General features: G+C 37.6%; 1 long non-coding RNA gene across 1 annotated transcript; it reads left to right on the top strand.

Annotated features, from left to right (window-relative positions):
- Positions 1–7,652: 7,652 nt before the first annotated feature.
- On the top strand, positions 7,653–95,766 carry LOC128586578 (uncharacterized). The gene is made up of 3 exons (XR_008380262.1): positions 7,653–7,902; positions 95,470–95,582; positions 95,684–95,766. It is a non-coding gene; the product is annotated as an uncharacterized LOC128586578 (long non-coding RNA).
- The last annotated feature ends 48,413 nt before the right edge of the window (positions 95,767–144,179 follow it).

Below are 144,179 nucleotides of genomic sequence, written 5' to 3' on the forward strand. Positions count from 1 at the left end.
TGACATGATCTTATACAGTAAACCCCAATGACTCCTCCAAAAGACTCTTAGATCTAATAAATAAAGTCTCAGGTTATAAAATCAACATACACAAATCAATAGCATTTTCATACACTAGTAGCAACCAAGCTGAGAATCAAATCAAGAACACAATCCCCTTTGTAATAGCTGCAATAAAATAAAAATAAAAATAAAAATAAAATAAAATACTTAACCAAGGAGGCAAAAGACTTTTAAAAGGAGAACTTCAGAACACTAATGAAAAAAATCATTAGATGACCCAAACAAATAGCAACGTATCCTATGCTCATGGATTAAAAAAATCATTATTGTTAAAAATCGCCATACTGCCAATAGGAATCTACAGATGCAATGCAATTCCTATCAAAAAAAAATGTCATTTTTAACAGAATTAGAAAAAACAATCCTAAATTTCTTATGGAATATAAAACAAACAAACAAAGAAAAAAACCTAATAGTTAAAGCAATCCTAAGCAAAACCAACATACACAAATCAGTAGCATTTCTGTATACCAGTAATGACATTGGTGGCATCACATTACCTGATTTCAAATTATACTAAAAGTCTACAGTAACCAAAGCAGCGTGATACTGACATAAATGGTATAAAAGTAGAACTATAAATCAATGAAGCAGAATAGAGAACCCAGAAATAAAACCCTTTACTTACAACCAACCAATTTTCAACAAAGCAGACAAAACTAGGCACTGGGGAAAGAATACCCTGTCCAACAAAAATGCTGGGAAAGCTAGCCATATGCAGAAGAATGAAACTGGGTCCCTATCTCTCACTATATACAAAAATTAAATTAAGTTGTATTAAAGACTTAAATGTAAGACCTAAAACCATAAAAATTCTAGAAGAAAACCTAGGAAAAACTCCTTTAGACATTGGCATAGGCAAAGAATTTATAACTAAGATCCCCAAAGCAAAAAAAACAAAAAAAAACAAAAAACACTATTACAAAGTGGGAAAATGACAGGAACAGAGATTTTTCTTTTCTTTCTTTTTTTTTTTTTTATCGAGCAACAATGATAAGAAGACATAGAGATTTTTCTAAAGAAAAAATATATATGGCCAACAAACATATGAAAAAATGCTCAACATCATTAATCATCAGGGACATGCAAATTGAAACCACAATGAATTCCCATCTTATTCCCATAAGAATGGCCATTATTAAAAAGTCAAAAAACAAGAGAGTTGGCAGGTATAACATGAAAGGGAACACATATACTGTTGGTGGAAATGTAAATTGGAATAACCTTTCTGGAATACAGTATGGAGATTTCTCAAAGAACCAAAATTATATTTACTCTTAGATCCCATAATCTCACTATTGGATGTCTATCCAAAGACAAAGAAATCATGTCAAAAAGGTACTTTCACTCCTATGTTTATTGCAGCAAAATTCACATTTGCAAAGATATGGAACCAACCTAAGTCCCCTCCAACCAATGCACGGATAAAGAAAATGTGGTATATATATATATACCAGAGAGATACTACTCAACCCTATAAAAAGAACGAAATATCTTTTGCAGCAACTTGGATGGAGCTGGAGGCCAGTATTCTAAGTGAAGTAACTCAGGAATAGAAAACCAAAGACTGCATGTTCTCTCTTGTTAGAGCTAAGTTAGGGGTATGTATGGTCATACAAAGTCATATAATAAACATTGGCAACTCAGAAGGAGGAGGGTATTAGAGGGGTGAAAGATAAAAATCACTTCTTGGGTGCAATGTACACTATTTGAGTGGTGGATACACTAAAAGCCCAGACTTCACCACTATACAATTCATCAGTGTAAAAAAAACTACTTATACGTCCTCAATTTTACAGAGATTTTTTAAAACTGAAAAAAAAAAAAAAGTATTAGATGGAAAATCTTGCAAAGAAACAATTGTCATGGAAAGGGCTACTTTTATGGTAACTAGCTTTGCTCTAAGATTATATGGTAATATGTGATGTGTATCATTCAAAGAGTTTCCAAGTATCTGTAAGACACTGCTTGAATTCAGTTCCAGCAGAAAGTTCAACATTCACTCAACATGCCAGACACCCAAAGTGATGAAGTCAGAATAATGATAACAAGGATTAAACAGAGGTATAAAAAACACATGGCAGGTGGGCCTGTAGCTCAAGCGGCTAAGGCACCAGCCACATACACCAGAGCCAGCGGGTTGGAATCCAGCCCAGGACTGCCAAACGACAATGACCACTACAACCAAAAACTAGCTGGGTGTTGTAGCGGGCATCTGTAGTCCCAGCTACTCAGGAGGCTGAGGCAAGAGAATCTCTTAAACCCAGGAGTTTGAGGTTGCTGTGAGCTGTGACATCACAGCACTCTACCCAGGGTGATAGCTTGAGGTTCTGTCACAAAAAAAAAAAAAAAAAATGGCAAAGAAATATAAAACCTCATGTTTCCTTGACCTGATTCATGTAGAGCCAAGGAAAACAAAGGGAATATTGCTAATTAGGACCTTAAGTTTTTCTCATAGTCTATTTTTTCTCATTCTGTTTGGCCATGCATTTTATATTGTGTCCTTAAAACTGACCCTAGTATTACATTGGGTCAGAAAATGCTGTTTAAGTCTATATTTCTAGCAAGACGTTCTGACTAGTCACCTATGTAATGGCAGCAATTTTGAGTAATGCTTAAATGCACTGGCTTTGGAAGTAGACAGAGCTATGCTATATCTTTGTAATAGGAAGCTGAGCAAGTTCTCTATGAATCTCAATATTTTTGTCTGTAAAACTTGGATAATAGTGGTACTTATGTAATGGTATTAGTGTGAGGATTAAATTAAATAATGTGTGACAGTTTAGCATGGTACCTAAATCATAGTAAGCGCTTAATAAATATTAGCTACTATTATCCAATAATATTTGTCTTCTTATGAAACTCTTCCTAAGAGAATAGCATGCTATTCCCCTTCATTTATCTCTTCCAACTTCCCTGAACATTTGGGTGCTTGGGAAAAAGAAGTTAGTAGAATATAGTTAACCCGCTGTATACATATACATGGGTTCTGCATTTGTGGGTTCAACCAATTATGGATTGAGAATATTCTTTTCTTTTTTTTTTTTTTGTAGAGACAGAGTCTCACTTTATCGCCCTTGGTAGAGTGCTGTGGCGTCACACGGCTCACAGCAACCTCCAACTCCTGGGCTTATGCAATTCTCTTGCCTCAGCCTCCCGAGTAGCTGGGACTACAGGCGCTCGCCACAACGCCCGGCTATATTTTTGTTGCGGTTTGGCCAGGGCTGGGTTTGAACCCACCACCCACGGCATATGAAGCCGGCGCCCTACTCATTGAGCCACAGGCGCTGCCCAAACAAAACAAAATATAAAAAATTGAAAACAATTAATGCGGCATAACAGCTATTTGCATAGAATTACTTTATATTAGGTATTATAAGTAATCTAGAGATGATTTAAGGTATGCAAGAGAATGTGCGTAGATTATATGAAAATACTCTGTCATTCATTTAAAGGATTTAAACATTTACGTATTTTGATATCCAGGGAGTCCTGGAACCAATTCCCCCCAGGTACTGAGGAACAGCTGTATAGTGTTGTTAGCCATTATTTTGATTTTGTACTGACAGGAAGATGTCAAACATTCTGTTGGCTGGTTTGGGTAATCTTTTCTAGACAGCACTAGAGAAACACAATGACCCAGGGTTTCATGTTTGAAGTTCATTTAAGTCTTTGAAGAGTTCCATTTAAGTCTTTTTATTATAGCAACGTGTTATTTCTACTAAGCCCAGTTTAAAGAAAAAGCCTATTCCCAGTTGATTTAGGAGAGAAAGATGACCGTTAGGTAATAATCTCCTTTTCAACATGGTGGCTTCTGTCTCTAATCAAAGAAGGCTGGGCCTGTGCCTCATCATAAAGGTGGTACGAGAGGGAAGATTTGGGGGGGCATTAACTGTAGTCCCGATTGTAGCATAGACTCTTGTTGGAGGCTTCTATGAAGAGAAGGGATTGATCAAGTGACGTAGTATATAGATTCAAGTAAGAAAAACTGGGGAATTTTCTTCTGACTCTAATAACTTCCCCAGGCATCAACATTTGTAGACCTTTATCTATGCTCAAGGTATGAAGAATTCATTTTTATTTGGTTTTGTTATTGCTTCTTAACTACTTCAAGCTTTTCCCTGTGAAGGTGTCATGTCCCTGAAATAAATTTTACTGCATGAAAACTGACTCTTCTTCCAAGTCTTGTATGGCTCCTCTTGCTTCTTCCATGGAAAGAAGCTCTCAGATTTCTGTGCCAATATTTTCTCCATTCTGGAACTACTTGAGTGAAGACAACGCATCATATATTCAGAAAGCAAAGGTTTCTCATTAAAAGCTTTACTTGAAATTCACATACGGTTTCATATGAGGGAAGTATGAATTAATAGTTCACTAAGAATAAGGAATGACTGGCTTGCATTTTTATTAACCTTTGGCTACAAGCGACCTTAAAAAACCATCTAACACATTCAAAATCATCAGGCATGACTGCCCAGTGCCCCACCTAACACAGCCTCTCATTTGTTCTCTTATTAAATCTCATATTAAATCTCCAGGGGAAGAGATTATGTCAGAGTCTCCTTTACTAGTAGGTTCTAGCATCTTACAATTCGTACAATGCTTCAAAAGAGAAGCAAGCAGCATTCTTTAAGTGCAAAGGTTTGTTTTGATGTTTACTCACGTTGAAGCCCTTTCATATCCTGTGGGATGTCTTATTCACATGCTAGTTTTACTCATGATGTGGACTGCTGATATGGCACTTGATGGTATCATATACAACAGAAGTTATGCTTCAAAGAAGTTGAGCACCACAAATGACTTTAAATAATTTTGTTGTTTTTGGTTTTTGGTTGTTTTTTTTTGTTTTTTTTTTTTTGAGACATGCCCTCGGTACAGTGCCATGACATCATAGCTCACAGCAACCTCAAACTCTTGGGCATAAGCAATTCTTTTGCCTCAGGCTCCCAAGTAGCCGGGACTATAGGCACCAGCTCCACTGCCCAGCTATTTTTTTTGTTGTTGTTGTTGTCATCATTGTTGTTTAGCAGACCCAAGCTGGGTACGAACCCGCCAGCCCTGGAGTATGTGGCCAGTGCCTTAACCACTTAGCTACAGGCACCAAGCCGACTTTAAATCATTTTGAGTATGAGAACCGTTATTAAATGTCAAAATATTACACCACCATTCCCCACCCTTCCCATATACACAATATAGGTTTCACTTTTACAACCTGTTATTTAAGAAAATTTGTAGTGGAAAGTGGCTATTATGAATATAATAAAGCTTGTTAGTGAAAGCATATTTTATTAAACACAATAGCATCTTCATCCATCAGAAAAATAGTAATATATAGGTTAAAAAAAGCTTTTCATCTAGAAAATGAAAGTGCTGTATGTGTCCTATTTATCATCATGAGTCACGTAGTGAGAAAAATTGGTGGCATTTTACCCATAAAACCCTTAATTCATTGTATGTATTTTTGGGGCTAATTAAGAAGAAAATGACAATAATGGGCCCACATTTAATTTTTTTCACTTCACATGTCTGCAGCCCACAGACATTCTAGGTCTTTCTCAAACACAAATCACAAGAATGAAGTATAAAAAATTGGGGTGCTCCATACTGTGTTCTGAGCCTCAGATCATGCTGCTGATGATTAAATCAGATACTGCTTATAAATATTATAACAGCAAAGGGTCTATCTTCTTGAAAATGTTCTCTATGTAAACAGAAAAGTACAGAGATACTTTTCTCTACCCGGTGTTCCAAATTTCTTGATTCATGAGTCTTCTTTAGTTTAAAATAAAAAATAATTGTTCTCTGTAGTATATGTTGCTCTAGGGAGGATTACTTCAAAATAAAACAATCCATTGACAAAAAGAAATGGGTTTTTTTTTTTTTGAGTGTTTATCATGTGGCTGCAAGAAATTCGTGGTTTTGCTCATCCATTTGTCACACGTTATCTGTCTATTGGCCTTAGATGAGTCATGAATATTTCTATGGATGTAAAAAGGAATTTTTATATTGGTGGATTTTATTTAGATTTAGAACATTGGCCCAAGTTCTATAGAAATGGAATGATCTTTGATTTTATTTTTGGGGCTAAATATAAAAGTGCTGCTGCTTGCTTTCATTTTTATATATGTGAAGGACCAGATACCACTTGTATCTTTTGTGGGCTGGAGAATTTTTTTCTGCCCATGTGAAGATTAAAGATTATGCATGTGGTTCAGCATCTCTGTTAGACTTTGGGGGAAAGGGATGAAGGGCTAGAACACTGAAAATTAGTATACCAAAGAGACCAAGAGGGTTCTTGTCTTGATTTGGAACTGGTAGAGAGAGAGAATTCCTTTTCAGATCGTAGGAAGCCTGGTTGCTTTTGCTTGTGGAAATGGATATACTGAGATTCAATTTGGAAACATAACACAATCATCTCTGCTGGCATATTTTATCAAACGGCTACGTTAGGCCACTGGTATTACTAGTTATCACAGTGGTCAAATGGGTATTTTTAAAAATAAGATGCAAGGCTTTAAAAGGATGTTTGCTCTTGCTGTGGAAACCATTCATGTATCTCCTCTGGTAGCAGTATTTTGGTGGGAAAGATTGCTAACCACAGCTCTTTTTTATCAACTTTACTATAAAATATGTTTAAAATACTTTTTCATAATAATGAACCATAGACTTTTCTTGGACATTTATTGTGTTCAAGGATGTGCAGTTGACAGGGAAAATGTAGATATCTGTGATGAAATATAAAGTTTAATTAATGGGCTCTTTTCATTTTTCCAGTTTAGAAATCTAAATAGGTTTATTGCTCATTTGGCAGTTATACCTTGCACACCTATTGTTCTTACATTAACAAACAGCACTTTCCAAGTATGTAACCTCTAGCCTCAAAAAGACCCATCTGGAGTAACATAGAGACGATTTGAGAAGGTTATGCAACAGACTGAATGGGTTTCTTATCCCTTTTCCAGACTAGATAAAAGACCCTTGACTTGGCAAAGGGGAAGAACATTTAGAGAGGAAGACTAGACTTAGACATAGCCCTGTGCTTGACTTTTAGCATCCCATGGGGCTGGGGCTGAGCCGAGGACATAATAAGAATCCCCTTGAGGTTTTCAGGACTCCAGGAGTAGGGGGCACTTGTGCTGTATCTTCCCTTTTGGAAACTTTGAAAGTGGCATTCTCTCACAGGTGTCTTGTGCTATCTTTTTATGGTATGTATGGTAGATATTACAGAAGTGAAGATGAAAAAGAGGTCACCAAGGGTTGAGTTTTTTGGAGAAAATTTAAATATTTTCCTGTCTTAGTAACTTCAGCATGGGGAAAATAATATTAAGCTGGCTGGTTAGAGTTAGTAAGTAGTTTACTATCCCTAGAATATAAGTAATAATAGTCTTGGTTTCTCTATTTTTTGCCCATATAGACAATGAAATATCTATCTCTTATTGGCTAGAGACTAGATAGAACAAACAAACTTTTTTCTGGACTGTTGGGAAACCTTTCTCTTCTTTTAATTATTAAACTACTTCAGACCTGTTGGTTAATAATTTTTTTTCTTCTCCCTCTGAAAGAAACTGAAGTGGCAGGAGCCTCGATAGAGCACCATCTGTCTAACAGGCAAAATGGAAGAGCAATAACAGGCTCGGATAGAAGAAATTCCAGCCATTACATTTTGGAAATCAACCTAAATCCTAATGCTCACTCAGATCACAGGGCACACATACCTGCCCAGGGTTTTCCCCTGCAGAACTCACATTCTTCCAGCTGTTGCTTGCTTTTGAAAGTCACAGAACAGCCACTACAGAGATAACACTACCATAAATTTTGCCTGCCCCAGAAAACCTTCAGGTAAGAGCCTCTTATATCAAATTTCTATTTCAAGAGTAAAGTTACAAACCAAATTATAGCAAGTCAGTACAAGCCTGCCCTAGGCAATTTGACCTGACAGAGACTCAAAAAAGCAATAAAAACATTATCATTGCACTAACTGCAATCTGTACCATATGAATTGGAAATAAGAACTTTAATGTTTGCAAAAGCCCCTGGGAGTTGTTGCCTAGATTTAATTACTGATCCATTTACATTGAATTTAAGTCCTTTAAAAACTGTTAGTTATTTGATGGATTCACAGGATCTAAATAATATTGTGCTGTATTATGAGAGATCTCAATTCAGAAGTTACATTATGCAACATCTGGTTCTTTTGTTCTTCATAAGAAAAATAGCATTTCTGACAAGTTCTATTCCTGGTAAAGTTACAAACTGAGGTATGACCTTTCACCTTGAGTTAACAATTATATAACTGCTTAATAATAATTACTTCACCATCTGCAATTCACACTAAATTAAAGACACCTGATCCTCAGTTCTGGCCTGTGGCTCTAAGCCCTGCCTGCCTTTCTTTTCTTAGATCACAAATCAAGGATCATCTCCATCCTGGTGACTGACTCAGTCATTCTGACAGATGGAAGAACAGAGTGCTAAATTTAGCCCCATTTATTCTGAACTGATAACCTCTACCCTGCTTCGTTTCCATCCCTCAAAACTCAGTTCTTAGATAATCCAGGCATTCGTGTTTCTTTCCTTGTGAAACCACTTTACTGTGATATGATTGACATATAAAAGCTGTGCGGGTTTGATATATACAGCTTCACCGGTGTAGATTACCTCCAGGCTCTCAGGATTCTTCATCCCTTTTTTGTCCTATTAATAGATACACCATTATTTGTGTTAACTTTCTATTGTGAGGCTTTCTAGTCTTAAGTGAGATTCCAATGGGTTCTGGAGGGCTAGGGGGACATGGAAAGGGCAACACCTTTTTGGTAGACATAGACTGCTGTCCCTGTCTCCATAGCTCCAAGGCTATCCCTTGATGGGTGTTAACCTAAATTAACAAAGGTTCCACCCAGACCTGGCTGTGAGGAAAGCTTTTGCTTTTGTTCCAGTGCATGGGCAGGGTTTTACAGCAGAGTTTAAAAAAAAAAAAAAATCAATCACATTTCCTGACAGTCTAAACACCTTTTTAATGTTCTGCTCATTGCTGGTACTAAAGAGGGGAGGGAGTGGTGTGGAGACATTGCCAATCATAAGGCTCTGAATTATTGGCCTTTTCTCCAGTTCCACAGATGTTCTGGCCTGAGAACCTGCCACCTTGTTCTGAGAGTTACTGATAATGGATCTTTCTTTTCCTTTGCTCTTCATTTAAGTGCCTGATATACTTTTCCCTTCGTATTTTGTCTTTCTTTCCTTCCAATTCTTTTTTTCCAATATCATCCTACTGCCTTTCTATACCAAAGCATCTACTTTGCTGGACTTAAAAGATTTGAGCTTATAATCAATGTTGAAATTATCTTTGGGGTACTTGGCCTGTGTCTGTGACTTGTGGGGTATCCCACACTTTTGAGGATAAAAAAAGGGGAGCCAACATAGAGTTAGTGGCTTGCTATCTCTGGAAACTCATCTTTATGAAACTCATCTTAAGAACCTGCTCTCTGAGATCAACTGGCTGTCTGACTATACTGGCCTGGAAGATTCTTGTTAGAAATGAGCTGTTAGTACAGAAAATAGTCTTAATTAATGATGCAGAATTGACTCTGCTACTAGCAAAGATACAATCATGGAAACATTTGCAAAGGTTGTGTGACTTTAGAATAAATCCCCTGAATATCTTAAGAAAGCTTATAGGGTCAAGGTATGCATGAAACTTACATGTATGTGTGTACGTGTGTATGTATACACACACAATCTATCCTATAGAATATATATTGTGTATGTTATATACTTTTCTTCTCCTAGTACCTTTAGGGAAATGACAATCTTCTCTGAGGTTGGTCTTGAATGCAGGGGTAGTAGATGGTCATTTTCATGGAGTCATTGGTTAACTTGTATACGCCTACTATCTTCTCCCTCAGACCCATCATATAAGCTCAAATTCTATCAGTAGGTTTCTATTAAGCTCTGACATTCTTCATTAAGCACTTCAACATTTTAAATTAAGCATCAGTTAAAATTTGAATGTTTCTGGGAATACTTATCAGCTTGAAGTTATTTGAGAGGATAGGGTGAAGGGAGAAAGGGTGTCAGTTAATAATTAGATGACAGCAAAACTTTGGCAAAAGGACTCCAGGCTAGATACCTGTATTTTGCAAGAGGACAGCTGGATTTGAGGATGGGGTTTATAGCCAAAAGGGGTGGGAGGGAAGTGTTACAAAAATTCAACTACTTAGTTCTGCAGAAGTCTGGCCCAACCCTCTTTTGTGTGTAATGGGTGTTCAAGTACTTGGATGGTCTCTGAAGAGAGTTAGAAAAATAACTTTTCTCTCCCAGCTAACAGCCAGAACCTCCACACACCTAAATAAACAGCCTTCGGTGCCAAACATCACATTAGTTTATAGCAAAATGTCAGTGGTAGAGCTAAAACATTGCTTTAAAAGATTTCCTGTTGGAGGGATCTGGCAGAGGAGCTGGAGGACAGTTCAGCTGGACTGGGCCAATGCATGCTCGTCAACGTCTCTCCCGATGGCTCCGCTGGAGTTGTAATTCTTCATGTACGTGCAATTTAATGCATTTCCTTGAAAGTAAAAAGGGCTGGGACGTGGCTCAAGAAAGTCAAAACTTGCCCTTATCTATTGTATTTGATAGTGATTGGGTTAGTGGCAAAACCTTTAATTACTTGTTTTGATCCCAGTCTGTGCCTCATTTTTAGCCTTTCATAATGACCCAGGTTTTTTTTTTTTTTCCTAGCAAAGTTTGACAATTATGCCTTTGTCTCACAGTCGCTGACGAATCCCAGGCTAACTCCTTGTCTCTCCAGTCTCATCCTGCACTTGGTTTTCAGCACTGTCAGTTGTTCCTGTGTTTTCCAGGTTAGCATCTTTTTTCCTCCCCCTTTAGATTTTTAATGGTGTAACATTATTGATCAGACCAGAGCAATAGGGGTCAAAGAAGAATGAAGATGATTGTGACATCTACTATGTGTAAAGCACTCTGGAGGGCTATTTTCATGCCTCCTTTCGTTTAATCCTCAAGATAATTATTGTTACAATTTTTACATGTGTAAAGGTTGTAGCTCAGACAGGTTGACCTAGATACTACTTGAGTCTAAGGTCAGTTTAGGGTTCTAATTTTGGCTCCATCTACTTGCTGTGGTTCATGTCTCAGTGTTTCCATTTTCTCATGTGTAGGAACCTATGGAAGTACACCCTCTTTTCATGTGCTTAATATCATAAACAGTTTCAGGTAATTTATAATAAAAACTCAAAACGAGATATCTAAAATTAAAAATAAATCATAGATATTAGTTTTCAAATGACAATCTCTGGAAAACTAGGAGATCCCATGCCACCAGGAATGGAGAATTTTTGACAGAAGTTTAGTTGGGAGGGCTCTGAGCTCCACTTTCAGCAGCTGTACTTTTAACTGTTTTGTGTGTTAGGAATCGAAGTTATATATATGTATGTATATATATATTTTCAAACCAAAGTGTCCATTGCTTACAAAAAAAAACAAACTTTTTTTTCCAACTTGAAGCCATATTTTATTTTTAATGTAGCTAGAAATATCCAATGACTACATATTTTTAAGCAGGAAAAAGAACCTCCTGTTCTTTCTCATAACATCATTAGTGCAAGAACATTTCTGGTTTAGAAGTGATAATGAGTTTTTATGAAAAATAAAGAATGTAGTTTGTATTTGTGGAACTTGGAAGTGTAAAAACACAGGACATGTTTTCAGAAGAGCAATTTTACTTTTACCCATTTATGGGTATATTTGCCAAAAACAAATTTGTAAGTTGTGATTCATTTATAAGGTTGGAGAGATTTGTGGGAAGACCTTGGGGTGTCAAGGTTAGAAGCCGAAGGTTGACTGAATTTCCTAGAAACTTTTTGGGGAAAAATAAAACTATATTTATAGAGTCCTCATTATCTTGTTTAAGGAAGAAAAAGAAGAAAGGGAGAAAGGGAAGGAGGATGGAAGGGAGGAAGGAAAGAAGAAAGAAGAAATGAAGGAAGAATGGGCAGAGGGGAATGCAAGCGCAGTATGGCAAGGCGCATTTTTTTCCTGGTATTAATTGCCAGAGGAATGTATCATGTTTTTTATATGGGACATGATGGACAGTGACGGGTTCAATTGTGGTTTTACGTAATTTTTTTTTTTTTTTTAAGAGACTCGCTCTGTCACGCAGGCTAGGGAGCAGTGCTGTGATCACGGATGACAGCAGCCTCAAACTCCTGGGCTCAAGTGATCCTTCCACTCAGCCTCCTGAGTGGCTGGGGCTATAGGTGTGTGCCACTTGCTGAAAGCTCCAAAGAGCTATATGTGTGTGTAAAAATGTTTGGAAACCTGTCAGAATTATATAACTTTCAGGTAGTTACATCATTTATCAAACCACACATATAATATTATCAAGCTCCTGCCCTGTGCCTGGTATTATTCCAGGTGCTAAGAATAATCAATGCCAATCATTGTAGGATGATTTTATTTGTCTACCCATATCTTTAGAAAACTATAGATTTAGTTACCTTAATACTTTGAAAGATAAGATTGGCCACATAAATAAATTGATTAATGATTCTTGGGCTGCTGTTAGAATAAGCTGGAAGCTAGAAGGTGTTTCTAGAGATTATCTGATTTACCTGTCCAACATTGGAATCCCTCTTCCAGAATTCCCAAAGGAGGGCATCAGATACTTTTTAGGAATTTTTAATGCTCAGGCAACCCAGTCTATGATTAGTTAGCTTTAGTTTTAATTTCTTCTTTATGTTGAATAGCCTTGAAGGTTGGAGAACAGTGGTAGATTTTAATGGGTATTTTTCTATTGGGTATTAGAAAATTCTCGATGTTCTTATCTTGATTCTTTGCCTCTTTAACTTCTGCTCATTTGCACTATTTCTACCATCAGATGCATGATAGGAAGGATCCTGCTACCTTTGAACTTGACAGCCTTAGAATTTAAAGATGTCTGTGATGTCAACCCTGATTTTTTTTTGTTTATAGGCCATACATTCTCAGTTTTCCCTTTTGCCTTTTAAGATGATTTCCAGACATCTTTTCTTTGTTTCCTTTGTCTGGAGGCATCATTACGACAGTGTTTCTTTTAAAACACAACATTCAGAAATAAACACGACGTCCTAGATCTGGCTTGACTAATACGTTGGATTCTGTTCTGGAGAGTTTCTTTTACATTTTCATTTTATTTGTTTTTCTCTTTATGTTTCATATCAGCTTATACTTGAAATATGTATTTATGAGTGACCTTTGATCATACATAGTCTCTCAAATGGTTTACCGATGACATAAAAACTTGATATACCTAAAAATGACTTATCACATGAGGAATGCTTGGATGAGGTAACAGAAACAAAGGGTATTTGTGAGTCATAAAACATTGCATAAATATGAGATGCTGTAATTAAGGTCCCTATGTTTTCAACATGTCAGTTCTGAAATTGTTGAAATATTCTAGAGTCCATAAAACTTTATTATGGCCACTTTATTTAGGCAAATTAACAAAATGTCTTTCAACTAATTAAAGATCTTTTTTCTAACTTTTTCCCCCTTTTTTGGAAATAAATTAACTAGGCCTACTTTTTAAAATTTAATCAGAAAATAGTGCTTGAGCACAGGTAAATAAACTACTAATACTAAGCACTTCAGCAGATACAAAATGCTCTTGGACACTGGGTCACCAAGGAGTCTCATAAAGGCACGGTGGCCTTGGGCAAAATGATGAATTGGTCTTTGCTACTTTCATTAAAATATTCTTTCCAAAAGGTGCTGATCTGTGGGAAGAAGAGAGAACTTCAGCCTGTGAAGGTGGAGAAGAGTGATAGATGTTAGTGTAAACAGCAAATGTATGATCTTAAGTGTTCAAATATTTTCACTGGGGTGACACTGCAGACTTGCAGAGAAATCTTGGGTTCTGGAAGTGAGGACAGAAACAGAGAGAAGCTGTGATCTGGAGGAGTGAAGGAAAAGAAAGAAAATAGGGAGCCGCAGAGGGCATCCTAGGAAGAGTTGGTGGCAGTGAGTAACCAAGCACAGGGGAACTAAATGAGTGTTTGCAACTGAGGGAAAGTTAAAAGATTTGCTCTGGGTATAGCCCAGGGGCACTGCAAGGCAGAGAGCTCTGGCACAGAGATTTCAACCAGAAGATAAAGAAATTGGACATGTCAGTGTTCTACCAGGACAAACCTTGCTATTCTATAACTGAAAGGAAGATAGAGCTCAGTCTTGAACTGAAATGAAAGGATAAAGGAAGATGATCATAAATGCCATCAGTCAAATGGACATTTCATTATTTCACATTATTAATCTGGATGGAGGGAGGGGTCCCACAGCTAATTCATACCTCAGTGATGTGATCAAGGGCCCAGGTCAGTCTTTCCTATCCTTCTGTTCTGCCAACTTCAACATATTAGCTTTTGTTCGCAAACTAATTTCCTTCTCTGTCAAGATGGTTTCAATATTTCCAGACGTTACTCCCTCATTACAACTGCATACAAATATAGGAAGGTATAAAAAGTGGGCCTAACCCATGTTATCCCCCACTTACAGGGGATAAAAATCTTCTCCAGAAACCCTGATGTACTTTCCTTATAGATTGATCATAGTTCCAACTTTGCAGCTGGAATGATAAAGATTGGCATGGACCAATAATGGTTTATCTTTGGAAGTAGCAGACTCTGTGATTGAGCAATCGACAATACCAGCCTCAAATAGTAATTTCAACTGAGATCTAACTTAACAACAATATCATTTTCCTTTTTGTTTTTATTCAAAGGTTTCTGATAAGGGAACAAATATTATACAACACACTCTGTGAGGGATTTATTTATTTATCTATTTTTAGTGTTTGTGCCTACCATAGTACAGTGTCGGGATGCTGAAATTTTATTTTTAAACCACCTTGTTCATAGAATTTTGGATTTTTGTAAAATTTAACTTGTTAGTATGAATGCTGATCCATGGGGATTACACAAAATATTGGTTTCACTAATTTCTTTTTTGTATATATAGGGAATTTTTTTATTGAACTAAAAATGGCTTTATCTATTTTGTGTTTATAATATAGTCCTCTCAAAGCAAAATACTGCCAAAATACTTCCAAGAAGTTTGCCAAGATAAAAAATAAAAGCCCTAACCTTAAAATTTCATTTGGTAATATAATTTGATCTCAGTGATAGAGGAAGGGGCATTGGATTAGAATCCAGGAGACCTGGGGTGTATTAAAAGCTCTTCGACAAACTAGCTTGTTGTCTTAATTGAGTTATTTCACTTCTTAGGCCTCAATTTCAGAACCTTTTTATTTAAGGGAGTTATGTCTGATCAGTATTCCTACACTGTATTTCACATAAAACTAGCTTTTTCAGGAAAGGTTTCTTGATATATGAAATCTGGAAAATTTTGTCAAATAATTTTAGAAAACACTGGGGTTAAACCAAATTAATCACATTTCTCCACTGCAGGATTCTCAGGCCTTTGCCATGCTAATCCTCACTCTGAATCTCCAAGCTAAGAGAATAGAGTACCTAGGGTTTTCTAATACTACTCAGCAGGGAACTCTCTTTTGTTTTTGTTTGTTTGGTTTGGTGTTGGTTCTTTGAAGAATCATGAAACCTTTTTCATTGGATCATGGTTTGTGAAACATTGAGCTGATAATACTTTGCTCTTCAATTCTGTAACAGGGATGTGTTCTTTAATCCCAGGGCCTTTCTCTGGGAATAACTGGATGGAGGGATATGTCCAAGTAAGTCAATGAGGGAAGGCACGGAAGGAGGAGAATCAGAGCTAGAAATCTGCTGAAGCTTAGTGGAAACATTTATGGATGAAAGGAACAACATGAAGGGAGGGTTTTGGGAAAGCCTCAGCATCTTCATTTGTAACTCTGACTTTCCACAGTCCTCACTGAGCAAAAGTGGGTTGAGAGAAGTGAATAGGAGAATGGATGAATTCTTTGGATAATAGGACATGATGTTTGAGAGAGTCCGGGAGGCTTAGGGCTGTGGTTCTCTTGCGACCTATTGGAATAAGAGGCCCACAGAATGTGTTTGTGTGTGTGCCCATGAGTGCTGTGTGCCATATACTCATGTATCTGCATGTGTACACGTGTGTATATGTGTGTGTGTGTTTTCAGCAGTTTATTCAGCTCTAAGTTGTTATTTATACATATATATTCTTAGCTCATTATAATATTCCTTGCTCCTTTTCCCTTAAAACCTTGGGATTTCTTGAGTATTTGGAAAGAAACTGATGCAGTGATACATTGGGTGAGTTAAGAGGGCAGCTCTAAGGTTGTAATTTTCTTTCTCTTCATTCCTTTGTCACCTGACCACTTTTGCCTCCTGTAATTCTTGAATTCTGAACCCAGCATGTTTAAAGGTAGGGAACACATTTCTAGAATATTTTGAAGCTAAAGAAAAACACATATTATCAACACTTCTTAGAAGCCATGATAGTTATCATACTCGGCATCAGGGAAATTGAAATCCCACATGATTCATGCCCTAGAATTTTTCCCTTGGCTTTTATGTCCACTGCCGCGTTTCCTGGCTTGCCTGAGTTCTCATCCAGCCCAGGAGGTTCCTATCAGAGCTGCCTGAGCAGACTGTGCAACGTGGGTGATTTATGATGCTCTAATGAAGGAGTTGCAGATTTTTTTATTAAACACCAAGAACAAAAGGGAAACACAAGGGAACAACATAGATCATAACCGTTGCTGACTGATATGTGGGCATGAGGCATGTGAAAGACAAAGGAACGAGAGGCTCAAGCCCTCCCGCACGCAGCAAACTTGTCTTTGTGCCTGCTGGCTTCCTGCTCTGGGTTTTCTGCTCCTTCCCCCTTGGCCTCCTCTTTGGAACATCAATATAAGAATGTTATCATTCACAAACATTTTATTAAAGCACATTTAATAAAAGTCAACAAATATTTATTGAGCAATTATTTAGTGCTAGGCACTGGTTTAGGCCCCGAGTACACAACTATGAACAAAATAGATAAAACAGATAAAGATGCTTGCCTTCATACAAACCATGTTTTTAGTAGGAAGATTTTACACGTCCATATATACACATACAAACACAGAGAACTATAATTATACTATGGTTTTACTGCATATGCATAATATACATATTATACACATACATTTAATATGTGTATAATGTTTACATGCACATATATAGATCCTCTGCATACATGCATAGTATACATCCATGCATAAAATATACTAAGTGTATATATGCATACATGTATACCGTATATTTACTAAATGTATACAGTACATTGGACAGTGATGAGAATGAAAGAGAAAAAAATAAAACAGGGAAGGGGAAATAGAGTTTTGGGAAGAGGAAGGGTTGACATTTTAAAGGGGGAGCAGAGGGAAGACCTCATAAAGAAAGTGCCTAAAGATTCCAACACATTGACTCTTTCCAGGTAGAGGGAATCCCCAGTGTAGTCCCCTGAGGAGCATGAGGAACTGAAGGAGGCCAGTGCACCTGCAGAGTAGAGAACAGATGTGGGAAGGAGATAAGGGTGTGGTAGCATGAAGGAACTGAAGGAGGCCAGTGCACCTGCAGAGTAAGAGAACAGATGTGGGAAGGAGATAAGGGTGTGGTAGCATGAAGTCTAGTTGTACAGGGCCTTGTAGTCTCGGGCTTCTACTCCCTGTACTATGGGAAGCCATTGAAGGTTGTGAGCAGAAGAATTACATGACCCAACTTATGTTTTAGAGGAAATATTTGATTACTGTGATAGAATACACCAAGGGGCAAGGACAAACACAGGGAGACATATTAGTATGCTACCTGGGAATCGGAGGCTTTATCTTCAGTGTCTTCCAGGTAGCTCTTTGGACAAGACCTACATTGTTGGCTCTCCACTTATACATGCCCCAGTCCCATATCTAGTTCGTGAGAATCTGGAATCTTTCTTCATCTTTGCCTCAGTAAATGCTGCAACAACTGCTTTCCTCCAACTGCCAAATCTTTAAACCAACTATCTCTCGCTTTTCAGAGCTTCTAGGCAGGAGTCAGACACCAGTTCACTAGGTTCCCATCTAACAGGAGAAGATGAATGGTGATTCTGTGAGTGCTCTCTCCATAGTCTGATTTCTCTTGACTGAGGTCAAGAATCTCTTCCCCCTTAGAAAGGGAAAGGCTCCTTTTTTTTTTTTGAGACAGAGTCTCACTTTTTTGCCCTTGGTAGAGTTCCATGGCGTCATAGCTCACAGCCACCTCAAACTCCTGGGCTTAAGTGATTCTCTTGCCTCAACATCCCAGGTAGCTGGGACTATAGGCACTTTCTGCAATGCCTGGCTATTTTTAGAGGTGAGGTCTCTCTCTGGCTCAGTCTGGTCTCAAACCTGTGAGCTCAGGCAACCCACCCGCCTCGGCCTACCAAGTGCCGGGATTATAGGATGAGCCACGGGGCCCGGGCAAGTCTCCCTTTCTAACATCAAGAACTTTCTTCACTTCTCCATGTAATCTACTTTAGAAATTCTCTGAGTAATAACCTCAAAGTCTTTCTCATTAGGCTTTGTTTTAGGAGCTAGTACTTCTCCCACACTTCTTTCTTGGAGGAAAAGAGATAAGAGAAAGCATAGCATTCTCTAAGAAAATCCTTCTTCCCAGGCCCTATTCTTCATCCATTTTTTATGCCCTGGACTCAAGTGAGGGATCCCAGAGTTTTGTAGTATTTTTTTTTTTCAGCTATTACCTTTAAAAATTGCATCTTAGTCTGGCACTTTGCCTTATAATGTCATAGCTATTATATTTTGGTGCCATGAGTTGCAACATCCTGTCACAAAGGGAAGGGCTCTTTGCTAATTAGTGAATTGTGTATTTCTGCCTTGATAATAGCTATCAAAAAATGAAAACGTGTTTGGCAGGAAGAAAAAAGAAAGTTCAGGATGTCTTATACCATTGTGTCTTGGCATGGTAACATGCACGTAGTACTTAACAATGTTTGTTGAAAGAATGATTGAACTTTGTGGTTTGAATGGAAACTATACCAAAATGAATTAATATTAGGAAAGCAACTCAGAGTCAGAATTAAGTCCATCCCTCACAAGGAGAGTGCAAATAAGGTAATTGTGTCCTCACTCTACATCAGGTTATCATACGTGGTATTGCATTCTTTTCTTTTTTCCTACATGGGAATTAGTCAGCAAGCTCTAAGTCTCAAAGTCCTTATGAGTCCCTGGAGGAGCTCCAGTAGAATTAGATAACAAGTGCTTTCATAACACTGCTGATGTTTGGGTTTGTGGAGAGAGTAGGAGAGTTTCCTGACCAATGGAAGAGACATGAGGCTTTGTGTTTGACACTCAGAGCTGGAATGGAGAAACGTGTTTTAGAAATGATAAAAACTGGAACATTGTCTTAACATGTCTTAACTAGTTCTGATATGGGACTCATACGTACGCTCTGCAATGCTTCTGATCAATAAAGTTACTATCAGGGGATACTGTGTGTCAAACTGTGAGCTGGAAGACAAAGCATATCGATGTGAAAGGCTAACTAAAAAACAGTATAGGAATGGTTGTGAAGCAGTTCAGAGCTATTTGCCAGTGAGAGCTCTAAGCAGTGAGTTCTATTTGTGGGATGCGCCAAGTATGCTTTTTGGACTAGAGAAGCCAGCTTTATCCTAAGGGAATACTCCATACATTTTGCACTTGGAAAAATCTTGGCCACTTAATCACTTTGTGCCTCAAATTTTCATCTACCCTTTATTTTAATACCTTATTTCAAATCAAGAAATATGACACATACATAGAAAAGCATCCCCAAAATGAATGTGCAGTTTAATGAATTAATAAAACGAGGCCATATGTGTAATTATTATTACATGAGAGAACATGGACAGTGCTCTAGAAACCCTACATGTCTCTTCCCAAGCACTGTCCCTTCCATCTGTCCTCCAGGTAGCCACTGTCCTGCATTTTATGATAATGAGTTCCTTGCTTTACTTTTTAATTTTGTGCACTATATACTGTAAAAGAAAAGTCACCCAAGCCTGGTCCAGAAATAGAACACTTGTGATGAAATTTATAACCACTTTTTTGGGGGAAATTAGCATTCATGACAACATGTCTGAACAATTTTCTGATGAATTTTAATGAGATTATGGTTTATTTTGTAAACTAATTCTTACCCAATAATTTGGCACTCAGTAACTGTCAGTCAAATATCTACTACCTTTTGTCAGACTTTCATTTTTCATTATATATCTAGTTAGAAATAAGTACCTAACCATTCTCCTTTCTTGTGGAGAATAAATGTTTGAATAAATCTCTAGATACCTTTTCTCTTATATGTAAAAATGTTAAAAAATTCTTTGTTACCTGCTTATAAGTAAACAGTCTGAAATGCTTCCTTGAATGATATGAATCACTAAACAAAATATTTTAGTACATATTGCTAATTTTTTAATGAATTTATGAAAATAGATTTATATTTATCTTGTCACCTTTGTTCCTTTTACTTAATGTTTTGTTCATTCATTTTTGTTGCTGTGTAGTGTTACATTGGAGGCATAAACGACTTTTTTTTTCTCCTTTGTTAACTTTAATCCCATTTTCAACATGCAGCTAAAATTTGACAGTAAGCCATAAATTTACTGCAGTTCTAAAAGAGTTGCATATTTTCTCTTGTGCCTTTATTTACTGAAGAGTGATAAATAATATTTGAAAGACTTATCCATACCTCAAATCCATCTACCATAAGTCTCTTGAAATTATTGCATTTACTTCTGCTTGGTTTATGGCAAACAAAAAATCACCTTAGTTCTTCAGTTAGATTATTACATGCAGATTTTTAAAAATCACAGTGATGACAGAGTTGGCATATGTTTCATCATATTCTACCTGCTTATGAGAACAGACATTAACACTAAAATGGATTTACACTTAACAAGGATAATTTGCCACTTGGGCAAACACTTCTGGTTCATTCAGAGCCAGAATGGTATATGGTTCCAGAGGGACTTCCTGGCAAATTTTGTTGATTATTCATTAAACAGTTGAAATATATATAGACATTATTTATCTTATATGTACATGTTGCTTACCCACAGCAAAAGAGACACACAAATGAGATAAATACTATGGGCAACTTTATAGTTCTTGAAGACAAGTAAAAGCTGCAGGTAGCTCAAGCTATGAGGTGACTCCCTCCCGCACTGCAAACCTCTGGGGACTGGTCGTGGTGCTGCTCAGAGTCTGTGCAGACATTGCACTGGAGAGCAGTTGCAGCAGAGACCTGGAGGCTACCAATCCTGGGTTTCTGAATCTGATGCTATCCTGAATGCTTAGGGGCATGGCACCAGGTCTGCTGGGACTCAGCTTTCTCAGTAGCCTTTGCATCACCCCCGCTGGCCCAGGGAGGGAGGAGGCAAAAACAGATGTTCCTCTGTGCCGTGTCCTGTGACTAGGAGCCAAGTGCCCCTGTCCACTGTGGGGACCTGAATAGAGGTGAAGCCTCAGGCATCACCTCGAAAGCCTTGAGTGTCTGCCTCAGGGGGACCTAGGCAGGGAGGAAGAACCTTGGTCAACCAGCAGCCCTGGCCCTCCTCTGCAGTCCCTGCACAGCTGGGACAAATTCCTCCCTGGGCTGGGCTTCAGCAAGCTCTGTGCTGGCAGAACAGCCTCTCCCTCTGTATGGCTCCACGTATGATCTCCAGCTTCAACTCCAATGCTTTTGCTGCACCAAAGCTTGGGGCTCAACCCCTGAAACTCCAAAGCACCTGCCTGGCCTGTGACAGGCTCTAGGATTCCAGAATTGTGCCTGGGCCCCAAGACCCCATCCTAAGTCTTTACCATTGCTGCTGGGCTGGGAGACCCACCCTGAAGTCCATTCTTAAACAGGAACCCCTAGCCTACAGCAACCATTACTTTTGGACCTGGTTTGTGCAAATGCCCCAGCCCAGCTACCATGACCACTGCCTAGATAGACCAGCCCAGCTGCCACTCTCACCTTCACTGGGTGACCTCAGGCAGAGAAGTCTCCTCCTCCACACACACAATACCCTACTTGGAGAGGATTGGATTCAGCCCCCAACTTGAACTTCCACCAAGCTGGGGAACAATCCACCACGCTGCATAAAGATTATTTAGCACTGGCTCAAACTGAAGCAATCACAAAGGAATGGGTCAAAACAGAATAGCTGTTCTACAGACTCTCAGTGCACCCACCTCCCCACTGAGGGGTCAACACTCCAGTGTAGGACACAAAAGCTCCATCTAGGGTCCTCTTCTTCCTCTAACTAAACAAGAGAGTTTCCACCAAAGGGGAACAGGTGCCCTGCAACTGCAGTAGCCTAGAGCCTAGAGAACAGGTGTCAGATAAGAAGAAACCAGCAAAAGAATCCTGGAATCATGAAAAAACAAGAGTTTGAAATCCCCAAAGGTTCACAATGCAGCCACACCAGTGGACTCCAACCAAAAGGAAATTGTCAAAATAATGGAAAAGAAATTCAGAATATGGATAGCAAATCAGATGAATGGAATTGAAGAGAAAATTGAAAGCCAACAAAAAGAAACCAAAAACCACATTTCAGGGAATTAATTAAAAAGTTGCCAATGTGATAAAAAAGAATATATTAGAATTTGAAGAGTCATTTAGAGAGTTTCAAAACATATCTGAAAGCTTCAACAACAGACTAAACCAAGAAGAAAGAGTCTCAGAGCTTGATGACAAGGCCCTTGAGCTAGCCCATTTATCCAAAGAGGCAAAGAAGATAATAAAAAATACTGAGTAATGATTGAGAGAGATATGGGACCATGTGAAGTGAACTAGCATGTCCATTATAGATATTCCTGGGGGAGAAGAAAAGGTGGCCAGAAACATGGAAAATCTATTTGAGGGATTCAGACATCCAGATATGAAATGGTCATCAAACACCAGGAAGATTCCTAGCAAATAGATCATCTATAAGACATACAGTAATCAACTTGGCCAATATCAAAATGAAGGAAAAAATAAAGCAAGAGCTAACCTACAAAGGAAAACCCATCAGGCTAACTGCAGACTTCTCATCTGAGACCTTACAAGACAGAAGGGATTGGGCCCTATCTTTAATCTCCTTAAACTGCCAGCCTAGAATTTTGTATACTGCAAGAAAAAAAAAATCCCCATTAAAAAGCGGGCAAAAGGCATGAACAGAAATTTTTCAAAATGAGGATAGAAAAATGGCCAAAAAACACATGAAAAAACGCTCAATGTCACTAATCATCAGGGAAATTCAAAGTAAGAACACAATGAGATATCACCTTACTCCTGTGAGAATGACTCCAAAAACAATAGACACTGGCATGGATCCAGAGAGAAAGGGCTGCTTGTACACAGTTGGTGGGACTGCAAATTAGTATAACCTCTATGGAAAATAGTATAGTGATACCTCAAAGAACTAAAAATAGATCTACCATTCAATCTAATAATCCCACTATTGGGTAATTACCCAAAGGAAAAAAGGTTATTTTATCAAAAAGACACCTGATTTTGTATGTTTACTGCAGAACAATTCACAACTGTAAAGATGTGGAATCAACCCCAGTGCCCATCAATTCATGAGTGGGTTAACAAACTATGGCATCTATGGAATGCTAGTCAGCCATAAAAAGGGATGAATTAATGCCCCTTTCAGCAATTTGGAAGGAATTGGAAACAATTATCCTAAGTGAAATATCTCAAGAATGTAAAAACAAGTACCACATGTACTCTCTAATAAACTGGAACTATCCAGTGGGTATGCATGTGGACAGAGAAAAGTGAAAGTCATTGGAAATCAACCAGTGGAGAGGGAGGTGAAAGGGACGAAATAAAGTTTAAAACTAAAACAAACAAAAGAGGGGAGGAGACAAGATGGCGGACTGAAGCCAGCTTTCAACAAAGGCTCCCGTCCAGAAGGAGAGTTAAGGGACAGGAATTTAGTAAGTATCCTGGTGGACTTGAGCCTCACCAAGAGAGAAGGCTGAAGAACGCACATCAACACCGCTGAGGCAAGCTGTGATCACAAGGACGCAAACAAAAGGTACAAAATCCACCACCAAGCGGACGGGAGTCCCCCTCCCCCATGAGACCGGCTCAAGAGCCCCAAAATTGAACAAGCGGGCAGAAATTAAAGGCCCTCCCACTACACTCCACGGGAGAGACCTTCTAAAAACTGGACCTACCTCCCCTACTGGGGTGCCGTGGCGTTCTCCTGCCGGACATAGGGCTGAATAAAACTTTGGGAATCCTTTGCCGGCAACCCTGAATCCCCGGCGCTCCCCTCCCACCCACTGAGGTCTGGAGGCCTGTCCCCCAGGACTTCGGATCCTTGGGTGATTTCTCAAGGGGAGTGGACAGTCCCCGAGTTGCGACTGGTCAGCATTGACTCTGAGGCGCGCGAGTGAGGAGAGGGCAACGGGCTGAGGGGGAGTCACGCCTCACGGCACTTCCCTGCGGTGCAGTGCACCAACCCTCCCCGGGCATAGGGAGCCCAAGACTGAATCAGACTCTGCCCTCGCCGCTGAGAGCTGAGAACCCCTACTCTCACTCGGGGTCTGAGGGCCTATACCCCCGGAGTTCGGATCCTTGGGTGATTTCTCGAGGGGAGTGCACAGTGCCTGAGCTGCGTCAGGTCAGCGCTGACTCTGGGACACGTGAGCGAGGAGAGGGCACTCTGCTGAGGGGAAATCAAGCCTTGGCGGCACTTCCCTGCGGTGCAGTGCAGGAGCCCTCCCCAGACCGTAGTATTGCGTAAAACTGAATGAAACTCTAGCTTCCCACCCCCACTCCCAATCGGGGTCTGGGGGCCCATCCCCCAAGAGTTCTGATTCTTGGGGGATCTCTTAAGGGGTGTGGACCCAGCACAAACTGCGGCCGCTCAGTGCTGACTCTGGGGTGCGGGACAGAGGAGAAAAGGGTCGCCTGAGTGCCCACACCAGAGCAGCAGTTCCCTGGAGGTAGATCAACAGCCGTTTTTTCTTTAACGGCAGAACGCTCACTTCTGGATATTCTGAGGCCACACCCCCTGTCTCCCTGGGCAACCAGAGGAGGCCACCGGGTGACGCTCACAAACCCGGGAAGCTTCCAGGGCGGGGCCGACCCAGAGAGGTGTTCAGACGCAATTCTCCAGCAGCAAAGACGTTTGAACTCAAAACAGCCCGTCTTCTGTAGGCGACGACAGGAACAGAGACAGAACCTCACAAAGTTGTCTGTTCTGTTCTGTTCTGTTAGCAGCATGCATCAGGGACGGGGCTAAGCCTGAGTGAACACCTCCTTCCCATCACCTGCATCAAACACTCAAAGATGTCAGGCCCCATCTCCTCCTGCTAGATAGCGGCAGTCTGCGGGGGCCTGGCAGACTTCCTTGCGATTCAGGCAGGTGCAAATCCCTGGAGTGTCTGTTCACTGCAGGCAACTGGGTTAGCCATCTGCAGAGATACCAGTGACTGGGTCCGACGGAGGGGCAAAGTGGGGAAGGAGACGTCAACCTTCCTAGACTGCTCTGTTTGCTGGGTGGCTCCTCCTGACTCCACGCTGCACTGGGGTGAACTGTGTCAGAGGAGTAACCAGGCCCCTGTGATCCAGTTCCCAGAGACCTCTTGAACCCTTCCACCCGAGACAAGTGCCGATTGAGACAGTTGATTCGGACCTTTTGAACTGGGCTAATAGACTGAGGCCTCTTCAGGCGGTGCCCTGGGTGTGCGATTGTAGGAAGGTTTGATTCTCCTTTTCCAACTGGGGCCAGAGGTGGGCAGGCGGGGTGACTTAATTGCTGATTTTTCCACACAGCTGAGACTTCAAGCCAGAGTAGAAGTTGCAATAGGATCGAACAGAAACCAGCTGAAAACAAGACAGAACCACTTTGCTCCACCACACCAGACAGGGCCCCAGTTTCTCAGGCCACAACACTGTACGGGCCCTCGATAAACCCCAGGGGAAAAACCAAAGGGAGTAAACCATGGGGCAGAATCAGCGGAAAAACTATGGTAACATGAATAACCAGAATAGATCAACCCCCCCAAGAAAAGATACGGCAGATGTGATTGAAGATCCCATTCATAAACAACTGGCTGAGATGTCAGAAGTCGAATTCAGAATTTGGTTTGCAGACAAGATCAATAAAATGGAATTAGGAATTCGAGGAGAAATTCAAAAATTGTCTCAAGAATTTAACGAATTTAAAGACAAAACCACCAAAGACTTAGACACACTGAAACAAGAACTTACAGCCCTCAAAGATATGAAAAATACAGTAGAATCCCTCAGTAACAGAATGGAGCAAGCAGAAGAAAGGATTTCTGACATTGAAGATAAAGTCTTCGAACGCTCCCAATCTCTCAAAGAGGAAGAGCAATGGAGAGCAAAAACGGATCACTCACTCAGAGAACTCTCAGATAATTCGAAAAAAAACAACGTAAGGGTTATAGGAATTCCGGAGAACGATGAAGTGGCTGCCAAGGGCACAGAGGCCCTTCTACATGAAATTATGAAAGAAAATTTTCCAGACATGCCCAGAGAATCTGAAATTCAGATAGCAGACAGCTTCAGAACCCCAGCACGATTCAACCCCAATAAGCCATCTCCCAGACATATCATAATTAGCTTCACTAAAGTTAACATGAAAGAGAAGATTCTCAAAGCAACCCGGCGAAAGAAAACTATAACGTACAAAGGTAAGAATATTAGAATAACTGCAGATCTCTCTGCTGAAACTTTTCAAGCAAGAAGAGGCTGGTCATCAACTTTTAATCTCCTAAAGCAAAAAAACTTTCAACCCAGGATCTTGTATCCAGCTAAATTGAGTTTCATCTATGATGGAGAAATTAAATACTTCAATGACATTCATATGTTGAAAAAATTTGCCATAAGTAAACCAGCTCTTCAGGATGTTCTCAGACCTATCCTCCACAATGACCAACCCAATCCTATACCACAAAAGTAAAATCACCCAGAAACTTCGGATCAAACTCCAACTTCCACACTGGCGAAAGGATTAAAAATGTCCACTGGACCTTTGAAAAACTCGACACCCAAAATTCCACCAGACTTATCAATACTCTCCATCAATGTGAATGGCTTAAACTGTCCTCTAAAGAGGCATAGGTTAGCTGACTGGATACAAAAACTCAAGCCAGATATTTGTTGCATACAAGAGTCACATCTCAACTTAAAAGACAAATACAGACTCAGGGTGAAAGGATGGTCATCCATATTTCAGGCAAATGGTAATCAGAAAAAAGCAGGTGTTGCAATTTTATTTGCAGATACAGTAGGCTTTAAACCATCAAAAGTAAGGAAGGACAAGAATGGTCACTTCATATTTGTTAAGGGTAATACTCAATATGACGAGATCTCAATTATTAATATCTATGCACCCAACCAGAATGCACCTCAATTTATAAGAGAAACTCTAACAGACATGAGTAACTTGATTTCCTCCAGCTCCATAATCGTTGGAGATTTCAACACTCCCTTGGCAGTGTTGGATCGATCCTCCAGAAAGAAGCTGAGCAAAGAAATCTTAGATTTAAACCTAACCATCCAATATTTAGATTTAGCAGACATCTACAGAACATTTCATCCCAACAAAACTGAATACACATACTTCTCATCAGCCCACGGAACTTACTCCAAAATTGATCACATTTTAGGTCACAAGTCTAACCTCAGTAAATTTAAAGGAATAGAAATTATTCCATGCATCTTCTCAGACCATCATGGAATAAAACTTGAATTGAGTAACAACAGGAATCTGCATACCCATACAAAAACATGGAAGTTAAATAACCTTATGCTGAATGATAGCTGGGTCAGAGATGAGATTAAGAAAGAAATCACCAATTTTTTGGAACAAAATGACAATGAAGACACAAACTATCAGAACCTCTGGGACACTGCAAAGGCAGTTCTAAGAGGGAAATTTATAGCACTGCAAGCCTTCCTCAAGAGAACGGAAAGAGAGGAAGTTAACAACTTAATGGGACATCTCACGCAACTGGAAAAGGAAGAACATTCCAACCCCAAACCCAGTAGAAGAAAAGAAATATCCAAAATTAGAGCAGAATTAAATGAAATTGAAAACAAAAGAATAATACAACAGATCAATAAATCAAAAAGCTGGTTTTTTGAAAAGGTCAATAAAATAGATAAACCTCTGGCCAACCTAATCAGGAAAAAAAGAGTAAAATCCCTAATATCATCAATCAGAAACAACAAAGACGAAATAACCACAGACTCATCAGAAATCCAAAAAATCCTTAATGAATATTACAAGAAACTTTATTCTCAGAAATATGAAAATCTGAAGGAAATAGACCGATACTTGGAAGCACGCCACCTTCCAAGACTTAACCAGAATCAAGTGGAAATGTTGAACAGACCCATATCAAGTTCAGAAATAGCATCAACTATACAAAACCTCCCTAAAAAGAAAAGCCCGGGACCAGATGGTTTCACGTCAGAATTCTACCAAACCTTTAAAGAGGAATTAGTACCTATATTACTCAACCTGTTCCAAAATGTAGAAAAAGAAGGAAGACTACCCAACACGTTCTATGAAGCAAACATCACCCTGATCCCCAAACCAGGAAAAGACCCAACAAGAAAAGAAAATTATAGACCAATATCACTAATGAATATAGATGCAAAAATATTCAACAAGATCCTAACAAACAGAATCCAGCAACACATCAAACAAATTATACATCATGACCAAGTTGGTTTTATCCCAGGGTCTCAAGGCTGGTTCAATATACGTAAATCTATAAATGTAATTCAGCACATAAACAAATTAAAAAACAAAGACCATATGATTCTCTCAATTGATGCAGAAAAAGCTTTTGATAATATCCAGCATCCCTTCATGATCAGAACACTCAAGAAAATTGGTCTAGAAGGGACTTTTCTTAAACTGATAGAGGCTATCTACAGCAAACCCACAGCCAATATCATATTGAATGGAGTTAAATTGGAATCATTTCCACTCAGATCAGGAACCAGACAAGGCTGCCCATTGTCTCCATTGCTTTTCAACATTGTAATGGAAGTTTTAGCCACCACAATTAGGGAAGAAAAGGCGATCAAGGGTATCCATATAGGGTCAGAAGAGATCAAACTCTCGCTCTTCGCAGATGATATGATTGTGTATCTGGAAAACACTAGGGACTCTACTACAAAACTCCTAGAAGTGATCAAGGAATACAGCAGTGTCTCAGGTTACAAAATCAACATTCATAAATCGGTAGCCTTTATATACACCAACAACAGTCAAATTGAAAAAGCAGTTAAGGACTCTATCCCATTCACAGTAGCGCCAAAGAAGATGAAATATTTGGGAATTTACCTAACAAAAGACGTGAAAGATCTCTATAAAGAGAACTATGAAACTCTAAGAAAAGAAATAGCTGAAAATGTTAACAAATGGAAAAACATACCATGCTCATGGCTAGGAAGAATCAACATTATCAAAATGTCCATACTACCCAAAGCAATATATAATTTCAACGCACTCCCTATTAAAGCTCCACTGTCATATTTTAAAGATCTTGAAAAAACATTACTTCGTTTTATATGGAATCAGAAAAAACCTCGAATAGCCAAGACATTACTCAGAAATAAAAACAAAACAGGAGGAATCACACTACCAGACCTCAGACTTTACTACAAATCGATAGTGATCAAAACAGCATGGTATTGGCACAAAAACAGAGAAGTAGATATCTGGAACAGAATAGAGAACCAAGAGATGAATCCAGCTACTTACCGCTATTTGATTTTTGACAAGCCAATTAAAAACATTCAGTGGGGAAAAGATTCCCTATTTAACAAATGGTGCTGGGTGAACTGGCTGGCAACCTGCAGAAGACTGAAATTGGACCCACACCTTTCACCATTAACTAAGATAGACTCTCATTGGATTAAAGATTTAAACTTTTACCTCTTTCATGTTTACATGGATGGAGCTGGAACATATTCTTCTTAGTAAAGTATCCCAAGAATGGAAGAAAAAATACCCAATGTACACAGCCCTACTATGAAACTAATTTGGGACTCTCACATGAAAGCTATAACCCAGCTACAACTTAACAATAGGGGGAAGTGGGAAAGGGGGGGGGTGGGTAGAGGGAGGGGAATCGGTGGGATCACACCTGTGGTGCATATTACAGGGGTATTTGCGAAACTTGGTAAATGTAGAATGTAAATGTTTTGGCACAGTAACTGAGATAACGCCGGAAAGGCTATGTTAACCACTGTGATAAAAATGTGTCAAATGGTTTATGAAGTGAGTGTATGATGCCCCATAATCATATCATTGTATACAGTTATGATTTAATAAAAAAAAATAAAAATAAAAAAAAATAGAATACAGTATAGTTTAAAATCCATACAGCTCAATGATAAAGTTTCAGATTCCACATTACAAATAAATTACTATTATTCTGTTAAAAAAAATAAAAAAAATAAAACAAACAAAAAACCTCAAACAAGTCTTGATAGTCCCTGTACTTCACGTTTTCACTTTAGTCCACAAATTATCTTTATGATACAAGTACATTTTTTAAACTTTTTTGAATCATTGGATAGTTTTTTGTTTTTGTTGTTTTGGTATTTTGTGTAGTTATTAGTTTTAGTCACTGGGAGAAACTTTAGTAGGCTTATAATCTTTGTAAGGAGCAGAGGCCCATAAATTCCATTCTTTACTAGTTTAAATATTAACACTCTTTACTTTCAAGAAATTTTCTTATGCTCATTTCTAACATAAAACATGTCAATTGTAGTATAAGCCCATGTCTGTGTTCATGGCGCAGAGACCATGCCCATTATTCTATTAATTCAGGAACAATAGCTTTGTTGTTGTTTTTAGAGTTTACGGGATAAATGTAGACCTCCAACTTCACCAAATACTTGCAGGGGAATGTAGAATTTTTCTACTCTTGGAGCATTTGATGTGTTGCCTGCTTTCATGGGTGAGACTTAAGTTAAATATAGCCTGTCATTGAGAATGTGGTGAATCAACAAATGCCATGTTCAGTAAATCACGCCTTTGATTCAGGATTTATAAAAATTAGTCAGATTGGTAAATAAACCATATCTCTGAGTTTCTGTGTAGAGCACTCTTACTGACTCAAAAAGTCTTTGAGGGTAGAGATTGCATCTTATTTATATTGTATCTCCAGACCTTGCATAATACCTGAGACATTAATAGTAGATATAGGGAAAGAATTCTTACTTCACGTTTCTTACATTTCCATGTGAGGGTCTTCTTTGGAATAATATTCCTGGTTGCTTGAACCTTTATCTTTATCCTACTTCCTCTAGTCTTTGGGATCTTCCTTTATACAGAGGGAATTTGTTCTATTCTGCTTTCTGGTCTTAATTAAGGTTATCTTAGGAAAGAGGCTCTTCCCTTGTAACTTAAGGTTTGACATTTGCTGCTGAAGATGAGAGGTGGGGGGGAGGGGATAAGTCTGCCTAATTAACTGGTGAAGTATTAGCAAGCCCTTTGGCTTCACACAGAGACACATTCACCAATGGATTTTTTTTATAATAAAGATAATCTCCATCTAACTGATACCTATATTTATTTTTTAATCAGTTCCATACTTCTATGGGGAGTGTAGAAATATTTTATTAATCCTAAAACCCCACCTGTAAGCACTTAGTATTTATTGAACATAAAATAAGAGTAGGAATCAGAAAATTAAAGAGAAAAAAATGGAAGGACATACAAAAACATCATAAGAAAACTACAGGATCAGTATCTCTTGTGATTATAGATACAATGATCCTCAACAAAATAGTATGAAGCCAAGTTGCTACGGTTTGAGTATTTGTTCCCTCCAAAACTCATTTTGAAATTTAATCCCCAATGTGGCAGCGTTGATTGGTCCTGAAACCTCTTTCCTCATGAATGGATTAATTTATGCATAAATTAATGGATTAATGAGTTAATGATGAATGGGTTATCACCAGAATGGGACTGATGGCTTTATAAAAAGGAGACCAACTTGAGCCACATGTTCAGACCCCTCATTGAGTACCCTCCTCCACCTTGGAATGTTGCAGAGGGTCGTTACCAGCAAGAAGATCCTTACTAGATACAGCCTCTCAACCTTGGACTTCTCAGCCTCCATAATTTAGACAGTGAATTCCTTTTGTTCATAAAAAAATCCAGTTTCAGGGCAGTGCCTATGGCCCAAAGGACTAGGGTGCTGGCCCCATATGCCGGATGTAGCGGGTTCAAACCCAGCCCTGGCCAAAAACTGCAAAATTAAAAAAAAAAATCTAGTTTCAGGTGTTCTGTTATAAGCAACAGAAGTCAGATAAAGACATAAGAAAAGAATTATACACTATATAAACCACATATACAAGGAATCACATACTGTGATATAATGGGATTTTTCTCAGGGATGAAAGTTTGATTTAACACAAAAAGTTAATTAATATAATACATCATATCATTTTTTAAACTTAAATATAATTTATTTATTTATTTATTTATTTATTTATTATTAAATCATAGCTGTGTACATTAATGCGATCATGGGGCACCATACACTGGTTTTATAGACTGTTTGACACATTTTCATCACACTGGTTAACATAGCCTTCCTGGCATTTTCTTAGTTATTATGTTAAGACATTTATATTCTACATTTACTAAGTTTCACATATACCCTTGTAAGATGCACCGCAGATGTAATCCCACCAATCACCCTCCCTCCGACCATCCTCTCCTCTCCTTCCCCTCCCTCTTCCCCTTCCCCCTATTCTTAGGTTATAACTGGGTTATAGCTTTCATGTGAAACCCATAAATTAGTTTCATAGTAGGGCTGAGTACATTGGATACTTTTTATTCCATTCTTGAGATACTTTACTAAGAAGAATATGTTCCAGCTCCATCCATGTAAACATGAAAGAGGTAAAGTCTCCATCTTTCTTTAAGGCTGCATAATATTCCATGGTGTACATATACCACAACTTATTAATCCATTTGTGGATCGATGGGCACTTGGGCTTTTTCCATGACTTAGCAATTATGAATTGGGCTGCAATAAACATTCTGGTACAAATATCTTTGTTATGGTGTGATTTTTGGTCTTTTGGGTATATACCTAGTAGAGGAATTATAGGATTGAATGGCAGATCTATTTTTAGATCTCTAAGTGTTCTCCAAACATCTTTCCAAAAGGAATGTATGAATTCGCATTCCCACCAGCAGTATAGAAGTGTTCCCTTTTCTCCACATCCACACCAACATCTCTGGTCTTGGGATTTTGTGATATGGGCTAATCTTAGTGGAGTTAGATGATATCTCAAAGTAGTTTTGATTTGCATTTCTCTGAGGATTAAAGATGATGAGCATTTTTTCATAAGTCTGTAGGCCATGCACCTGTCTTCTTCAAAGAAGTTTCTCTTCAAGTCCCTTGCCCAGCCTGTGATGGGATCACTTGTTCTTTTCTTGCTTATACGTTTGAGTTCTCTGTGGATTCTTATTAAACCTTTGTTGGAGACATAACCTGCAAATATCTTCTCCCATTCTGAGGGCTGTTTGCTTGCTTTACTTATTGTATTCTTGGCTGTGCAGAAGCTTTTTTGTTTGATCAGGTCCCAGTAGTGTATTTTTGAAGCTGCTTCAATTGCCCGTGGGGAGGGGTCCTCCTCATAAAATACTCACCCAGACCAATTTCTTCAAGGGTTTTCTCTGCACTCTCTTCTAGTATTTTTATAGTTTCATGTCTTAAGTTTAAATCTTTAATCCAGTGAGAGTCTATCTTAGTTAATGGTGAAAGGTGTGGGTACAGTTTCAATCTTCTACTGGTTGCCAGCCAGTTCACCTGCCGCACCCCCGGCATCTGGCCGTGGCGGGATGGCTCTGTCCGCGTTGTAAAAACTGTGGTAAGGCGGTGCGTGCTCCCCGGAGCGTTGCCCCCAGTCCCCCTGGCTTGCGACAGCAGCGCATAAGTTGCCTAGCATGCCTTTTAGTGAACGTAAAAACTCATGAGGTACGGCATAAAAGCCTAAAGGACCTTTACCCTGAAACTTGTTTGAAACCTGCTTGGTGAGTTGAATGCCTGTTTATTGCCTGATTGTCTTGAGAAACTAAGAATAAACACAGTGACTTACTGATCCACAATTAAACACAGCAAGTATGGCTGTGCCGGACTCAGTGGCTCCAAGAGAGCCTGTACAACAGCACGTCCCCACCATAAATGTCAGTGAATTGAAATAGTACATCGAGAGAATGCAGGCACGGCAAACAAGATGTTCCAACATGACACCTCCTGCAGTAAAACTTTACTTAGAAAAACATCTTACCTCACTAATTTTCATATGTAACACAAATCAATAGAGTAGTTTAATGTTTAACAAGCAATTAACTATAAATCAAAAAATAGTTACTAATTAGAGTAAAAATATATAGAAGTAGTCAAGCATTATACATAAAAGAATATGTTCAGCTGTTTTTAAAAGAAATCATAAGAAACTGAGACCAATTACAGAACTAAGAGAAGTTACAAGCCTTGACATTCCTAGATAAGGGGAAGCAACCAGGTGTTACTAATGAAACCACTTCCCTAGAACAAAAACCTTGAAAAGATAAACCACCTCCCTCCAAAAAGAAAAACCTTGAAAACATATAGTGCATGATAAACCACATATGGAGACACAAAGATAATTGGAGACACAAAAATAATTTACAAGCATAAGCAAAATAATGATTACATTGTTTTAACCCTGGAAAGAAAATGTATAAATACCATGCTTAAAAAAGTAAAGTCACAGCTACTTTCCTCATCACTCGTGGTGTGTAGTAGTCTGTCAAATCACCCTGCGTCGACCTTCCAATCAACCTGAGCCGTTCGCCCTGAAAGCCCTCGGACTGAGACTCATTCGACTGCCGGTCCGCGACATTCACCCAGCACCATTTGTTAAATAGGGAATCTTTTCCCCACTGAATGTTTTTAATTGGCTTGTCAAAGATCAAATAACGGTAAGTAGCTGGATTCATCTCTTGGTTCTCTATTCTGTTCCAGACATCTACTTCTCTGTTTTAGTGCCAGTACCATCCTGCTTTGATCACTATCGATTTATAGTATTGTCTGAGGTCTGATAGCGTTATTCCTCCTGCTTTGTTTTTATTTCTGAGTAATGTCTTGGCTATTTGGAGTTTTTTCTCATTCCATATAAAACAAAGTATTATTTTTTCAAGGTCTTTAAAGTATGACAGTGGAGCTTTAATAAGGATTGCATTAAAATTGTATATTGCTTTGGGTAGTATAGACATTTTAACAATGTCGATTCTTCCCAGTCATGAGCATGGTATGTTTTTCCATTTGTTAACATTTTAAGCAATTTCTTTTCTTAGAGTTTCATAGTTCTCTTTGTAGAGATCTTTCATATCCTTTTTTAGATAAACTCCCAAATATTTCATCTTCTTTGGCACTACTGTGAAAGGAATAGAGTCCTTAACTGTTTTTTCAGCTTGACTATTATTGATATATATAAAGGCTACTGATTTATGAATGTTGATTTTGTAACCTGAGACACTGCTGTATTCCTTGGTCACTTCTAAGAGTTTTGTAGTAGAATCCCTAGTGTTTTCCAGATATAAAATCATATCATCTGTGAAGAGCGAAAGTTTGATCTCTTCTGACCCTATATGGATACACTTGATTGCCTTTTTTTCTCTAATTGTGATGGCTAAAACTTCCATTACAATGTTAAAGAGCAATGGAGACAATGGGCAGCCTTGTCTGGTTCCTGATCTGAATGGAAATGATTCCAATTTAACTCCATTCAATACGATATTGGCTGTGGGTTTGCTGTAGATGGCCTCTATCAGTTTAAGAAATGTCCTTTCTATACCAATTTTCTTAAGTGTTCTGATCATGAAGGGATGCTGGATATTATCAAAAGCTTTTTCTGCATCAATTGAGAGAATCATATGGTCTTTATTTTTTAATTTGTTTATGTGATGAATTATACTTACCGATTTACGTATATTGAACCAGCCTTGAGACCCTGGGATAAAACCGACTTGGTCATGTTGTATACTTTGTTTGATGTGTTTCTGGATTCTGTTTGTTAGAATTTTTTTTTTTTGGAGATTTTTTTTTATTGTTAAATCATAGCTGTGTACATTAGTGCAATCAAGGGGTACAATGTGCTGGTTTCATATACAATCTGAAATATTCTCATTAAACTGTTCAATGTAGCCTTCATGGCATTTTCTTAGTTATTGTATATAGACATTTGTATTCTGCCTTTAGTAAGTTTGCCCTGTACCCATTCTAAGATGCACCATAGGAGTGGCCCCACCCATTACCCTCCCTCCACTCCCACCTCCCCTCTCCCTTCCCCTTCCTTGGCCTTTTCCTCATAGTCTTGTGCTATAGTTGGGTTATAGCCTTCATGTGAAAGCTATAATTTAGCTTCATAGTAGGGTTGAGTATATTGGATACTTTTTCTTCCATTCCTGAGATACTTTGCTAAGAAGAATATGTTCCAGCTCCATCCATGTAAACATGAAAGAGGTATAGTCTCCATCTTTCTTTAAGGCTGCATAATATTCCATGGTATACATGTATCACAATTTGCTAGTCCGTTCGTGGCTCGATGGGCACTTGGGCTTCTTCCATGACTTAGCAATTATGAATTGGGCTGCAATAAACATTCTGGTACAGATGTCTTTGTTATATTGTGACTTTTGGTCTTCTGGGTATAAACCTAGTAAAGGAATTATAGGATCGAATGGCAGGTCTATTTTTAGGTCTCTAAGTATTCTCCAAACATCCTTTCAAAAGGAACGTATTAGTGTGCATTCCCACCAGCAGTGTAGAAGTGTGCCCTTTTCTCCACATCCATGCCAACATCTCTGGTTTTGGGATTTTTGTTATGTGGGCTACTCTTACTGAGGTTAGGTGATATCTCAGAGTAGTTTTGATTTGCATTTCTATGATGATTAAGGATGATGAGCTTTTTTCATGTGTTTGTAGATCATATGTCTGTCTTCGTTAGAGAAGTTTCTCTTCAAGTCCCTTGCTTACCCTGAGATGGGATCACGTGTTCTTTTCTTGCTAATACATTTGAGTTCTCTGTGGAATCTGGTTATTAGACTTTTATCGGAGGTATAACCTGCAAATATTTTCTCCCATTCTGAGGGATGTCTGATTGCTTTACTTACTATGTTCTTGGCTGTGCAGAAGCTTTTTAGTTTGATCAGGTCCCAGTAGTGTATTTTTGATACTGTTTCAATTGCCTGGGGAGTCCTTCTCATAAAATATTCACCAAGGCCGATTTTTTTCAAGAGTTTTCCCTGCATTTTCTTCAAGCATTTTTATGGTTTCGTGTCATAAGTTTAAATCTTTTATCCAGTGAGAGTCTACCTTAGTTAATGGTGAAAGGTGTGGGTCCAGTTTCAGTCTTCTACTGGTTGCCAGCCACTTCACCCAGCACTATTTGTTAAATAGGGAATCTTTTCCCCACTGAATGTTTTTAATTGGCTTGTCAAAGATCAAATAACAGTAAGTAGCTGGATTCAGCTCTTGGTTCTCTATTCTGTTACAGACATCTACTTCTCTGTTTTTGTGTCAATACCATGCTGTTAGGATCACTATCGATTTAGTTTACAGTCTCAGGTCTGGTAGTGTGATTCCTCCTGCTGTGTTTTTATTTCTGAGTAATGTTTTGGCTATTTGAGTTTTTTCTAATTCCATATAAAATGAAGTATTATTTTTTCAAGATCTTTAAAATATGACAATGGAGCTTTAATAGGAATTGCATTAAAATTATATATTGCTTTGGGTAGTATAGACATTTTAACAATGTTGATTATTCCCAGCCATGAGCATGGTATGTTTTTCCATTTGTTAACATCTTCAGCTATTTCTTTTCTTAATGTTTCATGGTTCTCTTTGTAGAGATCTTTCACATCCTTTCTTAGGTATACTTTCAAATATTTCGTCTTCTTTAGCACTACGTTGAAAGGAATAGACTCCTTGACTGTTTTTTCAGCTTGGTTATTGTTGGTATATATAAAGGCTACAGATTTATGGGTGTTGATTTTGTAGCCTGAGACATTGCTGTATACCTTCATCACTTCTAAAAGTTTTGTAGTAGAATCCCTAGTGTTTTCCACATATACAATCATATCATCTGCGAAGAGTGAAAGTTTGATCTCTTTTGACCCTATTTGGATATCCTTGATCGCCATTTCTTCTCTAATTGCAATGGCTAAAACTTCCATTACAATGTTAAAGAGCAATGGAGACAATGGGCAACCTTGCCTGGTTCCTGATCTAAGTGGAAATGATTTCGATTTAACTCCATTCAATATGATATTGGCTGTGGGTTTGCTGTAGATGGCCTCTATTAGTTTAAGAAATATTTCTTCTATACCAATTTTCTTAAGTGTTCTCATCATGAAGGGATGCTGGATATTATCAAAAGCTTTTTCTGCATCAATTGAAAGAATCATATGGTCCTTATTTTTTAGTTTGTTTATGTGCTGAATTACATTTATAGATTTACATATATTGAACCAGCCTTGAGACCCTGGGATAAATCCCACTTGGTCGTGGTATATAATTTTTATGGTGTTTTGTTGGATTCTGTTTGTTAGGATCTTATTGAGTATTTTAGCATCAATATTCATTAGTGATATTGGTCTATAATTTTCTTTTCTTGTTGGGTCTTTCTCTTCTTTGGGGATCAAGGTGATGTTTGCTTCGTAGAATGTGTTGGGTAATATTTCTTCTTTTTCTATATTTTGGAAAAGGTTTAGTAATATAGGTACTAGTTCTTCTTTAAGGTTTGGTAGAATTCTGACATAAAGCCATCTGGTCCTGGGCTTTTCTTTTTAGGTAGATTTTGTATAGTTGATGGTATATCAGAACTTGATATAGGCCTGTTCAACATTTCCACTTCATTCTGGCTAAGTCGTGGTAGGTGACGTACTTCCAGGTATTGGTTGATTTCTTTCAGATTTTCATATTTCTGAGAGTAGAGTTTCTTGCAGTATTCATTAAGGATTTTTTAAATTTCTGAAGGGTCTGTTCTTATTTCATCTTTACCATTTCTAATTGATGAAATTAGAGATTTTACTCTTTTTTTTTCCCGATTAGGTTGGCCAAAGGTTTATCTATTTTATTGATCTTTTCAAAAAAACCAACTTTTGGATTTATGGATCTGTTGTATAATTCTTTTGTTTTCAATTTCATTTAATTCTGCTCTGATTTTGGTTATTTCTTTTCTTCTGCTGGGTTTGGGGTTGGAGTTTTCTTCCTTCTCCAGTTGCTCGAGATGTCCCATTAAGTTATTAACTTCCTCTCTTTCTGTTTTCTTGAGGAATGCTTGCAGTGCTATAAATTTCCCTCTTTGGAGTGCCTTTGCAGTATCCCAGAAGTTCTGGTAAATCGTGTCTTGATTATTGTTTTGTTCCAAAAATTTGGCGATTTCCTATTAATCTCATCTATAACCCATCTATCCTTCAGCATAAGGTTGTTTAGCTTCCATGTTTTTGTATGGGTATCCAGGTTCCTGTTGTTATTGTGTTCAACTTTTATTCCATGATTGTCTGAGAAGATGCAAGGAATAATTTCTATTTCATTTAGATTTGCTGAGGTTAGATTTGTGGCCTAGGATGTGGTTGATTTTGGAGTATGTTCTGTAGGCTGATGAGAAGAATGTGTATTCAGTTTTGTTGGAATAAAATGTTCTGTAGATGTCTGTTAAGTCCAGATGTTGAATGGCTAAGTTTAAATCTAAAATTTCTTTGGTTAGCTTCTTTTTGGAGGATCTACCCAGCACTGCTAAAGCGATGTTAAAATCTCCAACTACTATGGAACAGGAGGAAATCAAGTTGCTCATGTCTGTTAGAGTTTCTCTTATAAATTGAGGTGTATTCTGTTTGGGTGCATAAATATTAATAATTGAAATCTCGTCATATTGAGTATTACCTTTAACAAATATGAACTGTCCATTCTTATCCTTCCCTATTTCAGTTGGTTTAAAGACTATTGCGTCTGCGAAAAGGATTGCAATGCCTGCTTTTTTTCTGCTTTCCATTTGCCTGGAGTATAGATGACCATCCCGTCACCTTGAGTCTGTATTTGTCTTTTAGTGTAAGATGCGATTCTTGTATGCAGAAGATATTTGTCATGAGTTTTTGTTTCCAGTCAGCCAACCTTTGCCTCTTTAGAGGACAATTTAATTCATTCACATTAATTGAGAATATTGATAAGCCTTTCGAGAGGCCAGTGCACATTTTTAATCCTTTTGCGACAGTGGAAGTTGGAATTTGATCAAAAATTTCTGGGTGGGTTTACTTTTGTGGTGGAGGATTATGCTGGTCTTTATGAAGGATAGGTCTGAGAATATCCTGGAGAGCTGGTTTAGTTATGGCAAATTTTTTCATCATGTGAATGTCATTGAAGAATTTAATTTCTCCGTCATAAATGAAACTCAGTTTAGATGGGTACAGGATCCTGGACTGGAAGTTATTTTGTTTTAGGAGATTAAAAGTCGATGACCATCCTCTTCAAGCTTGAAAGGTTTCAGCAGATAGATCTGCAGTTATTCTAATATTCTTGCCCTTGTAGGTGATGGTTTATTTCGTCTCGCTGCTTTCAGAATTTTCTCCTTCATATTAACTTCAGTGAAATTGATTATGATATGTCTGGGGGATGTCTTATACGGGTTGAGTCATGCTGGAGTTCTCAAACTGTCTTCTATCTGAATTTCAGAATCTCTTGGCATGTCTGGAAATTTCTCCTTCTTGATATCATGGAGAAGAGACTCTGTCCCTTGTGAAGCCACTTCATCGCTTTTGGGAATCAATATAAGATGAATATTGGTTTTCTTTGGATTATCCCAGAGCTCTCTGAGATAGTGATCTATTTTTGCCCTCCATTTGTCTTCCTCTTTGAGAGTTTGGGAGCGTTTGAAAGCTTTGTCTTCAATGTCAGAAATCCTTTCTTCGGCTTGCTCCATTCTGTTACTAGGGATTCTACTGTGTTTTTCAGATCTTTGAGGGATGCAACTTCTTGTCTCAATGTGTAAAATCTTTATTCATTTGGTCTTTGAATTTGTTGAATTCTTGAGATATATTTTGGAACTGCTTGGAATTATAATTCGATCTTTTTGCTATCCAGATTCTGAATTCGACTTCTGACATCTCAGCTATTTGTTTGTGCATGGGATCTTGTGCTGTGCCTGCCCCATTGAACCTTGGGAGAGTTGATCTACTCTGATTATTCATATTGCCAGAGTTTTTCTGTTGATTTCACCTCATGATTGTTTTTCACCATTGCCTCTGGCTGTGCTCAGAGTTGGGGAGGTGTCTCTCCAAGATTAGACCCCAGCAGGATCACTTTATTGTTGCTGGATCTTTGTAGGGAGTGACCCTGTGTAGTTCCTCTGGGGCCGCCCTAGCCAGGGAGTTCTGGTTGTGGAAGCAGCTCCAGAGTGTGACACACCCATATCCAGCAACAGGGCCGGAGGTGGTGCTCTCGTTTCTGGGAGTGCCTTGCACCCTGTGACTTTGGCACAGAGAGCCCAAGGCTCCAGCAGTCTCTGTCCAGAAAATGGGCTCTGCGCAGAGGCACGGAGGGCTCTGTAGGCCCTGCGGGCGCATGTCGCCTGTCGCGTGTCGGGGGTTGTGGAGCAGCTCTTATGGAGGTCCAGGCATGGCCAAGCTTAGGAGTTTGATGTTGCTATGAGCTGTGACGCCGCAGCACTCTCCCCAGGGCAACAGCCCAAGGCTCCAGTGTGCCAAAACCAGTCTCACTCTGCCCCTAAGGGTTAAGGCTATAAGGCAGCTCTGTCCCCACCTTTAGGCTGCTCAGTCACTAGGTTACTAGCCCCCACCTGATACTTGCTCTGCGACCGAGGGCAGAGCTTGCCGGGACAGTTCTCTCACAATGGCTTCCTGCGGCCCACAGCCAAACAGTATTACCTCTGTCCGGCTCAGTGGCTCAGTCTGGGGCCCTAGACAATGCCCAAAGTTCTCCGCACTCCTGCTCAAGCTCTCCCCAAGGCAGTTCAACTGAGTTCCAAGTCCAAAAATACCAAAACAGTTCACAGGTAAGGCCTTTCCTGTTTGCAGTCTCACTGCTGCTTGTACTTACAGCTGCCAGCGGGATTAGTTCAATTGAACACATGCAACTACTTGCCAGTTTTCCACTGTTTTTGTCCTCCTCTTGGGGTCCATAAGTCCTTTGCTGACTCCCTGTATCCTCAAAGGAATGATTATAGGCAGATCCCACCAGCCAGAGATACCTGGAGTCTTATCTCCCCAGAGTCATCGTGCCCAGTTGCAGGGAAGCTGCTACTCGTCCACCATCTTGTATTGTTCCTGTTTGTTAGGATTTTGTTGAATATTTTTGCGTCTATATTCATTAGTGATATCGGTCTATAATTTTCTTTTCTTGTTGGGTCTTTTCCTGGTTTGGGGATCAGGGTGATGTTTGTTTCATAGAATGTGTTGGGTAGTCTTCCTTCTTTTTCTACATTTTGGAACAGATTGAGTAATATAAGTACTAGTTCCTCTTTAAAGGTTTGGTAGAATTCTGACATGAAGCCATCTGCTCCTGGGCTTTTTTTTTACGGAGATTTTGTATGGTTGATGCTATATCAGAACTTGATATTGGCCTGTTCAACATTTCCACTTGATTCTGGTTAAGTCTTGGAAGGTGACGTGCTTCCAAGTATTGGTCAATTTCCTTCAGATTTCCATATTTCTGAGAATAAAGTTTCTTGTAATATTCATTAAGGATTTTTTTAATTTCTGAGGAGTCTGTTGTTATTTCATCTTTGTCGTTTCTGATTGAGAGATTAGAGATTTTGCTCCTTTTTTCCTGGTTAGGTTAGCCAAAGGTTTATAAATTTTATTGACCTTTTCAAAAAAACAACATTTTGATTTATTGATCTGGTGTATAATTCTTATGTTTTCAATTTCATTTAATTCTGCTCTAATTTTGGTTATTTCTTTTCTTCTACTGGGTTTGGGGTTGAAATGTTCTTCCTTTTCCAGCTGCTTGATATGTCCCATTAAGTTGTTAACTTCCTCTCTTTCCGTTCTCTTGAGGAAGGCTTGCAGTGCTATAAATTTCCCTCTTAGGACTACCTTTGCGGTATCCCAGAGGTTCTTATAATTTGTGTCTTCATCGTCATTTTGTTCCAAAAATTTGGCAATTTCCTTCTTAATCTCCTGTCTGACCCAGCTATCATTCAGCATAAGGTTATTTAACTTCCATGTTTTCGTATGAGTATGCAGATTCCTGTTGTTACTGAGCTCAACTTTTATTCCTTGGTGGTCCGAGAAGATGCATGGAATAATTTCTATTCCTTTAAATTTACTGAGGTTAGACTTGTGACCTAAGATGTGATCGATTTTGGAGTAAGTTCTGTGGGATGATAAGAAGTATGTGTATTCAGTTTTGTTGGCATGAAATGTTCTGTAGATGTCTGCTAAATCCAAATGTTGGATGGTTAGGTTTAAATCTAAGATTTCTTTGCTCAGCTTCTTGTTGGAGGATCGATCCAACACTGCCAAAGGAGTGTTGAAATCTCCAACCATTATGGAGCTGGAGTAAATCAAGTTGCTCAAGTCTGTTAGAGTTTCTCTTATAAATTGAGATGCATTCTGCTTGGTTGCATAGATATTAATAATTGAAATCTCATCATATTGAGTATTACCCTTAACAAATATGAAGTGACCATTCTTATCCTTCCTTACTTTTGTTGCTTTAAAGCCTATTGTATCTGCAAATAAAATTGCAACACCTGCTTTTTTCTGATTACCATTTGCCTGAAATATGGATGACCATCCTTTCACACTGAGTCTATATTTGTCTTTTAAGGTAAGATGTGACTCTTGTATGCAGCAAATATCTGACCTGAGTTTTTGTACCCAATCAGCTAACCTGTGCCTCCATTAATGTTCACATTAATGGAGAATATTGATAAGTCTGCTAAAATTTTGGGTATCGAGTTTTTCGAAAGTCCAGTGGACTTTTTCAATCCTTTTGCACTGTGGAAGTTGGAATTTGATCAAAAGTTTCTGAGTTCCCTTTTGTGGTAGAGAATTGGGCTGGTCATTATGGAGTATAGGTCTGATAATATTCTGAAGAGCTGGTTTGGTTATGGAAAATTTCTTCAACATATGATTGTCATTAAAGTATTTAATTTCTCCATCATAAATGAAACTCAGTTTAGCTGGATACAGGATCCAGGGTTGAAAGTTATTTTGTTTTAGGAGATTAAAAGTCGATGACCATCCTCTTCTAGCTTGAAAAGTTTCAGCAGAGAAATCTGCAGTCATTCTAATATTCTTCCCTTTGTAGGTAATGGATTTCTTATGTCTGGCTGCTTTCAGAATTTTCTCCTTCATATTAACACTAGTGAAGTTAATTATGATATGCCTGGGGGATGTCTTATTCAGGTTGAGTCATGCTTGGGTTCTGAAACTGTCTGCTATCTGAATTTCAGAATCTCTAGGCATTTCTGGAATGTTTTCTTTCATAATTTCATGGAGAAGGGATCTAAATAACCAAAACACTTCAGTGTCTGCCTACCTGGTCACCTTGCCCCATTTACTTTCATGTGTCTCTCTGTTAAATCTCCTTCTGTTTACTCTTGTAGGATAAATATGATTGCATTAGATGGATAATCTATCCATCTCAAGGACATGTACATAGCCACATCTGCAAAGGTCATTTTTCTCTATGTTCAAAGCATATCTTCAGAAAAATTTAATACAGCTTATTTGACCGAAGAATGACTCATGAATAGAAATCACTCAAAACCAGCAGAGGTTCAGAGAGGTCCACCCAGCATTGCGAGCAGCAAGCTTTTATAGGCCAAACATGGAAGCACAATAGAGAAATTACTTGACAGGCTACAGGTAGGTCATGTTTGCCTTATTCAGGCATGGTGTGATGAGGCATATTCCTTTATAGATATGATCTGACCAGTTGGCTGCCTGTGATTGGCTGAAACTTGGGTATTTGTGATTGGCTAAAATTGCCAGTACAAAGTACACTTCTAAATTAGGTTCATTTTATTTACTACTAAATTATGTTGCAGTTTGTTATGTAGGAACTGGAAGTAACAGAGACAGCCTCTCAGGCTAACCGTCTCCTGCTTATTTAATTTGATACTTAAAAGGTAATGTTTATAGACTCTAGGGATTAGGATCTAATGTCTTTGGTGAGGCAATAACTGGCCTACCTCAGAACCCAACAGGTGTATGTTTTAATGCATTTCTTTTATAACAGATATCTTTAAAGGCCATGTCTACTATAAATTTTTTATCTTGGGTAGTAAATTTGAGGGGAAAAAGACCAAGTGATCTTTTAATCTCATGGGTCTACTACCTAGACATGGTATTGGATTTCCACATTTCCATGTTATATTTAATAACCAAGTCAAGAATTTTAAATATTATTATCCAATGAACTTTTCAAGTTTCAGGCTATCCAAAGTTTGTCTCAGCTTTGTGGTAAACATGGTGTGTATTTGTGACTAGCTGAGATGCCTCATTTTGGTTTTGATTCAGAACCAGGTTTCTATAAAGTTTCCGATATTTTCCAGAAACCTTATAGAGTCAGGAAACATTTCTTTTTGTTCCTTTTATGAGTTCCCATATAAACTGTGAATTACTGTAAACATGAGAGATCATTTTATTGGACATGTTCCTCTCTGATAGTTCTCACTGTAGTACCTAATCACAGGTCCCCTGACACGACTTTAGGTTTCTAGGGAGAGGGAAGATAATGTCCCATAAATTGAAAACACAGTATGAAGACGTACATTTTAAAATACATCCTGTTAAGAATTCAAGTAGAGTGAAATTAGTGTAAACTATTTATTTTAAATTCTCATTTAACTCTTTAGAGAAGAAAACTGAGACTTATGTTCAAGAGCCAGAGGAGATAAGCCAATATTTAAAATTAGAATTAGAATGTTTTCTTTTGCAGTTTTTGGCTGGGGCTGGGTTTAAACCCACCACCTCCAGCATATGGGGCTGGTGCCTTACTCCGTTGAGCCACAGGTGCCGCCCCTAGAATTAGAATGTTTTCATGCAAATGGAAGCTTTCCCTCAGAGTAGTTACTTGAAAATGGTGCACTGATTATGATCATATCACCATTATTCAAATACCTTTGTAACTCATTTTTTGGAGGTGATTGTCTTCATTTTGAGCTTCTGAAGAATTGAGCTCATATTGCCATATAATAGTCCTTCATATTTGACCACAATTGCTATCATCCAATCAACTTATTTACCTCACTCGCAATCCTTTACTCCAAGTGATCTGGGGTTATTTAAGAAAATCAAACTCACCTATATTTGCTACAACTGAGACTATTCCAAAAGAATTTGAGCTGATGTTCGTAATAAAATGGAGTTCTGACAAATGTTAAGTAGTGATAGCTTAATGAAAATAAGTGAATAGGTACCAGAATTGAGGACCTTAAACAGGACAATACACATTTGGATGTGTAGGTTTTGGTGTGAGTGTGTTAATCACATGGCTTACAGTTATATTTTATATACTGCCATTAAAAGTACAAAATCCTTTTTCTTTGGTATAACTCATCTGCCTTTAGCCAAATACAATTTTTTTGTGTGTATTCATTATTTATTTGGGACTGGTCTAGGCTCTAAGGAACAAAACAGGCATACTCTGATTTCATAGGGACTGAGGTAGGCAAATAAAAATGTATGTCATGGGTAATGATGTCATGGGTAATGATGTCATGGGTAATAGGTGCTTTGGAGAAAAATCAAAGATAAAGAGAGTGATGGAGTGGAGCTACTATTTGGATAAAGTGACCAGGAAAGGCCTGTCAGGTACTATGATGTTTAAGCAGAGATTTGAAGGAGTAAGGAAACTTGATTCATGGCTATTTTGGGGAGTGCCAGGTGTAGGGGTGTTGAAGAGAGCATTCCCCAGAGGGAACAGGGTTTTCAAAGAAGCATGCTGAGACTGAGACTATTCCAAAAGAATTTGAGCTGTGAGAGCTCAAAGAATTTAAGAAATTAAGAATTTAAGAAAGAATTTATAGACTGTGAGAGCAAACATCTTGTCTCGGGAGACCATTCAGGACAGTTTAAGAACTAAGAACAAATATATGAAGGGGGAGAATGAATTTTTTCCAGAATAAAGTATCACCTCTTGGTCAAAGCTCAGTTTAGAATATACTCCTTTCCTCTTGTCTGGCCTTCCAACCTACTCCTGAGCATTCAGACTTGCGCTCCCTGTAGGTAGGTTTTCTGGTCTCAAATTATTTGAATAGAATAAATCTAATCACACTATTTAGATATATGTTCATGCATTTAGGATGATTCGTTCTCATTCAGGCATGGTGTTATTTAGCTTTTATTAGTGCATTATAGCTAAGAGAGAGACAGGCTTAGACAGGAAGAGGGAAATATATTTTTTGAGCAATTATGTTTCACCTGAGATATCTTTGCTGAATTGTCTCTGTATCTACCTCACTCTTGGTTTCTAAAGACATGGTTTCTGTTAGGTCTGGAGTTATGTCTTGGGAGAATGTTCCTCAAATGTTCTTAAACAGCAAAATGAAAATTTCTGATTAGCCACAAGAAAGAATGTCTTCCAAATGAGAGTTTTAATGTTATGAAAGAGGAACTAAGACATAGTTGTAGAAATTAGAGTTTGAGGGGCCCATAGAGCTCATTGTGAGTTCAACGCCCTCCATTTGCTTTTGGTAACATGAAAACCCTGCAAGGCTGGGTAGAACGGAAAGTCATATGTATGAAGTGCTGTCCGTGTGGACATTTTCACATGAATCATCTTATTTTATCTGCTCTACAATTCTGTGAAATATTGTCAGATATTTTTGTTAGGTCTTCTCCTTTTGCCCTCAAAGTCTTCTCTCCACACTTCTTTATCATCCCTGCTCTGGGAGGCTAACCTCATGCACCTCATTAACTGGACATTTTTGACAATGGGAAACATGGGCTGGAGATGAGAGGGTGGAAAAGGAAAGAAGGCGTGGCCATTGTTTAATGGCGATAGGCAAAAGTTGACTGAATGAGAGGAAAGAATAGGGTGGGAAATTTAGATAATAAACGTTTTATATAATAAACATAAGTGTTTTCTTCTAGATATCTGGGACTTTTTGTGTTCACCATTTTTCAAGCATAATTACATGTTTGATGTTTCAGTTCTATCAATATATCTGGATGGGATTGTATCTGTATGTGTTTGATAAGAGGAAAATCTGAAGTTTCCCAGCATATCTCAGCTCTTCTCCAGCTGCAGCTTAGCATAAGTGAATAGTTTATTTATTTGCTATAATCATGGAGATTTTTTTCTTTCTGTCTCAATAAACATGATACAGTATGTCTTATGCCTATGGAATCTCTTTAAAGTGTGTTTAGAATTAAATATTATATATACACCTAACATTTAATAATTGTATCATAGTTTCTGAAGGTCTGAATAAGTGAAACAGTAAAGTGAACCATGGTCTGAATGGTATGCTTCTTTACAACTTTGAGAGTAAAGCCTGGAAAGAACTGTAAAAATGATATACGAATGTCATCACTCTGTCTTTTTTTTTTTTTTTTTTTTCCTTGAGCTTGAGCCAGTTTTTATTCTGTTGTATACAACTCTTTCCAGTAGACTGGATTTACATTGCTTGCAGCCTCAACTTGGTCCCTGAAGAGGTATTAGAGGAACAGTTTAATGGTAAGCAAGTTATGCTTGGAGCTAAGTGGTTGAGGCAAAACAGGACACAATTGTCCAGACTGGTTGCTCTGGGAGCAAGGTTGTCTGGAGGGTGTAAGTTTAACTTAATGGTTTTGGCAGTGGCCAAAGGCTGTGGTTAAAGAATGTCTTACAGAGGGACAGAGTAAAGGGGCTGCTTTTTGGAGTTCAGCTGTAGTTCAGTTGCTCATAATTTCCATCTTATCTTTAGCTAATTCAGTATACTACTGGGGTAGAGCTCTGAGAAGGGGAATATAGGAAGGTCATCAGCAAGCTAGAAGGGAAGGCAGCATCACTGAGCCGAACACTGTTGGCTGTGAATGAAATAGAGAGCTGAGCTATTTATCCCTAGACATGTTAGCAGCACTCCTCATGCTTTTGTTTCTTCCTTCTCAATAAGGAGAACTCCATTGGCAATAAATCAGCTTAGAATGTCCAGGGAGGATTTTTGACTGTAAAACTGTATGACTTTGTTTTTTATTCACTATAAATATTTATATTTTAAGATGGACTCCAAACCCCATAACAAAAGATTTTAAAAACAGTCAGATCCCAACAGAAATATGTGTGAAGATAATGGAAACCAGGCTGCTGAGCCTAAAAGAATTTCATGTGCTCCACCCGGCTCATCTGTTCTTTGATGAAAGTTTATTAAGAAATACATATGGATGGGATAGCAGAGTTAGGACAGTCACTACATGAAAAAAGAACTTTTTTATCTAGTGATATGCTGCTACTGCAGGAAGGGCTGAGGGTTAGAAATCTATTTATTTAATAAAAATATTAGGCACTCTGTAAATGTCGGTTATATTGGTTAGAAGAAAAGTACATTTATGGCCATAGATTATGACCTTAATTAAGGGCCAAAGAAATTAAAAGCATCTGTTATTGATCTTCAGAGGACCCCTGGAAGAAGTGTTTGGATGGAGTAGGAAAATGTATCATCTTGACATGGGGAAAAATAACCTGACAAAACACATGTGTTCAGGTTCACTAGCATTATCTCAAGTTATAGGGAACTTGTTAGCAGGCTAAGACACATTTTTATTTTTATTTTTATTTTTTATTGTTGGGGATTCATTGAGGGTACAATAAGCCAGGTTACACTAATTGCATTTGTTTGGTAAAGTCCCTCTTGCAATCATGTCAAGACACATTTTTAGCAATATTTAGGAACAATTTTGAGGACAGAGTAGAATTTCTGAATGATTTCAGAAGTAATTTTCAAAGAGGTGCTTATGGAGATTAACTCCAGGGGTTGCGTCACAACTCCAGGGGTTGTGCCACTGACTTGAATTCTAAAATATTTGTATCTGAAGAGTTTCAAATTGGTTTAAAAGGAAAGGGCAATGGGATCTGATTATACCCATTTATGGCAGGTGAGTTTGCTCATTCATTTGTTCTATCAGCCTTTGTTGAACATAGACTATGTGCTAGGTTTTCCAAAAAGCACCTTTTGGTGAATTGCAAGAATGCTGCCCTTCTCAGAGACAGTTAGGGAAGCAGCTTCTCTGGAAGAGAGCTTCTGGGACTTGGTAAGAAGCCCATGTATGTGAAGCCCAGGTAATGCTCCCATGTGGAGAGATAGAGGCACAAATCAAGGCCTCTGACAAATGTTCTATGGGCCTTTGGGGTGTTTCCACCATTTGCTTATTTAAAATGTCCTTTTTGAGTTTTAGCTCCTCCGTTATTTTATTATTATTATTTTTGGGGGGCCAGGAAAGTTCTTCAATTTCTGTGTGAAATGCAGACATTTTAGCTAAGAAAAAAGTAAACTGTGCAGTTTTCTCTAGTAAAAATATTCTTTGTATCTCCTACTTTTAGTTCACCCGTATCTACCTCTCCATTTCCTGGGAGTCTCCATTTCCATGTATCTCTTATTTTCCAATCTTTCATATTGATTTATCTCTTTTCCCAGTATATTCAATGTTTGGGCAAATTTGGTTTTGGCTTTAACACACATGGAAACTATTTGAGTTTTTAAATATCCAAGACCTTTGCTGTAGCTTCTAATGTGTCTTTCCCGAGTTTCTAATAATAACTTCCTCTGATCTTTCTGGTGGCAGCCAGGAGCTACGTGGGTGATTGAGTAGCTCTTTCAAATGTAATTTATTGAGCTTTCCTTCATTGGAAGAGATGACTACAATTGGATAGCAAAAATAGTTATGGTTGATTTAATTTGATATTTAAATTCTCTTAACTAGTCATTGTGCATAAACTATCAGGGCTTAAGATAGGAGGTTGGTATAAATAGCAATTGTTTGTTTTCTCTCATCCACTTGCTCTAAGAATTTTCCAGGTTTATGGAAATTTAGTGACAGTTTGCAATAGCAGTATGTCTTTTCCCTAAGTACCTTAATATCTTTATTTTTATGCCAGATAGAAAATAAAAGTGCTTTTTTTGATAGCCAACTTCGTTGTGCTTTAGTCTTCATTCCTATTGGATAATAGTTTCTCTAACTAAAAAAAAAAAAAGGTTTTATGAAAAGTTAATTTGTTTACTACAGTGAAAAAATCCTGGAGTTGGAAGCAATCTTAGAAATTCTTTATTTATCCTCCCCACCACCATTTGGTGAAGAATTACATTTAGCATTCACACCCTGCTTGAATAGTTCTATTGAAGTGAGTATTATACCTCATGGACAACATCTCATTTGTAAAATTATAAAAAAATTATACACTGAGCAAAAATGTATCTCTAATAATTTCTATTCATTTATTCTGAATGATCTTCTGTAATTAAATTTTACCCATTTAAAAATGCTTGCCATGTCCCATGCTCTGCTTTCTCCCACAGCAACATTCACGGTCAATTCATAGGACATGGATTTTAGCTCAATCATCGTTCATTTGTTTTTTCAATCCACAAAAGTTTTTTGAGGACTGATCCCTGCTGGGTATTGTGCTGTCCAGTGAGGTACAGAGGCAGAGAACAATTAGAACCTAAACTCAAAAAGTTTAGCATGTTATGTGAAAGATGGGTAAATAAAAATTAAGTTTAACGTGATTGATGCTAAATATAAGTATATCCTAGATGATACAGAACACATATACAGGCATCAAAGATTGTTTGCTTAAAGAGTTACCTAAATTGAGACTTGAAGGAAAAGAAACATTAAACTGAGCTCTATAACAGAGGCACAGAAATGCACAGCAGTGTGACACACTCAGTGAAATGTGGCAAAAGTACAAAGGGGGAATGTTATAGTGGTGAAACAGAAGACTAGGGAAGGACTGCAGAGGATAGACAGGGCTCAGATGGTAAAGTCTTGTGTGCTTAATGGAGTCTGAATTTTATGCTGCATATTATGCGTGGTTATTGAAGTATTATAAATAGGGGATCAACTTGATCATCTTGGCAGCAGGGAAAGGGAGAGAGTGGGTTAAAGTAAAGCAAACCCGGAGTCCAGGATCCTATGTAACTACTGAGGCAGTTAAGGAAGAACTTTTGAAGGTGTGAATTTGGGGGGTTGAGGAAGAAAGAGACAAAGACGATAGACAGAAGAGATGATTAGAAGAAGGTTATATCCACTGCCCTGGTTTTCAAGCTGTGCTATGCATTAGAACCTAAAAAGTTTTTAAAAAGATATTATTGCCTGAGGCCCACCCGCTGACATTCTGATTTGTTACTATGGGGTACAGCCTGGACATCAAGATTTTGAAAAGCTTAGCAGGGGATTCCAATTGTATATCAAAGTTTGAGAACCAGTGATCTATGCATTTCAATGACTGAATAGGTAGTGGCTTTCAATAACCCATTTATGTGATACCAAGAAGAGGACAAAATGCTAAGATGTGTTCTGATCAAGGAGGAAAATTACTTTCTTGGATCAGGACACTTTTTTATTAATAAAGGCTAAGAGCATTTATTTCCCATTTTGGTGGTCATATCACATTGTTTTATGCAATAAATTTATAATTAACTAACCTACATGCCTCTTTCATAGTAATTATACTAAACAAGTTCTCTTCCTGTTCCCACATTTGCGGTTGATATTTTAGACCTAAATGCAGATCTTGACATTCAGCCATGTTTAATATTACATGTTAGGTTTAGCTCAGAGCTCAATAAATCTTGATCCTTTATTTAAACTCTCCTATCTTTGTCGTCTATAGAATAAGACATGCATTCTAAGTCTTAAAGCAGGTAATTGATAAAAGGGATTAAATAGGACAAGGGTAATAATTATTGAGTTTCAACAGAGTATAAAATACTCTGGTAGGTGTTTATGTGTGGGCGTGGGAGTGGGGATGTGTTTGCATGGGCTCACAGGGTAAAGTTGGGGGTTGCAAAGACATACTTACCAAGCTTTAAAGCTTGGAGGCTCACATTTGCAGCTCAGATAAAATATTTTTTTCAAAGATCCTGGGAGGTCTAGTTGGGTGAATTCTGCTCTGTGAATTTCTGTAATATTCCCAGAAAGTGGCCCTCTCTTTAGAAAAATTTGATGCATTTTAAAACACTACATTATGACTACTAGAGACATTGTGAGAATTCTTAAGTTTCTGATTTACAAAAATTCTCAAAGAAGTCTCCTGATAAAGGCCCGATAGTCTATTAAAAGTTATTGGGTCAGAAGGTCCTCCACAAACTGTAATTTACAATATCTTAAGAATAAAGGTTGGAAAATGACCACTAATATCTCTTTCTTAGGAGAAAAATGCTTTTTAAGCCTCTAGAGGAGTTGAATAAATGCTGTTTTGTTAAAGCATTTTGACTTTAACCTCAGGGGTCTGAAGAGGTCAGAAGTCCAAATATCACCAAACAATAAAGCACTTGTTAAATTGACCAAGGGACATAAATGTCATTTTCTGAAAACTGATGGCAGGCCACAGATAAACTGTGAAACTTGCTAGTGGGTTCCATTTAGGAGAACTGCACTAGACAGAGGCCTTTGGCTCAGGAGCTTTTATTACAGACTTCCTTCTCAAAGTGAATCTTTTCTGAATTATAGACTTCAGCAAAAAAGGATTTATTGTGTAACACCCAAAGGCATGTTTAACCACAGCAAGATGAACAGGATTTTTACTGTGAGTGAAGAAGGCATGTTGGAGTTCTGAAGATTTCTTCTTGAAAATAATTTTTGCAGAATTATACAACTAATTAAAACAAGGAAAGTTAAAGGTTTTATTAGGGATGACCCTGTAAAGAATTTTCCAGAAGGTGAGGTCTTTTCTGGTCCTGCTGTTCCTTTCTCTGGTTCCCTCTACCGACTTGCCTCATCCCAGGATGTCTCTCACCTCACGTGCTGGGTCCAGGGCTGCCCTTGCACCAACACCCCATTACCATCAACACATCAGATCTCAGCCTTTGGGCAGCAGGCTTCAGTGGCCTGCTTCGAATCTTACTCTAGCAGCATCCTTATAAAACCCTATTTCATTCATTTTCTACAAAGAGTTCACCCTGGGGGCATATGTTTTTAATATTTTACTTCATCTTCAGGTCAAATGACAGAAGACAGTATGAACATTTCCTATATAGATGCCTGTAGGATACATTGCTAGTCAGCAGGGTGAGGGTGAACGACTCCGGTGGATTCCGACCCGCCCAGTTTTCCCTCCCCATCTCTACCTCCCCCTCTGTGCTCATTCCCTTCCTGCCTCATGGCTTTGCTCTTGCTCTTGGTACATCCCAGACATGCTCGCCTTCAGGTTTGCCTTGCTACTTTCTGTTATTTTGAGAGTGAAATCTTCCCTTATTGTTCTATCTAAAAATGTCACTATGGAGTATCACTTCCTAGATACTCCATAGTTCCGTTCCCTGCTGTGTTTTTCTCATAGCATTTACCACCGCCTGACATCTTACTGATAGATCGACTTGATTGATTGTCAATCTATCACATCTAAATTTGGCTATATCTATACACAGACTTTTGTCCGTTTTGGTTATTGCTCTGTTCTGTATCTAGAATGGTGCCAGGTAACTAATATTTCTTAAATATGTTGAATGCACAAATTAATCCTACTTAGAGATGAAAGTTGGTTGCCTATGATTTACTGTCTCTCTCATTGACAGGCTTATATCCCTTCCCCTCAAATCTAGGTGAGATCTGTGACTGATTGACCAATAGAATATGGTTGAAAGGACACCGCCAGTTTCCAGGATCAGGCCTCAGGAGATATCCATTTCCCATCCAGGGGTGGGGGATCTGTGGCCTTAAGGAAACCTGTGGCCTTTCTGGTTCTTCAGTGCAGCTTTTTGACTGAATACAAATTTTATAGAACAAATCCTTTCATTAAAAGGGATGCAACAGAGAAAGATGAAGCTTGTCTTGCCTTCTTTGGTGCTAAAAAAAGAACAAGGATCTTGAAATCAGAAGGCCACAGGCCACCCCTGATAGAGAAGCCTTTGTGGAAGGTAATTGAAGTTCTTGGTCAACAGCCCTGAGGCCCCCGCCCATAGCCAGTGACCACTTGCCAGCCATGTGAGTGAGCTATCTGGGAAATAAATCCCTCAGCCACATTTGAGCTACCCCAGTTGAAGCTGCATGAATGGTTTTCCTGAAATCTGTACCATTTTAAATTCATGAACTTTTTGGAGTGGTTTGTTTTCTAACAATTAGTAAACAGAAAACTGCATTTTATGACTCTTATCTTGTAGAAATAAGGATGCCAGAGAATAAGAATAGATGTCTATGGGAATTTTTTTTTTCTTTTAAGACAGAGTTTCAAGCTGTCGCCCTGGGTAGAGTGCTGTAGTGTTACAGCTCACAGCAACCTCAAACTCCTGGGCTTAAGCGATTCTCTTGCCTCAGCCTCCCAAGTAGCAGGGACTATAGGTGCCTGCCACAATGACTGGCTATTTTTTTGTTGTTGCTGTTGTCATTGTTATTTTTGCTGGCCCGGGCTGGGTTCAAACCCACCAGCCTTGGTGTATGTGGCCAGTGCCTGACCCACTGAGCTATGGGCGCCACCCTATATGGGAATGTTTATGACAATATTATTTTTGATTTAAAAATAAAAGTAAAGAAGGAAAATGAAGTAGAAACAATTTGAATGCTTATCTTGTATGTTATGGTTAAAAGTATTACATAGCTCTATTGTGGCCCCTATTTGGCTATTAAAACAAATGAGTTAAAGCCATATATTAACATGGAAAGCTATCTAGAACCTATTGATAATGAAAAAAAGCAGGTTTCAGAGCAAAATGGTTAATCACATGTACATAAAAAGCAAACACTATTATTATGTACACTTTCCATGTATTTATGTAGGCATAAAAATATGAAAATTCTACACGCTGAATTATGAACACTAATTTTGTCAAGAGAATGAGATTGAGTAGGGAAGCAGGAAAATGTTTTTTTTCTATATGGTTTAAATTATTACAAAAATAATTATTCTTGTAGTTAAAAAAATATCTTTGGTCTCAAGGAAAGCAGTGGTATTATGCATCTATAAGTGTAGGTATGTATTTGTCGAGGAGGAAAATGGTTGCTGGGGAGAGCATTGCAGGAGCTGGTAACATTGAACCAACTTTTTTTCCATTTATACTGCCAAGGGCAGTAGTACTAATTAAGAGGAAAAAGAGGAGGGAGTGCCCCTAGTCTGATGCAGATGGCCTTCCCAAGTGTTAAGAGAGAGAAAATCTTTAACAAATGGTATGACAAGGGCAGGATTTTGGTGGTTTTAGAACCTGGTTATAGAGATTTTCAAGTGGAGAAAAAAAATCTGTCTCGTCACTCATTCTGAAACTTGTCAAACATCTTTGACTTCTTTTCTATGGGATCTTCATAAAAATAGATTCTTAGAGGCTAGGTGGTGAATAATTTTACCACATGTGTAAGAAGGGGAGTACACTTTTGTTATGCAGTGGTTTATTGGCAATGGAGAGAGGTGATGGAGAAAACAGGCCATGCTTTGAAGCCTATGGACCCCTCTGTCACTAGTGGTGAGGAAGTGGAATGAGCTAAGGTCCAAATTAGAATGACCAGGCTCTGATCTTAGGGCTTCTTGCAACTAGCTGACTGATCTCTCTGAGCCTTATTTCCTTTTCTATATGGAGAGATGGTGTAAGAAAGAAAGATTATGTCTTTCACTGCCTGTATGAAACGATTACAATCTTTGCTTTCCTGCAGTGGTTTACAAAAACAAGTAATGTCTTTACAGTAGCTAGATGGCACCACCACCTCTAACATTTCTGTTTTAATATCTCTAATTGCAGCCAGTGCTGAATGTGTGTACTTCCCTCCTTCTGTGATGGCATTTGTCAAAACGTATGACTTTTTAGATTAAAAGGAATTTAACCACGTTGCTTTGAGATGTTATGGCTTTCTTCACAGAAGATTCATCATAGATAAACCTGAAGTCTTTGAGAAAACCAAAAGCCAGGCTTTTATAGAAAGCCAGTCTTTCACTCTGTTATAATCATCCCTTGTGTCTTCATTGCTCTAATTTCATCAGAGTTCTTTATTATATCCTAAGAAGAGATGCTGACAGGCCTAGCCTGAGGGACTAAAATTATATGAGGAGAGTTGTGTTTATTTAGGAAAGGTTCTGTCCTTACCATGTCTCTAGATCCAGGGGGATAAAATTACTAGGCTTTGTTGATTATAGAATCAGAGATCTTAGCAATCCCTGAGCAAGCCAACTTTTGCGTGTTACAACTACGTATGTGAAACCCCACAGAGGTTAAGTGATTTTTTTCAAGTTTCTCTGCCAAAACAGTATATAATATATAGTCCCAGACTCCCATCCCTTGTTTTTTCACCTGACTGCTGCTGCCTGTTTTGTTTTTGTTTCTGTTTGAAACTTAGATCATCTGCCTTGGTTGTTAAATGGTTATTTGCAGGATTGTTTCATAGTTGCAAAAGAAAACAAGGGGAGGTGGTAATCGAATCTCATAAGAAGGATAGAATTTCAAACTAGTATTTGTAGCTCCCTTATCACCAATGAGCTAGAGAGCAAGAGTGATTTGGGCAACTGGGGAATCATGTGTGATCAAACTCTCTGTGATTAAAGTTCTCCATTTCTTAAAAGCAGGTTTAAGTGATATTTTGCCTGGCTTACAATGTTGTACTAAAAAATCATGTGAGAATTAAGGACAGTAAAAATTAACAGAGTACAAATTTAGAGTTTTCTAAACAATGGTTTATAAAGAGCCCATTACTGTTGTTATTTCTGTGTCTAAAGGAGTTAGTTTTTCTTCTCTTAAATTTATGTTCTAGTTATTTAAAATGATTTTTATCAGTTTGCAAGTGACTGAAGAACACAGTTGATAAGCCCTCTCTCTCCTTAGCTTTACCAGTGTTGATTTAAACAGAAAAGAGTTACACATTCAGCTTCGTTATCATTTGGCTCTTTACCTTGGTTTTTCTTTCTTCAGGTGTTAGGCTAGTGAATTGTGAATTCCAAGAAGTCCCTAGGATTTTGGAAATATCCAAAATATCCAATATCCATTGAAAGAAGGTTGCCGTTTTATTGGATAGCACACATTATCTAGTAGTCATATATTTTTCTCTCTATTCCTCAAAGTATTACTTTCAAAATAAAAATTAAACATTGTTTATAGTTTTCCTTTTATAGTTTTATTTACAAACTTTTTAAGTCCCTCTGTACTATGTTGCAACTATAAATCACTTTACTCAGATCTCTGAGATAGGGTAGTGAATAGTTTTAGGAAATGATACTGATAATGATTTGATATTTTGGGGGTAGTGTTTTCTTTGCGGAAAACTTTAAAAATGAAGAAAATAAATTGAAGGGACTTTACAAAAATAGTTGTGTGTATAACATGTATTGACTATGAAAATAGCAACAAAAAGCAACTATGAATTCACAAACACTATTTACCTGAATTGGTATCTCACTAGTCACAAAAAATACACATATGGTTAACACTAGACACACCTAGGAATTTAGATGCAATTTCTCTCCAACTTTCCCTAAGCTCCTAAACTATAAATTGGGAACCATTGGTCTAGGAGAGTAAATATCTCCCAGTGAATTGCATTGGCGATATATAATCTATATAAAGCAGGAGCTAAAGTGTATTGGGAACTTAAACTGTTTCATGAACTATGCAAAATTGCCTTATACTTATTAACTAATTTAATCTTCTTAACAGTGCTATGTGGGAGGTGCTACCTTTGTCTCCATTTAAGTCACTTTTCAAGGGCACATATTTCCAAAGACAGTGCCAGATGAGTTTAATGTATATCCTTGGTTAATGCATATCCTTGTTATCCATTGTCCTAATTTTACCTTCCTCATTTTATATTCTAGGAATTTGAGGTCCAGAAGGGGAACAAGTTACTCTCATGCCTGATTTAATATTAAAATCTTGGCTATCACTAATATACATACTTTTTTTTTCTGTTTTCCAGAGATTTACAGACACAAAAGTCCTTTTGAGAGGCTTGCAGTATGAATAGGAAGATAGGACTTAGGCTAAAGTGTAAATTACACAAATAACTTAAGCTATATGGAAAAGTAAGTGATGGCCCAAAGTAAAAATAGTTAGTGGAGAAAGGTATGTCTAAGGCAGGCCTCAGAATGGAGGTGAGTCTTTAAAAACAAGCAGAACTTAGTGAAGCAAAGAGAAGGAAAGGTATGCTTTCCAAGCAGGAGTAGTAGTGTGAAAAAACAAAACAAGTAGTACAACTGGCTTGGAATTAGGAATTGGAATGGCAGATGTAACTCGCCCCAGATGAATTGTCAATATTATTGTCTATTTCCAGACACAGACATGATAGTAAATAGATAAGGGGAGTCCTGCTCAGGACCCTCAAAACAGTACCCAGTAAACTACTTTTGGTGATGGACCTTTTAATAACAGTATTTAATTAGGTTAGCATTCTTAAATTTCAAAGGGAATTGACAAGATGGTTAGAACTTAGTTTGAGGTTTTACAGTTTGCTCGCTAACTATCTCATTCTCACTCCAGCCAAGAGTGCCTGTCTGTCGTCATATGGACCTCAGGACTTGTCACACAGTGAAATCGACTCTGGCTCAGAAAGAGAAGTCAATTAGAAGTCCAGAGTCATTCTTCAGGAAGAATTTACTTATTTCTGTTTATTCATCTTTGTGGATTTCAAAAATTAAACTGAGATCACTGTAAATCCACATGTGGCTATAGAAAATAATACAGAGAGACCCTGTTGTGCCCTCTATCCAGTTTTTCCCAGAGGTAACATCTTAGTAAACTAGAGTTCAGTGTCACAGCCAAGATGCTGACATTTATACAGTCAAGACACAGAACATTTCTATCTCCACAAGGATGGCTCTTGCTGTCCTTTTGTAATAGCCAAACTCTGTTCCTTCTGCTTCCAGTCTCTCCTCACCCTCTGATAGCCACTGATCTGTTGCCCATTTCTGTAATTTTATTATATACGTATCTCAAAAATATTATGTAAATGGAACAATGCAGCCTGTGAAATTTAGGGATTGTCTTCTTTTCCTCTCAGCATAATTCTCTAGAGATTCATTCAAAATATTGTACGTATCAATAGTTTGTTCCTTTTTATTACACTTTATAGTTTTTTAAACATATCTCTTTGAATAGTATTTTTGGAGAGTAATCTAGATATCACATTGTGTATACTTTACTCTTCACAGTCCCCTTGGGTCATCATGTTACCACTTCAAGTGAAGTATAGAAATCTTACCTGTCTTTGGGTCTCTTTATCCTTCCCCATTTACAGCATAATACATGGTCCTCATTTGTACTGGTTTATTCCTTTAAAAATTTATATATTTTCTTTGTGTGTGTTTGAGTTACTGCTTTTCAAGTGAAGTATTTAAATAGGTGGTATTTTAAGTCACTTGGCTTTAAGTGACACTTTGTTCTCTAAATCAGTATTTCATATTCTTTCTTGTTGTCAAAGACCTCTTTGAGAATCTAATCAAAGCAATATACCTCTGCTCCCCAGGAAGTTCATAGGTAGCATACAGTGCCCTGGTATATAATCCCTTTCCTAAGGATCAGTAACATGTGAGCTAGGAACCTAAAAACCCTACCAATAATGGAATGGAAAATAAATGATTAGGAAAGATAGGACACAGTACTCTTTGTGTGACTTAGGCTGGGCAATCCCTGCAGCCCACCTTTATCTACAAAGATCCATTTGGTTTGCTTAGGTAGAAAGAGGATTCTCTACGTACTGGAAAGACCTTCTCTTAGTTCTTATTAATGTAGTCCTTACAAATAGTGAGGCTACCATCCCAATCTCAGTCTTCCTCAATTCTTATCTATGTCTTAAACACACAGTAAATATTTTCCCATTTGTTTATTAGCAAATAGCAGTTTGGAGACTTTCTTACATAATCTTATAATCTTATATAATTTCTCATATAATGATCATATATTTACTTTGGGATTTCAAAAATTAGGCATAAAATTCAACCATTATGTGAACAACATGGTGTTTTAGTCAACACTATTTTCTCCTCTTGAATAAAAATAAAGGCTACATCTTGTTGAGGAAAGGCTAAAGGAGGTTTTCAGCTGTCTGTTGAGACGTAGCAGACCACCCAACTCAGTAGTCTAAACACATCTATTTATTCTCTCTCACAAGCCCCTGGTCTGACGATCTAGATGGTGCTTCTGCTGGTGTTGCCCGAGATCACATAGTTGCAGTCCTGTGATGACTTCACTGGGGCTGGCAGCCCGGAATGTCCCCCCAGTACTTCTGGCAGTTGATGCTGCCAGTTAGCTGTGGCACTGGGTTCTCCTCCTCCATCTCTCATCTTCCACTTGACGAGACCAGGCTCCTTCACAGCATAGTCTGCTCAGGGTTCCAGGAAAGAGAAACATGGGGGTGGTAAGGCCTTTTAGGCTTAGCTTCAGAAGTCACATAGTGCCACTTCTACAAGTCACAGAGTCAGCCCAGATTCAATTGGAGAAATAGATTCCATCTCTCAATGAGAAGAGGGGCAATGTCCCACTGCTACAGGGCTTGTGAGATGGGAGGAATTGTGACTATCTCTGTGGACGATGTTGACCACAGGAGACAGAGACCTGAACTACTGATGAGATGGAGGAGGTGGTAGAGTGACAGGGTGTGCTGTTGACACAGAGCCATGCATCCTGGAACAAACTCAAGATACAGACAGCAGCCAAAGAAAAGAGTGTGAAGCAGCTGGCAGGGAGACTTTCTGTGATGACTTTAGACAGCTCTAGGGACTGCTCATTTGACTCAGTGAATGGACAGAACTATACTTTTTTCCCTGGAGTTTTTTTTCTTTGTTGGCTGCAAAGACTGAAATCAATAGGCTACAATTCAATCTGGATATATAATCAGCCTGGGACAAAAAGATATTCCCAAGCTAAGTATCCCATGGACTTAAAAAATTCAAATATGAAATGAAGCCGTCTGCAAAATACCTATTATGCAAACATTTTGGCTGCTAAAATAATGTTGTAAGCAATAAAAAAGAATGAAGACTAGAGGTTTTGCAAAACAAATGATCTTTTTTGGTGCTTAATAACCCAATGGGTTAGCAAGATTAGTTTAGCAAACTAGTTCCAAAGGGGATATTGTGGCTGTTTCTTGAGAAGGTAATGTTGCATCTGGTGCTGCACCAGCTTGCTTGCTTAGGAGAAAGGTTTTCTGTCAAGCCTTCACCTCTTGAACGTGAGCTGTGAGTAGAGATGTGACTGTGCCCGAGAGCATATGGGGGCTGAATCAGCTATATCCAGGGGAGACATGCACATGATAAATCATATGGCGGTGTTCCAAGACTCAGTGTGACCCAGTGCTGTGTTTTGTAATGCTAGCTTTTAAAGTTTCAGCATTTGGGATCTCTGAGTTCTAGGTTATACAATGTTACTCTCATAGACCAGAAAGGAACAGTCTAGTAAGTAAATGCAACTAAACCATGGCAGTGATCACAGAGAGATATCATGAAGAGCTACTGTATTATTCTACATGTATTTTATTCCTGTCACTGAAATAGATCGAGAGTGTTAGCAGTAGACAAAGCTTTTTCATGGAAGTCGACAGAAGAGAGTGTATGTGGCTGCTTTCATACATGTATGAAACTCCAAAGTGATCTGAAGGATTTTTAGATCACTCCAAAGAACATCCTTTCTAGTTCATTTCAAATGTCTGAAATTTTACCTTTAAAGCAATTCTTTCCCTCCTTTCCTTCCTTTTCTTTCTCTCTAACACTGTTTTCTGTATTCAGACTTTCTCTTGTGAAATGCAAACACTCCTGATAAATTACTGTGTTAAGCTTTACGATGTAGTGGAAACCACACAGGCCTTGATTTCTGACCCTGTCTTCACTAACTGTGATTGTTGGCAAGTTGTTAAACTTCTGTTGGAATCGATGAGTCTTGTGAGGAGGAGGATTGAATGCTACATATATTTATATATAACACATTACATAATTTTTATGAGTAGTATATATTATAATATCATGTATGTTAAGGTCATTTATATAGAGAAAGACAGAGAAAGTACTGGCAAATAGCAGATGTTCAATAAACTCTAATTTCCTGCTTCTCTTAAGAAAGTAAATTAACAACACACTTGGGTAGTACTTTCTTTCACTCCGTTTTCCTGACATTAAGACAGAGGTTTTTAACTGGAGTCCATAGGTAGAATTCAGGGAGGATGGTGAACTTAGATGGGGAAAATATCACATCTTTAATTTTCATTAACATTTAACAGATATTTAGTATTCCCTTCAATTATTAATGTAGGTTACAAACCACAGCAATATTGGTAATACCAGTGACATTGTCACCAATAGAAATCATACTTTCATGTAAAATTACAGCAGTTGCAGAAATCTTGAAGCATGATTTATGTTCATGACTTAAACTGTGAAGTTATGACAGTTACTGTGTCTAGATCTGTCATTTAATGCATTGATAAAGATGTACATATATTACTATGTCACAATTTATTTAATGATTTGATAAGTGCATTTCATTATAATTGGTTTAATTTTAAATTTCATGAATTTTATTTTATGAATTTAAAAACATTATTCTAAAAATAGGTCCACACACTATAAAGGTAAAAAGTAGTAACATCTTAAAGCTATTGCTTTTACTTGTATAGTAGTGGTATTTGTGGCACCAACCTTTGTTTATTACAAGGATTAATCATTTAATCCCTTACTCTTAGGGTTTTTCATCATTATCTTGCAGATATGACTGCCTTTGAGCAATTCACAATTTTATTATTCAAAAAAGTTCTCCACAGTGATTCAATTTATTATTGAACAATTAAAATTTTTACATATAGAAGAGTTTAATTAAACTATGGCATTATCTCTGCAATGGAATACAAAGTGGTGTAAAAGGGAATATCTATGTATGCTGATAGGGAATAATTTCCAAGATACGCTGTTAATTTGAAAGAGCAAAATAAGACATATGTGTTTAGTATGCCACATTGTGTCTGAGAAATAGAACCCATAAACATAAAATACATTCTAGCTCATTTTTATAAAAGTGGCCTGAATGCAATAAGGTATCCTAGATCCTGGAACAGAAAGAGGACATTAATGAAAAAAAACCAGTGAAATCTGAAAAAAAAAAAACAGTCATAGTTTATTTGGTAGTGTTGTGCCAATGTTACTTTCTCATTTTTGACAAATGTCCCATGGTTATACAAGAGGTCAACACTGGGGGAAGCTGGGTGGTCTCTCTATACCATTTTTGTGATTTTTCTGAATGCTTAAAATTATTCTGAAATAAATAGCTTTTTTAAGGAAAAGTAAAAAATGCAAAATATAAGTAAGAAATTAATGAAAAATCTTACAGAGGGATAGAAGAAACAGGATAGAAGCAACCTGAATAGAAATTAGAGACTTCTGTTTGGTAAATTTACACTGTTTTATAAATTTAACTCTGGAATCATGTCAATATTTTATGTGATTGTAAAGCTACAATAAAAGGAATAAAGTTCCTAAACCAAAGGCAAAATGAATCTAAAATGTGACTATATTTTACATCACTGGGTTACCATAATGATGTAGATATTATTATTAGTAGTATTATATATTAATACTATAGATAGGAATTTTGTCAAGTGGCTTAAAAACAGGTAATTTGACTGCACACTTCTAGAGGGATGTGTGCTAAGGCCAAAACAAACTTCAAAAAAAGAAAGAAAAAAGTCTCAAACTGTTTTGAGTAACCATGTTGTAATAATATTAGTACTATTATTTTGAATCTATTGTACATGCATTTGTGTGTGTCTGTTTATGTAAAAACATCACTAGCAAACATGCTTCTTAGTTTATTGGTGATTAAAAGCAGATGGTGTGAGAAAAGATAGTCTACTCAGTACAGCTACTGTCAAAAGGGGGGAAAGAGTACTTTGGAGGTAATGATACAGGGGAAAATTGGCTCTTATATTTTGTCACTGAGGAGATTACAATAAACAAATGATCTTCATAATCATGATTTGAATCAAGAAAAGCTCCAATTATGACCATATCCACTATTGGAGAATAGTCAAATGATTTACCAGATTAGAAAATAAATAAAATATGTTTTAGCATTTAAACATAAGTCCAGGTAAGTCAAAATTTATTTTTATGGCTTCCCTTGTTACAAGATGATACTGAAAAACAACGAGTAGTTATATTTGGAAATATTTACAAATGTGAGCTAATGTCCTCTATTGATTTGCACCATTTGACAGCTTGAAGTATCTTGGTAGGAATAACAAGCATCTGGTCTGAGTCTGTAATTATGAAAGGAATTGGCTGATAAGTAGTTATATGAATCCGTGTGTCTCTCAGAATGTAAGTGCTACCAAAATAGGTCATTGCAAGACGATCATTGCAAGATGATCAGGGCTGTCTAAATACACTGTTAATTTACAAATGAATTTGGAGCATCTTCTCCCTTCCCCATGGTGCCTTGCACAATGGAGACCACTATGCTAATTTAATTAAATATGTTTTTTAGTCCAACTCCTTCTCCTTATTTACTTCTTCATCTCTTCAAAAGCAATATAGTTTGCTTCAGATTTTAAGCATGGAATTTATTGAACCACTAGGTTTAGTTATCGATGGCATAGAATAGTGTTAGTTGAACTTGTGCTATGTGAGGTTGTTATGTGAACTTGTTCAGATATTGATAACTTTCTTTTTCAGTAGAACAGTTAATTTCTGTAATTATAATTTTCTGTTATCTGTTTTATGGGATCAAAAGTAGAGAAATATACTGAATTAATTGATCACATAGTACAAAGAAGAAGCGATCTTATTTGTCAAAAAAGGGAAAAAATGTACTCCTTCGTATGAAATATATTATTCCTAAATATCCATATGGCAGATACTGTCCTAGATTCTGTCATTGACAGGGGTGAATTGTATACAGAGTGCTTCTCCTCACAGTCTTGCCTATTCCTGTTTGACATTCTCTCCTATTGTCTAAAATTCATTGCATAGTTGTATAAACTTTCTCAATTGCTATTCATATGTTTGCCCTAGAATACTGAGTGTTAGCAGAATCAGATTATTTCCTTTTAACATATAGCTGAAATGAACCTCACTGGTAGAATAACTTTTTTTAAAAATGGGAGTTGTGGAAGAAATTATTATTTGGCACATTATGTATACACAGCAGTGTAGACCTTTAGCCAGCTAGAAGACAGAGGAGGGAAGTGGATACCCAATGAGCCTAGGGTAAGAAAGGGAAAGGAGTAAAGAAAGAAAGATCCATTTCTAAGGACAGACTGGTTTTGTCATTGAGCCACAGACTGATTGTCTCACCCCCTTCTCTCTTCTCGTCTCATTTCTCCCCCAACCTTCCCTTTATTGAGGCTGTTCTTTATTTAGAATGTGTCAATCAGAGTATCCTCACAGTCTCCACATCTACAAAGCTGCCAGATGATCTTTTAAAAACATAAGTCAAATGATATTCTCCCTGGTTCAAAACCTTCCAAAGGCTTCTTGATACATTAGAATAAAAGTTAAACTCCATACCCCAGCCTACAAAATCAACAAGGGTATCCAGTTCTTCTTCATTTCTGTCACACTTTGGAAGAATAAGAGTTGTCTTGGGACACACATTAAATACACAAACACTAACAAAAGTTGATTAGCCAAAATGGTCCATGCATAGTTTTCATGATATCTGACACCACAGATAAGCAAAAAATGCCTCACAAAATCTGCATACAGCCTATGACCTTGGATATTGTCTCCCACCGTCTTAGTCCTTTTTATGTTGCTATCACAGACTACCACAGACTGAGTAATTTACAATAAACTGACATTTATTTGGCTTATGGTTTTGGAGGCTGGAAAGTCCAAGACTGAGGAGCTGCATCCAGTGAGAGCCTTCCTACTATGCTGTAACATAGTAAAAGGCATCACATATGAAGGAAAGAGTGAGAGATCAGCCTCAATTCTTTTTATAATGGGCATGAATCCATTGATGAGGGTTTTATCTTCATGCCCCAAACACTTCCCATTAGGCCTCACCTCCTAACACTTTTGCATTGAGTATTAAGTTTCCAATACATGCTTTTTGTGTGACTCATTCAAAACATAGAGTCTACTGTTCTGTCCTTATGCTTCAGCCACATTGCCTTTCTCTGTGTGAATTAGACCTCCTGGGTATATTCCTGGTTCATGAGTTTGGACTTTATTTTTTTTCTTGTTTCTTGACTCTTTCCCTAGAGTTTTGTATATTACCCAACCCCATCACTCTCTAAATGGAAATAGCTAATTTTATTTACTTGTTTTTTGTTTCTCTGATCCTGCAAGAACATAAGCTCCATGAAGGTAGAACCCTGTTCAGTTATGAGGACTGACAATTAAGTTAGTGAACTTGCTACTGTGCACTATTTTGGCAGCACTGTACAAACAACTCAGTCAGGTTCCATAACTTTGGTATATCAGTGTCTCACAGCTGTGTTCTTGTTCACATTTGGCAGTGTCTTGCTGATTGGCATTCATTATTGTGCATTTTGTCTACCACTGCAAGAATGAGAGAACTGGAATGAGAGCAAGGAACAAACATTTGTAGATTTCTTGTTGAACTTGGCAAGAGTGGAAGTGAAGTCAGGGACATGTTAGTCCACATTATGAGGATAATGCTATGAATAAAATGGCAGTGTGCAAATGGATTAAATGTTTTTCTGAGGAGAGAGAAAGCATCACTCATGAAGTGAGGTTAGGAAGGCTAAAAATAAGAGGAACTAACAAAAATATTGTAAAAATTCATTGAACTGTGCATAGAAATCATCAGTTCACTATAAGCAACATAGCAAACCAAGTAAACACAGATAAAGAAATGGAAAATCTTAACCGAAATTCTTTGCTAACAACTCATGGCTCACCCAGCTCACCCAGCACTGTCTGTGGAGGAGTTTTTAGCCAGTAAACAAGTAACTGTATTGGAGCACCATCCCTATTCACCTGATTTGGCTCCCAGTGACTTTTTTCTTTCCTAAAGATAAAGAAAATATTGAAAGGAAGACATTTTGGTGCCATTCATGTCAGGGGTAATACAACAATAGCTTTGATGGAAGATCCAGAAAGAGAGTTTCAAAATTGGTTTGAAGGGTTTCCCATGGGGAGTACTTAGAAGGTGACTACAGTGATATTCAGAAATGAGGTATGTAGCATGTTTTCTAGAATAAGTTTGTGAGCTTAATTATCAAATCCTTTGTATGTTGTCTGCTATTCATTAAAGATGTGTTAAACGAATAAATGTAACAAATTTTATTTTCTTTCATTTGACTTTATATTTTAGGGGACTACTGTCTGTAAATAAAACTTCATTTTCATTTAGTTTCCCTCTTCATAGAAATCTCAAAGCTTCCAAATAATGTACAAGTAATGTGTACAATAATGCACACATGGAAAAAACAATCCTTGCCTTATGTTTAAATCTTTTTCATTTGGGCAAAATTGCAATGGTAAGAGAGCATGCAGCTCTTTTACTTACAGTTCATATTTTTGCTGAAAGGTAGGACAGTATTTTTAAGGACACAGGAGGTATTTCTGAAACCTTAATCAGTATTAGCCAGAGAATATTCTCTATAATTGAAGAAAAAACAGCAAGATGAATATTAGACCAACAGTATTGCTTTCTATTTTATGTGCTTTTATTTCTATTGTACAAATATCCCTCACATCTTACAGTTAGTTTGGAAGATCCCTAAGGATGAAAATTGGATTGTATATTTTTATTTCCCAGTAGTGTCTAGCACAGTGCTAGAGGCATAGTAAATAATCAATAATCATTTTTTATTAAATAATCATAATACTTCAGTTTTACATAAATCTCTGCAGTCTTAGTAAGAAGCAATAGGACTATGAAAGCCCAGTGCAATAGCAATGAAAATATTAATTTATTACTTTTATAGTTTAAAAAACAGATTGCAGGGTTTACTAGAGTTACCTAAGTTTACTCACCACAGGTATCTGAGCTGGGAGTAGGGACTCTTTGGAGAGTTTTCTATTTCCTCTGAGGGCTCACATTTCTGATACATTATTAGTGATGATGATATTCCATAAAAATTAAAACAAGTAAATAATTTTAGGTAAGATTTAGTGAAATATTGTTCATCATTTGATAATAAAGTGACAAGATGAATTAAGTCCTGGAAAGAGGACTCCCATACAATGTTTCAGATCCCGGTGAGGCCTCTGAGACATTCTAGCATTTCAGATGGATGGTGGAAGGACAGCTGGTCCAAATGGACCTAAGCCTTCAATCCTTATTGTCCTTTCCAGACTTGCTTGTAACCTGCTCACTGTGCCACAGAATTGTTCCACCCCTGGAGAATGCAGTAGTATCAAATTATTTTATTCTTTCACACTTCAGAGGATTTTGAAAAACCATTAACCTCCTTGCCCATTTTTAAATTGACGTTCAAAATTTTTATTTTAAGGGAAAATTTGCAAATGATGCATTTTGTTAGAAATATTGACACATTAAAATAAAACTACTATATGACTTTTTAAAATGTGTTCAATGGCATACATTGAATAAATGCAATTATCTATTAAAATGTAATAATCAATGTTAAAATACTTGGATAAGCTCTTACCAATTGAACATTTTATATTCCTCTTTTTCGCCTTGAACTATAATTTCCATTCCGTTTTTCTCTCAGAAGTCATAATGTAAATAGCTTTGTGCTTGAAATCCTGTATGGATCACTTATTACACACCTCTTAAAAAAGATATGCCTCCATTATTATAAATTTTTAAAAATTAATTTCCTGTGACCATAAGGCTCCAAGTATTTAAAACCATTCTCCTGGATTTTCGTTATCATTACAACATTTTTACTGCATGATTAATCAAAACACAATAAAGACAAATTTTTATAACTATTAGTATAAAATGCAAAATTTTGTTAGGAATACTCATATTAATGAGATAGATGAGGCTGGCCTTTTCCCAATCAATTCATGTATCTATGGATTCTATTTATTACTAAGATGAAACAGAATTTAGAACTAGTTTTATTTCCATTAATTTTTAAATGCATTAAGTGCTGATAAATCTTATTCATACACTTACATAGATAAAAATGAAATGGAAGAAGTTTGTTATACCAATATTATATCAGTATTCACTTAGCTATTTGTTTCTTGCAATAAATGCCAAATTCATATAAGTAATTTTATCAAGATTAATTTTAATGATCTGTCAGCTCACAAATTGATTTTGGTCCTCCTTCAGTTCTGCTAAAAGCAAAAAATTTGAAACCACCTGATTTGCAAAAGGTTCTGATATATTGTTATTAGAATAATTCTTTTTCTCGACACTGATGCTGATATTTGAAAATGTTTTCTTTCATTTGGTGCCCCAGAAATTTTGGCATTTGTAAGCCATGAACCATGTAAAAATTCTGAGCTGGTGAAATATTTGTCTGTTTTTTGTAAGGAAGTAAAAGGAGATTATAAAAGAGCACCACAGAGTTATTCTCAGACCGATTTAGTAAGAAGAATGTGGGGCAGCGCCTGTGGCTCAGTGAGTAGGGCGCCGGCCCCATATACCGAGGGTGGTGGGTTCAAAACCAGCCCCGGCCGAACTGCAACAAAAAAAATAGCCGGGCGTTGTGGCGGGCGCCTGTAGTCCCAGCTACTCGGGCGGCTGAGGCAAGAGAATCACATAAGCCCAAGAGCTGGAGGTTGCTGTGAGCCGTGTGACGCCACGGCACTCTACCAAGGGTGGTGAAGTGAGACTCTGTCTCTACAAAAAAAAAAAAAAAAGAAGAAGAATGTGTGGAAATGGAGGCCCTGAAAATCCAATGATATGCAAGTGCCATTTTGAACCCTACTAGGTGAATGGGCCAGATAGGAGCAGAAAGAAGTGGCCTGATAAGTCGGATCAGAAAGAGAAGGACCACAGCTGCCACTACCCTTGTTTTGTTGTTTGTTTCTAATAGTTCCACTTCAGAGGAAAACTCTAAAGTTGACCAAATACAGTGGCTTTTCGCAGATCTCTCAGAAACGTGCTGAGTCATTAGGAGAAAATAAGATACGTCTTCAACTTTTATCATTTAGTGATGTTTTGCTTAGTTTTTAAACACAGAAATTTAGTGTTTGCTGAAGGCAAACAGAGTTGCATGTTTTGCAGAGATATTACGCAGAGGGTTGCTTTGTGACAAAGTTATGAACAGGCCATGCCGATATTGGTGATTTCTCACACCTTCCTTCGGCCTATGCCTTTCCTTTCTCAGATTCTTCAAGTTTGCAACTCCTTACACTGCTGCAGTTATCTGCCTACCCTCCCCCCATGTCCCTAACTCCTACCCCTGTGTCTGGCATCTGAATTTTAAGCGGAAATCTCCAAAAAGTCCAAAACCTTCAAAACACTCAAAAAAAAAAAAAAAAAAAAGCAACATAATGAAAGAATAGGCAGGCAGGGAGAAACATTCTAAAAAGTTACTGCCTCAAATGTAGATAGATTTTCTTCCACGGTCAGGTCTGCGATGCTGGGAAGGATAAGTAAAGGGTAGCAATGGTTCCAATGTGCTGGCCAGTGTTTATTCTGTAGGCCAAGCAGTATTTTTGCAAGCCATATGACCTCTTTCAACTGATTTCCAAGACTGGGTTTTTGAGATCAGATTCACATGATATAAATATTTCATGTCATATGAAACTGAATTCCATGACCAGATACTGACCTCCCAGAATGTGGCACCAAAAGATTAACAAATGGATGAACTTTGGGTTTCTGACAGCAATTTAACTTTTAAAAAAAAATTGTGAGCAATGGTAGCAGCAAGCAAGCAAAGGACTGTTGTATCTGAGTCTAAATAAACAAAAAGATAACAGCAGACTGAATATAAATAGATGAACGTTTCCTTTAGGGCCAAGATAAAGCACGTAGCAAAGCAGAATCTTTACTCATGATGATTATAGAGTTTAGTTTGGGTTCATTGCCCTTAAGAAGAATAAGCAAATCTGTATATTTTTATACATCTTCCACGCTAAATTTGATTTTTAATGAAATCTTGTGCATCAGTATTCTTGAGTCTGTATAATTCCCAAATCTTTGGACATGAAGAATTTGGTTAACAAGACACTGTTCTACAATTTTCTTAATAAATCAGTTTTTCCTTCGAAATCAAGACCATTCTTAACTCTACAAGAAAATGACAGGTTGTTGTGTTTTACACCCCAAGGAAACTTCTTCCAGCACAGCAAGCAGCAGCTGTCATGATTAATCTTCTAGCCAGTCCCCAGAGCGTCTCTATATTGCCCATGAAGTCTTAGCATATTTTATATCCTATGTCATATAGGGGATAAAATTAAGCTTTGCAACAGCTATATGCCACTAAAGATTTATGCCCTTAAATAAAGTCATTTTAAATTCTTCAATAAAAGGGCCTGTGGAGAGCCTCAGTTCATTAAAAAAAAAATATGTAAAGGTCTAGATATTTGTGAAAGATCACATCATGACTTTGTCCTAGACTTGATTCCCAATCCAGTCCCAATCAGCCTCCTCAGACAGCCCACTTGGCCACAGGAGATGCCGGGAACAGCAGGTAAAACAATAGTTAAAGACCTTCCAGAACCTGTCAGAGAGAACTCAGCTGTAATGCCTGAATCCAAGTGGAGTCTTTATAGCAGCGGTTCTCAATCTGTGGGTCGCAACCCCTTTTTAACAATGAAAATACATTGTGGCATTAGAAAGGTTGAGAACCACTGCTTTAGAGGTATCAGAGCATTTACTCTTTACTCTGATGACCAGATGTAGACCTGTGTAAAATATAAGATGTTTGGTGATCTATCAGCTCACAAATTGATTTTGGCCTTCCTTCAATTCTGCTAAAAGCGAAGAATTTAAAGCCGCCTGATTTGCAAAAGGTTTTGCTATACTGTTATTTGAATAATTCATTTTCTCATCACTGATGCTGATTTGAAAATGTTTTTTTCATTTGGAGCCTCAGAAGTTTTGACATTCATTCGTGAGTCATGAACTATGTGAAGATTCTGAATGGGTGATACTTCCTCTTAAATTTTAAGCAAGGGTACACCAAAGACGTGTTGGGGTGCAGCAGAGATTCACTGGACATGATCTGAGTATAGTGACACAAAGCCATTTGGGTGAACTGAGCAATTACAGTAAATGTTTGTAAGTTCGCAAACTCTATTTATACGAAGACATATTCTGACTGAAGTCAGGGTGAGAGTTTTGGAATTCTGTCTACATGTCTTCCTCTTGGCTCTGAGCAAAGATCCTTCCTTGGGCTTGTATAAAAAAAAGCTCTTGGGAAGCACAGGGCTGGTTGACTTGCAAAGGAAACCTTTGTTTGAAATTACAGAAATATCACTTTATTCTTTATTCTTTCCATAATTCAGCAAATATTTATATAATTAGGGAAATTTTTAATGCAAATTTATGAAGTGCTATTTTTCACTCTAAATTAACCTTACGTGAGCTGGATTCTCAATAATGATAATTTATTCATTCTTGCCCAGTTATAGGAGAGAGTATACCATACCAAGTGTTTTCATGCACATGGTTCATTTGATCTTCATAAACATTTTGTAAAACGTATTTTAAATATTTGTTTCACAGATGAAGCAGCTAAGCCTCAGAAAAATTGAGTTGTCTAAGGCTGTATAGCTAGTCATTGGTGAAACCGGGATCTCAACCTAAAATTTCTGACCTCAAGTCTGGACTGTTCTCTGTAGTGGGGAATTAGCTTTGGTTGGTTTGCCCATTGTCTTTGGTACAATTTGTGAAAATGCTAGTACTGCCTATAGTCATAGAATTAATCAAATCCAGATTTGGTTTATAAAGTAACTGAAAAACATGACCTCTGTCTCACTGCCACTCACTAACCAAGTTAATTGGCCATTGAGAATAAAATCTCCATGGTAATTATCGCCAAAGCTGAAGCATGCTTAATTGGAAGTAGGAACCTTGGATCGTTTTCATTAGTGTCTGCTTCAAGGTTCACTCTTCTAATTGAAGCAGAGTATCATCTGTTGGTCCTATAATCAGAGCTGTCTCTTGATGTTAAAGGAATTTCCCCTAAACTTTTCTCTTTATTCCTTGTGTTAGTAATGGGGAAATGACTCAGGGAGGTGGGTGATGGGGGCAGGGCGGAAGTCATCCTGCTAGCAGATGCACAAAGAGTTAGCTCACATGAATAGAACCAATCCATAATTTCTCCATCTCACCCCAAAAGGGATAGAATTTCTTTCATTTCACTCTCAAGATGCCCATTCATGACATCATCTTAAAATTGATCACTGGCCATGAAATTCACTTTATCAAACTTTTTTTTTTTATTGTTGGGGATTCATTGAGGGTACAATAAGCCAGGTTACATTGATTGCAATTGTTAGGCAAAGTCCCTGTTACAATCATGTCTTGCCCCCATAAAGTGTGACACACACCAAGGCCCCACCCACCTCCCTCCATCCCTCTTTCTGCTTTTCCTCCGCCCCCATAACCTTAATTGTCATTAATTGTCCTCATATCAAAATTGAGTACATAGGATTCATGCTTCTCCATTCTTGTGATGCTTTACTAAGAATAATGTCTTCCACTTCCATCCAGGTTAATACAAAGGATGTAAAGTCTCCATTTTTTTAATGGCTGAATAGTATTCCATGGTGTACATATACCACAGCTTGTTGATCCATTCCTGGGTTGGTGGGCATTTAGGCTGTTTCCACATTTTGGCGATTGTAAATTGAGCTGCAATAAACAGTCCAGTACAAGTGTCCTAATGATAAAAGGATTTTTTTCCTTCTGGGTAGATGCCCAGTAATGGGATTGCAGGATCAAATAGGAGGTCTAGCTTGAGTGCTTTGAGGTTTCTCCATACTTCCTTCCAGAAAGGTTGTACTAGTTTGCAGTCCCACCAGCAATGTAAAAGTGTTCCCTTCTCTCCACATCCATGCCAGCATCTGCAGTTTTGAGATTTTGTGATGTGGGCCATTCTCCCTGGGGTTAGATGATATCTCAGGGATGTTTTGATTTGCATTTCTCTAATATATAGAGATGATGAACATTTTTTCATGTGTTTCTTAGCCATTTGTCTGTCATCTTTAGAGAAGGTTCTATTCATGCCTCTTGCCCATTGATATATGGGATTGTTGGCTTTTTCATGTGGATTAATTTAAGTTCTCTATAGATCCTAGTTATCAAGCTTTTGTCTGATTGAAAATATGCAAATATCCTTTCCCATTGTGTAGGTTGTCTCTTTGCTTTGGTTATTGTCTCCTTAGCTGTACAGAAACTTTTCAGTTTAATGAAGTCTCATTTGTTTATTTTTGTTGTTGTGGCAATTGCCATGGCAGTCTTCTTCATGAAGTCTTTCCCGAGGCCAATATCTTCCAGTGTTTTTCCTATGCTTTCTTTGAGGATTTTTATTGTTTCATGCCTTAAATTTAAGTCCTTTATCCATTTTGAATCAATTTTTGTGAGTGGGGAAAGGTGTGGGTCCAGTTTCAGTCTTTTACATGTAGACATCCAGTTCTCCCAACACTATTTATTGAATAGGGAGTCTTTCCCCCATGGTATGTTCTTGCTTGGTTTATCGAAGATTAGGTGGTTGTAAGATGTTAGTTTCATTTCTTGGTTTTCAATTCGATTCCAAGTGTCTATGTCTCTGTTTTTGTGCCAGTACCATGCTGTCTTGACCACTATGGCTTTGTAGTACAGACTAAAATCTGGTATGCTGATGCCCCCAGCTTTATTTTTATTACTAAGAACTGCCTTAGCTATACGGGGTTTTTTGGGGTTCCATACAAAACGCAGAATCATTTTCTCCAAATCTTGAAAGTACGATGTTGGTATTTTGATAGGAATGGCATTGAATAGGTAGATTGCTTTGGGAAGTATAGACATTTTAACAATGTTGATTCTTCCCGTCCATGAGCATGGTATGTTCTTCCATTTGTTAATAGCCTCTGCTCTTTCCTTTCTGAGGATTTCATAATTTTCTTTATAGAGGTCCTTCACCTCCTTCGTTAGGTATATTCCTAGGTATTTCATTTTCTTTGAAACTATGGTGAAGGGAGTTGTGTCCTTAATTAGCTTCTCATCTTGACTGTTATTGGTGTATGCAAAGGCTACTGACTTGTGGACATTGATTTTATATCCTGAGATATTACTGTATTTTTTGATGACTTCTAGGAGTCTTGTGGTTGAGTCTTTGGCGTTCTCTAAGTATAAGATCATGTCATCAGCAAAGAGGGAGAGTTTGACCTCCTCTGCTCCCATTTGGATTCCCTTTATTTCCTTGTCTTGCCTAATTGTATTGGCTAGAACTTCCAGCACCATGTTGAATAGTAAAGGTGACAGAGGACAACCTTGTCTGGTTCCAGTTCTAAGAGGAAAAGCTTTGAGTTTTACTCCATTCAGTAAAATATTAGCTGTGGGTTTGTCATAGATAGCTTCAATCAGTTTTAGAAATGTGCCACCTATGCCTATACTCTTCAGTGGTTCTAATTAGAAAAGGATGCTGGATTTTATCAAATGCTTTTTCTGCATCTATTGAGAGGATCATGTGATCTTTATTTTTGCCTCTGTTAATATGGTGGATAACGTTTATAGACTTGCGTATGTTAAACCAGCCTTGCATCCCTGGGGTGAAGCCTACTTGATCATGATGTATGACTTTTTTGATGATAAGCTGTAATCTATTGGTGAGGATTTTGTTGAGAATTTTTGCGTCTATATTCATGAGTGAGATTGGTCTGAAATTCTCCTTTTTGTTTGGGTCTTTTCCTGGTTTTGGTATCAGGTGATGTTTGCTTCATAGAATGTGTTGGGGAAGATTCCTTCTTCCTCAATTTTCTGGAATAATTTCTGCAGTACAGGAATAAGCTCTTCCTTGAAGGTTTGATAGAATTCTGGTGTGAAGCCATCTGAACCAGGGCATTTTTCGGTTGGAAGATTTTTTATTGCTTCTTTGATCTCCATGCTTGAAATTGGTCTGTTCAGGAGCTCTATTTCTTCCTGGCTGAGTCTAGGGAGAGGGTGTGATTCCAAATATTGATCCATTTCCTTCACATTGTCAAATTTCTGGGCATAGAGTTTCTGGTAGTATTCAGAGATGATCTCTTGTATCTCTGTGGGATCAGTTGTTATTTCCCCTTTATCATTTCTGATTAAGGTTACTAGAGCTTTTACTTTTCTATTTCTCGTTAGTCTGGCCAATGGTTTATCTATTTTATTTATTTTTTCAAAAAACCAACTCCTTATTTCATTAATTTTCTGAATGATTCTTTTGTTTTCAATTTCATTGATCTCTGATTTGATTTTGGATATTTCTTTTCTTCTACTGAATTTAGGCTTCAATTGTTCTCCTTTTTCCAATTCCTTAAGATGGCTTGTGAGATTGTTGATGTGCTCTCTTTCTGTTTTTCGAATGTAGGCATCTAAAGCAATGAATTTTCCTCTCAAAACTGCTTTTGCAGTATCCCACAGGTTTTGGTAGCTTGTGTCTTCGTTGTTGTTATGCTCAAGGAAGTTAATGATTTCCTGTTTTATTTCTTCCTGCACCCATCTGTTATTCAACAGAGGTTTGTTTAATTTCCATGCCTTTGTGTGGGGTCGAGCGTTTTTGTTAGAGTTGAGTTCCACCTTTAGTGCCTTACAGTCTGAGAAGATACAAGGTAAAATTTCAATTCTTTTGATTCTGTTGATATTTGTTTTGTGTCTCAGGATATGATCAATTTTGGAGAATGTTCCATGGGGTGAAGAGAAGAATGTATACTCTTTATCTTTGGGATGGAGTGTTCTTTATGCGTCTATCAAGCACAGTTGTTCTAGGGTCTCATTTAAATCTCTTATATCCTTGTTTAATTTCTGTTTAGAGGATCTGTCCAGCTCTGTAAGAGGAGTGTTAAGTCCCCTGTTATTATGGTATTATCAGGTATCATATTGCTCAGACTGAGTAAGGTCTGCTTCAAGAATCTGGGAGCATTTAAATTGGGTGCATAAATATTTAGAATTGAAATGTCTTCTTGTTGTATTTTTCCCTTGACCAATATAAAGTGACCATCTTTGTCTTTCTTGACTTTAATTGCTTTAAATCCACATGTATCTGAAAATAAGATTGCAACTCCTCTTTTCTTCTGAATTCCGTTTGCCTGAAAAATTGTCTTCCAACCCTTGACTCGGAGCTTTAATTTGTCTTTTGAAGCCAGGTGTGTTTCTTGCAGACAGCAAATGGATGGCTTGTGTTTTTTAATCCAGTCAGACAATCTATGTCTCTTCAGTGGGGAATTTAAGCCATTAACATTTATTGAGATAATTGATAAGTGTGGTAGTATTCTATTCATCTTATTTTGTGAGAGTCCATTGCTTAGTTTTATCTTTTGCATCAGTATGGAGGTTAGGTTCTGTCCTTTAATTTCTGAGTTCTTACTTTGCTGCTGATCCATTGTGGTGGTCAGTGTGCAGAACAGGTTGAAGTATTTCCTGTAGAGCTGGTCTTGTTGTGGTGAATTTTCTCAATATTTGTATATCCATAAATGATTTGATTTCTCCATCAATTTTGAAGCTTAGCTTAGCAGGGTACAGAATTCTGGGCTGGAAATTGTTCTGTTTAAGTAGATTAAAGGTAGATGATCATTGTCTTCTTGCTTGGAAAGTTTCATTAGAGAATTCTGCGGTCACTCTGATGGTGTTGCCCCTGTAGGTCAACTGGCGCTTACTCCTGGCAGCTTGCAGAATCTTTTCTTTTGTCTTGACTTTGGACAGGTTCATCACAATGTGTCTTGGAGAAGCTCGGTTAGAGTTGAGGTGACCTGGGGTCCGATATCCCTCTGAAAGCAGTGTGTCAGAATCTTTGGTGATATTTGGGAAATTTTCTTTTATAATATTCTCTAGTATGGCTTCCATTCCTCTGGGGCATTCTTCTTCCCCTTCTGGGATTCCTATAACTCGTATGTTGGAACGCTTCATAAATTCCCATAATTCTGATAGTGAACGTTCTGCTTTCTCTTCTTTTCTGCCTCTTTTACTATTTGAGGTATCTCAAGAACTTTGTCTTCTACCTCTGAAATTCTTTCTTCTGCATGGTCTAACCTGTTGCTGATACTTTCCATTGCATCTTTAAGTTCCCTAATTGACTGTTTCAGTTCCTTCAGGTCTGCTATATCCTTTTTATATTCTTCATATCGTTCATCTCTTATTTGATTCTGTTTTTGGATTTCCTTTTGGTTATTTTCCACTTTATTAGCAGTTTCCTTCATTATTTCCATCATTTCTTTCATTGTTTTCATCATGTGTATTCTAAGTTCCCCTTCTGTCATTCCTAACATTTCTTTACAGGTGGAATCCTCTGCAGTAGCTACCTCATGGTCCCTTGGCAGGGTTGTTCTGGACTGGTTTTTCATGTTGCCTGGAATTTTCTGCTGATTCTTCCTCATGAGTGATTTCTTTTATCTGTTTCCTTGCCCTAATTTTCCTTTCACTTCCTCTTGCTCTTTAAGTTCTCGTGCCTGTGGACTAAGGGTTAGATGAGTCCTTTTGGTACAGGACCAGAAGGGTGAGAAGGTTGAAGAGCAAGAAAGGGATGAAAGAAAGGAGGACCGAGTGAAAAGAAAAAAAAAATAGAGAAAGGAGAGGGGATGGGTAAAAGGAATATTGAGAAAAAGAAGAGAGGCACAGAAATAGGGAGACAGAGCAATATAGGTGTACAGTAGGGTACTTTGACACAACCTTAAAAAAACCCCACCTTCTAGTTGTGCCCAGTTGGGTGGGTCCCTTGAGGTCAGCAGCTCTTTGCTAACCTGATCAGACACAGTACCCCACCTCCACCAAGTAGAGAGGAAAGACAAAAATGCTATAAATCAAACCAAAACAAGCAAACAGAAAATTTTACAGGATAAAATTGGGTGAAAAACCAAATAATAGTGGTAGAAACAGTAGCAAAAATGTAGTTGTAGTTATTAAAAAAGGCAGCAATGGTAAATTATAATTAAACTAGAAAAACTGAGAAAGAAAAAATACCTGTATGGAAAAGGTTGAAATTAAAAAACAAAACAACATCAACAACGTCAAAATAAACAAAAAAAACAAACAAAGAAAGAAAAAAAACCCCAAAACACAACCAAAAAACAAAGCAGTATGTATATGTTGTTGAATATTGTCTGGGCAACACGTGGTCTTCTTGGGTATGAGATGTTAATCACAGTTCTGATACGACTGGAGGCTCTTGATTTCTCAAACCCCAGCAGGTAGACACCCTAATCTCTCTTCAGCCCACTTAAAAGGCACTTTGAACTTGTAAACTTGCTGAGCAGAAGCCTTCCTAGGAAAGTGCTTGTTGCTGGAATCACTGCTGAAGTGGCTATCCACTTACCCAGTGTGCCAAAACAGGTCTCACTCTGCCCCTGAGGGTTAGGGCTGCAAGGCAGCTCAGACCCCACCCTTAGGCTACTCGGTGCTGGTTTACCAGCTCCCACCGGATTCTAGCTCTGCGACCCTGAGGGCAGAGCTTGCCGAGGCACATCGCTCACAATGGCTCCCTGTGGCCCACAGCCAAACACTATTAGCTCCGTCTGGCTCAGCGGCTCAGACTGGGGCCCTAGACAACGGCCAAAGTTCTCCGCCTTCCCGCTCAGGCTCTCCCCAAGGCAGCTCAACTGAGTGCCAAGTCCAAAGACACCAAAACAGTTCACAGGTAAGGCCTTTCCGGTTTGCAGTCTCGCTGCTACTGAAATTACAGTTGCGGGTGGGTTTAGATGGATTGAACACACGTGACCACTTGCCGTTTTTCCACTGTTTTTGGTCCTCCTCTTGGGGTCCAGAAGTCTCTCGCTGACTCCCTGTATCCTGACAGAGGTGATGATAGGCAGATCCCACCAGCCAGAGATGCCCGGAGTCCTATCTCCCCAGACTCACGGTGCCCAGATGCAAGGAAGCTGTTACTCGGCCGCCATCTTACTCTAACCCCACTTTATCAAACTTTTTACCTCATTAAAATACAAAGATGTGGAGCTAGAAAAATAAGGTCACACTGATTTTCTTCCCTAGGCCTGTCCTTCAGAGAGTTGCTGCAGAGGCACCAGTGTGCGCCTTTTATCCATTCTTACAGCATACACAACTGTGACCTGGGCCCAGAGAGAGGCTTGCCACACAAAACCAGCCACCTGGTGGGTGAAGAGCAATGGAGGGAGGGCCAGGCAAAGCAGCAGTGCAGTCTGGGCTTTTTCAAAACAGACCATGTTTTGCCTACCTACAATGTGAGACTGGTGGGGCTCCAGTTTACAAGTCTGGCCAGACTTAGGGAATCCTTTCCATGTGGGGAATTATTTGGATCTGATAGGAGCCTCACACTTGTCTTATTTGTCTGGGAGTCTTCCAGTCATCTGCCCTCTTTAATTCTTTTTTTTTTTTTAACCCTCTTTAACTCTTCTACTGGAACTTTCCCACCATGTGGTTAGGAATTTGGAAATATTTTGTAAAGTCAGACCTCCAGGGTCTCTCCAATATGAGTTTATAATTGACACTGAAGTTTTCAGCCCCGGGGCATCAGTTGATAGGACCCAGGGTCTCTTGATGTCATTTCGTACCAGAGCAGACCATCTCTAGCCTTCTGGACCTGGATAGTCTTATAATTTGGCAGCGTACTTAGACGTTCTTTCCTTTCTTAGTTCTTCTTGAAGTTTGTTGCCAGTTAGATGCCACCATCACAGTATTTCCCTCACATTCATGTCTCCAGGTGTTGGAAACAAGTGTATGTAGTGCTATATTTGAGCATGTTCCAAGTACATATTTTCTTTCTCCCCGGGGAAGCCTGGAAGCATTTTAGCAATCTCTTCTACACATATATTTGAGGTGATCCTGACTCAAGTTGTGGTTTTCATGTTGAATTTATTGCCTTTCTCATTAAACAGTAGTAAGAAATGGAGTCTCGTCATTTTCATCTGTGCAGCTTCTGGTGTAGCTTTTGATGTTTTCTGGTTTATAGCCTGGTGTGGATTTCCTGCAGTCAGCAAGCATTTGGTCTTTTTTCCCACCCCCCTCCTGTTTTTTAAGCACAGGAAGGTTGAATTCCTGGGATGGCAGAATAAAGTAGCTGATGCAAGACTGTGGTATTTTAATCCTGCCATACATTTAATTATTAAGTCCTTGGTTGTGGGACCCTGTAAGTGTTAAAGGACATTGCAGTTGGGGAATATTTTGGTCATCTATTTATTCATTCAGAGTGTATTTTTTTAAGCCCCCCATTGGAGGCACAATGCTGGACTGGGCAATGATCTAGACTAGATTCTATTGATTTATTTCAAATATTTCATCTTGAGAAAAGGCAAATTGTTTCAAAGAAAATAAGACCAGAGGGCACTTGCATTAATTTGTGGCTATTGGTTGTCTTTGAAAAATGACCATATTGATTCATGTGTGGACTGAGTGAATATATTTGGGGAATCCCAGTTACTAAACAGAGATAGCAAATAATTCCCATCCCTGCTTCAAGTCTTTCTCCAAAAGGCATGGTTTATGTTTTCCAATGGAGAAAGCAATGAGAATTGGCACGATTCCTTTCTACAGGAATGCTGAGAACACAGCCCCTAGATCTTCAATGCATTCCCCGGTTCTCTATCTCCTGCCTCCCTAAAATACAATCCATAGGGATGGAGTTAAAAAAAAAAAATAGGGTGTATTCAGGAAATTTCTGATTCTTCATGGTAATGTCAAATTTTAATGTCTGAGATAATGAAAAAGAGAATTCAAAAGTCATTTATTAATTTTTGTAATTGATTATACACATGTGGTCACACACTGCATAACAACCTTTCAGTCAATGGCAGACTGCATCTACTGTGGTGGTCTCATAGAATTATAATGGAGCTGAAAAATTCCTATACCCCTAGTGATGCTATACCTGTTGTAATGTCACAGTACCAAACATTACTCCTATTAGTGTGATAAACCTGGGATGCCAGTTGTATAAAAGTACAGCACATTTAGTTATTTGTAGTTCACAATTCTTGACAATGACAATAAATGACTGTTAACAGTTTGTGTTTACTATATTCTTTATCATTATTTTCTAGTATATTCCTTCTACTTATAAAAACAGTTAACTGTAGAATACTCAAGCAGAGCCTTCGGAGGTATTCATGAAGGCATTCTTATCATAGAAGGTGACAGCTCCATGCTTGTTATTGCCCCTGAAGACATCCCAGTGGGACCAGATGTGAAGGTGGAAGGTAGCAATCTTGCCTAGGCTAATGAGTGCATCTTTGTCTTAGTTCTTGACAAAAAAAGTATAAAAAGTAAAAAAAAAAAAAAAAAAAAAAAAATTAATAAAAATTTTAAAAATAGAAAAAAATAGAATAAAATGCAAAGAAAAAATATTTTTAGGGCAGTGCCTATGGCTCTAAGGAGTAGGATGCTGGCCCCATATGCTAGAGGTGGTGGGTTCAAACCCAGCCCCAGCCAAAAACTGCAAAAAAATATATATATATATTTTTATTTAGCTATATAATGTATTTGTGCATTAAGCGAAGTGTTTTCACAAAAAAGCTAAAAATATTAAAAAGTTTATAAAATAAAGTTTCAATATGATAAGGTTAATTTATTATTGAAGAAAGAAACATTTAAAAGTAAATTTAGTGTAGGCTAAGCATACAGTGTTCATGAAGTTGAGGCAGTATACTGTAATATCCTCGCCCTGCACATTTGCTCACTACTCACTCAGTGAGGGCCGTTGGAGGGCCGGACTATAGTTTTAAACAAACAAAAAAAAACTATGAACAAATTCCTATGCACACTGCACATATCTTATTTTGAAGTAAAAAAAACAAAATGGAAACAAACACAATCACACTGCTGCATGTGGCCCACGGGCCGTAGTGTGAGGACCCCTGTATCTATACCATAGTTTTTCTATGTTTGAGTACATTTAGATGCACGCATACTTACCACTGTATTACAATTTTTTGTAGCATTCAGTACAGTAACATGCTGTACAGGTGTGTGGCCTAGAAGCAACAGGCCACCCCATATACTCTAGGTCTGTAGGAGGCTAAACCATCTAGGTTTGTGTGAGAACACTTTATGATGTTTACACAATGACAAAGTCACTTAGCAGTGCATTTCTTACAATGTATTCCCATCACTAAGCAATGCATGACTGTATTTATAAAGTCAAATATGTGTTCATTAATTTGCTTTAGAATGATACTAAACTGTTTTCTCCCAAACACACTAAATGATGATTTGGAGGTTACCTTATATAAGTGTCTGAGATTTTAAATACATTTTGACCACTTATAATGGATAACAGATCATTTTTCTTCATATTTGGTGAAATTTATTCTTTTAATTTCTGCTACCATGCAAACAAAAATGAGTTCAGCACACTGCTTATGTGTTATGTGTCCAAGGTGTGCTGACAAGCTTGTCACCTCCTCAGATCTGTCACCTGCTTCATCCTGCTTTGGGTGGGCCCTGGAGGCTTGACTGGTATAGATTTGTCAGACTCTGGTGCTTCTTGTTTCTGGATGCTTTGGCCAATGGGAACTTTGGCGATCTTTTAGGGTGTTCTCCCTCTAAATTTACTGTGGGTGGTGGTATCTTTCTTTCAAAAATGATCACCTGATAGGACAGGTTCCCTTTTGGGTTCTAGTCATCTCACTCTTCATTTGTGCTTAGAAATACAGACAGATCCTCCAGTATCAAGAGCTTCAAGTTACCTCCTTCTTACATCTTCCCCACATCCTTCCACACCTTCCTTTGGGTTTCTTTTTTTTTGCAGTTTTTGGCCAGGGCTGGGTTTGAACCCACCACCTCCAGCATATGGGGCCGGCACCCTACTCCTCTGAGCCAGGAGCTACCCTGTTTAGGTTTCTTTGTTAATAAACCATTCTCAAATTACCCTGCTTTGAGTGTTTGAGTATGCCATCTATTTCCTGTAGAGATCCTGGTTGATTAAAACACACGCAGCTCAGTGTGCGGGGCAGCTGTGAATTACTTTTATATGGGAGCAGTGAGAGAACTGATACAGGAGGAAAAGTTAAAAAAAATTGTGCTATCTTCAGAATTCTTAGGAAAAGTACTTAAAGCCCCTAGGATAAACACATTTACTGTTTTCTTTCTGTCCCAGACAGGTACAATTTATCTATATATACATTAACCTTGTGTTATCTCAGTTTTATACACAGCTCAAAATTTCAGTGAAGGTGAATTTACTAGTGTACAGATTTGGGTAAAAATAGCAGTTTAGATCTGCCCCATGGGGAGATCTATGGTTCTTTATTCCTATGGTTCTATATAAATTTATTTCAACTGGCCCCGAGATGATCCTTTAATTAACCATCATAAACCTGCTGATGAAATTTCTGAAGAAGACTAATAATTCTCTCAGAGCTGATTGTTAAGGGTCTTTCCTTTGGCAAGTGACTGAAAATACTGTTATTCCTAGTGGTAATATCTCCTCTGTTCAGAGGCTACATGGACCACTGAATCCTAAATGTACATACTTGAAGCTCTAGCTCTCTAGGTGGGAATTCAGAATGAAGAAACGCATGAAGAAGTCTGCTCACTCAGGACTTTCAAATATAGCCTACAGGATAGGGTAGATAAAAAGACAGTTCTGTATTTGTATCTTTTTATTGACATTTTGAAATGATTTTAGATTTACTATGAGTTACAAAAATAGTACAGAGAGTTCTTATGCACCCATTCTGTAAGTTCCTCCAATGATAACATCTTATATAACCACAATTTTATATATTTTTCTCTTTTTTTATTGTTTGGGATTCATTGAGAGCACAGAGAATTAGGTTACACTGATTGCATCTGTTAGATGAAGTCCTTCTTTTCACATTTAATTTTTAAGAATTTTTTCAGAGGATAGATTTATTGATTTATTCTAATCTTCTATGCTTCAGTTTGCTCTTGAGCTAATATTTTTGCTTTGTTTTTACTTTTAAAAAATATTTTTCTTACCATGACATTCTACCATTGAACTTGAGCTAATATTAAAGAAACTCCACCTTTCCATTTTCATTTTGAGAAACAAATTTAGGATGCATTTTAAGAGGGAACACACAGTGTAATAAACAGTATCACTTTGTTGGAAAGTAGGTGGTAGGGAGTGAAAACGCTGCTCTGCTGATAGATTTTTTAGCAATACAACTAAATATTGATTTTTTTTTTTTTTTTTATTCCATAGCAGAACAATTGGGTATGATTTGTTACATACCGGAAATGCTTTCCTGGCAGTGCCAAACTCTATTTTGGGGAAGGCTGTGTAGTTTATAGGCAGCCTTTATTGGAAAAAAAAAGAACCCAGAGAGAGAGGCATGGGAAGAACTACTTTCTCCAGTATATTGACTTATTATAGCTAACACATTTTTTCCTATTTATAAAGCCATTTCCAATGTCTGTCTACAAAAAAGAAAAAGTCTAGTAGAGTGAGTTGGGATATTGTATTTCAGAACAATGTATTACTTACTCGAATATTTGACAACAGTTCCCGTTTCTACTCTTACACCTTAGAACACCCAGTCCTATGGCCCTGAAAGACCTTCTTCACATTGAAAAACCCTTTACAAGAAGCCTTCGAATTTGTAAGAGTTGCAAATTCGCAGTAATAGTTTTCATGCTAAACTTGACTTCCTGAGTCAATAACCTATGATAGGCTATTATCTTTTCTGATATTTAATTCCATATGAATTTTTCTTTTCAGCCAACAGTCTCATTTTGTGGCCCTCAGTAGAGTGCTGTGGCATCACAGCTCACAGCAACCTCCAGCTCTTGGGCTTAGCCAATTCTCTTGCCTCAGCCTCCCCAGCTGGGACTACAGGCACCCACTACAACGCCCGGCTATTTTTTGTTATTGTTATTGTTGTTGTTGCAGTTTGGAGGGGGGGCCGGGTTCAAACCCGCCACCCTTGGGATATGGTTCGCACCCTACTCACTGAGCCACAGGCACAACCCTCCATATGAACTTTTTAATATTGTAAAATAACTTGTATTTTTTATGACTATGGAATGTCCACATTTTTGTTCAGATAGCCCTAAAAAGCTCAAAATTTGGCCCTGGTCAACCTAACCCTATTGTCTTAAATATTTATCTCAGATTCTGCATTCATTGAGCAGATGAATGTAAGTGGGAACAAACTGCTCTCCGTAGCATTCCTTCAGCCATCAAGAGGTAGGTCACTGGTCTTTTAAGAAAATTTTTGGATATTAGCTGCTTTTCACTGAAGAAGAGTCTACTGATCAAGAAAGAGACATATCAGAGAAAAACAGATAATTTTGAAAATGACCCATCTGCCAGTATACACACATTATTTGAAATATTTGGATTTAAAGTTAGAGAGAAAAAAGTACTTTTAACTATCTATAAAAATTATTATTTGCTGCAAATTTTCAAGGTTCAGTATATAAAGCAAATTTATACTGTATTAAATTATGCAATTATTCTGCTTTTTCCAAACACTGAGTGGTAATAGCCCTGGGAAGATTATAGCATGTTTTACTATACTCAGAAACAAATGAAGGCGTAGGTTGCATATCTGTTCACCTCCAATTTAAAATTCTTCTTCTTTTTTTTTTTTTCAGACAGAGTTTCACTTTGTCACCCTCAGTAGAGAGCATCATACCTCACAGCAACCTCAAACTCTTGGGCTCAAGCAACCTCTTGCCTCAGCTTCCTGAGTAGCTGGAACTACAGGTGTCTGCCACAAGCTGGCTATTTGTAGAGATGGGGGTCTCTCTTTTTTTTTTTTTTTTTTTTTTTTTGTAGAGACAGAGTCTCACTTTATGGCCTTCAGTAGAGTGCCGTGGCCTCACACAGCTCACAGCAACCTCCAACTCCTGGGCTTAAGCGATTCTCTTGCCTCAGCCTCCCGGGTAGCTGGGACTACAGGCGCCCGCCACAACGCCCGGCTATTTTTTGGTTGCAGTTTGGCCGGGGCCGGGTTTGAACCCGCCACCCTCGGTATATGGGGCCAGCGCCTTACCGACTGAGCCACAGGCGCCGCCCAGGGGTCTCTCTTTTGCTCAGGCTGGTCTTGAGCTCTTGCTCTCAAGTGATCCACCCTCCTCGGCCTCCCAGAGTGCTAGGATTACAGGCATGAGCCACCACATTCAGCCTCAATTTGAAATTCTTTATACTGGTATCTTTCTGCTGAAGGAGAAATTTTTAAAAGTGAAACTGGAGTGCAAGCAACAAGCTTAATTTTAGACTCTACTTGGTTCATTTATTTTTTTTTAATGTATTTTTCAGATTTTTTTTCAATAGTATACAATCACTTTCTCCCCAGAATAAATAAACCAAAATTTCTATTAGAAGATTCTAACTGTAATGCTTTGTTTCTTATTTTGTTTTTGTTTTCTTACTTTTTTTTGAGACAGGGTCTTAATATGTCACCCTTGGTAGAGTGCTATGGTGTCACAGCTCACAGCAACCCTCAACTCTTGGGTTTACGTGATTCTCTTGCCTCAGCCTCCCAAGTAGCTGGGACTATAGGTGTCCACCACAATACCCAGCTATGTTTTTTTAATTGTAGTTGTCATTGTTGTTTAGCTGGCCTGGGCCAGGCTCGAACCCACCAGCCCTGGTGCATGTGGCTTGTGCCATAACCACTGAGCTACAAGCGCCAAGCCATGTTTTTTTCCTTTTTTATTGTTTGAGATTCATTGAGGGTAAAAAGAATTAGGTTATACTGATTGCATTTGTTAGATAAAGTCCCTTTTATAATTGTGTCCCACTCCCAGGAGGTGTGCCATACACTGTGACCCCCTTTGCCCTCCCTCCTCTTCTCTCCCGCTTGCTCTACTTGATTCACTTAATGTGAACCGATGTCCAGGGTCTGCAGAGGGACCAGCCGCTCAGTGGAACATCTTAAGGAACTGTGCATGTCACAGGAGCAGCATGTAACTCCTCACTCACTGGCTTTGTCTTCATTCCTCCTGTTACAGTTTTTGGTTTGCCAACATTAATACTACTTATGTTACAAATAAAGAAGTGTTTTCAGTTAGTAAAGCAAATCTCTTAGGTACCTACCCATGATCACTTTATCAGATGGGTTCATAACCCTCTCACTTTTCTGTTCTCTCAGGCTGTAGTGAAATTAACACATACAGTTAATGATCTGAGCAAAACTGTGCAGGATACTTGTTCATTCTCTTTTATGGTCCCAAACTTTACTCCTGACCTGGCTTGTGTCCTACTGGCTATCCTGAGGACAGGATAAGAAAGAATAAATACTGGGGGCACAGAGAAACAGACCTTTTTCTGAGGATAGGGCTGAGGTCAGGGGAAGTTACCTGGTGAAAGTAACCTAAGATGCAAGTTCTAGGAAAGGAAGCCAGAGGATAAGGAGGGGAAGGGCAGGGCCATGGAATGGGGGCGTTGGATGGGGAAGTGAGGAGTGGCATAATAGAGGCAGAACGGTTGGGTCCTTAGGCCGAAGTATAATTATGTAGAACAATGAGCATGAGCTTTGCAGTTCTCACAGCCCCTCCTCATTATGTAGGCAACACAAAATGCTAGTCCTAGTTAAAAAATAAGAAAAGACCAGAAATGTTGACTGAATTGTACAAAATCTTATTACTTATAAATGGTATGGACAGATCTGGTGACTTCAAATTCTATACTTCCATTGTATCATTTTGACCAAGCCTCTACTAAAGGGAACAGTGTATAGGACTCTCTACCTTAACTAACAAAATGTACTTTTTTTGTTTATAAGGTTATATTGGTTTTAGATGTACTATGTATTATTTAAATTTATACTTTCAGCCATGTTTAGCATAATGCTAGTATTATGGTAGATGGCCAATCATTGTTTTGAATTGAATTGGTGTCCAGGACACCAATTTCTCTAATGAACGAAAGTCTTGGCCAGGACTTTCCACTTTCTCCTCATTCAGTGCTTTTCCAGTCTCCTCATATGTTCACAGGTGTCAACATACATTAGAACTTCATTTGCAGATCTTGAACTTGGAACTCCAGCTCTCTTACCCCATCAGCAGCCTCCTTTGCTTGTAGTATTGAGTTCCTTTGCAAATACATTTGTGTAGAACCTACGCCACACATGTGTTGTTTTTTTCCCTTCATATTCCCCATCCCAAACAAAATCTTGACAAAGAAAATTATGCCTTTGCCTTGGCAAATGGTCTTTGTTAGCAGTTTTCTTTTCTCGAAACACCAATGTAATGTATAGGCACTCAGGGCTTTCTGTGATGACTTTGGAGTGACTGTATACAATTTCTCACACTTGTTCTTGGCTAGGAAGATGATGACATCTTTGTTTTAGGCAGCCTTTATGTTTGACCTGTACTTGAGACTGGTGAAAAAAGAAAGTATATGGTTTGTCTGGAAAGGAAATTAGAGATCATTTGATGATGACCTGATGTTAACTGAGGACAGAGCTGAATTTAAGCAACAGAACTGGCGTAGACTGACTGTTCTCCACTTTCCAGACTTTGAATCGTGTTGACATTCTCAGGATCTGTGTGGGGCCAATTTTGTGTCAGAAAATTTTAATTTCCAAAGAAAATGTACGGAGATAAATCTATGGAAATAATTATATGATTCTAATGGCTCATCTTCCCACTGTAATGTGAGAGAGAGGTCCCAAGGACAGGCTGCATCAGTCATCACCAGGAAAGCCTGCTGCACTCTGCCCAGCATTGCAGTGGCCCCTCTCTCTCGAGGGTTTCTAGCAGGGGATCCACCATTTCTTTTGGCTGCCCTTCCAATTCTCTGTCCATCACAGATTTTTCCAGACAGTGAGGCTTGTTTTTTTGCAGCTGTGTTCGGCCAGATGGTCACGGGTCATCCTCCATCATGCCCGGTTATGTGTGGGCCACAAAGCCCTGATTTGGGCTGGAGTGTCGGTGGAAGTATGAATATTGTTAGTCAGCTTAAAGATTCACATTTTAGCATTACATTTTTGCTCTCAGGTAAGCCTCCAAGACCCATGTTACTTGTTCCTTACAAATGAGATATCAAACATAGTGACAATTAGCCTTACTTTTTATCATCACTCAGTTCCATAGTGGCAAACCAGTACCTCCAACATCCCATCTTCACTGGTGTGGTTACATCTTCCTGGGGACCTAGTATCACAAGTGACATGAGAGATTCATTTCACCAGCACACCAAATGTTCCTGGCCTCACTTTCAAGCAATGCTTTATTGGAAAATCATCCATAATTTTCTGGCTCCTTTCATTCCTGGGTCTCTGCTTTCCATAATCTCTCATTCCTGTCGAACAGCTGTGCTTCTGATTAGTTTTCTCCAGAGGTATTAACTTTTCAGCACTGTGCAAGGAAACTTTTGAAGTAATGGGAACAATGGGCCCGTCCTTGCTTTGTTCCAGCCAGTTAGTCTGCTGTGCTTCAGAAAAAATTCTGGGAGAGAGACATGAAACTAAACAAAAATAAGAATTCACTTAAACATTTCTTAAAACAAATCTGAGCCTTAACATTGTGAAAATCATGATTATCCACTCAGAGTATGGAACAATCTCATGTTTACTTGTGAATATTTCTCTTGTCTATTTTTCCATGTATTTTGAGAAACCAATATTTTGTTATCAATAACATATGGCAGTTTTTAGAAGATTTGAGCAGAGAATGAATGATCCAAGTTGATGGTGATAACTGCACATAACCACTTTCACCCTTTTCCTTCTTCATTTTTATCGACCATCCATTTTTAGGTCAGATTCTATGGTTACACATTCTCATTGAATGACATTTCCTTCACAGTATTTGTCATTAAAATAACATCTACCTTATGGTAAAATGATTGTTTTTTTCTTCTGGGTAGATACCTAGTCATTTCCCTCTAGATACTACTTCAGCTTCATCTACAAGTTTTGAATTGTGTTATCATTCACTTCAAAATATTTTATAATTTTTATTATAATTTTTTTCTCAGAGAAGAAATATAGGATTATATTTTTTAAATCTCCAGCATATGGGTATCTTCTATATTTTTATAATTTACTTTTAGCTTAATTAAAGTCATATGGCATTCACTGAGATTCATTCACGCCCAGTGTATTGTCAATAGGTGTGTCACGTGTGCTTGAAAAAAACCTGTATTCTGAATTTGTATGTAGTATTTCATATGCGACTCTGAGGTCAAGTTTTCAAATTGAGTTGCTTAGATTTTTCTCTCTCCCTACAGTTAATTTGCCTGTTTGTTCCTATCAGTTACTCTTTCATCCATTTTCTGTTGCTATAAGAGAATACCTGAGATTTGATAATTTATAAAGAAAAAATTTGGCTCAAGATTCTGGAGGCTGATGGCCCAAGATTGGGCATCAGGTGTTTCCTGCTAACATGGTAGAGAAGCAGAAGGGGAAGCAGGAGTGTGCATGGCATGCAAAATTTCCTGACCTTCCAAGTCCCATGCTATTATTTTTGTGTATTTTAATTTTGTGTGTATTTATGCCATTAATGTTCATTTATATCTATTCACACATTATTATTTTTATTGTTTTCTTTCTTTTCCATATTTCTGACCTTTCATCTAGATCATTTTCCTTTTTTCCTGAAGAGTATCCTTCAATATTTCCTTTAGCTTAGTTTAGTGAGACAAATTCTCTTAGATTTTGTTTGTCTGAAAATAATTTTATTTTTCCTTTATTTTTAAAAGTTATTTTGTTGAGTACGACCTTCTAGTTTGGCAGTTATTTTTATTAAGAATTTGCACAGACTCCTTTCATTATTTTATGGGTTTTTTTTTTTTTTTTCATTTCTATTAAGGAGCAAACTATCAGTATAATTGTTACTTTTTTTTTTTTTTAATTGTTACTTCTTTAAAGATAATGTACTTTTTCCTTTAGGCTGATTTTAACACTTCCTACTTGTCTTTCATTTTCTGCAGTTTTTCTATGATGTTTTTATTTGTATATATTTTTATCCTAGTTGGGGTTTAGAGATCTTTTAAAACTTGTGAATTAACAATTTCCACTAGTTTGGGAACTCCATCGGTCATTATATTTTCAGATAATACTCCCCCAATTCTCTCTTCTCTTTTTAAGGCTCCAATGAAATCTATATTAGACCTACTCACTATCTTCTAAGTCTCCTATCCTATCTTCTATATTTCCTATCTTTTTGTCTTTCTATATTTTGTTCTGGATATTTTTCTTTTGACTTATCTTGTATTTCACTAACCCTTTCTTCAAGTGTATCTAATCTGCTATTAAATTAATCCTTAAAATATCTGATCTACTTGCTAACTGGGTATGGAAATGTTTTAGAATAATTTTGGCTATACTGGTGTATACTCACTGACTGTTAACCTAGGTGATTTCAACCATTGCCAAGAATTTAACTACTAATTGTATGTCAAAGTCTCTCTAACTATATCTTCGACACTTCACTGGGTTCAGAACTCTAGACCCAACAAACAAAAGCTTACTTTACTTCCCACCTACAATTGCTCCCAGGCATCTCAAATTTTACATGTTTAATCCTGAGTATTCTATTTCCCACTCAAATTTGCTGTTTCTTATGTCTTCCTCTCATCATTAAATGGTATTACCACTGACTTGTGTATCCTTGCCAAATCCTATAAGTGGTTCTTGAGATTTTTTTTTCTCTTATTATTAACATTCATTCTGTCACAATAATATTTTCAGTTCAACTTCCAAAATATATTTTGCATTCAATCACTTCTTACTGCTACCCTGCTAGGCTAAGCTATAATTTCTCTGTATCCTTTCTTTATCTAGACCCCCTGCCTCCACTCTTATTTTTTCCCTCAATTTCTCTACTTAGCAGCCAAAAAGATTCTTGTAAAATCTTAGATCTTGTTAGGGATGGCAACCTCTTGGAGGTGGGACACAATTACAAGAAGGACTCTACCTAACAAATGCAAACATCGTAACCTATTTCTTTGTACCCTCAAATTAACCTGAAATTACAAAAAAAAAAAAAAACCTATCTTAGGATTTTAAACACTTTCTCATGAAAGCAATATAATACATTGCCTCCTTCTCCAACTTCCTAACACTTTCTCTTTCTCTCATGCTGCTCAACCATACATATTTTTGTTCCTTTAAAGCCTTTTTTTTTTCTTTTTAGACTGGACCTAACTCTCTTCTCCTCAGTCCCTCATTCTTCTGTAGGACTCAGTCTACAAGTTATTTTTCTTATAGAGAACTTCATAACCATCTAATTTATAATAAATCTCTCCTGTCTTTTTTTCTTTGAGTTACTCATTAAAATTTGTAATTAGTCTTTCTTATTAACAAGTCAATGCCAAAGAATAGAGAGCATGCCATCGCCATGAAGTCATCAGGACCTAGTGTAGTTCTAGTATGTAGGCAGGAATTTATTAAATATGTGTTGAAGGAGTGAATTATCCCCAAATGGCAAATTACCATTTTCCAAAATTATATTTCATTCTCTGCTTCCTGCTATAAATGTTTTTTATCGAGAAAACTTTTCCTCAATCATGACCATACATGTTTGTAGTGATTTGTTTCTTTTTGGGAAAGATCAGCAAATTTTTACAAGTTTAGTTAGTTCTTGTTTTACCCTTACACATTAATGTTAGAATATTATCCTTCTTCATAATGCTAGCTTAGAAAGACAAATTTGTTTTTATTTTTCAAGTTTGTTGTTTAGTAAGTTTAAAACAAATTGTCTACATCCTTCATTTTCAAAATGCAGACATGAATTAACTGAGACTACCTAAAGCCACCTAGTCAAAGCGTCAGTTTGTACTATCTCTAGATTTTTAGACCAATGGCCCTGTTTTTTCCATACATTTCTTAGTTTTTCAGTTGCTTTTTGTTTTAGGATTTCTTTTTTTTCTTGGTCAAAACACAGGGTTTGCCCACCTCACTCCCTCTTACAACAAAAAATGCGAGAAAGGAAGAAGCATGAGTCACAGGAAAATGAAAAAGGAATGTCTCAAATATTCAGATGACATGACTGCTCTTCTCATCTAACACAATTCTCATTTCCTGCCCTCAATCATCCCTTTCCATTGAAATAACAACTGTAATTTTAGCCAAGGGTGAGTGAGTAGGGTTGGTGGTGCTGAGAGGTCTTGGAGAGGACTAGAAAGAAAGAAGAGTGTGAAGCTTCTGTTATTCCCTGTTTGTAAATATATCTTTTGGCTAATGTTGTTGGAAGGGGTGAGAATCTTTGGAACTCTGGTGCTTATGGTGTTGATGGGGCATGTTGTATGGTGCCATGCTGGTGTGGCACACTGGATCAGAGTTCTTATGTGGTGGGAATAACATAAATAAATAATGGAAGTTAACCAGATGTTGTAGGCTGGTAGATTAATCTTTGGTTTCACCTGGCCAAATGAGGTAACTCTTCTTTATAGATACAGTCCTGAATTCGATCTTCTAGTTTCCACATGAAACTAATCAACTTGGAGCTGTTTTGATGTGTCTCAACAAAGATGAAGCAGAGAGAGGGAGAACAAAGAAGTAAATGGTAATTACACCAAAGTGACATCCTAAGTACTAAATATAAAGTCTCAAGATGTTTATCCATTTGAATTTAAAATACCTTATTTATTATTTGTAACTTTGTAGGAAAAAATAGATCTCTCAAGACATTTACAAACAAGAAGGATTTGTTTTTTCATGAGCCAAGATGGATTTTGGTATGTCCTTGCTTTCCTTACAGTAGTTATGTTTCAAATAATTGCCTGGAACTGCTTTAAAAATTGTTTTCCTGATTCTGTGATTTTGTGTGTGTGTGTGACAAAATTTGAGGGAAGTAGTCAAAGAAATACCCTTCTGTCAAATTTTAATTATTGCAGGTGGTGCTCATTTAAAAATACAAATTTTTCATGATTTTTCCCCTTTTCTTTAGTTATAAAATCAAAATGTAAAAGTCCCCCAAAGTTGGGTATTAACTAGCTTAAGATTTAATGTGCTAAAAACAATTCAACATTATTATATAAAACTTACCAAAAACTTTGGAAACATGGTATTTGCAGATGCTGTCTATTTAAGTTATACATAATCAGAATTATGCAAAATTTAAGCCATTATGCTTACATTTTGATTTTAGAGTTACTTAACATTTCCTCACCTTTCACATTTTATTAAAGAGCTTCTCTGACTTTCTACCCCTGGTGGTCCTTAATAACATTTTCTCTCTGGGAACCCAATTTCTCTTATTAATGAGGTTCAGATATGAGTCACCAATCCATATTCCCAAATAGTATGCTTTTCAAGTGACTTTTCATACCCCTTAATCTCTGTATCAGGCTGATAAGAAGTAGAGTTCTTCAAGTTAATAGGTCATGTTAGAGAATGTTTCCTAAGTATAGCTGTGGCTCAATTATTTATTTTTTTAAATCTTAAAATACAATTCAATCCCCTTTGACCACATAAAAGTCCAGATTTCAAATTGAAAACAACAAATACCTGAAATATCAGTTACCAATTAATGCTAGAGGAAAGCTAGGATTTTTCAAGAGATAAGAAATATGCATATCCTTAATATCACTTGCATGAATGGATTTCCAAGTAGAATACGGAAAAACTATTATTCTTGCTAAGTAATGATAATACATATTATATGTAAACATTCTCCTCAATTTTACCCCTTTATATGTATCATAATGTGTTACCCAAAGCTTCTTTCTAACTAATGTTTATGTTATATGCTTCATAGAAGTGCCTCTTACTTGTATTGTGCTTCTAATAAAACTTTATTTTGCTTCTCTTATTTTATGTAACACATTCTAAATTCTTACTAAAGGGATATTATATTATCATGCTTGTTTTATATAGTTTACTCTCATATTGACTTTAGTATTTTCAAAAATAAATCAATTCTTATATTTTTGTAAAGTATAGCGATACTTGAAAAAATTTAAATTTCTCACAAAATATTTATGAATTCTGAAATCAGTATATGCAACTGCAGAAAGTTCTGTTCAATTGCAGAAATAGTAATTGAGCATCTATTATGAGTTTCTGAAATTATATAAAACAAAATCTTTGTTTTCTTATTTATTGCCTCCTTCCAGAAAGTATTGAGTTCTGTGAAAGAAAGAGTTTTATTCACTGCTGTATTCCTAGTTTCTAGACTATTTCATGTGACATAATAAGTTGTCAATAAATATTTGCTGAATGAATTCACTTATTCAAAAAATGTTTATTGAGTATCTTATATAATATGCCAAATATCTAGGCACTGGGATAAAGCAGTGAATAAGCCAAAGTTCTTGCTTTTTTGGAATTTACTTTCAACTGGGAAGAGGTAGATCGTAACTATAAAAATATGTGAATATGTAAATAAATATGTCACATATCTGATATTAGTAAGTGCTAAGAAGAAAAATAAATCAAGGCAAGGGGAAAAAATGTGTAATTGGGAGGGAGAATTGCTGTTCTATCTAAGGAATTCAGGGAAGGCCTCTCTGCGAAGTGAATAAGTAAATGTCACTGCCCCATGTCACTGCCATTGGGAATACTGAAAAAGCAGAAGACCGTGCCTTTGACCATAAGGTTGTTATAATCTGATGACAAAGTCAGACATATTACATTAGTGTCAGGAATACAGTGCTATGGGAACAGTGTCTGGAGAATGAGGTATGCCTGATATTTTTAGCAAATAAGGTGTACGGTGGTGTGTGGGGGGTAATTACTACACACATCCTGGAAATATAGAATGAGTCTAGGCTGTGAAGATTCTGCCAGATTAAGGACTTTTTACTTTAAACAATAGATGGTGGGTAACTGATTTCTCTAAACACAGAAAGAGAATGATCTGATCTATATTTGGGAAAATTTCTCTAAACACAGAAAGAGAATGATCTGATCTATATTTGGGAAAAAATAACTTTGGTAGCAGACTGGAAAATAAATCAGAGGACATAAGTTTGACTCATCTGATGTTTTGATAGAATTGGTGATTAAATATTACTTGAAATAACAGAATCTTAGTTAAGCTAAACATTTTTTTCCAAGCAAAAACCAAAAAGTTCTTCCAAGGTGATTTTTTAAGAGTAGAATTCGACCACTATATAAAGTCATAAAAAGTAAATACTTGATAGTGAAATTATAGCTGAGATATTCAAATAAAGGGAAACGTAAGAGTAAAGATTTATAATCTGGGATTTATACAACAGTTGTAATTGGTGCAGGGGAAACACCCAATTTATCAGGGTACACTTGTGTTTCCCTGTTTAATCCACATGGTGTCATTTTTTACACGTGTTTTCTCAGAACAGTTATTTTTCATTCACAGGCAGTAGCGATGACTCACTTCATCCCTTTTGGGTGTTGGAGGATCTTACTTCATTAAGGAAATTTTCCAATTCACCAGACAGTATATTAGACATTATTGTCTAGTTGGGATTTGTCTGGAGGAAAAACACTTAAATACATCATTGTTCCTTACACTGTCCACATATACACATTTAATTTAGCAAAATCTGAACTTTGATGAGGAATCCAGCTAGAAGTCTAAGATCAAGGTGTAGGCAGTTAGGTGCTTTTGGGGGCTGTGAGAAAAGGACCTGTTCTAGGCCTTTCTCCCTGGCTTGGAGGTGGCAGTCTTCTCTTGTGTCTTTCATTCATGATCTTCCCCCTGCATCGGTGTGTGTCCAAATTTCCTTTTCTTTAAGAAGCCTGGGATGAGGGAACTTAATGACCTTTTTAAAGGCCCTATTTCCAAATATGGTCACATTCTGAGAAACTGGGAGTTAGGGCTCTAGTGTTTGAATTGGAGGACATAAAAACCAGACTACAATAGAATCTAAATTTTTTTTTATCCCCGATTTTTCTTTTTTAAGTTTTTTCCCAATTCTTCTAAAGTGGGGATTTTAGTTCAATAGACTCTTTCCTTTCAAGTGAAATCTTGGTTTTTTACTATCATTATCAATTGTCCTAGGTAAATAACAGGCTGAAAATTACTGCTTTGCTTCCTCCTTCTTAAATTTCCTTGTCTCTGTGCCTGGGTATTGTAGTGGACAGAGGGGCTAGTGAGTGATGTCTCTAGTCCACCATCTTAGACTCCCAACCTAGATTATTGAAAAATTGTTTTGTGCAATTTGTTTCCAGTCTTCAATTATTATTCTAGTTTAAGGTCTTATTTCCTTCTGTGAAGTTCTGCAGGACAGCTAGGTACAATTTACTACTTTGACGGTGATTTCTATTTTTTTCATTTACATTTGTAAAGCTTTTAGTAAAGATAGCATATCTTTTCTTTCTTTCTTTCTTTCTTTTTTTTTTTTTTTTTTTAAGATAGAGTCCTTCTCTGTCCCCTGTGTAGAGTGCTGTGGCATCATCATAGCGTACAGCAACCTGAAACTCTTAGGCTCAAGAGAACCTCTTGCCTAAGCTTCCCATATGCACCATCATCCCCAACTACTTTTTGTGGTTTTTAGTAGAGGCAAGGGTCTCTCTCTTGCTCAGGCTGGTCTCAAACTCCTGAGCTTGAGCAATACACCCACTTTGGCCTCCCAGAGTGCTAGGATTACAGATATGAGCCACCAAACCCAGCCTGACTGTACATTTCTTGAAAGCTGATATGCTTCTATTATTTTTTCTTTTCCTTCAAAAGGTTTAAGACAGCTCCAGATTCCCAGTTAAGTACTTGAGGAATTTGTCTATGGTCATACAGTAGTGAAGGCACCCCAGAATTTATTTTTTGAGACAGAGTCTCACTATGTTGCCCTCAGTATAATGCCACGGCATCACAGCTCACAGCAACCTCAAACTCTTGGGCTTAAGCGATTCTCTTGTCTCAGCCTCCCAAGTAGCTGGAACTACAGGTACCCACCACAACTCTCAGCTATTTCTTTTGTTGTTGTTGTAGTTGTCATTGTTGTTTGGCAGGCCCAGTCGGGTTCAAATCCTCCAGCCCTGGGGCATGTGGCCTGCGCCCTAGCCACTCACTAAGTTATAGGCACTGAGCCAACACCCCAGAATTTTTAAACGAGAATGTAGAAACTGAACTACAAAACTTGTATTGGGCAAAGGCTATACTAGGGAAAGAAACTGCATAATGTGTCACAGCTTCTATGGCTGTTTTTAGAAAAAGAAATTGCATAATGTATATAAAATAAACAGAAGATCTGTGTTTGAATCCATATTCTGCTGTTTCCTACTATGCAATCTGATAAGTTACTTCTTCTCCCTCCACCTTAAGTTTTCTTATCAGTAAAATGAAGGTATTACCATTAATAGCTACCTCATAAAGTTGCTGTGAAGATTAAATAAAACACAGTATTGAATAAGATGTATGCAGTACTTAGCACATGACTCAATCGTAAAATGCATATTTTTTCCTCCACATTTAAGTATTTTTGAATTCAGGATGCATCTAATAATTAGTGTCAAAATAATTTGCCATCCTTCACAGAGGAAAGAGGAGTGTAATATAGTTTTTATTGTCTATTGTGAGTGGACTTAGCAAAGAAGGTAACTATTCACTCAGTTGTTCCCTCAATTAAATGCTTTCTAGTGGTGACACAACCTTAAATTTTGAGACTTAATTATTGATTTAAAATGGCCTTAAAAAGATTACATTATGAACCTAACACCCAGCTTTGACATAAACAGTGTAAGTAGATTGCCTATCATATGCCAAGTAATTCAGTTAAAGATGATAGTAATTCTCATATCTTTTATAATTAGTGATATAATTTTCAAAATTAGAAAAGGTTATAGGACAAATTCATGAATCATGAAGAACAAACATTAAATCTAAGCCTAAGGAAACAATCAAATAAACCCAAATTAAGGGACATCCTATGACATAACTAATCTGTGTTCAGGGAAAGCAAAGTTGAGGAACGTTAACAGAATCTAAACCAGTATGACAGCTAAATAGAATGTGTGGTTCTGAGTTGGATCCTGAATTAGAAAAAATAGCTATAAAGCAGTAGTCTCCAACATTTCTGGCAAAAGCGATTGGTTTTATGGAAGATCGTTTTTCCACGGCCTGGGGTGGGTGAGGATCTGACAGGAGGTGGAGGTCAGGCTGCTGTGTGGTCAGGTTTCTACAGGCCATGGACCTATAATGGTCCCCAGCTCTGGGAATAGGAGAATGCAGCTATAAAGGACAACATTAGGACAACTGATAAAATATGACATCGACATTGATTATAATATTGCACCAATGTTAAATTTCTTGAATTCTTATTATGCTTATTATATTTGGATACAATTTCTATATATTACAATTAATCTAATTATACTGACTTATTTAAGAGTCATCATAGGTTGAGTTCCTCAGGAAGTCTAAGAGGGACCAATACTTGGGAGCAAGGAAGAAAGTAAGATTAGGTAGAGAGAGGAGCTGGGATATTGTCATAATAAAGAACTTAGGTGATGGCTCAGAGAGCTCTGGATCTGGGGTGGCCTTGTGAGTTTGTCTTGAATTTGGAGCACGAAGGGCAGACCACTGCATCAGTCAGTCTCTCAGTGTGGGCTCCCCCAGGGAAGAGGGCATGACTTTCATCAGGGTGGGTCTCTCTTGCCCAGGACAGTTTCCAGAAGGGAATTCAGCTATAAGCTGTTCATCACCAAAACTCTCAGCTGACAGAAAATTAGTAGTTCAGACCTAGAGAGGTAAGAAGAACATAGGTGCCAAATCACAGCATGCACTCTAGTTATGATGTCTGCAACATACTCTAAAATTATTCAGGAAATAACAGTGATATAAGAGTAAAGATTAAAAACCAGAATGAAAAAAAGCAAAAAAGAAAGAGCTCAAATTGGAAAAATACTAAATAATGTTGAATCTGGGTGAAGTACTGTTCTCAACTTCTCTGTAGGCTTGAAAGTAAAGATTATAGGTGATATAAATGCACCACTAGATGAGAGGACTATGGGTCACAGTGGTCTTTAGAATCCCTTCCGGTTCTGGCAGGTGGGTCCTGACACATTTGCTTTGGGCTTTTGAAACTACAGAACCACAGCATACTTCCAACATGTTGTTTTTTCATCAGTTCCCAAACTTTGGTGAATTGAATTATTTTGTGGTACCCACCCGGAATTCATAAATAAAGCTGTTCTTTTCTCTGTTTTGGTGATGTACAAAATTACTGAAATTTACAATGATTTTATGAGATGCTCATTTGAAGCCCATTAAGTTATTGAGCTTGGCCTCTGCTTTATTTACAACTGATATTAATTAACATTAAGAAATATTTGGCATCTACGGCCATACCACCCTGAACGCGCTCGATCTCGTCTGATCTCGGAAGCTAAGCAGGGTTGGGCCTGGTTAGTACTTGGATGAGAGAAATATTTGGCTATTAATGTCAATTAATGTTAATAGATATATTACTTTAAGGAAATCTGATCTATATTAAGGCAAACTTGCAAATCAGATATACTAAAAGAGAAGCATTGATAGTATTTTTTTATTTTGTTTTGTTTTCCTTTGGAAAGCCAAGCAAATTTTCCCTTAAGTAGGGAACTCCTTTTGTACATTTTAAAAAGTAAATTTTTTATACCAAGAACATCAAGAAAAATAAATTACATAAAATGAAGCAGACATGTATAAAACACTGTTAGGAATGTTTAAAGGATATAAAATATGATAATCTCTATTTTTGAGATACCCATAATCCATTGGTAAAACAGTCCTCATCCACACAACAGTATGATCAACATGCCAAAACAGTATCTGTTGCCCCAGTAATACACATGCATTTAAATGATTCTCAATTATTTATATTTGTCTTTTTTTTTCTGAACAGAATTGAAAAATAATGATGGGAAAACAAAAGTATTCCTTCTATTCTTCAATTTAGGAGTCTTAATTGGAATTTCTATCTTCAGTTTTTTTTGGTTTCCACTTTTTGCCTTCACAAAATTAAAAAGGCTTAAAATTTAATAACAATAACAATGTTTAAGATAAGAACTAGAAACAAAAACCTCGTAAAGAACGAATGAAGATAAATACATTCAGAAAAGAAATCAGATGACTGCTGCAATGAAATACTGAGCAATAATAATAATAATAATAATAATGTAAAAAAAGTAACATTCAGGGTGGCGTCTGTGGCTCTAGGGAGTAGGGCACTGGCCTCATATGCCAGAGGTGGCGGGTTAAAACCCAGCCCCGCCCTAATTAGTAGGTCCACACCTACAGTGCATCTTAGAAGGGTAGAGGTGAAATTTACTAAATGTAGAATATAAAATTCTGAACACAATAAGAAAATGCCATGAAGGCTATTATTAACCAGTTCAATGAAAATATTTCAAACTGTATATAAAACCAGCACATTGTACCTCATGATTGCATTATAGTACGCAGCTATGATTTAATTAAAAAAAAAAAAAAAAACAGCTCTGGCCAAAAACTGCAAAAAAAAACAAAAGTAACATTCACATTGTCAGATAAGAGTATGTCTACCATAGAATGCTTTGATTCTGAGGTTCAGTATGGAGTCATCAGTTAACTTCTTCTTATTTTTTTTTCCAAAGTCTCAAAAAATAGACAACAAATATTTATAAATAAAAATAAAAGATAATTTCAAAAAGCAGATCATGCCAAATCTTATAGATAATAGAAAAAGAAGAAATACTTCAGAATCATCCTACTTCATCTAGATACACCTGATATTCGAATTGGAAAAAATATATTATTATAAAGGGAAATTACAAACATATTTCACTTATAAATGAGGATGCAATATCCTAAACAACATATTAACAATATCTTCAGTTTTTGCAGAGAAACTACTGTTGCCAAAAGAATCTGTTTTCATCAGGACACATTTTGAGTAAGGGCAGCTAGGTTATTCTTGGACGTTAAGATATGAAGCTAGCAGAGGGCACTGAGGCAAAGCAGTCACAGATAGTCAGCACATGCAATTTACTCAGCATTGTGTGATCTAGAAACAGCCCAAAAGACTGGTTAGGGCTTCACATCTGATTGGTGTATATATATATATATATATGTATACACACACACACACACACACACACAGCTTTTAGTGAACTTTTTGAGTTTCATGACTGCTCTTTTGAACCTGGAAAACAACACAAGGTACATTAAACAAAAATGTGCCTATCCAAACAAATCTGAAAGGTCAACTCCCAGCCTATCAAATTAAGGTCTTGTCCTACACTGTCTTCTCTCAGTGTAACACCCCCATGGTTCAAAGGAAAACATGCCCTTTGGAAAAAAGGCAGTGTCATGGCTTGAGTTGTCGAACTTGTAGTACCCTGGGTTTTCATTTTTTGCGGTTTTTGGCTGGGGCTGGGTTTGAACCCGCCGCCTCTGGCAAATGGGGCCAGCACCCTACTCTTTTGAGCCACGTACTTTGGGTTTTATTAAAACCTCACTATGCACTTTAGCCAACAGCTCTTCTCCTCAGTCAAAACACCCGCATATTTTCATCCATGTGTTTCGTATTCATTTAGACATCTCGTCAAGCTGCAGTTGTGTAAGAATCACTTAGTGTCCAAAAAGGCCTTTCTACTAGCCTTTGGTTCTTAGAAACAGAGAGTTACACTTTGCCAAATGTAAATGCATTTCAGACCCTTGCATTTCAAAGGGGCTTTGCAAATCTGGAAAAATCTTCACTTCCCTATGCTCATTCTAGAGGTATTCAGGCATGGGAGTCTCAGAGTGTGGTCTCCGTACATCAGAAGCCCCGCAGGGTTGTTAAAAATGTCTCTTTGTGGGCCACAATACAGATTTACTAAATTTGAATCCCTTCTTGTTTTATATAATGTGATTTCTTTTCTTTTCTTTCTTTCTTTTTTTTTTTTTTTTTTTTTTTTTGAGACAGGGTCTCACTCTGTCACTTAGGTTGGAGTGCAGTGGCATTATCATAGCTCACTGCAACCTTGAATTCCCACCCTCAAGTGATTCTGCTGCCTTGGGTTTCCAAAATGCTGTGATCACAGGCGTTAGCCCCTATATCTGGCCTTACAGAGATGTGATTCTTTAGAAGAAACTGTATGCATATAGTAGGCCTTCACTACCTATTAGCTATTATTATCCAAATGTCCTCTAAACATCTCAATTTGATATCCAATAGGCATTTGGAACTCACAGTGTCTAAGATTGAACTCATGATCAGTCCTCCAAATGTAATAAAAAGTATGCCTTGTCTCCATGCAGGGTATGGCCATTGCCCAAGCCAGATACCCCAGCAATCACTTGCTTCCTACTTCCAATGGATCAGTATGTCCTGTGGATTTTACCTCTTTAACATCTTTCTAGTTAATTCCTTCATTTCCATGCCTTCCACTACTGGCTGTTTAGATCTGTGGTCCCTAACACCCGGTCTGCAGACCTGCACCTATTGTGGTCTGTTAGGAGCTGGGTAGTACAGGATCACTGCTTGAGCTTTGCTCCCTGTCCCATCCCACCCACCATCAACCACCTCCTCCCCTCCCCGTAGAAAGATAGTCTTCCATGAAACTTGTCCCTAGTACCAAAAAGTTAAAATATATACCTGATGGGTGGTGCCTGTGGCATAGTCAGTAGGGTGCTGGCCCCATATACCAAGGGTGGCGGGTTCAAACCCAGGCCACCTCCTCCCCTCCCCGTAGAAAGATAGTCTTCCATGAAACTTGTCCCTAGTACCAAAAAGTTAAAATATATACCTGATGGGTGGTGCCTGTGGCATAGTCAGTAGGGTGCTGGCCCCATATACCAAGGGTGGCGGGTTCAAACCCAGGCCCTGGCCACACTGCAACAACAACAACAAAAAAAATAGCTGGGTGTTGTGGCAGGTGCCTGTAGTCCCAGGTACTCAGAAGGCTGAAGCAAGAGAATCGCCTAAGCCAAGAGCTGAGGTTGCTGTGAGCTGTGATGCTATGGCACTCTACCAAGGGTGACAAAATAAGACTCTGTCTCTAAAATAAATAAATAAATACATACATAAATAATAACATATATACCTGATGATGCCACCTCCCTTCTTGATGGCCTGGGGTCAAGCTGTGATTCCTTATCATGTCTAGCATGAAGTTTAGCTTTTAATTTAATGCTTCAGCCCTCATGATCTGTCTCTTTCCTACCTCCATAGTTTCTCTGTCTCTACTTCCCACCTGAATTCTTTGCTCTAGAGCAGTGATTCTCAACCTGTGGGTCGTGACCCACAGGAACTGTATTAAAGGGCCATGGCATTAGGAAGGTTGAGAACCACTGCTCTAGACACATAAATGGAGTTCTCTCAATGTATTCTGCTGGTGCAGGCCTCCATGCTTTTACGGGTGCCATTTCTTCTTTTTCATTCTATTTCCCTTCCATTAATTCTCTTCTCTTCCAGCTTCTTTTACTTATCTCTTATATTTCCTTAAAAATCAGCACTGGCATCACCTCTTCTTAAAAGTCTTCCCCTCACAATCTGATTTAATTGCCACTGTGCTTAGCAAAGTGTGGTAAGTACTTAGCCTAGTGTAATAAATAACGCAATTCACCATTTCTTTCTTTCTTGGGAGAGGTCAAGTGGAGTTCATCACACAATAGTTATAAAACTTGAATGGATACCCAGTTCTTTCTTCATGTTCTCGAACTGTCTAAATTTATAAAGGTAGTTGATCTTTAGACTACTGATTATGTTTAGAAGGAGATATCTGTGAAGAGGCATAAGGCTTGTTGGAGTGCTGTTGATAATACTGTATATCTTGATCTGGGTGGTGTTTTCATGCATATATATGTACATACACATATATGTATATGTAAAAATCCACCATTCTGTATACTTACATTTGCGCACTTGTCTGTAGGTCATAATTAATTTTTACAAAATGAATAGAAGTAGCTGGCCTTTTATTTTTAACTATCAAATTTATTTGATTTATTTGAAAACTACACTGTCTATTTTCTTTTTTGCCCCTGAATGAAATCATGGGCTCCTTGCCTCCAGAGCACAACATCAAATGCCATCGTGGCAAAGGACATTTATCTTCTTGGACATAAGGGCTTTAAAATGTTTGACTTCTCATAAGGCAATGAAATAATAAAATGGGAGGGACTAGAGAAATGATTTTATACTTGATTTACTAATGTTTCTACTGTTTCCTGTCTCTTCCCCAAACATTTATTTGTGTTAGGTTTTAATCTTGCTACTATTGTGATACTTTTTAGCTTAAAATAAAGATTTTTATAATATGAATTATCTCATCAAGCCTTATTAAAAATATTAATAAGAAAAATAAACCTGTGTTTTTGGATTCTCAACTTGAGGTCTTAAATGCTTGACTTATTCATTGTACTACATGACCTTTAAATTCTTAATCTTGAAAATCTGTGATCCCACATGGAGAGGTTTTCTTTTAAGAGTTGCATCCACTCTTGCTATGTTTTTAAAATGAATTTATCTTTAAAAGTAGACCTATAACATGGATCATTTTGTTTACTATCATTACCTCCACCCTCTAAAACAGTCCCTGACACATAGTCGATGCTTAATGAGTATGGTAACGGTAATATTGAGGCACACCCTAAGTGTTAACTTCTTTATTCAGTAAGTACATTAAGTATGTGTAAATCCATCCAATTCTGTATCTTAACTAGATTCATTTCTAGTTCAAAATTCACTGCACACAGCACAGCTATATTCCTAGGAGACAAAATCATCAATTTTGTCATTATTGTGGCATTAGAAAGTCTTAGCTTGACTGAGGAATCAGAAGTATTCTTTGACTAGAATCCAGGTTTTATCAAATAATCTCACACTTTGAGATTTTATTTAATCACTGTGCTCTAGTCAAGAAGGATTAATAAAATGGGAATGATACTGTCTTCCCTATTTTATAATAGTATTAAAAATAAAATGAAGTAAAACCTGTAGTCTTTTAAAGAAATTAAAACATTATACAAGTCTAAGATGGTATTGCTATTAAATTTTTGGCTAATGCTGATGATAATTTGCAATATTATTACTGCAAAATAATCAGATCATTTATATGTTCAGTCTCAGACTTGTTAGGATTACAGAAACAAATTATGTGTTAACATACATGTTGACAAATTACAACTATTTCTGGAAGGAATATAGAAAGCAATTTATGCATGTGGAAAGTGCATTTTCCCTGTATAAAAATGTATTTGTTGGGTACATATCCAATATATTCTGATTAGAATCAATTTAGCATTCTTTCTTTTCAAAAAATGCAATAGGAGCAGCCACTATTTCCTTGCCACTTATTCACCGTGCAGTTATTGTTTCTCCAGATTTATGCTGGGTTTTCTGGGAAAATACAGAAAAATTAGGAAAAGTGCTACTTATATTAAAGGGATTTTCAACCTTGTAGGATAAAATAAGCAAAATATTTGGCATTTTTATTGAATAGTTCTCTAGTTATAATTAAGAAGTTTTCATACCCAACAAAAAAGAAATTCTTTCAAAGGCTAAAAAATTAAGGCTGTAGGTTCTCTGCCCTCTAGTGTATTAAAATCTTTGACTTGATTTCCTAGTTACACAATTCAAAACTGTAAGTTATACTTTCTTGGTTTTTGACTTTTTATGGCCAATAATTTCTGTTAATTGACATGTTTTGTTTTACTTTTAAAATTGTGTATAGTCTGGGAGGCTGTAAAATGTTATTAGAGGTACTTTCAATATCATCAGGCTGGGATTAAATTGTGTTGAAATTTAATGTTAAATAGTTTGAACTTCTAACTTTCGAATTGTAATCTCCTGGAGGGAAGTAACTGTCTTTTTCTTTCTCATATACCCCAAATTTTATGTTTTTTACATAAAATGATACAAGCTTTCCCCCCCTCAAAGCTAAAGGCCTTATTAGGAATTATTATACTTACATGAATTTAACACTAGTTCATTGATAGTATTTTAATCATACAAAGAAAACAACTGAAATTTAAATCTCCAGATTACAATGTCCAAATGAAGTAGAGAACTTCAAATTTTAACCTAACAAAATGAAATCTGAGTTTGAATCTTCTAAAGTCAGTTTTCCTTTCATCTTTTTCAGCTAAAATGCTGTTTATTATGATAGATGTTGAAAGAATAAATAAGGATACAAAAATATGGATTTGTTACTTTCTAGTATTTAAAAATTATTATTTTATTTAATGGTGATCATGAATTTCTAATAACTTAAAAGATTGCTGCCTCGTTGGATCCAGCATGTAATAGGTACTCAGTGAAGGTTTTTATTAGTTGATCTGAAAATTTAAGTTTATTAGATAACAGATGAGAAAAACCAAAACAGTCACTACCACCACCACAACAAAACCCGCAGGCACATAGTCCAAGGCAGAGCAAACACAGTAAGGGTGTGTTTCTTGCCTTGCTCCCTGACCCTCCCACCTCTGAATATTTCCTAGAGTTTATAACTTTGCTTCGAGAATCCCCTATTAAGTTCTTTTCTTTTAAACTTCGGATTTGTTGGTTCTTTGAAAGTGAAAGTGATTATAATCAAATGTTCGTGCACATTCTTTCACATAAGGGCTAATGGGAGTGTAGTGGCATTGGTCAAAATGTGTCATGTCCTACACTTGGTCATTTTCCCATTATGCTTTTGAGATCAGCTAAAACCTTTGTTTCAATGAACTTTCACTAGAGTGTTGCAAAAGGAAATGAAGTACAGTATGTTGATGGAGAGTCTGCCTCAGCATTTTGTTCTTTCTCAACATACAATATGTATTTTTTTCAAGGTTAGCCTAATCCTACTATGAATTTAGCCATTAATTATATGGCTCCATTCACCTAGGGCAATTAACTGCATAATTCCATGAATATGAACATTGCTTTAGCAGCCTTTCCCCCATATAATTCTGCAGGGGAGATATCCTCTTCAGCTGCAATGTATTCTTTTGGGATCTAATTATGATGTCTCTTGGAATCTGGCCTGACTACAAGAATTTAAGCTGGTTTTCCAGGGTGGAGATCATGCAGAAATCCCAAATGGATTCACTGGAATCTATTTGTAAACATGCTATTTAACTGCATTGTAATGCAGTAATCCATTATGATTTTAATTTACACATCAAAATTGAATGCTAAAATACATCTTGACCACCCAGCTCTGGCTCTGCAAGTTTGACTTACTAAGACTAATATGACTTTAAGGTTGATAAGCCCTATTGTGTTGTTAATGAGACAAGGTAATTGCTCTTGTTATGAGGTTACAGCAAACTGGAAAATAGGTTCCAGAATGGAAGAGAGGCCAACATTCCTAAATTAGAGACTGAAATACATAATTTCTTCCCCACGTGAAAGAAACTTGTAGTAATGGCTTGAACTTCTAAAACACTAACTAGAAAAATTAAAGGTGTGTAAACTCTTATTCTGTATTTTAACTGAGTGGAAGTGAATGAACGTACATGCCACTTTTCATATTTCCTCAGCTTGTCTTATTAAGCCTTCAGAAAGAGACCACTGATGTTGATAGCCACAGCATCCTTCTGGAGGAATTATGCTTTCATGGATTAAGCTTTTAAATTCATTGACGATAAAGTACTATCACTTCATAAATCATTCAGCATCCAAACTCTTCTTCTTCTTCTTTATTTTATTTATTTATTGCTGTTTTTGGCCAGAGCTGGGTTTGAACCCACCACCTTCAGTATATAGGGCCGCGCCCTACTCCTTTGATCCACAGGCACCGCCCTCTTCTTCGTCTTTAAACAATGAAATATTCCCTAGAGGAATGAGTTTTATCTTACTGATGGAGAGAAAGAGTAGGAAACAGTTGAAGAAGAGAGACAGAGATGCAGTCCATGAGTTGATAATGTCCATCTTAGGGCTGGCCTGTGAGCTGTAACTTACTTCCTCCTGCTATATCCTGAGGTCACACTCACTTTCAGTAATTTGAAGAATGTGAGGTATACGCCTGTATTTGTCAAGTCCTCAATGGTGAGGGGATTCTCAGTAGACTCTTCTTCCTGCTCAGTCATTTGCCTCCCAGTCAGTTTAGTTTTCCCTCAAAAGGATAAAGAATTTGTCCAATGAAGGCCTTCTATATTTTCCTGTTAATGTACAGAGTGTCCCCCAAATCAACTTCCATAGGAAAACTTGCATAACAACAGATACCTTGGGTCATGTTCACCTTGAGGGGAGAGAAGGCCTTGTGTGTATGTAGGAAAGAGGTGGCCAACACAATGAGAATATTTTGCAAATAAAGGTAGATTTAGCTACAATTTCCCATTTTTCCTATTTCTTTTTTTTTTTTTTTTTTTTCCATTTTTCCTATTTCTATGGTGACTTTTGGGACAGCTTGTAGTATATGGAGAAGAAAGAATTATTCTTAACAGTTCAAGGTGGGAAATTAAATTTCAGTCCAAATAAATTGTCTTGTTTCCCCATAGAGCAACATTTATGAAATGCAGACTTATTTAGCATGTCTTCTGCTTCTCCAACGAAATCATATTAATAATTTTTCTATGTACACTTTGGCTGAAATTTTCCCCATAAATAAAGCTCCTACTAAAATGACTTCTTTAAATGATGTTAGATCTGATTAGTTCACTGCAAAGCTACAGAAAAATTTGTATGATCAACACTGTCAAGCTAATACCCCAGATACTGTCAGATCACATGATGGACTATAGAAGGTATACAAATGTTCTTTCCATCTCTACCTTGAACTAGACCTGTATCAACCATGATAGTCTCTGCTTCTTTATCATAAAAGTTAATTCTTTGGTAAATTTTGTCTATGAATGATTTACTGAATTGGAAAAGAAAATCAAAATAAGTTTGGTATCTAATAATTTATCTTCTTTATGCTAAGAAACAAAACAGAATAATTGGATGTGTTTTAAAAATAACGATTTTCAGTAGTGTTAAAACATAAGCAGTTTGGAAGCCTCCAGTCATTTGAAAGACAATCCAGAATTTTGTAGAAGTTGGGGAACTGAAAGCCAAGGGTGGGTGTTGTGATTATCCCTGGGAGCCAGCCCGTTTCTCTGAGAAAATCCTAAATTATTAGTTGCCTCCAATTCAAAGCCTTCAGGTTTCATGTAAAAATCTCAGGTTAAATGGAACTCAGATGACTTAGCACTGACTTTAGGAACACCTTTATGTGAATTAGAAATAAAAAGTGCAAAGCCAAGCGGAGGCGACCAAGTGAATACACGAGCTTTCTTTGGCTCACAGGACTTGGACAGCCAGATGCATTATTGCTCTGTGGGCTTAATGCATGAAAAGCCTTATGTAAGTGTCAGGTGCCAGGCCGGTGATGATGGTGTATTAAAAGTCATCCAATAGGTGGTAACACAAATCCAGGCTCCTCATAAAATAAGCTTACATGTTTGTTTTGGTAGGAGCCAACACTAGGCTTGACAGTTAATGAGCTCCAGAACTGTTTACTAGTTACCCCTGAGGAGCCCAAGGAGGTAGTTCAGCCAGACTGAGGTGCTGCTTGGGTGGCTCTGGGAACCTGGTTCCACCCTGCCTCAGTGCCAGTTCTCTCTCACACTCTGGTGGATATTTCCACAGCCACAGGTCTGCTGTTCTGTTTGTTTGTTGTATAGGGGTCCACGGCGTGGAAATTGGTAGGGTTTGCTTGTGTCTTCATTTCCTTATCACATTTTGTCAGCCAAGGAGCAGAGGGCATGGACTGGGGCAGCAGGCTGGCATTAGGTCAGAGGCAGATGGGAAAAGCTGGTCTTTGTTGAGGGGGCCCCGCCAGCTTGCAGAAGGCTGTGCTGGGAGGATGAAAGATAAGCAAATTTAGCAAGTGCAGGGGGAGGAAGCAGCACTTCCTCCAGACAGTTCTCAGAACTGTTTCTGAGCTGTTTACTTCCTATTCTGATACCTAGAGCAAGAAGAAACAAGGTCTCTGGACCCACCGTTGAGTGGCCTTGTCCTTATCTACTCTTTCTGTCAGGAAGCAATTGTGATAAGGCCACTGGACTGCTCTGGAAGATTTTTTTTTTTCCATTTTCTGTATGACTTGTGATTGATCATCTTGTACACACAGGGCTCTATTCTTGGATTGATTTATTAACAAGGTTCAAAGAACCTCCACCATTTAAAGGATTTTTCCTTTTGCTTCAGGAGAAAGGCATTATTTGCATCTTGAAATAAGGGCATTTTCCAGGCTTTCGGTTCAATAACTAGTGAGGATGGAGTGGCTTTATGTCTTGGGATCGATGCCCCCAACACATAGATATATTGTATGAGTGTATACTTGACATTTAATTTATTGTCCTGGAGTGGACTGTTTTTTATTTAGTTTTGTTTTGTTTGTTTGTTTGTTTTCTTCTGAGAAAATAGATGAAAGTTTTCTTGAAGAAAATTCTGGTTTAGACAAGTTATTTTTAGGCCCTAGGGATTATTTAAAAGGTTTCTATTATTTTATTATACATTTAGGAGATCCCTTCTTTTCCTCCCTCTCAAACCACATCCCTTCCTACAGCCCTCCCTTTGCAATAGCCCCAAGCTATCCTACATTTATTTTGAGCCATTGGTTTGGGATTGGATTGGGTCTGCATGTGGAATCTGCCTGCTTTGGAGCAGGAATTTGATTTATTTGGCCTCATTTCAAATATCAGCACTCTGTGCATTTAGGGCTCTATAAAAATGTGAAATAACCACCATGACTTTATGAGCTGAAAACAGCTTTTCTCACCACATTCACTTCTCAGTGGACAACAGTAATTTGCACATTTAAGAGACAATCAATATTAAACATCTTTCATTATCTCCATGCTTCCACTGAAACTGACATGATGAGAAACTGGAAGCATCTTATTTCTCTCTGTTTTGAGATGATACGGACCCAACGAATGCTTTTTCTAATCATTAATAGGGTACATATTCTGCTATGCAGTGAGGAGGCTTGGATAGAAAGTTTATGTTGTTCAGCGTCTGGTATCACTTGTCATGTTTATTTTTCTTTCTATACCTTGACCAATAACAGGAGGACAAGCAGAATACAACACTGATGAGATTAGTTTCTCTCTCTCTATATATATATGTATATGTATCTGCTCTGAGCAGCACCTATATATATATACATAGAGAGAGAGAGTAACCCTCTTGTAACTCAGAGCAGCTATGGTTTCTGGGAAATAGCATCTCAAATTCTAATGACTCATCAGATAAGACAGCTGTGGCACACCTGATTAAACAAATAAACAAACTGGATGTGAGGGATAGTTACACAAAGCCAGCGTGATTAACAGCCAATGAGATCCTTTTATGAGGTCATTTAGTACGGCCAAAAGCCACATTGGGCCCATAAATATCAGTTCAAAACCTTGTTGCTATTTTATTCTTAAAATTCTATTGTCTATAACAAAGTGAGACACAATAGTGAGTTTTTCAGAAAACTAATTTTTAAAAAAAATTATGTCATTATTCTGTATTAATGGGGGATAAAATGCCTTTTCTTTTTCACCAATGATTGTCAGTGTAGATAATTGTATATTTTATGTCTTTACTTGATAAAATAGGAAGAAAAATATAACATCCCAGGGTTGGTCCCCACAATTTCTACTGAAATGAAGAATTCCAGTTCTGTCTTGGACATTTTCCTTTCATTTGTGTGAGTCAACAGGAATTTGCTTGGAAGGAGTTGGCTGTGGTTCTGAGCAGCACCTGTGACTTCTCCAAGAAGAGTCTGGAAAGAGCACATCGATTCCTGTGTGTAAACTAATGCATTGATGAAGAACAACTAGTGTCTGATATGATACCAACTGCGTAAAATTGTACAAATATTCAACAGAGCATATCATAGATAAAGATGTCAGAGCAGAGACCCCAAGGAAAAGTTATCCATGATTAGACGTGAGCTTGAAGTGGGATTTCTGAGGCAACAACCTCAGTTATACAACTTCCTTCTTATCCCTGGTGTCCACACCTACAGTAGAGCAACTACTGCCAGACTCAGGTAGCTGCCCTTGTCCAGCAGTAGCCCGAGCCTTGATCAGATATTCAGACTCCATTCCCACGGGACAGCTTCTCTTGAGCCTTGAACAGCTTTTTGGTTCTAAAAGCAAAATCTGAAGCCTGAACTCTCCTGGCCTGGGCAGTTTGAGTAATGATACATTATTTTGGGCTGTGTAGTTACTTATCATGCTACCTATGATGGTATATAGATAAGATTCTTCATGATGAGGCTGAGGCGGGAGCATTGAACAGCGAAAAACAGGAGACCTAGGTTCTCCTTTCAGTCTGTTCCTAATCTGCTGGTGGGACTTCTCTGGGCTTCAGTGTACTCAATTATAAAATGACAAAGTTGGACAAGTTCAGTGTTTCTGGTCAGAAGCCATTCACCACACACATCAGATTTAAACACACTCATTAAAATGCAGATTCCCAGATCTCTCCTTCCCCCCTCTGAACTAGAATGTTGTGGGATAGCCCTGCAATCTGCATTTGTAACATGCTCAGCCTACAGGTGATTCTTACACAAGCAAATATTTGAAAAGCACACTATTGCACTAAATTTCTCTCTAAGATTCCTTCCTACTTTTCAATCTTCTAATCTTCACATCAGTGAAGTAAAGTAAAAACTCTCCCTCTACCAAGGGAATGATGCAGGCTGTCTAAGGGTATTTTTGTCCAACTAAACTCTTTTGGAGATAAAACATTTTTCACCTTAGTTATCTCCAGTACTTCAGGTTAGGAAGATTGCCTACATGGTAGTGATAAATAAAAATAATGTCCTTGGTAGGGGGAGAACTTTGCAAGGTTTTGAAAACACAAATTTCCTTATACTACATTGCCCTACAATCACCTTCAAAATAATCCCTTAAAGGTCTTGGATTCCTCTTGGTAGGCTGTGGCTTGGTAGGCATTGGCTCTGTCTGTGCAGAGAATCACACAGCCAGGTGACTCAGGTCTTTAAAAGGCTTTGGTTCAATGATGGTGAGGATTCAGTTCCTCCCTGACTCCTTCAGACTAAACATTTGATTTATAAGCCACATGAAACCCACTTAGTAGGGATTGTGACTAGGGAAAGTCAGTTCACAATCTAACACCTCATAAAGCCTTATTTTAGAGTTTGTGGATTTTGTGTATATAATTTATTTTTTTGGTCTTAAGCAAGCACCTGGATGTAGGTTTTTCTCTTCCTGGCTGACAAAACAAAATGGGGTTCAATTAATTTCTCCCTGTTAAACAGTTTAAAATCTTTGCCTCATTTTATGTGGACTTAATTGGCTCAGCTAGAATCCCTGCAAATGTAAAGTAGCCGGAGAAGCTTGAAGGCACCCAGGTGAACTTGAGCTCCAGGTTTCCTTTCACTGGCATTTCTAGATGTTGTTCTCCACCTGGGATGATGTCCCCCCAGAGGAAATTTGGCAGCATACAGAGATATTTTTGCTCAATTCAACTGAGGCTGTGCTACTGGCATCTAATGAGCAGAGGCCAGGGATGCTGCTACACAGCCACAGTGCACAGGCTAACCCTGTACCCAACAAAGAATTCTCTAGGTCAAAATGTCAATGGTCAGGTTTGAAAAACCCTAATATTCAATGACTAGAAGAGGAATCCATATGTTTTGGAATGGGGTACATCCAGAAAGCCAGAGCAGTGGAGGATGGGAGTCAACGGCTTTGACATAGAATGTTGGACACAATTTAAAATGAAAATAAAGTCCAACTAACTTCTAGAACAGGTTTGAGCTCAGTGAGGTGCTTATAACAGAATTTGAAAAGGAACCAGGAGAGAACTGTAGGCTAGGTTGAATATAATGAGACAGGCCCATTCATTTTAGGTCACGTAAGACACAAGTTTTGTTTGTCCATAGAGATATATTGAACAGTTCACTATAGTTTGGTTGTCTGATGAGTGTGATTTTAACAACAAAAAAATTCACTTCTTTCTTTTAAAACTTATATTTCATAGATCCTAAAATATTCATATCTAGACTATCTCCCCATCCTTTCAAGTTTCCTATGAGTGTTAAAAGCATCAAGTAGTTAACTAGTAGCTGAAGGGAACCAGACAGAAGGCACTTTTTCCTATTGATGTCCCTACACTGTCCGCCTGCTTTGATTATTTTCTCCACTCTACCTCCAATCCGTTCTCTTCCCTGGGTGTAAGCTCCCTTGCTCTTAATTTCTGGCTAGATTTTGTGAGTAAGAAATTGGAGGGCAAGATGAAAAACAAGTCCAAAGTGTTTGCCCAGGTTCTCAATCCTTCTTGCTTTGCAGTAGCTTTCTGGCAGTGGGTGGCCTTCTATGACCCCAGCTTCTGTGGGGCAGCCATTCTCCTTTCAGTGTTGCCAGGAACAAACCCTGTTTCCTTCCCTGGCTCCTCTCGCCCTAAGAGTAGTAAAGGCTTTTCACATTTCCTACTCTCTAGATGCCTCGCCATCTCTTTTATTGCTCTTAACACTATCCTGTAAACAGCCCCTTCATTCAGTTCTTTTCAGTTAAACCCTCTTTAGTTCAGGCCTCTCCCTGATGTATCACCTATGAGTTATTAAATCAACATTGAACTAGAGGCTGGATGACTTGGATTCTTATTTCACTTCTTCTAAGTAAAGCTCTTTCTTCACAAAAACCCATTGAGCCTTAGTCCCCCATCTATCCTATCTTACATAGAAGCTGTGAGAATAAAATTAAAATATACAGTCTGAAAACTGAAAGCCACTTGGCACACTGGAAAGGAAACTGGAGACATAAACTCTAATTTCATCCTCCAATTATTTAGGGGCTCTGACTCTACTTGTGTAATTTATATTCCTTTCCTCCATGACAAATACATTGACTAGATGATTGATCTTCTTGGTTCCTCCTAACTCCAAAAATTTCATAGTCCTTCCATATTCGTTCTTATTGTTCTACCTAGATTATTCATCAGTGTAACCTATACAAACAAACGAAAAAGAATATGGGACATAAGACTAGAGGAAAATGTAGATAGAAATTCTCTAGAAAAAAGAAAATTTGAAATATTCAAAATGCAGAATGTTAGCAGATAGCGTTAACTTCCATGTAGTTGCAAAGGGCATAATGAAGACCACTGGGGGAACGCTGTGGAAATAGTAGTAAGTGCAATGAAGAGGAAAGCTTTTCCGATATTTATACTGGTTCAGTAGTGGAGGATGGACTATGTTGGCATTTAGAAAGTGACTTAGCTATCAATGGAATTAAGAAGAGATATATATTCACTTATTTCTCAGGAATACCATAAGGCAGATTCCTCTGATGATATGAGGTTGAACACTTTTGTCACATGATTTAGTAAAGTATTGCTTAGATAAATTGCAAATGTATAGTAGTAATGCAGAAGTCCCTCTTATCTGCAGTTTCACTTTCTAAGATTTCAGGCATCCACTGAAGCTCTTAGAACATACCCCACAGATAAGGAAGGACAAATGGAGATGGATTTTTCAGGAGTATTAAAGAACTATGATTATTTTCAAGAAAAGAAATGAATGACAACAGGAAAGGAAAAGATGAAAAACATTATTATATAAGTAAGATACTGGCATGTGGTCTTTTCAGCTTGCAGAAAGACAAAGAATAGAGTGGAGTTTAGGTTTCAGCAAGAATTATTTTCTGTTTAACCTTATGGAAAAGATCTATTATAATAGCAATTAAACATTTGGAAGTTCCCTGACTTCTAATTCATAAATGTTTCATGAACTCCTACTATATACCAGACATTTTGCTGAGATCAAATGGAGACTGGTCTTTTCCAAGGCATACAGATTTTTACAGTATATCAAAGGGATACTTGCACACCTGTGTTTATTGCAGCACCATGCACCATAGCAATGATACGGAATCAACCTAAGTGTCCATCAATGAACAAATTTATTTTTAAAAAGTGGATGGAATATTATTCTGCCATAAAGAAAAAATGAAATCATGTTATTTGCAGCAGCACAGATGGAACTGGAGGTTGTTATGTTAAGTGAAATAAGCGTGGCACAGAAAGACAAATATCACACCTTCTAACTCACATATGGAGGCTCAAAAAGGTTATCTCAAGAGGATGGGGAGTAGAATGATCTATACCAACGTCTGGGAAGGGGTGGTGAGAGGGAAGAGAGGTTGAGTAATGGGAACACATGTACAGTTAAATAAAAAGAATAATTTCTAACGTTTGATAGCAGAGTAGGGTAACTGTAGTTAACAACAATATATTATGTATTTCAGAGTAACTAGAAGAGAAGACTTGAAATGTTCACAAAATGTAAAAATGGTAAATACTCAAGGTGAGGGATACCTAAAGTACCCTGATTTGAAAATTATATATTCTTTGCATGCAACAAAATATCACATGTACCCCATAATGTACAGATATTGTATATCAATACACACATTAAAATAAATAAATAGAAAAAAAAGGTATCCAGATTTTAGGGGCAAGGGAAACATCCTGTAATGTGATGCTATTTTTATTATTAGCACATTCTGGAGGGAGAAGCTCTTGTAAAAATTTTAAAGCAGGCCCAGTTTGGCTTTGATACTCCCTTCCTCTGCTTTTACTCACTTCCCTGCCTCCTTCAGGCAACACTTCCTTACTGACAAATATTTAGGGAGCATCTGCTAATTTCAGATGTTGTTCAAGATTGTAGGGATACAGAAAGAACGAAAGAAATGAAGTGATCAAGCCATACCTTGAATCTCCATTCTGCTTCTCATTATCTAAATTCTAAAATGAGTCTACTTCACCAAAGGCCCGCCCTGCACCTGCTGCCAGCAACACACAGCAGTATCTTGTCCCCACTGGTTCTCACAGTAATCTGTCTCACAGGGTGGTGAGTGTGTCAGGCTAGGAGCAAATGTAGGGAGAGTGGGCTTCGGCACTTAATATACTGGCAACATTCATGCCTCTCTTCCTTAATAATAAAATAAAAGCCTGATACACTTCATAAATGCATGGCATTAAGGGTTGAATTATCTTTCAATATTCATCTGTTGAAGTCCTAACTTCCCAGTACCTCAGCAGTGACTGTATTTGGAGATAGGGCCGGTAAGAGATTATTAGAGTAAAAGAGGTCATAGGAGTGGGCCCGAATCCAGTATGACTGGTGTCCTTACAAGAAGAGGGAGAGATGCCAGGGATGTGCACATACACAGGGAAAGGCACATGGAGACCGGAGGAGAAGAAAGCCACCTGCTGTGCTGACACCTTGACCTTGAACTCTAATTTCCAAACTAGAAAAGTAAATTTCTGTTATCGAAGCCACCCAGTCTGGGGTAGTTTGCTATGCTAGCCCAGCAACATTGTAAAGGACACTTAGCACATGATTTCAACATTTCTCACCATGTACACACAAGGCTACTATGCCCCCATGCCGTCTGACCCTCACACGTGCTTACACAGCTAGGGAAACTCTGTTAAGCAGTGTTTTCAGACCCCCCCAGCGCTCTCACTGCAGGTCTTCCCAGCATGTCAGTGACTCCCGCAGGAAGAGAACAGCTAGGCCAGGAGGGATTAGTGGTTATTATTAAGTTTCTGTTTAGAGACAGCTTGCTGAGAGGTGCACAAAAGATACATCTATACGTCACTGTAAGCAAGTTTCAACCTCCAGAATGCAAACTATGCTCCTCTATCCAATCAAGCATAGGATCAAAGTAAAGAATTTCCTTCCCCAAATTAGCTGTGGGAGTTTTGTATATTCATTTGAATGAACCGGATCATCTGACAGGACCAGCCAGGCTACAGGCTCGAACTGTGATTTACACTTTGGAAGGGAGGAAAAGTCACTTTGAAAACTCCAACCTCTTCCAAATACTATCCACTCCTGCCTCTAGTTGGCTGACCCCCTTTGAAGTCAGCCCTGTACATCTGCATTGATTTATACAGAGTCTGCGCTCAGACGCCTTGTGTGACTCCCTTCTAACACCCTTCCACCCTTTGCACAACTTGAGGACTAGGTGGAAGAACCACCTACTGTAAGAAGGAGTTTGTTACCTATTTAAAATGAAGAGAAGGAGGTGCTATTTCTTCTGAAATAACTGCCTTAGAAGCAGAAGAAACAGCTGCAGGGAGAAGCATTATCCAGGAAGGTCGTCCTAGGTCAAGTGCTATTGGAAATGTAGCATGAAGAAGAAAAGCTGGAACAGATCAGGGCAGGCCTGGGTTTAATCCCAGCTTCTCTCTAGCATCAGGAATGCAATAGTTGGACAGATCATTTACACCCACTCTCTCCTTCTAAGAAATCCAGCCTGTGGAAAATACTAATGGCAAATTTTACATAGCAATTCAGGCACTAAACACTTTACATTTATTGTAATCCAGTTAATTCTCCTCATGGGTCCTTGAAGTTTATTGTCATAGGCAGAATTCTAAAATGATACCCAAGATCTTCCTGCCCCATTGTGTACATGTTCTGAATAATTCCCCCACTCCCTTATCCATGCCTGAGTGTGCATAGCACTTGCAAATATGAAGGCTATCACTTCTTGATTGTTACTTTATACAATGAAAGAATTTTGTACATATAATTAGGGCTCCTAATCAGTTGGCTCTGAGTTAATTAAGAAATTATCTACCTGGGCCTGAACTAATCAGGTAACTCCTTAAAAGGGAATGGGCCATCTTGAAAGAAGAGATTCCAGGTGCAAGAAGGGCTCTGCTTCTGGCCTTGATGTAGCAAACTGGAATAGCAGACAATCTCTGGGGGTTGAAAATGGCCCTTCCATTTGCAACCAACAAGAAAGTAGAAACCTCAGCTGCAAGTAGTTTTTGGAAAGCAGAAATCTCCTTGAATACAAGGAAATGACCTGCAGGAGGTTAGAAGTGAATTTTCTCTTATCAAGACTCGGATAAGCATGCACGTAGCCAATGACTCAATTCAGCCTGTGAAATCCTGAGCACAGAACACATAGGCACTAGAACATGCCCGGCTCCTGACTCTCGGAAATTGTAAGGTAATACATTTGTGTTGTTTTAAACCACTAAGTTTGTGTCCAGGGACTGCTGAGTTTGTGGTAATTTATTATGCAGTGATAGAAAATTAATATGCTGGTGCTATCAATACCTGTATTTTACAATAAGGAAACTGAGATACAAAAAAAGCCAGTAAGTGCTAGAACGTGGATTTGAACCTGTCTTCTGGTTATTAAGCATTGCATTGCACTAAGTTCCTGCCACCTTCTTTCCCTCTGTTTTCTTCTCCCTAAAGTTTCCATAGCTAGCACAGTTGTAAGACCCTTCCTTCTAGTGTAGTTGGTCAGAAAAGCCATTTTGAAAGCAGTAACTCTAGGTTCCTGGCCTCAAGCCAGTTCCCCACTCTCTAGCAACTTTGTTTTTTCATAGATGGGAAATCCTAGGCTTCACTCCCAGAGGGTTTTTTTTTTAACACTCCTCTTAAAAAAAAAAAAAAAAAATTACAGTTTTTAAATTATAGCCCTGTGGTTAAGGTGAAATGACATTTACTGGGGAAGCAACTTGTTACAGTCTTAGGTACTCGGCCAACTGCAATGAAAAGGGGGCTTTTAAATGTCATTTATACATTAAGAAAGATTTAAAGAGACACTAAAGAATATACCTAGTTGGCATTGCCAAAATTTGAAGGCCTTATATCCACGAGTATCCTGGGCTAAAATTTAATTTGTTCTTTTATGAGTGTATAGTGTGTGCTCTGCCCCAAGTCTAAACCAAACTGTTTAAAAATCACACTTCATTGAAGGGACTTCATGGAGACATGCCAAATCTACAAAGACATAAACTATCACTCTACAGATGAGGCAGGGGTCTTCATTGCCTCGCCTAGAGTGGCTTTTTGTAGGGGAGGAAATCAGTAAAAAAACGAGGCAATATCCTGTTAAGATATATGCTATTTAGTTACCAGAAAACCTGGATGAGTTTTCTCAAACTTTCTGGAAACCCAAACAGAACTTCCACTAATTTAAATAAAAGATGACTGAGGGCCATGTAATAATAATGGTCCAGATGTCAGAAGATAAGCAGGTTAGTAATCTCAGCAATGCTATGGAGTTAAACTAAATCCCCATTGTGGCTGGTTTAATCTGATGCTTGTAGAATGAAAGTTGGAGGAAGATTATAAAATCTTGAGGATAATACTGGTATTTTAGCCTCTGCCAGTTTATTTCATCTATGGCCTTGAATACGTCAGCATTATATATCTCTGTTATTTCATTTTAGCTATTCACTTTTTTTTGCCTATAAAATGCTCTTGAGAATTCCTCTCCCATTAACCTTCAAATATCCTAGACTGTGTGTTTTAGCTCAGCTCATTTATGGCACTTGAAAATACTGACAAAATACAGATACATCTTCACTTTGGGGGTTGATTGAGCACACGGACACATTAAAGTAAAAAGTGTCTTTATAAGGAAAGGTGATATCCAAGTCTCGGTATTACTGGGTTGTGTACATCAAGTTGTTTTCATTATAAGAATGAATTTGGGCCAAAACATTTAATGCATTTTAATCTTGTGACCAAGAGCATGAATCTGCAGTAGTTTCACTAGGAGCTCTGGACCAGATTTACTTTCCATATTGATACCATAGGCACAGGTAAAGGTGTGATTATTTGGTAAAACAAACAAACAAAAAAAAAACTTGCAAATAAATTTTTACATGATGCTGAAATTTTTTTAGATATAATTTTATTTAGCTGTATTTGTATAGAACAGGACCTATATCTTAATAATGCTTTCCCCTATGCTCTCATAGCAAGCTTTCTTAAAGGTGAAATACTTTATTCAGGATTAGTCTGATGAATTTGGGTGAAAATACATGACACTATATTTAACTCAATGCCTGGCACCTGGGAGTTAAACAATTAATAGTAAATAGAAATGTAAAAAAACAAAAAGTTGTGTTGAGTGCCTATAGAATGAATGAATTCAGATGTAAAACATTCAAGATACTAATGAGTAAGCATGAGGTTTCTGCACTGTGACTATACTCCTTTTTAAAATTGAAAAATTGGAAAAGATTATTTAAGAGAGTTCTTGCCATCATCTCTTAGGGCCTTGAGACTGCCAAATCTTGTAAAGTAGAGAGAACTTGCAGAGAGGGAATGTTAAAGAATTGAAGAGCACTGTGGCAGAACAATTTGCGAAATCAAGTAATCTTTAGTCAAAATTTATAATGTCAGTCTTTTTACAAAGTTCTTCCCTGGGTTAAAATACCTAACCCAGGAGTTCATCTGAATAGTGTCTTATCATGCACTTGAGGAGCAGAAGAAAATCAAGGGGAAAAGCCCCCTTCCCCTGAAGACTCCCCCTCCAGCCTCTGGCCAAGTATTTGCTTGACACTCTTGTCCACTTAAAAACAAATGAGTTGAAAACAAAACAGCAAATTAGTTGTAGGACCAAATCCTAGTTCTATTTCAGGAGCCTTGACTCTGCCCTAATTGGCAAATAGGTCACGGAAGACCAGTTATATGATAATATCTGAGTCACTCTAAAATTGAACAGTTTTAATTATTTAAGTACTTCATTATTTTTGTTAGATACCCTTGATATTCTTTCTTCTTCAAATTTTCCTCCTAAGGAAATATTATATTTGTTACTCTTTTTGGAGCCTGCCAAGTAGCGTAATTGACAAAGGGTATTTCAGGTGTTGGGGCCCATTAGTCAGAACTCACTGCCATCTTCATTGTTCTGGGAAAAAAAGAAAACAAACACTCGGAAATGACGGTGGATAAGCCAGAGCCTTGGTTTAAGCAGTGGAAGGAAGTGTAGTTAGTTTAAGCATAGAGGAAATCTCTCTTAAGGAAATTGGATTGATTCCTTTAAGAAATAAAAGCCAACTGCTCCGTGGGGAAGGTGAAACACATGGTGACAGCTTGCTGAGCTTTTAGTCTAGGTTACAAATCCTAGTGTGCGGGGTGAGAGCACCTGGCCCAGTTCAGAAGTGAGCTGGACCAAGGTAATGAGAGGTGTGTGCAGGGCCCGCCCCAAGCAAAGGAGTAGGAAAGTTGGTGCCCAGCAGCTCTCTGCCCTACCCCCACTGCCTCCTGGCAACCTCTTCCTCAATCCCAGAGTTACCTTTTCTCCACTTTCTTTCCAAAGGCTTAAAGTATTTTAATTACTTTTGTTTTCATTGTTAAAAACATTTGAAGTGTTTTCTTTCTGTAGTTGAAAGTTCTCTAACCAAAGAAGGACAGTAGTTTGGTGAAGTGAATTCACACTAAGGTAAAAGAGTCTTGGGATTTTTATACTAATATGTGGAAATAACTGTGCTTAACTTAAGAGATTTTTCAGACACCTGAGGACCAGAGTGGAAGAGCTGAGCAGGCATTTAAGAGAAAGATTAACTGAGTGAATAAAATTGTACAGTGGATGCCAATAGGGCTGGAAGGGTTGAGTTCTGAATTTGTTTCTGCAGTCTTGAAAACAGATTATTTTTCTTGAGTAGGCTGAATTATATGAAGTAGGCTGAATTTTATAATACTTCATTCTATCTCGTTTCATTTGGGGTCCTTCCCAGAGGATATTTACTCTAAGACTGCATGCCCTGTGAAAGTATGAAGTTTTCTTTTGGCAGTGTTTGTCACGTACATTATGGAACCTATCTGCTAACATCTTCAACTTTTCTGTTGTCCAAAGTGAGACATTTTAGAGTTCATCATTATGCTGAAACTCAATAATATGATCTCTGCGAGTTGAATTTTTTCTGAAGAGTTGAAAATGTATGTACACACACAGAGGACAGGTTACAAAGTGTGACTTTGGTCCAAGCTGAAAGGAATCCACTATGGGAAGGCGTCAGAACATTCAGAGTCTTCACCCTAACCTACAGAAGAAATGTCTCAGTAACACTAAGTTTCTTTCTGAGTTCTTTCAAATAATTACAGTTAACTCTTGCTTATCCAGCTGGAATGTATCTTAGCAGTACCTACAGGGACAGAAGCATCAGATTTGCAGACATGAAACTAGATATTTGAGCCTCCTCCAGGTCCAGCATATCCATTCCACCCTTCTCCAGCCAGTTCTGTCCCTGGGAAGCTGACCAGTTTTCATTACTTATTCTCTGGTTTCTGGTTTATTTTGGCCAGTGGAGGCACTGGCAGGGGACAGAGGATAATAAGGATGAGAGTATTCCTTCACTGGCTTTACTCCTCCTTTGCCACAATTGTGGCAGTGCCATGACCACTGTCCAAGGCCACAGCTCCTGTCACACAGCTTCTCCTTCCCAGTGGCAGCTCTCGCCAGGCTCTGGGAACACTGTTCTCTCTTCGTCAGGTCTCAGGGTGCCGTTCTGCCCCCTGAATTTCTTCCCTGAGGGCTTTACCATCTCTTGTTGACCCCTCCCCCTTGCCCTTCAATCAATTATTTTCAGTGAAATCCTTTAGATACACCATCTGTTTCCTGCCAGGACCCCATAGGATACATTCAGATTCTTGAACAAGTCAGATAATCCCTCCGACCTTATATCTTCTTTATAAAGTGAGATAATACCTATATTACCTACTTGGAAAGGTTGTCATGAGGGCCAATAATGCATGTGAATTTGTAAAAGTATCATAAAAAACAATTATGTAGCAAATCATCTGGTAATGTTGAATTCCCAACCAGGTACTTGATATGTTTTTCTTACCTTCCCCACATGATAAACTGATAAAGCTTTGGGAATGCAATATTAGGTTGATTAAAGCTATGCAGAAGCAGGAAAGGGAATCCTCTACTGCAGCATCCCCAAGAGACAAACAAGCCAGCCTTAGGTTTACCATGTCTCTGCTCTCCTCAGCAGTCTGTAATTCAGACCTGAGAGGACAACATAGAAGATCTTAACATACCACATTCCTGCCCTACATTTATTTTTACCCTTGGTAATGATTTCATTAGACATCTTTCATTCTCATGTGTTGCTCAGATCTCTGAGATTGTATCATTTCTTTATAATGTTTCTGGTCACATGGATTATGTCTTCTATATTTTTTCTTTTTATGTCTCATAGTAACTTTCATGCTGATAAGCATATATTTGATAAAGTGGACACTTGGGGAATGAATGACTGGGTCTTTAGTGTATACTTGTTGCTATCAAGATTTCCTAAGCCTGGTATCAGGCATTTGCTGGTTTTATGCAAGAGTGTTCACTTTCTGATTAGTATAACCCTCTCTTTGCATGCATGGTAAGTATTTGTTTAACAAATGAAGATTTTTATGGACATCTGTTGTGTTTTATTGTGTGATTTGGCACATGCAGGCCCAAAATTCAAGAGGAGAAACTCTTCCTCTTTATTTCCATATTACTCAGTTGTAGGGTAATAAAATGATGTTATAAAATAAAATAAACATTGATGGTGAAAATAACAAATGATTTTCCATCCAGTCTTCCCAAAGGTAATTAAGGAAAGTAGTACTCCTCCTGAAGACCAGGTAAACTCAAACTCAGTGTTCCTGGGAAACATTTGCATTTCAGAATGATAAACCTGGGAATAGTGACTGGTGGTTTACATCCTAAGCCAGCTGGAGAAAGGGCACATGGACAATGGTACCAGAGGTATTTGGCTCACTGATCCTTCCTTTCTTTGTTTTCTTATTTCTGAGTAGGCACAATGCACTCCAGAGAACACTTGTTATTTTTTGTTCCCATATTCTCACTCCTTCAAAAATAAAGAGAGAGAAAAATAACTGAGGTAATTAGAGGCGCTATTAAAGGCCCTTGGGTGGCCCAAGCTGGTGGTATGAATTTCTCTCTGGAAGATACTATAAACAAACAAAATCAACAGCCCAATTAAAGGGTCATTATAAAAGTCCCTTAGTTTACTAAAGTCAGCAAGGCACTGAAGAAGTACAGAAATGCTTAAACCCTGAAATATCTTTGGAAATTAAAGAAATGACCAGAAATAGAAGATTGTAGGAATATGTATGTTTATATGTGGTATTAAGACAAAAGAACGTAAGATAGGAGTCATGGTTGACTAGCAGCTGACAAGTGTTAGAAATGGAAGCATAGGACTGCTGGGAAATTCCAAGAGGAAAAGACTTTTTAAATTTGTTAACTTTATAAATTATTCGCTACAGATAATGATGCTGGAGAGGTTTAGACATGGAGAGATTAAAAAGGAAGGAACCAATGGGGAACATTGCTTGGAGCAGGTGAGCCTTGAACTGGCCTCTGCAAGGCAATGTTGAATTAGTGGAAGGCAGAACAGTGACGATGATGGGAGGCTACACACCTTCCAGGGAGGATTTATAAACTAAAGCAAAGGAAACCATTCACGTAGGGTGTCCAGTGTAAGGTAATAAGTTGATATTGGAGCGTCTTCTCTCCTTCTTCACCTCTCTTCTAATACATGCCAGATGGGCAGAGAATCAGTTCTTTCAATTATTGACTGTGATAAGGCAGATGAAGCAGTTCATTCAGAGATTTTTTTTTAATAGAAAGGATAAAGTGTCTTGGTCTTCTTGGCCTGCCTTAATAATACTATAGACTTGGTGACTGAAACAACAGAAACATATTTCTCACAGCTCTGGAGGCTGGGAAGTCCAAGATCAAGGTATTAGTAAGGTTGTTTCATTCTGTAGCTCTTCTTTTGGCTTGTAGGAAGTTATCATCTTACTGTGTGCCTCCCCCCCCATATGTTCTTTATGTATTCTCAGAGAAGAACTCAAGTTTCTTCATCTTATAAGGGCACTAATCACATCATGGGGAGCTCACCCTTTTGACCTCATCTAAATCTAATTATCTGTCAAAAGCATATTAGGAATTAGGGCTTTAACATGTGAATTTTGAGAGAACACAAATATTCAGTACATAATAAGGAGTAAGTAAGTCATTACTCTTTTGGAGGCATCAGGAGAAACTGTCATGTGAGAATTGGACAAACAGCAAGAGGAACAGCAGAGTGTTGCATGATCAGTGATGTGAGAGAGTCAGCAGCTTTGCCATAGGTGTGAGCTCGCTCCTGCAATGTTGGGCCCAGGAATAATTGACTACACACACAAAAGATGGCATGTAGCAAAGAAACTTTATCTTGTGCCACCTTAGATACATTGGAGGTCACATAGAAACTTAATCTATAAACTTTACTATTACCTAAATCTTACCTAACTTACTCTCTCTAAAATTAACTTGTGGGTAAATATCAAATATCCACATTAACACAATTTCTTCTGTTTTTTACATTCCTCTCAGACATGTGTCAACTCTAACTACAGGTAACTCTAACTACAAGTCTGATTAAACATAACACAGAAACTGCAAGGGAAATGAGGAAGTGAAACTCCTCATAAGCACATTCAATTTACCCGGTTTAGATTTATAGCCTTGTTTTTCCACAGCACAGGGACCTATAGGCTTCTTATAACTTAATGTTTTCACATTTGTCAACCTCTGATTCGTGACTCTAGGAGTGAGGCTGTAACACCTGTGACCCCCAGGTCTGACTGAATGCAAGACTTCAGAGCCATTGTTCCTGGAATTTTTCGTTTCCATGGTAACAAGCCCTGTGTTTGCTTCAGGGGAACCCAGCCCTCTGTCCAGCCTCTTTGCTGTTTGCAAAAGCTGCTTCTGTGTTAGCAAAACCCTTACCAGGTTCACTTCATGTGCTTCATGTGGGGAGCTCTGTCACCCACAGCAGAGTCCTGACTACATGGCTATTTAAGAGACTGGGCTCAGAATAATAAGTTGTGACAAACCTAGAGCTAATTGGCTAGTCATGGAAACGAACTAACCAGGTCCTGCCCAGTCAGACAAAAGAATTAGAGAGTACAAAGATTAATTGGCTCTGAAGAAAACAAATGCAAGGTTTGACTTCTGCATCTAGAATTCGATAGAATTAATTCCATGGAAGGGGAGCACCTCAAGTCACTTCAAGATGTTTTGGTTGCCAAGAAAGGACACGTTAGGGTTGTATAGGAAGTAGCCTTTTGATATATAAGGCCAAGAGCTAAAGGCAAAGAGACAGCTGCAGAGTAAGTACAGAATGGCCCAAATTAAAGGGGTCAGGCCCTGTAGGACAGAGCTGCAGCACTGAGGGGAGATGACCATTGTACTTAAGGGGAACAGAGGAAATGGTAAAAGGTTAATATTCTGCTACAGGGTTAGGGCAAGGATATTTTTAGAGAGTGAGCTAAGAGTCTTGACCCTAGCAATAACCCAAATGACTGGTGAGGTATCTTGAAACAGATTGTGACATGGAGCAAAGTAAGACACCAGTAAAGAGATCATAGTGATCCTAGGATGTCTCACTTTTGAGCATAGTCTCATTTTAGACAAGAGCAGCCTTTCATTGAAACTCTAATTGAAACTCATCATTGAAACTCTAATACTTTGGACAATCCATCTTCTGAAAGAAGACCATTTCAAATAGAAGGACAGATGAACTTCTGTGGCCTAATACAAAGAGGAGAAACAAAGTATTTGATGGAGAAGCAGGCCAGTTTCCCTTAGTACAGTATGCTGCCCGAACATTAGACAACGGCACCTACGATCTGTGTGTCTAGAGCAGGCACTCTGTCAGGCTCACTCTGTGTTTGTGCAAATGTGCATTATAATAATACTTTGGGGTAAGAATCACTGTAATTGAAAAAATTTCCTCACAAAAAAATGTAAAGCTACGAATTTAAGACAATGTGAGCTAGAAAGTTTAAATTTGTGTTCCTATTTTTGCCCCTAAAAAAGTCATATTTATTGGAGTAAATTTCACAAATAGTTTTTCAAAACCTTATTAAAAACAGTCAAACTTTATATTCCTGCTGGACCTCTGGAATCTACATTACACTGTGAACTCACTCTGAGCCAATAAAACCTGGATAACTTCAGGTGGCTTAAATAAATGGAGAAGACAAATACACCCTCAGCACGTATGCATATGTGTGTGTGTACGCGCATGTGTATATTTTTCCCATTGAATTTTAAACTCTCTTTCCCACTCTCTGCCTTACTGTTCTCTCCTATTTCTCTGTCTGCCTGTCTATATTTTAGGAATGTGAGCCCATCTCAGTGATTGTGGAATTGTAAATCTTATCTCTGGAGCAGCGAGTGTGAATCAGAATTTAAACACTACCAGCCAAAGGCTGACAAACAGTCCCAGAATGTGGTGTGTCTGCCAATGTCTGTTACTTGAGGATAGATGGATTTGGTTCTGATGTGATCATTCCCCACTGGCAGCAGGAACCTCTTATGAGACAGAGTACTAGGAAACAAACAAGACATTTGCTTATTTTCAAGTCAGAAATTTCAGAACTCCTGTATCTGGGGAGATTAATTTTTTGAATTAAAAGTTAAAACATTATTAACCTGATCATTTATATAATATCTGGATACCCTCAGATAAAACTTTATGACTATTTTATCAAAAGAGGATTCTCAAAAACATATAATGTTTTATGTACACACATGTATAATTTGTACACACACACAAACATATATATATGATCATAACAAAGATACCAGGCCAGATCCAACAAATATCAGAAGTGAAGGGAATCCAGGGCTACCATCAATGCCCCGAAACACAGGCTAACTTAGAGGTCCTGGTGTTTGTCACAACAAATGGTACAAGCAGACCTGGAGAGTTTTAGAACATAGAACTTGCTCAGCTGTGCTAGATGTCACATGTGTTCAGCTTCAATTCTTATATATGTTTTAAATTTGCTGCAGAAGTGTTTTGGCCATTTTTGGCTGAGTATGATGAGGGTAAGGAGGTGAATATGCTTTCATGTTTGGGCCAAAGTTTTTGAATTCTGCAGATGGCAACAGTTGGTAAATTTGTTTTAGACCAAATTGTGTGTATAAATGTTTTGGAACTTTGAGTGGAAAATGAGAGTTATGGTATAATTTTTAGTTTTTATAAAACCCCAGCATTTCTAAGGTTATTTCCTTCTTAAATGGTGCCATTCATATAAACTACAATCAAAGGACGGTGATACTACACTAGGGCCTTGAACTTTGGGCAGCTAGGCCCCTAATAGAGGAAATCAACTAAATTAAAGGATATTTTTCTACTCAATTTCTTTTCTATCAAAATTCATGTTTGAATTACATATCACTGAATATATGTTGAAAACTTGACATTCAAAAAATCGACCAAAGGCTACCTACCTGGCACAAATTCTCTTCAGAATATTAATGCAGCCAATCAGAAACCTGAAATATATGTTAATTGACTTTGACATTCTTTTTAAAAAACTAAAGAACTTGTGCAGAAAAATGTGAGAGGTAAGGTTAAAATCAGAAAGAAGGAGGATATGGTGAGTGGACACCTGATGATATAGAGGAATTAATAAAAAAAAAGATTTGACTCAAATACTAAGGATGAAAACTGATTAAAATTCTAGAAAACTAAGAAGAAAACGTTTTCAAGGAACGTGCTAATGTTTTAGAGGCTTTAAACTGATTTTTGAGAAAAATCCCGGTAGAAATGAAGATATCATGAATATAACACAGAAAAAGCTGGCCAGGCACAGTGGCTCCTGCCTTTAATTCTAGTACTCTGGGAGGTGTAGGTGAGAGGCCTGCTTGAGCCCAAGAGTTCAAGATCAGCCTGAGTAAAGTGAGACCCATCTCTGCTAAAATAGAAAAATTAGCTGGGCGTGGTTGAGAATGCCTGTGCTCCCAGCTATTTGGGAGCTGAGGCAAGAAGATCACTAGAACCCAGGAGTTTGAAGTTGCTGTGAGCTATGATGCCATGACACTCCACCCAGGGTAATGGTTAAGACTCTTTCTCAAGAGAAAAAAAAAAAAATCTCACAGAAAAAGTAAAAAATGCAGTTCAGCTATTCTCAATCATCAACTGGCTTATACAGTGTGTCTTAATAGTCACCCATAAAGTCATCATATACAGGGAAAATGAAAAAAATCATAGCTAAATATACCTTTATTTACAAAATATTCATTACAAAATTTTATAAAATATTCTCTGTGTTGACCACCTCTTTGTAAAATTTTGTAATGAACATTTTGTAAAGATAATTTAATTACAATTTTCTATTATCCCTAAGTATAATGACTTTAGGGATGGTTTGGGGGCACTCTGTATTCTTTCCATAAGTGTCTCCCATTACTTATTCAAGAGCTCCCCAAGCCATACAAAACTACATTTTCTCCTCAATGCCTTCTCTGCTTGGAAGCTCTTACTTTCTCTAACTGCCTTGCAAACTATTACTTGTTTTTCAAAATCAGCTTAAATCTCTCCTTTGCCATGAAACTATCCCTGAAACTATAAAATTTTACTTTTTTAGTGCATTAACTGAACTATGAAAATTATTTATGTACCTTCCCTTTCAGACTGCTCAAAATAGAAAAGATTTTTCATAGTCATCTTTCTATGTGCCTGATTCATAGTTCATGCTCAATAAATTCCTGTTACATACATGAATATCGAGTACCATGTTTTCAGAAAGACAAATGAATATCATTCATGATGTAATTATGAACATGATAAAGAAATACAGAGTGTATTCAATAGAAGTGGATTTGTGTTTGGCTAAATCACTAAGTTAGAAGGTCAGTAGAAATCTAGGGAATTGCCAGCAAAATACATTAAGATGTATATACTACATAATCGGTGACTTGAAGAAAGAAATAAATGATTAGAATTAATTGTATTTATTCAACACATTGTAGTCTTCAAAGTTTTGAACTTCCATAATTCGTAAAGTATGCCTTGCCCCTCCTTGTATCAACCAATAAGTTAGCTTTGTGGATTATACATTACTTTCTTTGAATTGGGCTATCAGTTTGATTTTCAAAAGGCTGGAAATCCCTAGTTGAACTAAAAAGAAAAATAAAAAGAACAGAGTAATAAAACTAAAGGTCTAAACTTGTAATGGTGAAGTGGCTCTGACCTTGTCTTGTTTCCTCCTTAATATCCTCTGAAAAGCAGTAATGTGCTGAAAACTATAGGTTTTTTCCTTTTATTTGGTGTATTTTGATAAATAAGACATCAGGCATTGAATTTCTTTGATATTTTAGATGGCTTTTAGAGTCTAACAGGAAATGTTAGCAGATGAAAATAATAATGGTAAAAATAATAATACATGTTGTTTAGAACAGTCAGACTCTTCTGGGAAATGTGTGAGTTCTTTCACTTAAGAAGCTACTGTTGGAAAATAAAGGAAAGAAATTCTCACTCCATGTGGTTTTGTTGGCCTAGAATATAGATAGACAAAGCTGTTGATTCTAAGGTCTTGCTGGTCTTAACATCTCACATCTGTATTCTCCATGGCATAGAGAGGATTCCGGTATCTGAATATAAAGACTGATCTGAGCAAATACTAAGAAATTCAATAGAAATTTATGATTTATTCATAGTTTTAGAGCCAACAAGGACTTGAGACATCATCGGGCTTAGAGATCTCCAGACTTGAAAGTTCATCAGAATCACTGGAAAAGCTTTTCTAAAATACATATTTCTGGCCCTCATCCCCTGAGATACTCTGGGAAGGAGTGAGTCTAGATAATTAGATTTATTAACACCTCCAAACAGTGTTGATGCCTACCCAGGTGGGGAAGTCACTGATCTGGTCAAGTCTCCCTGACTTCCAGGTGTGTAAACTGAGGCCCAGAAGGAGAAGTGACACTCAGTTCAGGGTTAGAAAAGCCAGGTCAGAACCCAGTGCTGTAACGTGCAATCTTCAGTGAATCTGGTGACACCACAGAGGCATAGATGGTATTTCCAGCTGCCTGTTTGATATTCTAAGTGACTTTTCATAGTTCTAAGATGTGGTGGAATAGTGAAAGAAAAAATATCTCATTGAAACTACAGGCCCAAAATATTACTCTGAAAATCCAGTGAAACGATAGGTGAATGCTTCATGAACTGTGAAGTGATGTACTGATATACATAGAATAGGGTACATGCATGTGAATTTTTTAAAGAGTAAAATAAAAATACTTTAAATGAACTTTATGGTGCATTAAAATTATTCCAACTTTTTCCCATTTCAGTTAGCCACAGAATAGAAGTGAGCAGGCTTATCCATAAGTACTTTGTTGTATCTGTGGTTTGTGTTGCTCTCTAAGAGCAGTGGATAAAACAGTAAGACCTGGGTTCAAGCGCTTCTACTTATTTGCTCTGTCAGTTCCCCGAACCCCACTTCTATCACAGGTTAAGTCAAGTGACTAAAGACAAATACAAAAGTTTGTTTGGGTTTTCATACTTTGTGCTGCTTTCCTCTCTGCTGACTTGAGAATCTGTTTATCATCTTGATTTTTCCAGTTGTTTTTTTTTTTTTATTTTTTTTTTTGAGACAGTCTTCAGCTGTCACCTTGGGTAGAGTGCCATGGCATCATAGCTCATAGCAACTTCAAACACTATAACTGATAAAGTTATTTCTCATGAGGTATGTGTCAACATATCACTTTCCACATATACTAAAATTGAATAATTAGGTAGATACATGGCTCTGCTGGGAGCCAGGTTTCTCATTGTTGGAGTAGGAAGTTACAGATAAGCAAAGTAATAATTCATTAGTAGTGAATGTGAATTAGAGAGCAATTAAACTCCACCTCTTCCTATGTTCCTTATCTCAGTGATGGGGTTTATCACCTATGTAGTTTTTCATCTCAAAAAATTGGACTTAGTATCCATTATTCCCTTTCTGTTACATTAACCTATTCCCAATATCTAATGGTCATAAAAATCCCATAGAGTGTATCTTTGAAAAAATTTTCACATCAATTCATATTTGTCATCCCCACATGGATGTCTTTTATAGGGTAACCTAATAGGCCCTAAATAACTGCTTTAGCTTCTAAATAAAAATCCTGGGTACAATGTCTCTTATGTTTAGTATACCCTGAACAACAATGCCATGGTGATCTTACTAAATCAGAACTCCACATCTAACTTGCATTCCTAAAATTGTTCAATGTCTTAATCTTAGACATAGCATGGCATGAAATTTACTTCCAACTCTGGCTCCCATCTGACATTTCCAGTTTTTCCCATTGCCATTTCCTCCCTTTCCTTATATCTTAAAGTCAAAACTACTTAGAACTTATTAATATTAGTGAACACACCGTGTTCTTTTGTTACTTTGAGATGTTTAGATACGTCTGTTCAATAAATAGTGCAGGAAAACCATATAGGCACATGTAAAAGACTAAAAGAGGATGACCTGTTACCACTCACAAAAATTAACTCACAGTGGATAAAAGACTTACCAAAGGCAGGAAACTATAAGAGTCATAAAAGAAAATGTTGGAAAAACTCATTGATAGCAGCTTAGGCAAAGAATTCATGGAGTAGACCCCCAAAACAATCACAATAACAATAAAAATAAATAAGACTAAATCAAATTTAAAAGCTTCTGCACAGCAAAGGATACAATCAAAAAAGCAAATAGACCACCCATAGAATGCAAAAAAAATTTGCATCCCGTACACCTGATAAAGGACTGATAACCAGAATCTATAAAGAACTCAAGTAAATCAGCAAGAAACAACCAAACAAGGGCTTTACCTAACAAATGCAATCAATGTAACCTGGTTCTTTATACCCTCAATGAATCCCCAACAATAAAAAAAAAGAGAAAAAGATAAAATAAAAATTAAGGAAACTAAAAAAAATTAAAAAGAAAAGAAAACTCCTATTTAAAAGTGGGCAAAAGGCATATACAGAAACTTTTCAAATGAAATAACCAATAGCCAACAAACTCATGAAAAAAATGCTTAGTATCTATAATCATTAGGGAATGCAAATTAAAACCACAATGAGACATCACCTAACTCCAGTGAAAATGGCTCATATTAATAAGTCCCAAAACAATAGATCTGGATGTGGACAGAAAGGAATTCTTGTACACTGTTGGTGGAACTACAAACTAGTACAAACTCCATGGAAAATTGGATGGACATACTTCAAAGAACTTAAAGTATACCTACCATTTGACCCAGAAATCCCACTGCTGGATGGGTAAGTCATTACAAAAGTTTTGAGATACACAAAGATCAAGAAACATTAAAATCCACATGGATGGAAACAAATGAAGCCCTCACAGCAACACTTATAAGCCAAACAAGTTGAAACTTGCGTGGGTGAATCAGTTAAGGATGGTTTTGACTGTATTTCAATGGAAGTGGGCCATAACACAGTCTGTCTCAAAACTTTTGTAGTTGCCTCCATATACCAAAGATTAAAAGGTCATTTTTAAAAGGACATCTGCACATGAATGTTTATAGAAGCAAAATTCACAATTGCAAAGATGTGGAAACAGCCCAAGTGCCTACTAATACATGAATGGATTAATAAAATGTGACATATGCACACTATGGAATATTACGCAGCCATAAAAGAAAAATGGTCATCTAGTGTCTTTTGTGACAACTTGGATAGAACCGGAGACCATTCTTCTAAGTAAAACTTCACATAACATATGTACTTAATATCAGGTTGGAACTGATCAATCAACACTTAAATGCATATATGGAAGTAAATCTCAATGAAAATCAAGCTAAGAAGAGGAGGTGGTGGGTAAATTCACAACTATTGGGTATGATACCCACTGACTGAATGGGAACACACTTATAACCTGGACTCAGTTTGTGCAAAAAAACAAATTATGTAAACAAAAACACATGTAATCACTTAATATTCTGAAATAAATAATAAAATATAAACATTTGAAAGGAAATAGAATATTTTATACATAAGTGAGACTCAGTTCTTAAAATTGTTTTCCCTAATGACATGAGGAGTCAAAGAAAAGTGGGAAGTAAGAGAGAGATTAAGAATAGATATCCCGTTACAATTTTCTCTAGCTTGGAAAAAACTGTGTAAGTAGTATATACTCTTAACTAGATGGTAGCAAAAGAAAATGTTGTAATGGCACACGTAAGGCTGAACATCCCTGAATTGGATCTTAATAAACTCAGAGATATATAGTATGTTAGAAATAAAAACAGGCCTAGTTTCAAGGGAAATAGGAGAAAAAACGTATAAAGTCTCAAACTTAGAGCTCTTCTTAGAATATTGTTTTGTGGTCAAGATTCCTTTCTGTGTAGGGAGGCCCTTTAGGCTAAATGTCAAGAAGTCTGGGGTGAAGAATCAGGCAATTTGGAGGGAATTGATTTCTCTGGAGAGAACGTGCAATTTCAGAAGTGTTGTGTAGGAAACAGATGTTTTTCTGAAGATGTGGATGACAGGTTTTTCTTTTAACCTTAGAAATAATTTAATTCAGTTCCCTCCTTTTATAGCTAAGGAAATTGAGACCTTAAAATATAAGGTTTCTTGAGCAGCTCTTAGTCCTTCTGCTGCGAGTGAGATAGGGAACTCTTCCAATCTGTTCTATTTTTCCACAGATAAAACTATTATAGGACATTGCATAAAATGGTAAAAGATCTTACATTTGTATAGAGCTTTTTTACAAAATTCTGGGTATATTATCACAGAATTCATACTGCTTCTGCCTCAGACATTTATTAACAATGCATAACCATATAATTTCTTATCTGAACCAGGACACTTTTAAAAATTAAAAGGTAAGCAATTCATAATTATTTAAGAATAATAGACATAAACCAAAAGTGTTCCAAGCACCCCGGAATATGTGGTCACTTGCTTTTTACCTAATTGACAAACTACCAAGGACAAATTCCAGATTAGGTTACATTGTGAAAGTTTGTGGGTTATAATGGGCCAAGAGGCTGAGAGCTCAGAAATTCTCAACCCAGAATAGGAAGACTAGATTAATTTTTGCCTTTGGATTTAGGACATGGGTGCATTCATGTTTGATAGTATTGTGTTCAGGCTCATTCATTCAGTAAGTTAAATATTTATTGAGAACTATCTAGGCAGAAATAAAACTGTAGAGGTATGAAGAAGTAAAATTATCCAGGAAAATTTATGTCATGTAGTTAAGTTTGTGGTAGTAATTTAGCAGGCAAATAGACAACCAAACAGTAAATTCAGTTTAGTCATAATGAACAAACAAAAAAAAATTGTTATAGCAAGACGACTCCTGTGGCTCAAAGGAGTAGGGTACCAGCCCCATATGCCAGAGGTGGTGGGTTCAAACCCATCCCCAGCCAAAAACTGCAAAAAAAAAATTGTTACAAACTGGTAACACATGAGATGGTCAACGTAAGGAACTTCCATTGGGTATATGTGGTGCATGTCCAGACTATGCAAATTAGGTCAACTTAAGGAGGAGTCAGTGTGGGGAGGTGGTCAATATGGAGGGTCTACTGTGTTTTGTTTATATTATCACTACACTGAAATGCTTCTTTCTGCACTTTTATTACTCTTGGTGCTTGGCCCCCATCCTACACAAATGTATCTCCTTTTGCTACTGGTATACGATGCAGATTTAGACAATAACTGATTCTGACCTGTTTAAGGACTAAGATCAGTATTTCTCAATTGGAAACAATTTTGTTTTCTATGAGATATTTGTTAATGTTTGGAGACATTTTTGTTTGTCAGAAATTGGGGAAATTATGCTACTGGCATTTAGAGGGAGGAAAGCAGGGATGTGGTTTCACCTCCTACAATTAGCAGGAAAGCCCCCAATTCTCAGCAAAGAATTATCCACCTCAAATTATCAACAGTACTAAGAATGAGAAACCCTGAATCAGATGAAGATGGTAGTTTTGATTCTATGTAACACTTTAGTTGAGTCTGTCCAAAGCAGAGCCTAAGACAGGGACTTGAGAACAGGCAGCAAGAGTGAAGGGACAGAAATGAGAAAAAGCCAAGATAATGGGGCATTACTGAGGTTTCCATGTGGGTCTGGAACTGATCAAGACCTTCTGAGAAGGCCTTTCTGAATTTTCTTCCCAAGAGGAAGGGAAGAGGGCAGCATCTGCTCACTACCACCACCACCCATTTGCTGCAGGATGCTTCTCAGGGCTTATATGCCCTTACACATGCAGAGTGTTTGTAGGTGAGCTGAGTGGGCTATTGTGCACTGGAAGAGGTCCTGGGGCAGACACAAGAAAGGTGTGCCATGTGTTCAAGTGGGACCTGTCAGTGTGAATTGAGTCCGAGTTTGCATTGCATGAATCTGTGCATCACAGCTGATCTGAAATCACAGGTGTGCTTCAGGACTTGACATGGGGCACCAGAGATGTTTGCTACAGTTGATTTAAGATAAGCACAAGTGTTTTGTGGACAATGTGCTTTGTTATATATATTGACGGTATGTGTGTGTATGTATATATGTGTATATATATGTAGTAGTTCACTCTTCCAGCAAACTACATTTTGTAGACTTCCTTACAAACTGGATCCTGGCACATCAGAAAATGGCGGCACTGGCAGAAGATTAGTAGGCTAGAACCAGGGTATATCTCCTGTATATATTTCTAGGCCATAAGTGGCTACATCTTTCTCATGGTTCCAGCTCCTTCCAGAAAGCTTCAGCTCTTGGGCTTGGTAAAAACTACTATTCTTTTGTCTTCTAGTCTATGGTGTGGTAGAGACTTCCTGTTCTTGTTAGTTCCAGGATTGCTTCATGGTCCCTCCCAGCACTTGTAAGATATTTGAAAATAATCCCTAGGCTTTGATTTCTCTGCCTGTATCCTTAATTCTTGTAAGCATCCTACATATATTGACTCATTAATCTACAGAACAGTTCTGAGAGATGAACATTACTATTTCCCCCATTTTAGAAACAAATAAACCAAAGTAAGTAGAGATTAAATAGCTTGTTTAAAATCTAACAGAAAATGGTGGCCTGAAAACAAGGCGGTTAATTTCCAGGGCCAACATTCTTAACCACTAAATCACATTGCCTCTCATCAGAATCAGACCATTCACCCTTGACTCCAAACATTTCCAACTGATGGATTCTTCCCTGATCTCTGGGCTCAAGGTCATTGGCATTCTGCCAAATGTCTCTGGTGATGCTTCTATTTTTAGTAGGGCAAGTGGCCAAGGAACTGCTTATGTTACCCTTCATGAACCCCTAAGATTCATTTGCTTTCTCTGTTTTGTGTTTTCTCCCCTCCATTTCATTTACAGGCCTCCTAACAAGGTCACTCACTAGGTTCTCTTGGTCCCATTAGTACACTTAGTGTGACCAGAAGTGCCTATTATCTCAATTCTGCCTTTTACCAGGTCCATTGGTACATAAGGACAGGTCAGAGATAAATCACATAATACATCTGTGATCATAACAATGAGTGGAATGCTCTCCAGAAAAGCTCCACCATCTTTCTCCATATAAACAGTTATACTAAATACACACTGGCTCTCCACTTGGGTTTCTGTGAATATATTATATCATTTTATAATTTCTATATTTTTTCCTCTTACCGTCTTCTTTATTTGAAATGTCCTTTCCTTCTCGCACCTCCTGGCACACTCTTACTCATCTTGAAAGTCAAGGCCTAGCTTAAATGCTATCTATTTTGAGAATTTTCCGTGATTCCACTTTTCCTACCCTAGCCCAAACAGAATAAATTATTTCCTGCTTTTAGCTTTCATATCACCTTGTTCATTCCTCTGATTCACTTTTTAGCATGTACATGTCTGTCTCCCAAATAAACTTGACAGTAGAGAGCACGTCTTAGCTATTGTATTTTTTATCACCTAATACATGTTCAGAAAATTTTCAAGTTGCATCAGAGCAAGCAGTTTTGTTGACCTCTACTCTAACAAATCTAGAAGCCGGGTGATGACAAGTAAGCAACATTTAGTGAATGCTAAGTGGGTGAAACTTTCTTCCTTATAGACTTGGTTTTTGCTCTTTTAACTTGGTATGTTATAAAATAGGAGATTTGGTGATTTTTGTGATAAGTAATTAGTTTTCTAGATGATAAATTCTAAATTAAAATTTTGTGTATGTGACAATGGACAAATTTAATTAAATAGCTTCTTTCCTTCCCCTCTTTACAACCACCTTGCAACATTATTTTGAGGAAAGACGACTAAATGGTAGCAGAATATTATTTTTGAAATGTAACTCTGGGGAAGTACCCAGTGACAGAAGGATAGGTATTACTAGATCAGAAATAACTTACAAATGTGATCAATGTTAATGTGAATTATTTAAGGCAAATAGAGTTTACTGTTTTGGTGGCAGGGAGAAATAATTGATATGTATAATTTTAGCCCATGCACACACAAGTTGGGTATTTTATGTGTGACCTTTACTGTGGGCATTATAAGGACCATTTTCCAAATAGTTAAATGGTTTAATTAATATCTGAGTTAATCATCAAAAGTTTTGCAAATTGTCAAACCAATAAGTTCCCAGTCTTTTTTATTTTTCAGACAGAGTCTCACTGTCACACTTGGTAGAGTGCCGTGGCATCACAGCTCATAGCAACCTCCAGCTCTTCGGTTTAAGCAATTCTCTTGCCTCAGCCTCCCAAGTAGCTGGGTCTACAGGTGCCCACCATGATGCCTGGCTATTTTTGTTGCAGTTGTCATTGTGTTTAGCTGGCCTGGGCCAGTTTCAAACCCATCAGCTTCAGTGTATGTGGTTGGTGCCGTAACCTCTGTGCTATGAGCATCAAGCCAAGTTCCCAGTCTTATTATCTTTAGATTGTTTATTAAGTTGGTAATCTACCAAATTGGTTTAGCAGTCAGATAGACAGATTCATTGCAGTATCAAAAAATGAAGTGGGTCCTCGTTCGTTAGGGCTGCTGTAACAGAATACTATAGACTGGGTAGCTTATAAACAACAATAATTATTTTCCACAGTTCTGGTGGCTGGGAAGTCCGAAATCAAGGCCCTGGCAATCTGATGTATGATGAGAGCCCACTTTCTGGTTCATAGATGGTAGTCTTTTTTCTGTGTCTTCACGTGGTGGAAGGGGCAAGAGATCTCTATGGGGCCTCTTTTATAAGGGCACTAATCCCATTCATGAGGTCTCTACCTTTATGACCTCAGCACTTTTCAAAGCTCTCACCTCCAAATACCCTGACACTGGGAATTACGTTTCAACACAGGAACTCTGGAGAAATGCAAATATTCAGACCATAGCCTACTGTATATGTATGTTTCTTATGGTGGTTCATTAAGTACAATCCAGACAGCCCTATCAAAAGATCATATCTGATAAGAGCTCCTGGTTCATACTGTCCTCTAGTTTTACATCTCTAATACCAGTTTTCTATTTCATACTTTCTTCAGCTTGTATCATGCCCATTGAACCAATTCTTTCCTTTTTAAAACTTTTCAACTTTATTATTTACTCCAACATGCTCTATTATCCCTCTTTTTGCCATTAAATTATGTCAGGTGAAAAGTTTAGGACCCTTCTTAGCCAAACACATAGTGTACTTTTATTAGATGCCTAATAGGTGTTAGTATTAAGTAATAAGTATTAGGCATCTAATAAAAAGTATACTACTTATTTGACTAGAAGTATAGCAAGAATGCTAAGTAAGAGTATGATATTGTTTGTGAAATTGAAGTTTTTCATTGGTTAGAGGCAAGAGAGAACCCAAAATGAAATGTACAAGAGGCTGAATTGTAAAGCTCAGCTGGTTTTTAGAAATGGATGGAAGCTCTTTGACATTGCAGAGGGATTATAAGCACCTCTAAAGGTGGGAAGAGGTGTCCAGTGATTGTGCAGACAAGGACTGCTCTGACTATGGTGAATGCTTTATGAGAATTTAGGACATATGAAGAAAATGAAAGAATAGCCAGGGTAAGGAGTTGAGACTGCAGTAATGCATTTCCCTAGAAGCTATGAATTAGGCATGCCCCATAGGTATGCACACATACATATACAAGTATAGAAAATTACACGTATCAAGTTATTTGTTTTTATTAAAATGAGACTATATTATGCATATTACTGTGCTTCTTATTTTCCCAACTTACTAGCATATTATTGAAAACACTTTCTTAATATACAGACATAACTCATTTTGTTTTGGTAAAGGTGCCAAGATAATTCAATAGGAAAAGATTATTCTTCTCCACATATTGAAAGATGTATAACCATATGAAAAAGAATGAATTTTGCCACCTTCCTTACACTACACACAAAAATTACTTCAGTTGCATCATATACCTACATGTAAGGGTTAGAATTATACCATTATTTGAAGAAAACATGGGATAAAATCTACATAACCTTAGGTTAAATAAAGCATTCTTAGATCCAATACCAAAAGCATAAGTGACAAAAGAAAAACAAGTAAATTAGACTTCAACAAAATTAAAGACCTTCGTGTTTCAAAGGTCCCATTGGAAATGTGAAAATATTTGTGTATCATATTGTATATCTAATAAGGAATTTGTATACAGAATACATAAAGAATGGTTGTAACTCAGGTGGTGCCTGTGGCTCAGTGAGTAGGGCGCTGGCCCCACATACCGAGGGTGGTGGGTTTGAACCCTGCCCTGCAAAACTGCAACAAAAAAATAGCCGGG

The sequence above is a fragment of the Nycticebus coucang genome, chromosome 1 (genome assembly GCF_027406575.1).
Source record: "Nycticebus coucang isolate mNycCou1 chromosome 1, mNycCou1.pri, whole genome shotgun sequence".
Classification (NCBI taxonomy): Eukaryota; Metazoa; Chordata; class Mammalia; order Primates; family Lorisidae; genus Nycticebus; species Nycticebus coucang.